Below are 144179 nucleotides of genomic sequence, written 5' to 3'. Positions count from 1 at the left end.
AAGGGACACGCCTCTCCCTCCCCTGCACCTCCGCTGGCACAGACAGTTTACAATGGAGATGAGCGCAATGGAAGCACTCATCTCCCTGTGCCCGGCGGCGGCTGCTCACTTGGGGGGCGGTCATTTTAGTTGGGGGGGCACAGCATGATGTAGGGGGGGCCGTGGCCCCCTCTGGCCCCCCCCTGGCGACGCCACTGCTGCTGGCACTTCACCTGCGCCCCCCTCCTGTCCGCAAATGGTAGCGCCCAGGGCACCCGCTCCTTCGGCCCCTGCCTTGTACTGGCCCTGGTTACATCTATACTGTATTTCAGTCTGCATCTCATCTTTCTGCATGTGCTGTCTAAAACACAAACTGTCTGTTGCCCAGAAGAACCAATCACAGCACAGATTTCATTTTTATAGAGTGCTTCTCAATCTTTCTCTCCCTGTCTGAAGTTAGAAAATAAGGTCCTTTGTGATTCAAAGTGTTAATCTCCCTAAATGTGCTGTCTAAAAGACAAACTATCTGTTGCTTATGGAAACCAATGATCATTGATAAGCTAATGTAAATGTAGCTGATGGGGCACTGCTTCTCATCTACCCTGCATGTGCTGGCTAAAAGACGAACTGTTTGTTGCCCATAGCAACCAATCACAACATAGCTCTAATTTTTCCTCATAGCAAGTTAATTTCCTCATCATTCAACAAAGCACTCATTTTATTTTACCATTCCGTCTTCTTACAATATTATGGACCTATGTTTACCAACCTATGGCTCTCCAGCTGTCGCAAAATTATATCTCCCATCGTGTCCAACTGCCTGCAGCCATCATAGCAATGGTAGTTTTGCAACAGCTGGAGAACTACAGGTTAGGGAACACTGATCTACAGTATTGTAAGAGGCCCAATAGTAACATGAAAGCTGTCATTTGATTGGTTACTATGGGCAAAAATGAAAGCTGTGATGTAGTTGCTATGGAAAACAGTTTGTCTTTTAAGGGCAGACTGAAATGCAGGAGAGATAAGAGGCAGAGTGAGAAGTAGTGCCCCAGCAGTTACAGTTACATTAGTGTATACATTTTAATAAACACTGCATCAAATACACCTAAGGCTACTTTCACACTCGCGTTTGGTGCGGATCCGTCATGGATCTGCACAGACAGATCTGTTTCAGATAATACAACCGTCTGCATCAGTTCAGAACGGATCCGTTTGTATTATCTTTAACATAGACAAGACGGATCCGTCTTGAACACCATTGAAAGTCAATGGAGGACGGATCCGTTTTCTATTGTGCCAGATTGTGTTATAGAAAACGGATTCGTCCCCATTGACTTACATTGTGTGCCAGGACGGATCCGTTTGGTTCAGTTTCATCAGACGGACAGCAAAACAATGCAAGCAGCTTTTTGGTGTCCGTCTCCAAAGCGGAATGGAGACTGAACGGATGCAAATTGATGCATTCTGAGCGGATCCTTTTCCATTCAGAATGCATTAGGGAAAAACTGATCAGTTTTGGACCGCTTGTGAGAGCCCTGAACGGATCTCACAAACGGAAAGCCAAAACGCCATTGTGAAAGTAGCCTTACTTTATTAAAGGGAGTCTGTCACCACATTTGAGCCTATTAGACAGATCCAATAGCGTTAATAGTGCCACCCAGAAGTTTAAAACGGTACCTTTGTTGCATATACCGGAGTCTTGTTTGAGCCAAAAATGAACTTTGTAGGTTCTGTAAATGCGCCGTCTCAAGTGCCCAGGGCGGCGTCTCAATCTTCCGAGCCCAAGACCGGACCTCCCCAACGGCTCATAACCCCGCCCTCCTTGTGCCTCTGTCCGCCCGTTTACACTCCTCCTCTCTCCTTTTCCACTGCGCCGCAGGAGAGAGGAGGAGTGTAAACGGGCGGACAGAGGCACAAGGAGGGCGGGGTTATGAGCCGTTGGGGAGGTCCGGTCTTGGGCTCGGAAGATTGAGAGACCGCCCTGGGCACTTGAGACGGCGCATTTACAGAACCTACAAAGTTCATTTTTGGCTCAAACAAGACTCCGGTATATGCAACAAAGGTACCGTTTTAAACTTCTGGGTGGCACTATTAACGCTATTGGATCTGTCTAATAGGCTCAAATGTGGTGACAGACTCCCTTTAAAACTTTACAGAACCCTGTCGGTTGGACTTGAGAACCCCCAATATTTTAAGTGGGATCATGAAGAGTATATACTCCAAGTTTGTAGGAGCCTATGAAGAACAAACAAAATAAAAATGTTTTGCATATAGATTAGAGATTTTTTTTATTCAAAGCTGCTCATTTCTGTTGCCAAAATTATTTATTAGCACCCATAAATATAGTTTGAGAAACTTGCTAGTAGTGTCACATATTTGCTATGTTAGTCCTGAAATGCAACATTTTTTTAAAAATTTTTATAATATCACAGGGATAAATAATTAATATTACATTTCTCATGTTTTGGAAAATGTCTTATTCAAGTAGATTAGTCAGACTTGAATCTAATGTCTTCAGTTTTCCATGTACTGAACCTAAATGCTGTCTGTTCAGAATAAATGTGCGTTATAGTATGTAGCTAACTGCATGACTGCTGGTGTTTTATAAATATATAACTTTTATTATCAGCACAGAAATATATAAAATGATTGAACAACGTCAAGCTATCCAATGAATTTCAGCTACCTTCAAGGACACTTTATTCAATACCTCTGAATAATAGATTGACACGTTATAAGGAAGTCATCTTGCACTAACATGGGTAGGTGTAGCCACAAAGCATGCCTTACTATAATTGTGTTAACATTTGCTATCAATCTTGATTGATTTATTTTATCTGGTTTATAGCATCTGTTATACCAAAATTATATAAATAAATGTAATGTTTTAAATCTGCATACACAGGAAAAATAAGTATTTGTCCCTCTAGTTGTGCAAATTTGCCATTTTTTATGAAAAAGATTATACAAAACAAAACCAGAATGCAAATTTGAGGTAAAATGCTAGCTGTAAATCTATATGCGCTGAGTGCTACATAAAATACTGTATTTTTTATGGAATGATTGGGCATCACTATCCATTGTGTCTACAGAAAGCTACAGTATATAAAGAATCTATCATCTAAATACCTCTTTTAACTTAGACATTAACCTTTAGGATAGCGGAGGTTTTTTTGTTTTAATTTTCTTCCCTATCTTCCTTAAGCCATAAGTTTTTTGGTTTTTTTTCTGTTCACATAGCTGTATGGGGGCTTATTAGTTGTGGGACAAGTTGTACTTTCTAATGCCATTATTTAATATGGCATACAATGTAGTGGGAAGCAAAAGAAAAATCCAAATGGAGTGAAATTGGGAAAAAAATAAAAATTCTATATCAATATGTTTATTATATATCCATATTGGTACAGATTGGCTCATTTCTTATGTTGGCCTACCACCTGCTGGCCAAAATAAGAATTGCAGCTTCAATACCCTGGGTCTCTTCAGAGAAACCCAGCATATTGAAATCAATTACTGACATCCTCATTGGCCACAGAGGATGCCGGTAAGAAATCGGGAAGCACAAACATCTTTGTTTTTAACCTTTTAGATGCAGTGATCACAATTGATTACAGCATCTAATGGCTTTAATCGCCATGATCGGCATTATTGCCGGTCTCGGTCATTAGCCGCGGGTCTCTGCCATGGTGCCTGCTGCACGGGCGAGCAGGTGCCATGTTTGCCCATTGCTCCAGCACCATATATGAGTTAAAGGTCCTTTGACATGGACATATATTTCAGCCAATTATATAAATCGAAGAAAATAATATTTGCCTGTTTGTCAATGTAGATGAGGGATGCAGTTACATTTAGCAATCACCTCCACTGTATGGGTACAATTGATCACTCATCAGTTGCCATCCTCATGTAGTTTTCTATCATCTATTGAGGTAAATTGGTTTTCCAAGATTTTAATACTGATGACTTATCCTCTGGGTAGTTCATCAGTATCTGATTGGTGGGGGTCCGATATACGGGACCCCCACAGATCAGCTATTCGAGAAGGCAGTGGTGCTCACAGTAGCACTGTGGCCTTCTCACAGTATTCCCTAGACCAGGGATGCTCAACCTGCGGCCCTCCAGCTGTTGTAAAGCTACAACTCCCACCATGCCCTGCTGTAGCACAATAGCTGTGGGCTGTCCAGGCATGCTGGAGGTCCGCAGGTTGAGCATCCCTGCCCTAGACCAGTGACAACACATTCATCGGTCACATGGCCTAGACACAGCTCAGCCCCATAGAAGTGATGGGGGCTGAGCTACGATACCAAGCACAGCCGCTATACAATGTAATTTTCTTCTTAAACAGCTGATCGGTGGGGTCTTGGGTGTCAGACCCCCATCGATCAGATAATGATTATTTATCCAGAGGATAGGTCATCGGTATTAAAATGTCGGAGAAACCTTTTAATTATTCTGTATTTGTTGTCTGATAGGTGTTTCATATATTGTTTCTTGCGACCATCCAGTTGTTACATTACTTGTTGCATTGCTTAGTTCTGGGGGTATCTGAGTAGCAAAAGTCTTTGATTAGGACTTGGGAAAATTTATGTCATGCCCCACTCTGACGATGTGCGGAGGTCGGCCAGGATTGCAGCACGAGTTTAGTGTTTGTTTTGGAGCCGTGCTGGATCCGCCTCTCATCAGGTGCACTGGGTGGGGTCATTAGTTTAAAGGGCTCACCAGCCCAGTGCTCTGAGCGGATTATACAAATCATTGTGGTCTTGGAAGCTAGGAAGGAAGGTTCTCTGTCTGTTCCAGCACAGAGAGATAAGTGTGATTTCTGGTTTAGTTATTTTGTGTCATCTTTTCCATCCAGGTTCTGTGCGAGCAGGCTTTTTGTATCTTAAGAGTGGGTTGCTGGTATACAAGTTATCCATAGAGGTGGGAACCCTGGTCCAGCAGTGGGTTCCCTAAATCCCAGATAATTTTCCCACTAACACCAAATGAAATTTCATTCTGGGGGTCCAATCCAACTTCTTACTGGGCAGGTATTGGCAGACTTTAAGCCTCCCTTTAAAGTATATGTGGGACTTGGCAATGAAAAGTAGTTCTTCTAGATGAAGGCTTTGGCAAATTTGGTGTTAAAATGGTCAATAGTCACTGGGGTAATTTTGAATAGATGGCACATTTTTTTTATGATGCAAAAAAAAATTTGGGTTGCTTCAATGCAATTCTAGTTCATGGCCATGTGGTATATTGAGATGCAGTACAAAATACCCCCACACCAGTACTGCCTAATCTATGGCTTTGTAACAAGGCTCGCGTACAGCACAACACCCCAAAATGTCATTATTTTCATTGTATCTATAGGTATCCTAGCAAATGATGAATTCTGTGTGAAAAACTTCTGGGCAGTTTAAATTAGTTTGGGCCACTATTACATTTCAAAATCCTCATAGAAAAATACTTTAAATAAGTCCATTTGTGAGGCCTGCATTGTCAATCTGATTCCTTCCAATTCCCTACCTATATAAGTAAATAAAAGTAACTACTGTTTTTTCTTTGAAAAAAAAAATTCTATGTCAACTATTAGTTTATTTTTTATGTTTATTTTATTTTAATTAAAAAAATGCACCAAAAATTGAGCACAAATGCAGAGATGTTCATCATCGACCAGCGCTCATTGGCCAAAGGACACACACAAGAAGATAGTTTGTGTGCTAAAAGAAAACTCTTCAGTATAAAAAAATACTACAGTTAAAAAGACCACAGGACACACAAAGGGAGACTGTGTGGCATTAAAAATAAAAAATGCAATCACAAAAAAAAAAATGATGCTGATCAATTGTGTGTGTCACTGATCAGCAATGAGGGGCAGCACCACAGATAGGTGGATTGGAATGGGATAGGGAGTGAAGAAAGCAATTAGAGACTTGTAGGAGACCAGGTGCGGGTTACAGGGAGACTAATCAATGATAAAGTAAGGCGAGGATGTCCTGGCAGCTGCTGATCTCCATTTGATTACCACTGGATCATCAATTATGCTAAGATCAGTAAGATATTAGCACAGGCACTGCTCTGCTAATTTTTTTTGACCAGTATGGTGTGATCATTGTGGTGTCCTTTACTTCACTGCCCCTTTGTAAGAATTTGAGGGTGAGCATGCATTTTTCAGCAACGTGCAGACGCTCATCTATTTTTATTTTATCTACAAATGTTACAATTGGCAAGTCAGAATTAACCAGCTAATCACAGAGATGGTCAATGCAGCATGAAGAATATGATGCTCCCCTGGTCGATGACTATTTTCACTTAGAACAACCATTTAGTAGTAGCCCCAGTATTGATGCACCCCTGCAGTGCCCCCAGTAATAATAATAATATCCCCTACCATTATAATGATCCCCCTGTAGTAGCATCATGAATTATAATGCCCTCTGCAGTGTCCCAGAATTTATAATGCTCCCTCTGTAGTGCCTCTAGTATTTATAATGCCTCCCTTGCAGTCACCCCAGTAATTATAATCCTCCCTGTAGTGACCCCAGAAATGATAATGCCCCATCGCACCCGACATACATACCCGACTCATTTAACCCTCTACACTCCTCCTCCCCTCCATCCCTCCCATGACCATGATCATGACTGTCAACAGCAAAAGAATTACAGGTGGCACTGCTGATGCATTTTCACACTGGTGCGTGCCTGCACAAGCCTCTCGATACCTCCAAACAAAAAACAACAAGGTGGTGCACAATCCAAAAGATAGTCATTAAATCTTGCAAACTGAGATAAAGAAAAAATAGGCAGCACTCACCAATGATTCATTTGCTTCTTTATTTCAAGCAGACAAGTGCTTCATGCGGCAAGGTAGCAGTTAGCCAGATTCACATACTAGTGGCGACGGCCGTTTCGCACACGAGTGATCGTGCTTCCTCAGTTCTATTTTGGTCTCATCTGACAGCATGACCTTCTCCAATGCCTCCTCTGGATCATCCAAAAGGTCATTGGCAAACTTCAAATGGGCCTGGAGCAGGAGGACCTTGCATGCCCTGCAGGATTTTAATCCATGACGGCATAGTATGTTACTAACGGTAATCTTTAAGACTGTGGTCCCAGGTCTCTTCTAGTCATTGATCAGGTCCTCCCGTGTAGTTCTGGGATGATTCCTGACCTTTCTCAGAATCATCCTTACCCCCACGAGGCAGGGTCTTGCATGGAGCCCCAGACTGAGGAAGATTGACAGTCACCTTGTGCTTCTTCCATTCTCTAATAATTGCGCCAACAGTTGTTGCCTTCTCACAAGCTGCTTGCCTATTGTCCTGTAGCCCATCTCAGCCTTGTGCAGATCTACAATTTTGTCCCCGTGTCCTTAGACAGCTCTTTGGTCTTGGCCATGGTAGAGAGGTTGGAGCGTGATTGATTGACTGTGTGGACAGGTGTCTTTTATACAGGTAACAAGTTCAAACAGGTGCAATTAATACAGGTAATGAGTGCAGAGTAGGAAAACTAATAGGTCTGTGAGAGTCAGAATTCTTGCTGGTTGGTAGGTGATCAAATACTTATTTCATGCAAGAAAATGCAAATTAATTATTTAAAAATCATACAATATGATTTTTGATTTTTTGATTTATATTTTTATTATAAGTTTCAAGGTATAACAATAGGTAACAGGGATACCAAGGTTTCGGCTCGCAGGCCACATTAATGAGTTATTACAGGATAGGTAAATGGTAGATATAAAAGTGTTGCGCCATTCATATTTTGATACACGAATCAATCACTATCAATCTTTAGAGAGGCATAAGGTGAATAAGGTACATGCAGTGAATGAGAGGCAGGAAAGGCTGTCATCAGAGTATTTAAGTCTATGGCATGAAGTAAAGGAGTCTTTCGTTCGGGTGGCCTAGTGTGTAGAATGGTGTTGCTAAGTGGTAACATTTTTACATTCCATTCTATTAAATCTTCGATGAACCACACTGTGAATTGGGGGATCTATACTTAGACCACAGTGACCATTTTTTGAGGAAAGATACATGTGTACGTGTTTCCCAAGAGGATAGCTCCTCAAACCTATGAATCTGGTCAACTTTTTGGATCCATTGTTCTAGGGATGGGGCTACAGATTGTAGCCAATGTTTCGGGAACTGTAATCGGGCTGCAAGCAGCATCTGCATGAATACAAATGGAGGTTTTGCATCTCCCCTGTCTTGAGAAAGGGATAAGAGGGCAACTTGAGGAGAGGGATGGATTGAGGTGCCACAAACTTTATTTGCAATTGAGAAGATCTCGCCCCACCATTTAAGGATAAGGGGGCAGGTCCACCAAATGTGAAGAAAGGTTCCTTTCTCCCAAAGGCACCTCCAGCAGGCGTCAGAGGCAGACATGGCATATCTGGATGATTTATCTGGTGTGTTATACCATCTGGTGAGGATTTTATATCCATTTTCCTGGATTCTGACACAGCGGGAGGCCCTGTGGGGAGAATCCAGCAGTTTAGGTAATGATTCATGAGGTATTGTAATGTTCAGGTCTTGTTCCCATTGAGACACAAAGGATGGCTTAGCTAACATGGGGGGTAACCGCAGTTTACTGTAGACCTGTGAAACGAGTTTTCTGGGTGTTGAGCGTAAAGAAATCTGAGATTCCAGCCAGACTTGTGGCCGAAGAAGGTCCCCAAATTTGATATGTTGTTTCAAATAAGCTCTAATGTAGGCAACTGAGAGGAAGTCTCGCGGATGGGGGTTAAGCAAGGCATTTGTATCTTTTAAGTCCATCCACTCTCCAGTTTGGAGGGCTAAAGAGGTTACAGAAATAGTGGAGGATAACAGTCCTATTGAGGTAGCGCTTCTTAGGGTAGAAGGAGCTGTGTTTAGGACATCAATTACAGATAGAGTGGGAGAAGGGAATGGGATATGGCAATATGTAGAGGAGGTCCACTTCCATGCCTCAAGCGTGGCTTTGAGAATTGGATAGTGGGACATAGAACCCGGACAAACCAACTTATGACCTAAGAAGTGCTCTGGCTGGCATGTTCAATATGTCTCGCTCTATCTGTACCACTACGGAGGGAGGGGAGAGACACAGCCATGCAATTGCACGTGAGAGAAGGATGGCCTTCCCGTACAGCTCAGGGTTTGGTAAATCTATTCCCCCAGCATGTCTATGCTTGGTGAGGAGAGCAGATGATAATCTCGCTTTCCTTCCATTCCAGATGAAGGATCTGAATTTTTGCATAATTGTGTCATAATAGTGTTTGGGGACCGGGATGGGAAGGACTTGCTGCATATAAGTAAGTAGGGGGAGTATTAGGGAGGAGAGAAGGTTTTTGCGACCAAACCAGGACAATGTCGGGTTGGAGCGGGCCAGATTATCTATTGCTTCAAAAAGAGATTGTTTTAAGGGGGTGTAGTTAAGAGAAAAAAGTTCAGTTATTTCAGAACTGATCTTAACCCCTAAATATGTAATGTTGGGAGAGGTCCAATTAAATGGGGAGTCCATCATCAGTTGATGCCTAGTTGTCCGGGATAGGCCTGAGCAAAGGACTAATGATTTGCTGGCATTAATTTTGAAATCTGACAAAATGCTATATGTATTCAAATGAGTCTGAATTCGAGGCATGGAGACCTTCGGATTGACTGTCATCATCAGAACGTTATCTGCGAAGGCGGCTAATTTCTGTTCCCTACCTCCCAAACATAGACCCACTACCTCCTGGTCCAATCTTATAGTTGCCAGTAATGGCTCAAGAGCCAAGATAAATAAGAGGGGTGATAAGGGACAGCCCTGACGTGTCCCGTTTCTAATGGAAAATGGAGCGGATATGGTACCATTGACTAGAACTGAGGCAGATGCATGTTTGTACATCGAAAATGTCGCTTGAATAAAGGAGACAGGTAAGCCAAAATTTGATAGGACGTGTTTTAAGTATGACCAGTTAACTCTGTCGAATGCTTTTTCCGCATCTGTGCTGAGTAAAAGCAAGGGGGAGAAAATCCGTTTAGCATGGCAGAGGGTATTAATCACCCTAGTGGTGTTATCTTTGCCTTCCCTATTGCGGATAAAGCCGACCTGATCTCCATGGATTAATTGAGGGAGGAGGATAGCTAATCTGCTGGCTAGCATCTTGGCCAGGAGTTTGAGGTCTATGTTTAGGAGGGAGATGGGTCTATAATTGGAGCACAACAGCATCTTTCCCTTCTTTAGGGATGAGAGTGATGTTGGCCGCAGTCATACAGTGGGGGAAATAATTATTTGACCCCTCACTGATTTTGTAAGTTTGTCCAATGACAAAGAAATGAAAAGTCTCAGAACAGTATCATTTCAATGGTAGGTTTATTGTAACAGTGGCAGATAGCACATCAAAAGGAAAATCGAAAAAATAACTTTAAATAAAAGATAGCAACTGATTTGCATTTCATTGAGTGAAATAAGTATTTGAACCCTCTAAAAAAAAAAGACTTAATACTTGGTGGAAAAACCCTTGTTTGCAAGCACAGAGGTCAAACGTTTCTTGTAATTGATGACCAAGTTTGCGCACATTTTAGGAGGAATGTTGGTCCACTCCTCTTTGCAGATCATCTCTAAATCCCTAAGGTTTCGAGGCTGTCTCTGTGCAACTCTGAGCTTGAGCTCCCTCCATAGGTTTTCGATTGGATTAAGGTCCGGAGACTGACTAGGCCACTCCATGACCTTAATGTGCTTCTTCTTGAGCCACTCCTTTGTTGCCTTTGCTGTATGTTTTGGGTCATTGTCGTGCTGGAACACCCATCCACGACCCATTTTCAGTTTCCTGGCAGAGGGAAGGAGGTTGTCGCTCAGGATTTCACGATACATGGCTCCGTCCATTTTCCCGTTTATGCGAATAAGTTGTCCTGTGCCCTTAGCAGAAAAACACCCCCAAAGCAAAATGTTTCCACCCCCATGCTTGACGGTGGGGACGGTGTTTTGGGGGTCATAGGCAGCATTTTTCTTCCTCCAAACACAGCGAGTTGAGTTAATGCCAAAGAGCTCTATTTTGGTCTCATCAGACCACAGCACCTTCTCCCAGTCACTCTCTGAATCATTCAGGTGTTCATTGGCAAACCTCAGACGGGCCTGCACATGTGCCTTCCTGAGCAGGGGGACCTTGCGAGCCCTGCAGGATTTTAATCCATTGCGGTGTAATGTGTTTCCAATGGTTTTCTTGGTGACTGTGGTCCCTGCTAATTTGAGGTCATTAACTAACTCCTCCCGTGTAGTTCTAGGATGCTTTTTCACCTTTCTCAGAACCATTGACACCCCACGAGGTGAGATCTTGCGTGGAGCCCCAGAGCGAGGTCGATTGATGGTCATTTTGTGCTCCTTCGATTTTCGAACAATCGCACCAACAGTTGTCACCTTCTCTCCCAGCTTCTTGCTAATGGTTTTGTAGCCCATTCCAGCCTTGTGCAGGTCTACAATTTTGTCTCTGACATCCTTGGACAGCTCTTTGGTCTTTCCCATGTTGGAGAGTTTGGAGTCTGCTTGATTGATTGATTCTGTGGACAGGTGTCTTTTATACAGGTGACTAGTTAAGACAGGTGTCCTTAATGAGGGTGACTAATTGAGTAGAAGTGTCTAACCACTCTGTGGGAGCCAGAACTCTTAATGGTTGGTAGGGGTTCAAATACTTATTTCACTCAATGAAATGCAAATCAGTTGCTATCTTTTATTTAAAGTTATTTTTTCGATTTTCCTTTTGATGTGCTATCTGCCACTGTTACAATAAACCTACCATTGAAATGATACTGTTCTGAGACTTTTCATTTCTTTGTCATTGGACAAACTTACAAAATCAGTGAGGGGTCAAATAATTATTTCCCCCACTGTATCTCTTGAGAGAGGAATTCCCTGTAAAGTTTGGTTACAGACTTCTAAAAGATGAGGGAATAGGAGTTCGTGAAAAGTTTTGTAGTAGGCTAGTGGAAGGCCGTCGGGGCCTGGACTCTTTCCTGATGGCATTTGGTTCATTGCTTTTTTGAGCTCTTTTAGGGAAAAGGGGGCTTCTAGGGCCAACTTCTGTTTTGGGGATATGGTAGGGAGTTTGGCGGCTTCTATAAAGGATGATATGGCAGAGGCACGAGTTTCCAAGTCTACAGTTGAGGGAAGGTTATAAAGATCATTATAGTAGGAGCGAAAGTGGGCGGCAATCTGGATAGTGGAGAAGATGGGAGTCCCTTCCTGTGAGGATAGCTGATGTACGTAATTTGCGGATCTCCTTCCTTTAATTCTGTTCATAACAAATTTGGTGGCCTTATCTCCGTGGGCGAAAAATTTATGTTGGGAGCTCATGTAATATTTGGCTGCTCTGGAGGTTAGAAGGGATCTGAGTTTGGCTCTATATCCCGATAGCTCCTGGAATTGTGGGTCAGAGGGCTTAATTTTGTGCTGAGATTCGAGCCTCTGGATATTTTTTAAAGTTTCATCGATTTCTCTCTCTCTAACTTTTTTTTGATGCGTGCCTATGCTAATGAAATGACCCCTGATTACTGGCTTGTGAGCGTCCCAGAGAGTATTTATCGGAAGCTCCGGGCTTTTGTTTAGGGAGAAGTATTCTATGATGTGCTTGGAAATCGCTTCAATTGAGTCCTGGTATCCTAAGAGGGACTCATTCAGGCGCCAGTTGAAGCACGATGGAGTTTCGTGGGGAGCTAGAACTGTTATAAAAATGGGGGAGTGGTCTGATAAGTGTATAGAACCTATAGATGACTTTTGGCATAAATGTATATGTTCTTTGGAGATAAACAGGTAATCTATTCTGTGATAAGTGCCATGCATAGAGGAATAGAACGTGAAATCTGAGGTGTTAGGGTGGTGAGATCGCCACACATCTATTAAATGTAAATCCCATAAGGAATTCCTAATTGTTTTTAAGGACTTATTAGAGTGGGATGATTTGTGAGAGAAGATATCTAGCTGTGGCAGGAGAGCCACGTTTAAGTCGCCCTCTGTAACCACTATACCCTCCTTGAAGGATTCTATGATTGGGAAAATGTCAGAGAACCAGCGGGATTGGCCAGAGTTAGGGGCATATAAGTTAATAAAGGTATAGATCTGAGGTCCAATGGTGCCCTTAAGTAGGATATATCTTCCATCTGGATCCAATATTTGGCTGGCAAATTTGAAGGGAATTTTCCTTTGCATTCCTATACTGACCCCACTAGAAGCTGATGAACTACCTCCACAGTGGTACCAGTTGGAGTAATGGGAAAAGCGCATGTCAGGGTAATGGTTGAAGCGATAATGTGTCTCTTGTAGGAAAATCACTCCAACCCCGGCTTTTCTTAGAATGGCAAAGATTTGGCTCCTTTTTGATGGGGAGTGAAAACCCTTGACATTGTAAGAAGTTACCACTAGGTCAGTCATTAAGTAAGGTGTGTGTGGGGGTACCTTGTAGCTGATGGGACCTTCCCCAAGAGAGTATGGCAGGTTTGTGGGAATCTGCTGTATCTTAGAAATTGCAGGCGAGAGGAGTTCACTCCATGCCGATGGTGGAGACAAATACCTTGGTTGGAGAATAAGGATATAAATAGGAAGGGGAAACAGAACATAACGGGTTAAACAAACAATACATGAAAAAACAGACATAATGAAGTATGTCATATTAAGGAGGGGTTTAAGTGGTCTGGAGACCGTATAACGCCCAGGTAAGGGCAGTTTTTTGGTAAGAAAGGGAAGAAAACCTTTGAGGAAAAAGGCCACATTAAATCACAATAATGGTGAAGCCATGACTTTAAGTAAGACAAATTTGAGGTTTCTAGGTACCATCATAATCTAAAGGAATCTGGCGAGGGACACATTAGTCCATCTAGTGTTCTTGAGAAAGACTTCTTGGGTTAAGGTGCTGGCCTCTTTTCTTAGAACGGGAGGACTTCGGTGTACGGAGAACTTCAAAAGGGACCACATTGGGAATATCAGGCAGGATGCTTAGGTCTTGAAAGAGTTCCCAGTTTTCAATTGGCATAAGAGGAACATTCAATAACTCGTAAATTGCCGTGAGATCTGTGAAAGATGATATATTAACCCTCTTGCCTGCATATGTAAAAGTTAGCCCAAATGGATAGGACCAACGATACAAAACTTTGTTGGATCGGAGCCAGTCCGTCAGGGGCTTGAGGGATCTGCGTTTCTTCAGGGTTGATGGGGCTAAATCCTGGAATATCTCGACCCTGGAATCTTCATAAACCAGGCCAGGGTGATTATGCGCAGAATCCAGAATGGCAGTTTTCACTTGAAAGTTAAGGAGCTTGCATATGATGTCCCTGGGTGGTTCGGTAGGTTTGGGCTTGGGCCTCAGGGCTCTATGCGCCCGTTCTATGATAATTTCTTGCGGATGGTCAGGGCCCAGTAGTGATCCGCAAATATCTATGATGGCGGCCGACACTTCCCCAGGGGAGACCGATTCTGGTACGCCTCTGAATCTCAGATTGTTTCGGCGCCCCCTATTTTCCTGATCCTCTAGTGAATTGTGGAGGTCATTTAGATATGAGGCGCAGCGTCGGAAGGAATCTGACACTGAAGCCTGGTGGTTTAGTATCGCTGCTTGATGTGTTTCTAAGGACTCCACACGTTCCCCTACATGCCTCACCTCGTGTCTGCATGCAGATAGCTCAGCAAGGATCGGCTCCATTACTCTGTTTAGAGCACGGTCGAGGTATTTTCTTGTGATCGGCAGCTCAGTGGTGGATTGGGTGCCTTCTGAATCGCTTTCCCCTTCCGACAGTGTAGATGTGCGCTTCGGGGCTTTAGGCTGTGGCGTCGGCGCCATCTTGGGTTCTCTAGCAGCTACCGTGGCGGCGGCTTTCTTGAGAAATTTCTCCATATCTCCGCCAGAGATTTGGTTCTTAGAGGGAGCAGGTGGGTCACCGTGCTTAGCGTTCCCAATCTTGACCATTTTTGCTAGTTAAAGCTAATTTTTGCTGGCGTTAGGGACGAGTCTCCTCACAGAGCAGAGAGCTATGCGACCATCTTCATCCGGCGCAAGCTCCGCCCCCCCATACAATATGATTTTCTGGATTCTTTTTAGAGTCTGTCTCTTACAGTTGAAGTGTACCTACGATAAAAATTACAGACCTCTCCATTCTTTGCAGTTGGGAAAACTTGCAAATTCGTCAGTGTATCAAATACTTATTTCCCCCACTGTATATAGCGCCACCATATTCAGCAGTGTTTAACAATTCAGTGGGTTTATGTACAAAACAAAATACACCACAAAGTTACTGGGTAATATATAACTGAAACACTAGGAGTGAGGGCCCTGCACGCAAGAGCTTACAATCTATGAGGAAGTGAGGGTGACACAAAAGGTAGTTAGCAGTTATATTAAAGTAGTCCAGTGATCTTTGTACTTAAAAGAAGTGTTGTAGACTGATCTGCGTGTTCTAGTGCTTTGGGTATAGGACTGTCAGAAGATTGAGTTCAGGTCTGAAGAGTTGGGGAGGGGGTTACCGTGGGACAGTCAATTTAGCCCCCTTAATGCCAATTAATTATTGCTCATGTATGTATGTATGTTTAAAGTGTGCATTGTGAACGTTTGTGTAATGTGCATTTAACATAAATGGGTGTACGGTATGTATGTAATATACAGCATGTAATGTGCAAGTATAAATGTAGTATTTTATATGTGTATCAAGTATGTACTGTATGTGTGTAATGTGAATGTGTAGGTAATGTGCATGTTTATGTCAATTTTGCATGTAATGCCTATGTATTTGTCTGTGAATCGTGTATATATTTGTTTCTAATGTGTGTGTGCGTATCATATAGCAGTACTTTATTTGTGTGTAGGATGTCAGTACTTTGTTTACATGTATTGTAGTGGCATGCATGTTATGTTACATTTTATTGGGATGATTTAGTTACGTTCTAGTTACTTGCATGTATATGAGGGGGTCAGCATGCAAATGACATATTAGATAAAGAAATACAAAATGTAAAGAACTAATTATATATTTTAAATAACAAAAAATAAACTTTAGTTTGAGTTTATAGTGCATCAGTGGATCCAAATGAACCCACATGTCAATGTGATCATAGAGAAGTAAGTGATAAGAAATTAAATAATAATGTATTTCACTGACATGTTTGTGAATTATGTTTTTCTTATGGAGCCTATAACATATTTTCTTAACTTTCAGTTTATTTGCGTGCTGACAAAAAGGGCAAGGAGCTGTGAAATAACTAAACCATGAGAATAAAGTGTTTCTAGAATTTTCAATTTCATCCAGTCATGTATTTATGATGTGTTTTCTATGTAAGCCTGGCATTCTTCTGGAGTGTAGATAAATAGATCACTTTTCTTTTCTATAGAGAATTTTATCAAAAAAAAAAAAAAAAAAAATGAAAAAATCCATACCTAAGGCATGGTGATGCTTTACAAAGTGAAAAAAATATAACAAAAATTAAAAATGCACAAACGCACAAATCCTGGATTTTGTTGGAAAGGAAAGATTGCTGGGTATTTCAGTGTTGATATGTTGTGGCAGTAAAAAAGTGTGTTTCATAATTCTTTATTGACTTACAGGTAATATCTGGCCACAGTGTTTTATGCCTGAAAACATGACAAAAACTCCATGAAAAGTCTGCAAAAACTGCAGCATTTTTCCTATTATTCCATGTGTGAAACCACCCTTAGGCTTCGTTCACATTTCCGTGTCCATTTGATGTCCATGAAAAACAATCTGTTGGCATTTCATAGTTGAAGATTTCCATGTAGAATTTGTGTTTGTGACGTATGTCTGTTTTTTTTTTGCCCTCCATGTGTCATCCATATTCCATGGACACTGCTGAGCTGAAAATTAATTTCCAGAGCATCTCCTACTAGTGATCAGTCAAAAACGGACCAAACATGGATTCCATCCGTGTTGTGCCAGTGATCTTTGATGGACCACTGACATAAGCCTCATTCACATGTCAGTGTTTTGGTCAGTGATTTCCATCAGTGATTGTGAGCCAAAACCAGGATTAGAGCCCCCACAGACATAAGGTATAAGGGAAAGATCTGCATCTGTTCTGTGTTTAGAGCCACACCTGGTTTTGGCTCAAAATCACTGATGGAAATCCCTGAATGTGTGAATGAGGCATTAAATGGGCATGTTTAGTCCACATCATGGACCAAAGTAGTGCATGTCTCTGTGATTTTATCACTAACCGATGGTCAGTAAAAAACTATTGTAAAGTGAACGAACACATTAAAATTAATAGTTACGCGTTCTGTCTGCGGAAAATGTTGGCAGCACATGTCAGTGAAAAATGTAAGTGTGAAAGAGGCCTTACACTGGAGTACTCAGCAAAACCAAGTAATCATGCAATTTATAACTAACAAAAAAAGGCAACATATTGAATCAATGTATGAAAATTTTAGCACACCATAACATCTAGAATTAAAAAGAACTTTCTTAACCTCTTGCCTACCGTCGCATGACTAAACACCGTGGTGGTAGGCTCTTATCTGTAACCGTTGCATAAAAGTGTCGGGGTACATCACGATCTGCTGACGCCCCATGTCGCTGAAGATCGCTGTGACTGCGCTGTCATTAGACAGCTCTGGTCACTAGTGATGTACGAACATTGGCCGGGGCGGTTCGCGAATGTGCATTCGCGCTCGAATGTTCGAACCGTGTGTTCGCAGCGGTCCCCATAGACTTGATCGGCAGGCGAACCTGAAAAACCTTCAGGTCATAATTGCAGCCACCAAATAATTACTAGAAGTGCACAAATAGTCCCACAACATGGACAGTGACATACCAGATTTATTATTCGAATTTGCGATCTCCCTTCATCATTTTTTCAATGCGAAATATCGGCAATGTAATTTTCGCGTATGTGCAAACTACAGCAACTGGTTTCCACCAGACTGAAGTTGGATGCGATCAGAAAAGATGGTTGGCAACAATTTTTGCAACGTTGAGGAAGAACTTCTCACTGTGAGTAATTTGACATTAACATAGTAACATAGTACATAAGGCCGAAAAAAGACATTTGTCCATCCAGTTCGGCTTGTTATCCTGCAAGTTGATCCAGAGGAAGGCAAAAAACCCTGTGAGGTAGAAGCCAATTTTCTCCACTTTAGGGGAATAAAAAATTTCTTCCCGACTCCAATCAGAATAACTCCCTGGATCAACGACCCCTCTCTAGTAGCTATAGCCTGTAATATTATTACGCTCTAGAAACACATCCAGGCCCCTCTTGAATTCCTTTATTGTACTCACCATCACCACCTCCTCAGGCAGAGAGTTCCATAGTCTCACTGCTCTTACCGTAAAGAATCCTCTTAAAGCAGTGTATTTGATTACATGTCACATGCATGTTATAACAATCGCTGTATATGCAGATTGAGTGTTTAAAAAAAAGGCCCATTGTGAAAATCCCTAATGATGCAATTTTTTTTTCGCGCTACATACTACTTCACATTATATAAGGTCTCATGAGATATTACTGATTGGTGCACTAAGTATTGTTGTGAGAAATTTTCAGGCCCTAAAAATTAGTCAATAGGCATTCACCTGACAGCAAACAACTTTGTAGGATTCTGTGGCTGGAGGTACATTAGGTGGTCACAGGATAAAATTGTAACTGTCGGCCAGTACAGCCCACAAAAATTAGGCATTCAACGGACATAAAAGACCTTTTATGCCGCTGTATTTACCCAAGACAGGGACCATGATTTGTTCTGGGTGGTGGCGGATATTTGTGGGCTGTCATGAGGAAATTAAATCAAACATGGTCGACTTGTCACATGTGTTGAATTCCTCCGAGATCCATGTCTCTTTCATTTTTAGAAATGCAAGGTAGCCCACACTCACGTAAGCTAGGTGAGTGCACTTATCAGTCACGATCCCCCCTGCTGCGCTGAATGTCCTTTCGGACCAGTAGAAATTATTGGTTCCAATAGTGTTTGTCACTCTGTGTAGATGCAGAAACGCAGCAAAACCACAAACAAATGCTGCACTACCCAAATGCACTATATAGAAAGTATATTATTGGTATAGAACACCCCTGCTTCAATAAAAAAAATTGGGGGGGGCAACTGGTAAATCACACCAGTAGAAATTATTGGTTCCAATAGTGTTTGTCACTCTGTGTAGCTGCAAACGCAGCAAAACCGCAAACAAATGCTGCAATACCCAAATGCACTATATAGAAAGTATATTATTTATATACACTGCTCAAAAAAATAAAGGGAACACTTAAACAACACAATGTAACTCCAAGTCAATCACACTTCTGTGAAATCAAACTGTCCACTTAGGAAGCAACACTGAGTGACAATCAATTTCACATGCTGTTGTGCAAATGGGATAGACAACAGGTGGAAATTATAGGCAATTAGCAAGACACCCCCAATAAAGGAGTGGTTCTGCAGGTGGTGACCACAGACCACTTCTAAGTTCCTATGCTTCCTGGCTAATGTTTTGGTGACTTTTAAATGCTGGCAGTGCTTTCACTCTAGTGGTAGCATGAGACTGAGTCTACAACCCACACAAGTGGCTCAGGTAGTGCAGCTTATCCAGGATGGCACATCAATGCGAGCTGTGGAAAGAAGGTTTGCTGTGTCTGTCAGCGTAGTGTCCAGAGCATGGAGGCGCTACCAGGAGACAGGCCAGTACATCAGGAGATGTGGAGGAGGCCGTAGGAGGGCAACAACCCAGCAGCAGGACCGCTACCTCCGCCTTTGTGCAAGGAGGAACAGGAGGAGCACTGCCAGAGTCCTGCAAAATGACCTCCAGCAGGCCACAAATGTGCATGTGTTTGCTCAAACGGTCAGAAACAGACTCCATGAGGGCCCGTCGTCCACAGGTGGGGGTTGTGCTTACAGCCCAACACCGTGCAGGACGTTTGGCATTTGCCAGAGAACACCAAGATTGGCAAATTCGCCACTGGCACCCTGTGCTCTTAACAGATGAAAGCAGGTTCACACTGAGCACATGTGACAGACGTGACAGAGTCTGAAGACGCCGTGGAGAACGTTCTGCTGCCTGCAACATCCTCCAGCATGACCGGTTTGGCATTGGGTCAGTAATGGTGTGGGGTGGCATTTCTTTGAAGGGCCGCACAGCCCTCCATGTGCTCGCCAGAGGTAGCCTGACTGCCATTAGGTACCGAGATGAGATCCTCAGACCCCTTGTGAGACCATATGCTGGTGCGGTTGGCCCTGGGTTCCTCCTAATGCAAGACAATGCTAGACCTAATGTGGCTGGAGTGTGTGTCACGACTGTGACTGATCCAGACAGGTCTGGGAGGAGAAGGTCGCAGCGACTTGCTACTCGCGATAGCTTGTGAGTTTGCTCCATGGTTCAGGGTATGTCATCCGGGTTTTGCCTTGTGAACCTTTTTGTCCTGACTGGGAGTTTGTAGGCATCCTTCTCAGGTGAGTCCTGTCTGCCACTCCCAGCTACTATATTAGTTTCAGTTTCACTTGCAGTCATTGCCAGATATAGTCCTTACTTCCAGTTCTATTCTGACCTTTGAAGGAGATCGTTTGATGGTGTTGCTGTGGGGCTCTTGTCCGGCGTGGACTGTCGTGATTGGGATCGCCTTCTCTGCTCGTGACTGGATAAGTCTATCTTTGCTATAGATTGTTTGTTGCTGTCTTCCCCTGCTGTTCTCCTAGACATGAGTGATGGTGACTAGTGCTCCCATCGGCCTTTTCCCACTCTAGGCTTGTTAGGGTGACTGAGGGTTTAGGCATCCTGCTCGCCGCACGGGTTCACACCCCGTCTAGGGTATCAGGGGAGACAGGTGCCAGCTTAGGGTTAGTCAGGGGTGGCCATACTATTCCCATCCATAGATAAGGGTCCCCCTTCCCCTCCATCTGGTGCGACACGACTGCTACTGGGATAGCGGTCGTCACAGTATATCTGGCCTTTTAAAAAAATTAAAAAAAAGTGACATCTCTTTTTTTTTTTTTTTTTTGCTTGCTGTTTTGCTTTGTATTTTTATGTTCCAACTATGGATCCGGTTACGGTTTTGGCGAAACAATTACAGGGATTATCCCTTGAAGTGGCAGAATTAAAAGCAACAGTGCTGCAGCAGCAGCAATCCTTGGGTTCCACCGTTGCTACAGGAAACCAAGGTACTCCTGAGCCAAAAGTGGCTTTACCTGATAGGTTCTCAGGAGGGAGAGACCAATTTGTAACCTTCAGAGAAGCTTGCAAATTGTTCTTCAGGTTACGCCCTAGATCCTCCGGCGGTGAGGAACAACGGGTGGGCATTGTAATTTCTCTCCTGCAAGGAGATCCGCAGGCTTGGGCTTTCTCCCTACCATCAGACTCTCTGGCCTTACGATCAGTGGAGGAGTTTTTTGAAGCCCTGGGTCTCGTATATGATGACCCGGACAGGGTCTCACTGGCTGAGTCTAAGCTACGTAGACTTCGGCAAGAGAACCGGTCTGCTGAACTATATTGTTCCGAATTCCGTAGGTGGGCTACTGATACGTTATGAAACGACTCGGCCCTTAGGAGTCAGTTCTGCCAGGGGTTGTCTGAAAAATTAAAAGACGATCTGGCAGTATACGAGGTCCCTGGGTCTCTGGAGGCTGCTATGTCTCTGTCCATAAGAATCGACAGACGACTCAGGGAGAGACTATTAAATTTTACGGAGGCCTCTATAGGGCAGGGATCGGTCTGTTATGGTCCAGTCGAACCAATGCAAATAGGGGGCGCCACTAGACGGGTGAATCCTCCTAAGTTCCGCCGTAGGTCAGAAGTTTGTTTTCGTTGTGGGGGGAGGGGTCATTTTGTAAAGGTTTGTCCCTCAGAACCCAAGAGACCACAAACAAAGGAACCGCCGGAAAACTAGAGTCCCCAGATTGTGCGGAGGATAACAGTCTGGGCATATTCGTTTCCTCCATACGCATGTCTCAGTTTTTGTTGTCCGCTACCGTTGAGGCGGGCAATAAGAGTGAGATCTGTTCCGTCTTTTTGGACAGTGGGGCGGGGGTCAACTTGGTGGATTCACGGTTTGCTCAGGCTCTGGGTTTTACTCCGGAACAAATAAGCTGAACTATTCCTGTTTTTGCCATCGACTCCTCCCCTCTTACTCAGAAAGAGTTAACTCAGATCATCCATAATATCCATCTGCAGGTAGGGGACCTCCATAAAGAGCATATCTCTTGTTATGTCCTGGACGGTCTTCCGGCTCCTATGGTATTGGGGCTTCCCTGGCTGGTGACTCACAATCCAGGGGTGGATTGGCAGGCCGGGGAGATTGTGGAGTGGAGTGAACATTGTAAGGACAACTGCTTGAGTAGTAGGTGCTCTACACTCTCTGTAACATCTTTACCTGCCTTTCTGTCAGATTTTATGGATGTGTTCTCTGAGAAGGGTTGTCAGGGGTTACCACCTCATCGTCCATATGATTGCCCGATTAATCTATTACCTGGGGCAAAACTACCTAAAACCCGGTTATACAATCTTTCCGGCCCGGAGAGGAAGGCTATGAAAGATTATATTTCGGAGAGTTTGGCTAAGGGACACATCAGACCCTCTTCTTCACCTGTGGCTGCAGGGTTCTTTTTCGTTAAAAAGAAAGATGGGGGCCTACGTCCTTGCCTGGATTTCCGGGAATTAAACCGGATAACTATCCGAGATCCCTATCCTCTTCCTCTCATTCCCGACCTCTTTAATCAGGTTGCTGGTGCTAAATGGTTCTCCAAAATGGATCTCAGAGGAGCCTATAACTTGGTTCACATCAAAGAGGGGATGAGTGGAAGACGGCTTTTAATACTCCGGAAGGGCATTATGAAAATCTGGTCATGCCATTTGGTCTTACTAATGCGCATGCAGTATTCCAACATTTTGTCAACGATATTTTTAGTCACCTTATCGGGAGATTTGTTGTGATATATCTTGATGACATCCTGGTCTATTCCCCGGATCTGGATACACATAAGATCCATGTGAGACAAGTGCTGCAGATATTAAGGGCCAACAAATTGTTTGCTAAGTTAGAAAAATGTGTGTTCGCCGTAAAAGAACTGCCATTTCTGGGGTATGTGTTGTCAGATTCAGGTTTCCGCATGGATCCAGAGAAAGTCCGGGCGATTATAGACTGGGATCTGCCTGAGAACCTGAAGGCATTGCAACGCTTCCTGGGGTTTGCCAATTTTTATAGAAAGTTTATAAAGAACTATTCCTTGGTGGTCAAACCACTGACGGACATGACCCGAAAGGGATCCGATTTTTCCAAATGGTCACATGCAGCCAAAACTGCCTTTGCATCTCTGAAGGAGAGATTCACCTCGGCCCCTATTCTCGTACAGCCAGATGTCTCGCTTCCTTTTATTGTAGAGGTTGACGCATCAGAGGTGGGGGTGGGAGCGGTACTATCTCAGGGCCCATCCCCTGGTGAATGGCGTCCGTGTGCTTTCTTTTCGAAGAAATTATCTACTGCAGAAAGGAACTATGATATTGGCAACAGGGAACTTTTGGCTATTAAGTTGGCTTTTGAGGAGTGGCGTCATTTTTTGGAGGGGGCGGTTCATCCCGTTACGGTGATTACTGATCACAAAAACTTATTATATCTGGAGTCTGCTAAACGTCTCACCCCTAGACAGGCTCGGTGGTCGTTATTTTTTAATAGGTTTAATTTTGTAATAACCTATCGCCCGGGGGCAAAAAATACTAAGGCGGATGCATTGTCTCTAAGTTTTCCTGGAGGGGGTGATGTTGAGGTACCAGAGCCCATTTTTCAAAAGGGGGTGGTGGTCTCTGCATTACACTCAGGTTTAGAGGGGAGGGTGTTGGAAGCTCAGGGGGACGCCCCGGCCTCCTGCCCCTCGGGTAAACTGTTTGTGCCAGAAAATTTACGCCTGGAGATACTAAAAGAACACCATAACTCCACACTGGCAGGACACCCAGGTAGTAGGGCAACCTCTGAATTAGTGTCTCGTCGGTTCTGGTGGCCTAAGTGGCACCAGGAGGTGTTGAATTTTGTGTCTGCATGTGCTACCTGTGCTCGTTCTAAGGTAGATCATACTCGTCCGGCAGGGCGTCTTTTACCTCTAGCCATCCCCAACAGGCCTTGGACGCACCTATCAATGGATTTCATTACGGATCTACCAGTGTCAGCGGGGAAAACTGTTATTCTTGTAGTTGTTGACAGATTCAGTAAAATGGTGCACTTTATTGCTCTTGCCGCATTGCCTAATGCTAACACACTGGCTCAGGTTTTTATTGACCACATCGTGAAGCTTCACGGGGTCCCTTCCGATATTGTTTCGGATCGTGGTACCCAATTAGTTTCTAAATTTTGGAAAGCTTTTTGTTCTCGTTTAGGGGTTCATCTGTCGTTTTCTTCATCTTTCCATCCACAGTCCAACGGTCAGACTGAACGTACCAATCAAAACCTAGAGACATATTTGAGATGCTTTGTTTCCGAAAATCAGGAGGAATGGTCATCTTATTTACCGTTAGCCGAGTTTGCCATTAATAATCGTCGTCAAGAATCCAGCGATAAGTCACCATTTTTTGGTGCGTATGGTTTCCATCCTCAGTTTTGTACGTTTAGTGAGGGGGGGCCGTCTGGGATTCCCGAGGAGGAACGATTTGCGTCTTCACTTTCTTCAGTGTGGCAGAGTGTGCAAGAAAGTTTGAAGAGAATGGGTGGTAGATACAAACGTGTGGCTGATAGGAGGCGCTCTGAAGGTCCGGACCTTGGGGTGAATGACTTGGTGTGGTTGTCTACCAGAAATATCAAGTTGAAGGTTCCCTCGTGGAAATTAGGTCCGAGATTTATTGGTCCTTATAGGGTAATTAAGATCATTAACCCGGTGGCTTTTCGTCTGGAGCTACCTCAGACTCTAAGGATCCATAATGTCTTCCACAGATCTCTGCTTAAGAGATATGTAGAACCTCCTGAACCATTGCCACTACCGCCTCCACCGGTGGTTGTTGATGGCAGTCTTGAGTTTCAGGTAGAAAAGATTGTTGACTCACGATATGTTAGCCGCTCTCTTCAGTACCTGGTGCACTGGAGAGGTTATGGTTCCGAAGAGAGAATGTGGGTTCCAGCTTCAGAGATAAAAGCGGACAGACTCATTCAGGCTTTTCATAGCTCCCATCCGGAGAGGCCTGGTCTTGAGGGTCCGGGGGCCCCTCGTAGAAAGGGGGGTACTGTCACGACTGTGACTGATCCAGACAGGTCTGGGAGGAGAAGGTCGCAGCGACTTGCTACTTGCGATAGCTTGTGAGTTTGCTCCATGGTTCAGGGTATGTCATCCGGGTTTTGCCTTGTGAACCTTTTTGTCCTGACTGGGAGTTTGTAGGCATCCTTCTCAGGTGAGTCCTGTCTGCCACTCCCAGCTACTATATTAGTTTCAGTTTCACTTGCAGTCATTGCCAGATATAGTCCTTACTTCCAGTTCTATTCTGACCTTTGAAGGAGATCGTTTGATGGTGTTGCTGTGGAGCTCTTGTCCGGCGTGGACTGTCGTGATTTGGATCGCCTTCTCTGCTCGTGACTGGATAAGTCTATCTTTGCTATAGTTTGTTTGTTGCTGTCTTTCCCTGCTGTTCTCCTAGACATGAGTGATGGTGACTAGTGCTCCCATCGGCCTTTCCCCACTCTAGGCTTGTTAGGGTGACTGAGGGTTTAGGCATCCTGCTCGCCGCACGGGTTCACACCCCGTCTAGGGTATCAGGGCAGACAGGTGCCAGCTTAGAGTTAGTCAGGGGTGGCCATACTATTCCCATCCATAGATAAGGGTCCCCCTTCCCCTCCGTCTGGTGCGACACGACTGCTACTGGGATAGCGGTCGTGACAGTGTGTCAGCAGTTCCTGCAAGACGAAGGCATTGATGCTATGGACTGGCCCGTCCGTTCCCCAGACCTGAATCCAATTGAGCACATCTGGGACATCATGTCTCCCTCTATCCACCAACGTCACGTTGCACCACAGACTGTACAGGAGTTGGCAGATGCTTTAGTCCAGGTCTGTGAGGAGATCCCTCAGGAGACCGTCCGCCACCTCATCAGGAGCATGCACAGGCGTTGTAGGGAGGTCATACAGGCACGTGGAGGCCACACACACTACTGAGCCTCATTTTGACTTGTTTTAAGGACATTACATCAAAGTTGGATCAGCCTATAGTGTGTTTTTCCACTTTAATTTTGAGTGTGACTCCAAATCCAGACCTCCACGGTTTGAAAAATTTGATTTCCATTTTTTTTTTTCTGTGTGATTTTGTTGTCAGCACATTCAACTATATAAAGAACAAAGTATTTCAGAAGAATATTTAATTAATTCAGATCTAGGATGTGTTATTTTTGTGTTCCCTTTATTTTTTTGAGCAATGTATAACACCCCTGCTTCATTTGAATTTTTTTGGGGGGCAACTGGTAAATAACACCAGTAGAAATAATTTGTTCCAATAGCGTTTGTCACTCTGTGTAGATGCGGTAACGCAGCAAAACCGCAAACAAATGCCACCTCTGCCTCAATCAGTTTTTTGGGGGGGCAATTGGTATATCACACCAGTAGAAATTATTTGTTCCAATAGCGTTTGGCACTCTGTGTAGCTGCAGAATCGCAGCAGAACCGCACACAACTGCTGCACATTACAAATGCACTATAATATCATTTCTATTTTAGAAAGTATATTATAAGAATATTACACCCCTCAGTATGTCACATTTATCTATAGCACACCTATACCAGTCCTTAAAAGGACTTTTGTGGCCCTATTTGCTAGCGTTTGGTGTCCCTAACAGTCTGTCCCTGCTCCACACAGCAACCTCTCCCTACACTGGCAAAAGACTGAATGTAAAATGGCGGCCAGATCAGGTTTATTTATAAGGTAGAGGGTTTGTCCATGTGCTAAAATGTCTCAATTGGCTGTCCTATACCACCTGATGGATGTGTCATGGGTCAAAGTTCTTCACAATGTAAAAGAATATGGTGGGCGCGAATATCGCCATATGTTCGCATGTTTGGCGAATCGCAAACGTGCAAAGTTCGCCGCAAAATGACCATCGGGCGAACCGCAAGGCCATCTCTTCTAGTCACAGTGACGAGTGTCGACACCAGCAAAAGCAGTTTGGCTGAGTGGCATCCTTGTAGCAATCTCACTGGGTGCTGTGTAAGCTTCAATAGAGAAGGCACAACAAACCTCTTCTGTCTTCCCTTTGGGACATGCAACTCCTAGATTTTAGGAGCAGGAGCTATAAATCTGTGATGTACACTCACCTAAAGAATTATTAGAAACACCTGTTCTATTTCTCATTAATGCAATTATCTAGTCAACCAATCACATGGCAGTTGCTTCAATGCATTTAGGGGTGTGGTCCTGGTCAAGACAATCTCCTGAACTCCAAACTGAATGTCAGAATGGGAAAGAAAGGTGATTTAAGCAATTTTGAGCTTGGCATGGTTGTTGGTGCCAGACGGGCCGGTCTGAGTATTTCACAATCTGCTCAGTTACTGGGATTTTTACTCACAACAATTTCTAGGGTTTAAAAAGAATGGTGTGAAAAGGGAAAAACATCCAGTATGCGGCAGTCCTATGGGCAAAGATGCCTTGTGGATGCTAGAGGTCAGAGGAGAATGGGCCGACTGATTCAAGCTGATAGAAGAGCAACGTTGACTGAAATAACCACTCGTTACAACCGAGGTATGCAGCAAAGCATTTGTGAAGCCACAACACGCACAACCTTGAGGCGGATGGGCTACAACAGCAGAACACCCCACCAGGTACCACTCATCTCCACTACAAATAGGAAAAAGAGGCTACAATTTGCACGAGCTCACCAAAATTGGACTGTTGAAGACTGGAAAAATGTTGCCTGGTCTGATGAGTCTCGATTTCTGTTGAGACATTCAAATGGTAGAGTCCGAATTTGGCGTAAACAGAATGAGAACATGTATCCATCCTCTGATGGCTACTTCCAGCAGGATAATGCACCATGTCACAAAGCTCAAATCATTTCAAATTGGTTTCTTGAACATGACAATGAGTTCACTGTACTAAAATCACCCCCACAGTCACCAGATCTCAACCCAATAGAGCATCTTTGGGATGTGGTGGAACGGGAGCTTCGTGCCCTGGATGTGCATCCCTCAAATCTCCATCAACTGCAAGATGCTATCCTATCAATATGGGCCAACATTTCTAAAGAATGCTATCAGCACCTTGTTGAATCAATGCCACGTAGAATTAAGACAGTTCTGAAGGCAAAAGGGGGTCCAACATCGTATTAGTATGGTGTTCCTAATAATTCTTTAGGTGAGTGTATATTAGTAGTGGCACAAGTGTAAAGCCCAGGGTATTGTACCATACATGTACAATTATAGAATTACTAATTCTAAGTATTGAAGTGTTAAGGTCTGTGACTTCTAGATAAAAATTAGATCACCAAAAGGACCATTTTCTCTGCAATTTCATTACAATTCTGATTGATGATAAGTAGAGATGAACAAATCGAAGCTGACAAAGTGGAATTAGTTTAGAATTTCCTCACACTTAGTGGTTGCGAATCGCAATGTTCCTAAAAAGGCAGCTACACGTGTGAGGACTAAGGACATGGGGAATGGAACTCTGGGAAGGCGGGATCACCCAGATTGACATGCAAGCCAACCAGCAGCCAGCCCTGTGATGTCACAGACCTATAAATATGGCAGCAGCTTTAGATTCTGCCATTTTCCAGCATTCAGAGTGCAGGGATAAACATGTGAAGGCGCTAGGGACAGCAATTGGAAAAACCTCATTGTGGGAAAAAAAAAAGAAAGAAATAACGATTTATAAAAGTGCAGGGAAAGGATAGGGAGGAATCATTTCAAAGCATCTTAGTGCAGGGAGAGACGACAGAAGGCACTAGGGACATTGATAGAAAAGTGATTTACAAGTGCAGGGAACGATTATTTAGGAATCCAAATAGTCATTAGACAGCTCTGTCATTCCAGCTATTTGTTATTGGGCTTCAAGCGTTATGTTGAAAAGCCCTTAGAGGCTTATATCTCCGTATCTTATTCAGTACTACAAGAAAAATATATACGCATTTCACTTCTGCAGTTATTTCAGGTGAAAGCGTATAATGGCGCATTTCTGTATGACAAGAAAAATATATACGCACTTCACTCTTTTTTTTCTGGTCAAAGAGTATAGTGGCCTATTTCAGTCCAACAAGAAATATATATTCTCAGGTCACTTCTGCAGTTATTTCTGGTGAAAGCGTATAGGATCATATTTCAGTAAAAAAAGATAAATATATACGCACTGCACTGTCACAGTTATTTCTGGTGAAAGCATATAGGGGTGTATTTCAGTACCGCAAGAAATATATATACGCACTTCACTCTTTAATTTTTTTCTGGTCAAAGTGTATAGTGGCCAATTTCAGTGCAACAAGAAATATATATTCTCAGTTCACTACTGCAGTTATTTTTGGAGAAAGCATATGGGGGCTTATTTCTGTACTGCAAGAAATATATATATGCACTTCACTCTTTAATCTCCAATACACCCTTTGTTACACATAAAGGAGGGCATCATACACACCCTTTAAAAAAATTATGATTGATGGCTTGCTGGTGACCCTCAAAAACATTTGGAGCAAGGGCCTGCTGATCTGACCATCTAAAACATTAGGGGTGAGGGCCTGCTGCTGAGCTAACTCTCTAAAACATTAGGGGTGAGGGTCTGCTGCTAAGCTGACCATCAAAAAAATTATGGTTAAGGGCCTGCAGGTGAGCTGACCCTGTAAAAGATTGTAGGTGAGGTCCTGCAGGTGAGCTGATCCTGGAAAATATTATATGCGAGGGCCTGCAGGTGAGCTGACCCTGTAAAAGATTGTAGGTGAGGGCCTGAGGGTGAGCTGACCCTTTAAAACATTATATGCGATGCCCTGCAGGTGAGCTGACCCTGTAAAACATTGTAGGTGAGGGCCTGCTGGTGAGCTGACCCTATCAAACATTATATGCGAGGGCCTGCAGGTGAGCTGACCCTCTACAACATTAGGAGCGAGGCCAGAAAAATAAGCATGTTGATATGATGGAAGAGGAGGAGGAGGATGATGAGAAAAGGAAGATTATACCATATACCATTTTTTGTGGTGGAAGAGGTGCATGGGAATACAGTGTATTCAGTACAATATAAAAAACACATTTAAAGTGCCTTTATGTTCAGACGCTTTCCTCTGGTGGAGTCGAGAAGACAGGAGCAATCCAGGCCTTGTTTATTTTTATAAAAAAACAACAAAACCAACCATGGGTGTCAATCGCCAGATAAATATACACTACAGTAGTGCGGCTATATAAACAGACTTCCCAAAATTTATATGTAACTGGACAAGCTTTTTGGTACAAGAAAAAAGAGAACTGAAGCTCATAGACGTCCAATAATGAAAAATAGTATACTTTATTAGTTACAAAATCAATTAATAATAAATACCATAAAAAAGGGGGGATAAGGAGCAAGAACACCATCCCAGCAATACAGAATCTGAATATATAAACGTCACAATGACATATACAGTAATTTAATAAAAAGTGAGTCTTAGTACAAAAGCATCACAGCAAAATTGTCAAACAATGTAGCTACTCGATAGCAGGTAGTATCCCCAAAAGGTATTATACAATGTGACGCAGCAAAAAGCTGCTGTATACACCCACTGAAGCCGTATCCTGACTATATGTGACAAGCCATGAGTGTAGATGGAGATAGCACGGACTCACCAAAAGTAACAGAGACCTGAATACCTGGGATTCGCGTTTTGGCGTACCTTCGTCAGGGGGTAACGCCATCACTGTGGGGATTACTATTTAAACTGCCCGTAGCCAATCCAAACTTCAATGTTGATTTGCCTCACCTGAACATCCGTGGGCGCGCCGAGCGCGACGGCCGAAGCTCCGTGATCCCGCCCCCAGGCGTCACGCCAAGAGGCAGCGAGTCACATGACAAAATCACGTGACGCGCCCAGCCGGCGTAAAGACGTCTAGGGGGAGGACACAGAGCGCGGCCCCGCGACTCCGCAAGAACCATGTCAGATGGGGAAATCTAAGACAGGAATGCATATTCTCCCTAAGAGAAAATATGGCATATGCATATAAGAACATAATGAATAAGTAATCATAAAAATGTATCATACAAGGGGCAAATATGTCTGCAGATAACATAGAATATTATATATAACACTATCATGCATACAAGTATAAGATGTACAAGAAACTGTTCTACAGGAATCAGATGGACTGTAGAGTTATCTCATATTAAAATACAGATCCACCTATTCAGTGTCAACAATGCAATAATAGGTTAAAATCAAAACTCTACATATATCTATATATCTGAAATGGGTGTATATATTGTTCCATACTGCATGATGTAAAGTATCAAATACACATTGTATAAGCCGTACAGGTCACAAGCCTACACAAGTCACACAATGGGTAACGCATCATGAATATCCCAAGTGATACAATAATTACCATATTGTTGTAACATATGTAAAAGGTGAAACTATACAAAGTTGTAATTATTAGAGGGAACTCCACTAGAGAGATATACATAAAAGAACCATTAAAGAAACTCCAAAAGGAGTTTCTGTGAGTCAAAGTGTAAAAATGTTTCCAGTGAGGACAATGAAAAATGAACCGATGATATCCATCAAGGATGGTAACGTAGTAATAAAGCTAAAAGTAAGCAAAATGTGAAAGAAGGAATACATGATTATTTGCCATGAAAAACTAAGTGATAAATAAATACACATTGTTAAGTGTTAAAATATATGTAAGGGAAAACGTGTGACAGTGAGTGGAGAACACTATGAAAAAAAAAATTGATACAAAATAATAATATATAATATATATATTATATTAAAAATCATCAGGGGAAATTCATAAAGGCAATGTTGAACAGAACATCCATAAAATATATGTATATATATATTAAGGCGTTACAGCCCCGAGATATCCGAGGTGATGTAGAGCCTATAATGCGCTTGTATAGCATCCCACGCACAGGGCCGTCTTTAACAAGGGGCAAAAGGGGCAGCTGCCCCGGGCCCAGTTGCTCCTGGGGGGCCCAAGGCAGCTGTCTCTTGAGCCCTGCTAGCCACTTCCCCGGGTGTCAGGCTGTCAGCTACACAGGGGGTGCTGCCATGCCATGCCTGCCGGTACTCCAGGCAGCGTACTGTGAGAGCTGTGATTCTCTAGGACCTTAGATTACATCATCACCTTGTGACGAGTAACCTAGCAATATTACTGGTCACATGGCTATGAGGTCATTAAGGTCCTTTCTACCAGGAGTGTTGCTGTAGAAGTTTGCCTTAACTGTGGAGCTTTTTTTGTGAAGATTACATCAGAAAAAGGTGACAGGGGATGTTATGCTAATATACTGTAAACTACTGTATAGTAGGGTGCTGTATAGTGTGGGGGCCTGTATACTGTCGGGGGCTGTATACTGTGGGGTCCTGTATACCGTTGGGGGCTGTATACTGTGGGGGGCTGTATACTGTATACTGTGGGTGCTGTACATTGTGGAGTGCTATACTCTGTACTGTATAGTGTGGGGGGCTGTATACTGTGGGTGCTGTATATTGTGGAGTGCTATACTGCTGTACTGTATACTGTGGGGGGCTGTATACTGTGGGGGGCTGTATACTGTATACTGTGGGTGCTGTATATTGTGGAGTGCTATACTGCTGTACTGTATAGTGTGTGGGCTGTATAGTGTGGGGTGCTGTATTGTGTATAGTTTGGGGTGCTGTATATGGTGAGGTGCTAAACTGCTCTACTGTATACTGTGAGGTGTTGTATACTGTGGGGTGCTGTATACTGTGGGCTGCTATACTGCTCTACTATATACTGTGGGGTACTGTATAGTGTGGGGTGCTATACTGCATACTGTGGGTTGCTGAATACTATAGGGTGCTATACTGCATACTGTGGGGTGCTGGGGTGCACTGTAACACTAGGGTGAGCCGAGCCCTGGTCTCCTTCCTGCAGACCGGTGCCCACTTCCAGCCTGAGCCCAGCTGCCCAGAGCACTGATCATGAGCCGCTGGAGTCTTCAGAACTGGAAGTATATTCAGTCATTCACTGTACTCTACCAGATGTGTGGATTTTTTGTGTGTGTGTTGTGATTGCCTGCTAAGGTGTGGGAAGGCGGGATCCAGGGGGCCCAAGTAAATTTTTGCACAATCAATATTAAAGACGGCCCTGCCCACGCAGAACAATTGCAGATGGCATAGACTACCACCAATGGACAGCTTCACTGATAAATGGCCTAGGGCTAGAGAAACAGAAAAAATCTGATTAAAAACAATACTTAAATATAAAGCCATAAAGCATAAAAGAGGGTATAGAGAAGACCCACAGTAATGGTCCTGGTGATCAGAGAAACAACAAAAAACCCAGATTATCATTGAGACCTCTTGGAAGTAAGGTTCCAAGTGTCCATATGCAACGGCTTTCTTTCTGGGCCAATTTTTTTGAAATGTTGCCTGCTCTTAAGTTTAGCTTGATACAATCAATCCCTTTCACTTTTAGTAATCTGGGATTACATGCATGGAACTCCTTCTACCTATGGGTTTTAGATCCTCATTTCCCTGTATATCAGCTGCTGCAATAATATCCATCACATGCTCGCATACCTGAACCTTCAGCTCACGAGTCGTCAAACCTACATAAATTTTCTTACATGGCATGAGGCATAGTAGACCACCCGGGAGCTAGAGCAGGTGAGATTATGTCTAATTAGGAATATACGTTCACTGGACGAATCCGCAAAGTCGCATGCCCGTTCCATGTTCGGGCATGCAATGCATTTGCCACAAGGTTTAAAACCATTTGTTGGTCTCCCAATACCAGGGAACAGTGGTGTACTTGTTGGTTCAAGATAGCTTTTGACCAAAATGTCTCGTAGAGTATTGGCTCTACGAGCTGTAATAGAGGGTCTTGAGAACACAAATTTTCCCAAGACTGGATCTCCTCATTTCCTCCCATCGTGAATGATACTTGGTCACATACCTGATATTGCTGTCTCCAAGTTTGTCCTTTCTGGGTTGTAGTAAGTTCATTTGTTTTTGTGCCTTAGCCCTTTTATAGGCTTTCTTTATTGATCGATGGCTATAGCCCCTTTTCAGGATCTTTCGGTCTTTCAAATCAGTGGCCTGTGCTTCAAAGGTTGTATCCGTTGAATAGATTCTTCGCATCCGTAAAAATTGACCAGTCGGTATGGCGTTGATGGTGCTCCTGGGGTGCAAAGAAGATGCATGCAGGTAAGCGTTTACTGCAGTTTCCTTGCAATATACATCAGTCTGGATATGGCCATCATTGGTTCTACTTATGGACACATCCAGGAAGTCTATTTTGTCCTTATTATACATATAAGTGAGTCTAATATTATGTGTATTTGTGTTGAGGATCTCGAAAAATTCCTGTAAACATTCAGGAGTACCCTGCCAGATAAGGAAAACGTCATCTATGTACCGCGCCCAAAAAATGGCGCGGTCCATGACGACTTGTCCCTCTCCCACAGCACCAGGAACAAATTAGCATATGAGGGCGCACAGGCCGCCTCCATCGCTGCAGGAAGAAGGACCCATTAAAGGTAAAAAAATTCCTGGTCAACTGGTCAAAGTAGCTGTAATAAAAAGGAGGCCGTTCCCTGATTAACATTGTTAGCCCTAAGAAAAAACTCAACTGACTGGAGTCCGTCCGAGTGCTTGATGCTGGTATATAAGGACTCCACATCACATGTTACCAGTAAGGTATTCTGTAAGGTACACTGTCCCACACTGTCCCACATCAGTAAGGTACACTGTCCCACATAGAAGACTTATCAATAAACTGCAGTCATTGAGCATGGACTCCCATATTGTTGAGTGGATTAGGCAGTGGCTGAGTGACAGACAACAGAGGGTTGTAGTCAATGGAGAACATTCAAAACAAGGTCATGTTACCAGTGGGGTTCCACAGGCATCTGTACTGGGACCAATTTTGTTTAATATCTTCATAAGTGATATTGCAAAAGGCCTCGATGGGAAGGTGTGTCTTTTTGCTGATGACACAAAGATATGTAACAGGGTTGATGTTCCTGGAGGGAAACGCCAAATGGAAAAGGATTTAGGAAAACTAGAAGAATGGTCAGAATTCTGGCAACTGAAATTTAATGTGGATAAGTGCAAGATAATGCACCTAGGGCGTAAAAACCCAAGAGCAGAATATAGAATATTTGACACAGTCCTGACCTCAGTATCTGAGGAAAGGGATTTAGGAGTAATTATTTCAGAAGACTTAAAGGTGGGAAGACAATGTAATAGGGCAGCACGAAATGCCAGCAGAATGCTTGGATGTATAGGGAGAGGTATAAGCAGTAGAAAGAGTGAAGTGCTTATGCCGCTGTACAGAACACTGGTGAGACCTCACTTGGAGTATTGTGCGCAGTACTGGAGGCCATATCTCCAGAAGGATATAGATACTCTAGAGCAGTGGTTCTCAACCTTTCTAAAGCCGTGACCCCTTAATACAGTTTCTCATGTTGTGGTGACCCCCAACCATTAAATTTTTTTCCTTGCTACGTCATAACTAATTTTTCTACTGTTATGATGACCCACCAAAAACACGCACAGACACCAATACACCAAATGTTAATTCTAATACACAAGTATTCATTCATAACCACAGAACTTTAGCATAAATACAAAATATTTGTAAACCAAATAAATAACTTTAAAATAAATAATAAACAACAAATACCCCCTAAAAAATAAATCAGTGGTGCGCACAGTACCCCCTTAAATAAATAACTCAGTGGTGCTCACAGTACCCCCCCCCCCCCAAAAAAAAAATCTGTGGTGCTCAGGGTACCCCTCAAATAAATAAATCAGTGCTGCTTCAAGTCCCCCCCAAATAAATAAATCAGAAGTGCTCAGGGTCCCCCAAATAAATAAATCAGCGGGGCTTCAGGTCTCCCCCAAATAAATAAATCAATGGTGCTCAGGGTCCCCCAAATAAATAAATTAGAAGTGCTCAGGGTCCCCCAAATAAATAAATCAGCGGTGCTTCATGTCCCCCCAAATAAATTAAGCCTTGCTCAGCCAAATAATTAAAATAAAATTAGCTAGGCTCAGCCAGGCTCAATTAAATCATTGGTGGCAGTGGTGCTCAGCAGCGGTGTCATTAACGAAAAAACTCGGACCTCAGCAGACAGGTGGCCCGACTTACCCGTCCAGACGTCAGGCTCCTTCAAGCACAGGCAGTGATAGGACATCACTTCCTGTGTGCGAGGATAAGGGGCCGCTGCCGTTGTGCGGGCGACCCACAATAGGAAGCCTCAGGCGACCCCCCGGAAAGGGCCGATCGACCCCCAAAGGGGTCGCGACCCCTAGGTTGAGAACCGCTGCTCTAGAGAGAGTTCAGAGAAGAGCTACTAAACTAGTACATGGATTGCAGGATAAAACTTACCAGGAAAGGTTAAAGGACCTTAACATGTATAGCTTGGAAGAAAGAAGAGACAGAGGGGATATGATAGAAACTTTTAAATACATAAAGGGAATCAACTCGGTAAAGGAGGAGAGCATATTTAAAAGAAGAAAAACTACCACAAGAGGACACAGTTTTAAATTAGAGGGGCAAAGGTTTAAAAGTAATATAAGGAAGTATTACTTTACTGAGAGAGTAGTGGATGCATGGAATAGCCTTCCTGCAGAAGTGGTAGCTGCAAATACAGTGAAGGAGTTTAAGCATGCATGGGATAGGCATAAGGCCATCCTTCATATAAGATAGGGCCAGGGGCTATTCATGGTATTCAGTATATTGGGCAGACTAGATGGGCCAAATGGTTCTTATCTGCCGACACATTCTATGTTTCTATGTTTCTTCCAAACATATCCCCTGTAATTTTTGCAACAAATGCAATGTGTCCCGTATATACGATGGTAATAGTTCCACCATAGGTTTCAAATGGTGGTCTATAAATTTACAATTGCTCTCTACTAAACTTCCCTGGCCCGAAATTATTGGCCTACCTGGTAGTATCCAGGGATTTTTATGAATTTTGGGAAGTAAGTATAGCGTTGGAATGGTGGGCTCCCGGACGCTGAGGACATCATGTAACTCCTTGGAGATAATGTTTTTCTCCAAGGCCATCTCCAAAATTTTCATCAGTTCATCTCTGAAGGACATAGGATAATAAAGGATTATATGTTGGTTTTTGGTAACGTGTTCGGTTGTTTGTACGCCTCAGTCAGGTACATTTTACAGGGCCATACAACTAAATCTCCGCCTTTATCGGCAGGTTTGTATATGACATCAGGTAGATTGTTCAGTTTCTCCAAACTCTGTAGATTTACAGCCTGATCGATTTACAGCCATCAAAGATCTACATATGTTTGGACGTTCATTAATGATGAAAAGATGGCATTATAAGGATCAGAACCCTGAGGTCTTTACTACGGCCTCTGAACAATTGGCCCTTCGAACTTTGGAGGACCTCTTGTCTGAACAAGAAAGTGTGACAAAAAGTGATGTACCATCCATTTTGAAACAAAAATCCCAAAAGTTTCCTCCTCTGTCATTGTGCCCAGCGATTGACTTATTTGTCAAACTGGTCAGCAATGACTTTGAAAAAATACCTAGGATGGTCTGTGGTGATAATCTCACCAAAGCACAACGACAGAGTCCTCAAGACCCTCTATTACAGCTCGTAGAGCCAATACTCTACGAGACATCTTGGTCAAAAGCTATCTTGAACCAACAAGTACACCGCTGTTCCCTGGTATTGGGAGACCAACAAATGGTTTTAAACCTTGTGGCAAATGCGTTGCATGCCCGAACATCAAACGGGCATGCGACTTTGCGGAGTCGTCCGGTGAACGGATATTCCTAAATTAGACATAATCTCACCTGCTCTAGCTCCTGGGTGGTCTACTATGCCTCATGCCCATGTAAGAAAATCTATGTAGGTTTGACGACTCGTGAGCTGAAGGTTCGGGTATGCGAGCATGTAAAGGATATTATTGCAGCAGGGAAATGAGGATCTAAAACCCATAGGTAGACATTTCAAGGAGTTCCATGCATGTAATCCCAGATTACTAAAAGTGAAAGAGATTGATTGTATCAAGCTAAACTTAAGAGCAGGCAACATTTCAAAAAAATTGGCCCAGAACGAAAGCCATTGGATATGGACACTTGGAACCTTACGTCCAAGAGGTCTCAATGAGAATCTGGGTTTATCGTTGTTTCTCTGATCACCAGGACCATTACTGTGGGTCTTCTCTATACCCTCTTTTATGCTTTATGGCTTTATTTTTAAGTATTGTTTATAATCAGATTTTTTCTGTTTCTCTAGCCTTAGGCCATTTATCAGTGAAGCTGTCCATTGGTGGTAGTCTATGCCATCTGCAATTGTTCTGCGTGGGATGCTATACAAGCGCATTATTGGCTCTACATCACCTCGGATTTCTCTGGGCTGTACCGCCTTGAGATATATATATATATATATAAAAATAGAAAATAAATCAGCAGCACTCTATTGGATTCCGGGTGCAATTCCACAGTTGCTCTTGGATAGGAGCCGTTCAATAGAAATAGAAAAAATAGCTTTGACTAGCTTGACAAAGGCTCCATTGAGAGGGCTGAAATGCTGCATTGCAAATACTGTAAGTGTGAATAAACGTCACTGAATTTCTTCACAAGACCGGAGTGCTGCCATATTTTTTCTATTTATATATATATATATATATATATATATATATATATATATATATATATATACATATATTTTATGGATGTTCTGTTCAACATTGCCTTTATGAATTTCCCCTGATGATTTTTAATATAATATATTATATATTATTATTTTTTATCTATTATTTTTTCATAGTGTTCTCCACTCACTGTCACACGTGTTTACTTACATATATTTTAACACTTAACAATGTGTATTTATTTTTCTTCGTATATATATTTTCACATTTTTTATATATTCATATATATATTTTTCTACATATTTATCCCACATATATTTTTTATCACTTGGTTTTTCATAGCAAATAATCATGTATTCCTTCTTTCACATTTTGCTTACTTTTAGCTTTATTACTACGTTACCATCCTTGATGGATATCATCGGTTCATTTTTCATTTTCCTCACTGGAACAATTTTTACACTTTGACTCACAAACTCCTTTTGGAGTTTCTTTAATAGTTCTTTTATGTAGATCTCTCTAGTGGAGTTCCCTCTATTAATTACAACTTTGTATCGGTTCACCTTTTACATATGTTACAACAATATTGTGATTATTTTATCACTTGGGATATTCATGATGCGTTACCCATTGTGTGACTTGTGTAGGCTTGTGACCTGTACGGCTCATACAATGTGTATTTGATACTTTACATCATGCAGTATGGAACAATATATACACCAATTTCAGATATAGATATATGTAGAGTTTTGATTTTAACCTATTATTGCATTGTTGACACTGAATAGGTGGATCTGTATTTTAATATGAGATAACGCTACAGTCCATCTGATTCCTGTAGAACAGTTTCTTGTACATCTACTTGAATGCATGATAGTGTTATATATAATATATAATATTCTATGTTATCTGCAGACATATTTGCCTCTTGTATGATTACTTATTCATTATGTTCTTATATGCATATGCCATATTTTCTCTTAGGGAGAATATGCATTCCTGTCTTAGATTTCCTCATCTGACATGGTGCGCGCGGGGCCGCACTCTGTGTCCTCCCCCTAGACGTCTTTACGCTGGCTGGGCGTGTCACGTGATTTCGTCATGTGGCTCGCCGCGTCTTGGCGTGACGCCTGGGGGCGGGATCACGGAGCTTTGGCCGTCGCGCTCGGCGCGCCCACGGATGTTCAGGTGAGGCAAATAAACATCGAAGCTTGGATTGGCTGAAGGCAGTTTAAATAGTAATCCCCACAGTCATACAGGTCTCTGTTACTTTTGGTGAGTCCGTGCTATCTCCATCTACACTCATGGCTTGTCACATATAGTCAGGATACGGCTTCAGTGGGTGTCTACAGTAGCTTTTTGCTGCGTCACATTGTATAATACCTTCTGGGGATACTACCTGCTATCGAGTAGCTACATTGTTTGGCAATTTTGCTGTAATGCTTTTGTACTAAGACTCGCTTTTTATTAAATTACTGTGTATGTCATTGTGACGTTTATATATTCAGATTCTGTATTGCTGGGATGGTGTTCTTGCTCCTTATCCCCCCTTTTTTATGGTATTTATTATTAATTGATTTTGTAACTAATAAAGTATACTATTTTTCATTATTGGACGTCTATGAGCTTCAGTTTTCTAGTTTTTTCTTGTTTATTTTTATAAGAGTCAAACTAAATTCCCGCTCTGACAAAACGCTGGCGGCAGGGCAGGCCAGCACTTCCAAGGCATAGAGCGCCAGTTTGTGCCATGTGTCTAGCTTGGACACCCAGTAGTTGTATGGCACTGAGGGATCATTGAGGACGCTGACATGGTCTGCTATATACTCCATCACCATCTTCCAAAAATGTTCCCTCCTTGTGACAGTAGGCCATGCATCAGGGTGAGGGTGCTGGCAGGGTGTCATGAAACTGTCTCAGGCTTTGAAGAGTGTTGCCCTGCCTCTGTTGGAACTGCTGTGTGTTCCCCTTGTCTCCCCTCCTCGGTTGCCCAAGGAACTACGGACAGGCGTTGTCAACAAGGACCTTCTGGTATTGCATAATTTTTCTTGTCCTCTCCACCGCAGGAATAAGAGATGAGAAGTACTCTTTGTAGCGGGGGTCGAGAAGGGTGAACAACCAGTAATCCGTGTTGTCTAAAATGTGTTTAATGTCCGGGTCACTGGAAAGGCAGTGTAACAATAAGTCAGCCATGTGTTCCAGAGAACCAACAGGCAAGACTTTGCTGTCATCATCAGGAGGATGACCCTCTCAATTTCCTCAACCCCTTCCTCTTTTTCTGCCCAACCAGGAAGAACAGATGGAATTAAACTTCCATGGGTACTACCCTCTGCAGTGGAGGCAACCGTCTCCTGCTCCTCCTCCTCCTCTTCATTGGGTGGTCTGGCTATCATCCTGTGTAATGTCTTCCCCCATTTCCACCTCTTCCACATGCAAAGTGTTGTCCTTAATTGTTAGCAGCTAGCGTTTGAGTAGACGCATAAAATAGCGTTATCGCCACTCACCATCTGTGATTCCTCAAAGTTTCTTAAAAGCTCACAGAGGTCAGACATCCATGCCCACTCCTCGCTTGTGAATAGTGGAAGCTGACTGGAAAGGCGACGACCATGTTGCAGCTGATATTCCACTACTGCCCTCTGCTGCTCACAAAGCCTGGGCAACATGTGGAACGTTGAGTTTAAGCGCGTGCTCAAGTCGCACAATAGCAGGTGAGCTGGCAATTTGCAGCGCTGCTGCAGCGTTGGCAGACCGGATGAAGCTGTTGATGACTTGCGAAAATGTGCACACACGCGACGCACCTTCGCCAGTAGCTCAGGCAAATCGGGGGAGTTTTGAGAAACCACTGAATCACTAAGTTCAAGATGTGGGCTAGACATTAGATATGTGTGAGCTTGCCGAGTTCCAAAGCTGCCACCAAGATATGGCCATTATCAGACACAACAATGCCTGGTTCTAGGTTGAGTGGCGAGAGCCACAGCTCAGTCTGGTCTCTCATCCCCTGCCACAGCTCTGCGGCGGTGTGCTGTTTGTTGCCCTAAGCTTATCACCTTGAGCAAGGCCTGTTGCCACTTCACCACTGCAGTGCTACAGTGCTTCCAGCTACGGACTGATGGCTGACTGGTGCTGCACGTGGATAATTCAGAGGTGGAAGTGGAGGAGGAGATGTGGAGGTTGGAGTCACTAAAGAAGGTGCTGGCGGAAAGGTACGACTCGCTCCCGGCCTCCACAACGTTCACGCAGTGTGCCGTCAAGGAAATGTAGTTTCCCTGGCTGAATCCACTTGTCCATGTGTCCGTGGTTAAGTGGACCTTCCGAGTAACTGCATTGGTCAGGGCACGTGTGATGTTACGGGACACATGTTGGTATAAGGCGAGCACGGTACACCTTGAAAAATTGTGGCGGCTGGGGACTGCCGACATCAGGCTGTGGAAGGCCTCAGTGTCCTTAAGCCTAAGTGGTAACATTTCCAGGGCTAATAATTTCAAAAGTTGCGCATTAAGTGCTATGGCCTGTGGGTGGGTGGCTGGGTATTTGTGCTTGCGCCGGGACACGGAAGTGGATGTGTTCGCTGATGGTGCTTGCAAAGGTCTAGTTGCACGGCAGTAGGTGTCTGGGCCTGCGCCTTTGACAGGATATTGGCCAGCACATAACACAGGGGAAGAGGAGGCAGTGGTGTGAACCGCAGACATAGATTGTGGACTTGGGCATTCGGCCCACTTATTACGGTGCTTGGATGCCATGTGGCGGATCATGCTGGTGGTAATGAGGTTGCTAGTGTTTACGCCCCGGCTCATTTTGGTACGGCACAGGTTGCAAACTACTAGTCTTTTTTCGTCCGCACTTTCCTCAAAAAAGCGCCAAACTGCAGAACACCTACCCCTTGGCAAGGGAGATTTGCGCAAGGGGGTGCTCCGTGGAACAGTTGCGGGCCTGTTTGGTGTGGCCCGCCTTCTCACTTTTGCCACCCTACTGCCTCTTCCAGCCTGTTGCGGTGCAGAAGATCCCTCCCCCTCTGTACTGCTCTCCTCGCTCCGCTTTCCACCTTCCCAGGTTGGATCAGTGACTTAATCGTCCACCACCTCCTGTTCCACATCCTCACTCTGCTCATCCTCCTGACTTGTTGACCTAACCACAAACTCAGTGATTGATAACTGTGTCTCATCCTCTTCATCAACCTCTTGAGACAGTAATTGCCGTTGACTTATTGGCAACTGTGTCTCATCATTCACCTCATTAAACAGTAATTGCCGTTCCCCACCGTCATCTTCTTGTGACTGTGGATGCTCAAGAGTTTGAGAATCAGGGCACATGATCTGTCCCTCTTCAAGGGTGCTTGGCGAGAGGGCCAAATCAAGGAATGGCCCTGAAAACAGCTCCTCGGAATATCCGAATGTGGGATTACTTGTTTGCCCAGACTCTCCATGGTGGGAGGAAGGAGGATCAGTGAAAGGATTCTGTTGAGCAGACTCTTGGCTACTGAGACTGGACTTGGTCGAAGACAGGGTGGTGCTTAAGCGGCTGGAAGCATTATCTGCTGCAATCCAACCGACCACCTGGTCGCGCTGGTCTGACTTCAAGAGTGGTGTCCAGTGCCGCCCTGCAAACTGGGACATGAAGCTAAGTATTGTGGCCCAGGGCCACAGCCTCTGTGTGCACCATCAGCATCACGGCCACTGACCCACGTCTTGCTGCTCGCCTTCTTCATATTAAATGTTATATATCCTTGAAAGTCTGTCACACGTACAGTAGCGTAGGATTTGGAAGTGTATGCGCAAACAAATTTAAAAAGGTATTTGGTATGTGGAAATGTCACACAGGAGATATCCCGCAGATAATGTCAATGCTGTCTCCAGCGGCTAAAAAAAATTACAGGGAATGTCACAGGTATTTGGGATTATCAAACGTTAAACAGGAGAAGTACCACCGGTAATCTCACTGTCCGCAGCGTCTACGAAAAAAGTACACTGTATGTCACATATAAATTTTTTCCAGCGCACACGTTACACTGCAGATGTGGCACTGGTAATGTCAATGTCAGAAGCGGACACCGTCTATTGAAAAAGTACACTGGATGTTGCAGATATTTTAGGGATGCGCACATTTTACACAGGAGTTGTGGCGCAGCAAATGTAACTATCAGAAGCCGACACCATCTATTGAAAAAGTACACTGTATGTCACAGATACATTTTTTCAGTGCTTACTTTACACTGCAGATGACCGTCTACTATAGCGCCAGCCACATAATCACTTGTTCTTTTCTGTACGGTGAATGCCTAATGTTTGGGGCCTATACTCCACTGGCCTGCAGTAAAATTATTATGCACTGACCGTCTAATATACCTCCAGTCACATAATCACTTGTTCTTTTCTGTCAGGTGAATGCCTAATTTTTGGGGCCTGTAATCCCGTGGTCTAAAATAAAAATTTTCTAGGCTCCAGCAGGGAACATTTTTGAGAGTTTCCTTTTAAGACGCATACAAATGGCCCCTGATTAAAATACATATTTTTTGTGGGAATTTTTGCCATTGATCCCCCTCTGGTATGTCACTGTCCATATTGTGGGACTATTTGTGCACTTTTAGTAAGTATTTGGTGACTGCAAATATGACCTGAAGGTTTTTCAGGTTCGCCTGCCATTAAAGTGAATGTGGCCCAGCCAATGTTCGGCCATTACTATTGAAGATATGATTTAAACAATAGGTCATTTTCTGATGACACATTCCCTTTAAGAAATGCTCAGGTACAGTGTGTCCTATTTTTATATACTTGCTGCCTCATTAAATTCTCTGTAAGATTTACAACATGGTTATGCATCATTTGCAGTAATAATTACACAGTGATCGATTGATTGTGTCTGCTATTTCACTTGTCAGCATAGTATGCAAAAACCATGTTTTCAACAGTGTTAACATTTATCTGTAATACTGCCCATCAGGTGTATGAAGGTTTATACTGCAAAAAGAGAGCAATTTGTTAAGTGTGGTGATAAAACATTAACCTTTTTCTAAAATGAAGCATCACTTGTCATATCCTGAAAGTGGAAATCACTAAGCCAGCAATTTCTGAAAATGAGATAAAACATATTCTAATTTCATAAAAAAAACTGTTCTAGCTTTACAGCCATTTATATCTATTGAGTAATACATGCATTTTAGATTGTCGATTTTCTTAGCAACACAAGTAAAAATGCATAGGGAAAAAGCTTATTTCAAATATATAGCAAAAATAGAATTTGAATGGTTGCAGTATATCATACAAGATGTCACATTATTGCAACTTGAAGCAGGAATATAATGTATCTATATCCAATTTTTAGGTAATGCTTCGCTTTTGGGATTCTTGAGACTTCTGTATTTTAATTTCTTATATATTTTTTTACTTATTTTTTATTAATTGTGTCAAACAGATCTCCTAATGACAATGATTTAAACTTCCATTCACCAGAAAAGCAAAGGATAAATGAATTACCTTGCTTTGCTGCCATATTGGTTGACACACTGCGCTACTTATTTTCCATAGTTCCCATTAATTTTCATGATAGTTAAAGGGGTTTTCCGAGGCTTAAATACCTCTGGATAGGTCATCAGTATCTTATCAGTGGGGGGTGCAACATCATCTGGGAAAAGCAGCGGCGTTCACAGTATCACCGCGACCTACTTGCTGCTGTCCTTAAGCCGAGTGATAACATGTGTGCTCCCCCCTATGGGAACTGTAAAGAAATAAATAAATAAAAATGTAAAAATAAAAAAATATATAAAAATGCAAATCACCTCCCTTTTCCCAAGATGTAAATAACAATATGTAAACAATAAAAACAATATATACATCATGGTCATTGCCGTATATGTAAAAACGCCCATACTATTAAAATATAAAAATCACATGGCCTAGATGCAGATCACATCGCTTAGGCGCAGCTCAGCCCCATAGAACTAAATCGGGCTGAGCTGTGATACCAAGCACAGCCGCTATACAATGCACGGCGCAGTGCGTGGTGAGCGTGGAGAAGGTCGTGGCACTCACAGGAGTGCCAGTGCCTTCTCAAATATCTGATCGGCAGGGGTCCCGGGTGTCGGACTTCCGCCAATCAGATACTGAGGACCTATCCTGAGGATAGGTCATCAGTATTTAAATCTCGGAAAACAGCATAGCAGAGCCCTCTCGGCTGGTTCTGTAATCCTGTTTGCCTCTGACTTCTGCATTTCACATGTATTTTAAACTCAGGCATAAATGGATGATTGTTGGTTTGTCCAACTATGCTGTCATCGACTCCATGTTATTGCATACCTGATCCTGCTTGACTTCTGTCAATGGTCATTTAAGTCCTAGGAGCAGACAAGTACTTTGTTCCTACCCGAAGTGGTCCGAAAGTGGTTAATTTGTGCAGTTCAGTTGGTTCTTTCCTGGGGTATCACATGAACCACATTGCTGCAATGATATACAGTATATACAGGTGAAACTCGAAAATTTTTAATATCATGCAAAAGTTCATTTATTTCAGTAATGCAACTTAAAAGGTGAAACTAATATACGAGATAGACTCATTACATGCAAAGCGAGCTATTTCAAGCCTTTATTTGTTATAATTAGTGATGAGTGGCAGGGGCAATATCCAAACTCGCGATATTTCGCAAATATTTTGTATAAAATTTGTCATATGTTTGCGAATTTGAGAATTTGTGATTATTTTCTTAATTGCAAAAATCGGCAATGTAATATTCACATAATGCACGTGCAATACAGGCGTGGGTCACTTTTGCAACATTTTTCAAGCTGCTAGAAGTTTCCTGAGACTGGAGAAAATGGTTGGCACGGCAGAACATTAAAAATGGCTTTATATGCAGATAGAGTGCTCCAATATATTTGTGATTTCACTAATAGGCACTTATGATGTGAATATTTTGGCGCAATACGTGAAACTTCACATTTTAGCAGGTCTGAATACATATTACTGATTGGTGCACTATGTACTGTTGTGATATCACAGCACTATGTCTGTAGCATTTATGTATGGACAGCAGAACCTATCACACTACCTAACACCCTGCACTGGAACCTATCAGCTACACTATATCAGGATATAACCTACACTGACTATCTGTATTATATATATAAGCTATCTAACTATCTATCTAATGTAGTGTGGAAAGCACAGAGCACAGCAATGACACTGCTCTCTCTCTCTCAGAACTTTAAAAAACTGTAGAACATGGCTGCTGGGGAGGTTCTTATATAGTAAGGGGTAGGCAACTTTCTTATTGGTTGCTAGGGATGTTGCTAAGCTCAGACAAAGACAATGCAGCCTTCTCATTGGCCCACAAGCAAGAATATTCGAAAATACAAATATATATTACTATATTCTAAATATTTGCAAATTCTCAAAGTGACGATTCAGGATTAATATTCGCGATTCGAATATTCGCCCCCCAACACTAGTTATAATTTGGATGATTATGGCTTACAGCCTATGAAAACACCAAATTCACAATCTCAGAAAATTAGAATATTGTGAAAAGGATTTAATATTCTATGCTCAAAGTGTCACACTCTAGTCAGGTAATTAATCCATAACATCTGCAAAGTGTTCCTGAGTCTTTAAATTGTCTCTCAGTCTGGTTCAGTAGGAATCACAATCATGGGAAAGACTGCTGACCTGACAGTTGTGCAGAAAACCATCATTGATACCCTACATAAGGAGGGAAAGCCTCAAAAGTTAATTGCAAAAGAAGTTGGATGTTCCCAAAGTGCTGTATCAAAGCACATTAATATAAAGTTATGTGGAAGGGACAAGTGTGGAAGAAAAAGGTGCACAAGCAGCAGGGATGACCACAGCCTGGAGAGGATTGTCAGGAAAAGGCCATTCAGAAGTGTTGGACTTTCACCAGGAGTGGACTAAGGCTGGAGTTAGTGCATCAAAAGCCAACACACACAGACGGATCATGGACATGGGCTTCAAATGTCATACTCCTCTTGTTAAGCCTCTCCGGGACAACAAACAACGTCAGAAGCGTCTTACCTGGGCTAAAGAAAAAAAGAACTGGTCTGTTGCTCAGTGGTCCAAAGTCTTATTTTCTGATGAGAGCAACTTTTGCATCTCATTTGGAAACCAAGGACCCAGAGTCTGGATGAAGAATGGAGAGGCACACAATGCAAGATGCTTGAAGTCCAGTGTGAAGTTTCCACAGTCTTGATTTGGGGAGCCATGTCATCTGCTGGTGTTGGTCCACTGTGCTTCATTAAGTACACCAAAATTATAACCAATATATAACCAACAAGTGTGTGGTCCCAAACAAATACAACACCACAACTCCACACCACTATTAAATATAAATGACATCTTTATTCAAATAACCTCTTTAAAACATTACAAAAATGCACAATACATGATAATAATACTACTCAATAAAAATGGATCCCAATATGGCAGTAGGCAGCGGAACCGTAGCAATACAAATCACATAATCAAAAAAGAAGATAGGATAAGAAGAAATCCATATACATTCAAATACATAGTAAGTACCAGTCCCTGCTTGCAACTTCACAACTCCAATATATATGCCATCAACATGAACGGGCCATAGTGGCTATGGGAGGTGCTAAGATAAACACACACCACCTTGTTTAATCCTCGGGTAGACAAAATCCAATCCTCTATAAATAAGTCAGATGGCAGATATATGAAAGCATTAAATACATTACAGGAGATAAGTGAAAGCAAGGGAGAAAGTACAAATGAATACAGACCGCAGTACTACCGCTTCCCAGATGCGCGTTTCGCCCCTTCAGCTTCTTCCAGGGGTCATATTGCATATGTGCCTACACCAGGTTTAAATACCCTACATATTACCAAAGCCCCTCCCATTCACATAGATTACACATGGATCACCTGTGTTCATGTTCCAAACCGCACATACTCCCTCTCATATTCGGTATATTCCAGGCGCTCCCATAGGTAAATTTTAATGAATGTTAATGGTGGACAGCAGGGCAGTAGGCACTCAATCAGAGCAGCAGTGGCAGAGAGACTCACTGAGGCCAGCAGCAGCCATTTTAGTCTGATTACAGCCACTCTGCAGTTTTGGCTCTAATCTGACTGAAATCCTGCTGCTGGCCTCAGTCTCTCTGCCACTGCTGCTCTTCCTTTTTTTTCACAGGTGCCACTGCCCAGCACACCAAGTGTGTTTGAGCATATGGGCGGTCGTCTAAGCATGGGTGGTCATCTGAGCATATGGGCGGTCATCTGAGAATAAGGCGGTCATCTGAGCATAGAGCGGTCATCTGAGCATAAGGCGGTCATCTGAACATAAGGCGGTTATCTGAGCATAGAGCGGTCATCTGAGTATAGGGCAGTCATCTGAGCATAGGGCAGTCATCTGAGCATACGGTGGTCATCTGAGCATAATGCGGTCATCTGAGCATAAGGTGGTCATCTGAGCATATGGGCTGTCATCTGAGCATAAGGCGGTCATCTGAGCATAGAGTGGTCATCTGAGCATAAGGCGGTCATCTGAGCATAAGGCGGTCATCTGAGTATAAGGCAGTCATCTGAGCATGGGGCGGTCATCTGAGCATGGGGCAGTCATCTAAGAAATCTTGAAACACATTGTGAAAAACAAAGATTGACAGAAGTCTCACTAAAACTGTCTACACTACAGGTAGGAAAGGTGGTTTAAATGCACTTTTAAATGTTTGATAACTCAATTGCAGTAATACTGTCGTGTGCACGCAAAACGGATAGCTTGTGGCTCCTGGCAGACATATGATTTTTTTTTCTGGCTCTTTGTGTCTGTAAGGTTGGCCACCCCTGATATACAGGGTGTAGGAAGGTGCAAGGATCCGTCATTGATGGAAGGTATGTGTGGCCTCGGTGAGATAAGAACCGGTAATTTTGTGTGTCAGCGGCAGCTAGTGCTCGCTGACACTGTTTTACTTAGTGTGGCTGTAAAGCCAATCCGGGCCGGATCTTACTGGGAGCAGCCAAAGAGCAGGTTGGATGGCTGTTCCCACTTCCAGGCCAGGTTTTGGGCTGGGAATAAAAACCCAGCCAGCAGTCACAGCTGTGTGTGGATTACCCTGCAATTTCATAGTGGATCTATCTGTGAAGCACTGAGGTGTTGGGTTCCAACCAGTTGGTAGCTTGCTGGAGAGCCGCACACTGAAAATCAGGCGCCCTAAAGCCTGCGGATGGACGGCTGAGGATTGCCCTGGACAAAACAGTCCCCCAGGTGACACATTTGTGCTGTGGACTATATGTGGTGTGAATTAACACCAGGACTCAGCACAGTGTTATTTTTGCTTTGTTGCTTTTTGTGTGAATAAACACTGAACTTTTGCTTTATTACCGTGTTCTTGCCTCTGTACTGCGTCCGCTTATCCTGCCTACCAGAGCAAATCCCTACAATTGGTGGCTTGGAGCGGGCAAGCGCAGTAAGGCTGGCATAAACGCCAAAATATTTTTGGTTTGGATTTTTGGGCACGGTTGTATGTCAGTTATCAAGCCAGCTAAATTCAAACCTGTGTCACACGACAAAATGGAGGCTGTTGTGAAGGCCCTCATGGAGGCTAATTTGCAGCAGCGAGAGACCAACCTGCACCAGCGAGAGGCTAACAAGCAGCAGCAAGAGACCAACCAGTTGCTGCTATAACACGTGATGGCTTTGCAGTCAGCAGGAGCAACCCCAAGAGTCCACAATGCCCGGAAAGCAGTCCGTGCAGCGATCCCTAAGATGACACCCACAGATGACATCGAAACCTACCTGGCGATAGGTATGAGAAAGTGGCCACCAGGGAAAGGCTGCCCCAGGACCAGTGGGCTGAGGTCGTTGCTCCTTTCCTGACATCAGAGTCTCAGCGGGTGTTTTTTGACTTGCCGGATGATCAATCGGCCAAATACCCAAAGGTAAAGGGTGAGAATTTGGCAAGACTGGGAGAGAATGTGCTGGTCCGGGCTCAGCGGGTGCATCAGTAGGGCTTCAACCCGGCTGAGCCCGTAAGACCCCAGTATTATAACCTGCTCAACATTTTGCAAAAGTGTCTGCAGCCTGACGTGCTGAGCCCCACTGCTATGCTGGACCAGTTGTTAGCAGATATGTTTTGGAGGGCTCTGCCACCCCCTCTCCAGCAATGGATTGGCCAGGTCTCTCCAGGTAATACGCTTGAGATGGTCGACTTGGTGGAGCGCTATGAGGCGACCCGGAACTTGCAGAAGGGCTTCCTTTGGGAGGGGGGCAGTCAAATCCCGTAACTCTCCACCCTGGCCCCGGCGACTGATGCCCCCCAAACCCACCCGGGATGTAACCCCTGTTGACCCCGCTCCAATAATCTGCTGGCGGTGTCGGGAGCCTGGCCATGTTCGAGCTGACTGTCCACATCAGGGGGAACCCATGGACACGAACTATGGCTTCTGTTAGTCATTGTATGCCACGGAACTGTGTGCAGTGGGTGCTCCGGAGTCTCTGAACCACCTGTGCCAGGTTGAGGTGGGAGACACTCCAGCAGAGATCTGGTGACCCTGGTAAGGGCTTCCCTGGTACGCTCTGCTGAGTACACCAGCCGTAAGGTCGGAGTCATGTGTATACATGGGGACTTAAAAGACTACCCTACTGCTATAGTGTCCACGGTTTCCGGCAGGTGGAGCCACGAGGTGGCTGTCGCAACCAACCTACACTATGAACTCATAATAGGGAGAGACTTCACGGGATTCCCGGCACTGTGGCCTGTTCCGAGAGCAACTGATACCCATGAGACGGTCATACCATGAAGTGTGCACTGACGCCCTCATCACAGTCTTCTCACACAGATATGCTGGGGGGCAGTCTCCAGAAGGCACTTATCTCTGCTGCAGAGGGCCCCCAGTCACCGCTTCCGCGGTCTAACTCTGCTGAAATACCCCCATGGCCCTAATGGAAGCCTTGCCATCTACTGCCCTGGAGGATGCAACAAATCCAGCAGGAGACACCACAAATGGGCAGCAGTTGCCGCAGGATATGCCAGCTACCCCTGCTATCTTTCGTACTCAAACAGCTACAGAAGCCTCTGATTAATCGTCCTCTACCTCTTCTTCTCCTAGCAAGCGCTCTAAAAGGCCTAAATTGAGAGATATCTGGTCGCTGCTCAGCTCTCTTCCTACTAAAACGGACTTAGAGTCGTTGCTATTGAAGATTGAATCTAAACAGGACAAAGCCATTGCTTCTGTCAAAGCTGATGTTAGCACAATTTCCACTAAATTGACCTCCCAGGAACAGGTTTCTAATTCTCTGGACTTACGCCTGACGCAGGTTGAGGCGAGCATGTCATCTCAGCAAGCCCTAAACAGACACCTGTTGCTTCAACTTAATGACCAGGAGAATAGAGGCTGCCGTAACAATATCAAACTGCGGGGGATTCCAGAAGACATCCAACCTTCAGGATTGTGTAAATCAGTGATGGCTATTTTCAACACCCTCCTCGACAGACCGGAAGAGTCCGAGATTGAATTAGACAGGGTCCACCGAGTCATGGGACCCCGACGAATAGGTGCCTCCAACCCACGGGATGTGCTTTGCCTCGTTCATTTTGTCAGAGAGAAAGAGGACCTGCTACAGAGAGCCTGGAGGCTAGGCCTGGTACCTTTTGCAAATTTTCAAATCCACATTTTACCGGACGTGTCCAGGAGAACCTTGTTGATGAGAAGCACTCTGAAGCCGATCCTCCAAGTTATCATTGAGGCTGGGGCCTCGTATCGATGGGGACATCCCTTCCACTTGATTGTTCGCAAGAACGGAACCACGTTTGCTCTTTACACGCCGGACCAGGCGGAGGACCTGTCCCACTTTTTGGATGTACCTGTTCTATCCCTGCCGAACTTGTTGGACGTCCCGATTCTAACTTCCTCGGCTGTTGCCTCAACTAGCATCCAGGGTTATGGTGACGGTCAGGCTCTGCCTCGTGAGGGGGCAAGAGTGTACTCTCCGGTCTGCTCCGGATTAGCTGGCATGTGATAGGTCTTGAAGGCCTTCCCTGACATGGCTAATATTAGGTTCTCCTAGGGCCTCGTTGTGGGTTTACTGTGCTCCAGCTCTCTCACCCCTGTTGAGAGGGCTTACCGTCATTGTTTTGCAATAGTTATGTTGCATTTGATGGCCACGCAGATTTCTATGACCTGGGTCCAGGGTCGGGGACGCATTTCCTGATTGCTCTCCCTCTCTCCAACTAGGTCAGCGAATCTTGGTCGATTCCTTTTGAGTTTCCCAAGACTCGCATAGTGGCGGTTTTTCCCACCATTTTCTGTTGAGGTTGACTCCACAGGTTTTGTTTTACCCTCTCTGGAGTAGCCGGTTTGGGTTAGACTGTAAAGTCTCTTTTTTTTGTCCTGTTTTTCCCCCCCTTCCCCTTGTTTCTCCCGCTTGTTAGTGTGTGTCTTTCTCCCTCTCTTTTCTTTGCAGATTGAATCCATGACTACTATCCAGTCTGCATCTATCAACGCCAATGGGCTAAACACCCCTGAGAAGCGCTCCTCCATTCTCCGGCTCCTATGGAGTAAGAAGGTGCAGGTAGCTTTTATCCAAGAGATCCACTTCCGTAGGGATGCTATGCCATCGCGGAGGCATTAAATACGATGCAGCCCAGTAAGGCCCCAGGCCCGGACGGCTTCCCGGCCTCCTACTATAAAAGATTCTTACCTCTTCTACAGGCCCCACTAGCAAAAGCACTGAATGTCCTCAGTACAAAGCATTCACTTCCTGCAGATATGTCTAACGCGCATATCACAGTCATACATAAGGAAGGAAAAGACCCCATCCTCTGCGGTAACTACCGTCCAATTTCACTTCGAAACGTGGACCTCAAATTGTTTGCTAAAATTCTGGCCACACGTCTGGTCCCACTGCTATCTGAGCTCATACACTATGACCAGGTGGGTTTCATTCCGTCGCGGGAGGCGAGGGATAATACCACTAAGGTACTCAATCTGATTCACCACGCTGGGACCCGAGGCACCCTGCTTTGTATTTTATCTACAGATGCTGAGAAAGCTTTTGACAGGGTGGGGTGGCCTTGGTTGTTCACAGTGCTGCGCTATGTAGGCATTACAGGCCATATGGCCAATAGTGATGGAAAAGTTGTTTCAAGGGGACTAACACCTGGACTGTGGCATGCCGGAGGGGGATCCATGGCAAAACTCCCATGGAAAATTACGTAGTTGACACAGAGTCGGGTTTTAATCCATAAAGGGCATAAATCACCTAACATTCCTAAATAGTTTGGAATAACGTGCTTTAAAACATCAAGTATGATGTTGTATCGATCAGGTAGTGTAAGGGTTACGCCCGCTTCACAGTGACAGACCAAACTTGCCGTTTAACGCACCGCAAACAGTCCATTTGCACAACCGCAAACTCCCCATTTGCACAAGGTTGGATACCAAGCTAGCCATGTCCCGTTCCTTGTCCTTACTGACGTCATTGAAGGTCTCTTCCTCCACCCAGCCACGTACAACACCAAGGGTCCCCGAAAGGTGACAACAAGCCCCCTGGGACGCGTGCTGTGGTTGGTCTTCCACCTCCTCAAAGCCACCTTCCTCCTCTGACTCCTCTTCTTCAGACTCCTCTCTCTGCATTGCCGCAGGTCCAGCAATCAACGACGACAAGGCTGCTTCTGGTGGTGATGGTGACCACAACTCTTCCTCTTCATGCTCATCTACGGCCTGATCCAGCACTCTTCGCAGGGCACGCTTCAGAAAAAACGCATATGGGATGAGGTCGATGATGTTGCCTTGGGTTTGACTGACCAGGTTTGTCACCTCCGCAAAAGGACGCATGAGCCTACAGCCATTGTACATGAACGTTCAGTAACGCGCCCAAAAAATACCTAGAGGCTGTACTCTTTTTTTTTTTTTATTAAAAAAATCTGTTCTTACCAGTTTAATCTCTGTTTTGTCCTCTATCAGGGGCCGGTGTGGTGTATGGAATAGATTTTAGGAACCGGGAGATGGAAAAAGTTGCTTGGTCGGTCCTCTTACTTCCAATTTGGGGTACTGCGCGTGCGCCGTGCAATGTACTGTGCTACCCGATATGAGTGGTATGTTAAGTAGTACTATTCCTATCAGTTTAATCCATGTTACGTCCCCTATCAGGGGACGTGTATGGAATAGAGTTTAGACAACCGCAAAGAGTTGTCAATAGTTGACACACTCATGACATAAATTTTATTACTCTATGCGTGAATCTTGGTGTAGTGATGACTGTGCTCGTGCGCACGTTTGGGAGATTGCAGGCGATGGCGGTTTTTCAAAGCCTATGGTCGTGCTGAGGTAGTTCAGTGACAGTTAAGTGACCCAGAAAACAATGATTCTGCAGTGTGGGCCCATTGTTGGCCTAGTAGGCTTTAATGATCACCTTAGATGATCACCAAGAAAATTAATGTTTTTCTATGCAAAATTATCCAGCCGATCGCTTTTGGTCTGTTCACAATGAAGCAACGACCTTATCATCTGGGGTGTGCCAACATTGTCATTGCCAACACACTCATAGAGGTGATCGCTTCATTGTGATACGCAAGCCCCTTCACCACAACAAGGTAACGATCACGAAGGGGAATTGACACATGTATGTTCCTTTTTTTGTTTGTTTTGTTTTTGCAGCCACAGAGCAGCACCAGAGGCCAGAAAAATTTGGCATGTACACATGCCTGAAAAACTGGTATTGTTGCAGCCGGAAAAATTGATGTTTTCCAGGCAAAAAGTGCACTAAAACATTGAGGCTTGAACCCTAGTTGGTGGCGGAGAAGTCACGCAAGTCATCCGGCATGCAGAGATTGAATACAGCAGCGCGTGGACCATTTTTAGCCCAAGGCATCTCATCAGGCCTTTTTTAGTCAAATGCATCCCCCACTGTCAGTCCCTTCGGGATCCATGCCTCATTCATCTTAATAAAGTGAGGTAATCTAGACTTTTTTGACCTAGGCGACTTCTCTTCTCAGTGACAATACCTCCTGCTGCGCTGAAGGTCCTTTCTGACAGGACACTTGAAGCGGGGCAGGCCAGAAGTTCTATCGCAAATTGGGATAGCTCAGGCCACAGGTCAAGCCTGAACACCCAGTAGTCAAGGGGTTCATTGCTCCTCAGAGTGTCAATATCTGCAGTTAAGGCGAGGTAGTCTGCTACCTGACGGTCGAGTCGTTCTCTGAGGGTGGACCCCGAAGGGCTGTGGCGATCCGTAGGACTTAAAAAGCTCTGCATGTCCTCCATCAACAACACGTCTGTAAAGCGTCCTGTCCTTGCCGGCGTGGTTGTGGTAGGAGGAGGATTACTTTCACCTCTCCCCCTGTTAGATTCCCGTTGTGCTGTGACATCACCCTTATACACTGTGTAAAGCATACTTTTTAACTTGTTTTGGAACTGCTGCATCCTTTATGACTTCCGGTAATTCGGTAACATTTCAGCCACTTTCTGCTTATACCGGGGGTCTAGTAGCGTGGCCACCCAGTACAGGTCGTTCTCCTTCAGCCTTTTTATACGAGGGTCCCTCAACAGGCATGACAGCATCAAAGACCCCATTTGCACAAGGTTGGATTCCGAGCTACTCATGTCCCGTTCCTCGTCCTCACTGATCTCATTGAAGGTCTGTTCTTCCCCCCCAGCCACGTACAACACCACGGGTACCAGATAGGTGACAACGAGCACCCTGGGATGCCTGTTGTGGTTGTTCTTCCTCCTCCTCCTCAAAGCCACATTCCTCCTCTTCCTCACAATCCTCTTCCAGCTTTGCCGCAGGTCCAGCAAGCGATGCTGATAAGGCTGTTTCTGGTGGTGATGGTGACCACAACTCTTCCTCTTCCTCTTCATGCTCATCTATGGCCTGATCCAACACTCTTCTCAGGGCACGCTCCAGGAAGAAAACAAATGGGATGATGTCGCTGATGGTGCCTTCGGTGCGACTGACTAGGTTTATCACCTCCTCAAAAGGACGCATGAGCCTACAGGCATTGCACATGAGCGTCCAGTAACGTGGCAAAAAAATTCCCAGCTCCGCAGAGGCTGTCCTAGCCTCCCGGTCATACAAATACTCGTTGACGGCTTTTTCTTGTTGGAGCAGGCGGTCGAACAATAGGAATGTTGAATTCCAACGTGCCGGGCTGTCGCAAATCAAGCTCCTCACTGGCATGTTGTTTTGCCGCTGAATATCGGAAAAGTGCGCCATGGCCGTGTAGGAACGCCTGAAATGGCCACACACCTTCCTGGCCTGCTTCAGGACGTCCTGTAAGCCTGGGTACTTATGCACAAAGCGTTCTACGATCAAATTACACACATGTGCCATGCACGGCACATGTGTCAACTTGCCCAAATTCAATGCCGCCAACAAATTGCTTCCATTGTCACACACCGCTTTGCCGATCTCCAGTTAGTGCGGAGTCAGCCACTGATCCACTTGTGCGTTCAGGGCGGACGGGAGTGCTGGTCCGGTGTGACTCTCTGCTTTCAGGCAAGTCAACCCTAAGGCGGCGTGACACTGCCGTATTTGGGATGTAGAATAGCCCCTGCGGAGCTGGGGGAGTGCCATTGATGTGGAGCAAGACGCAGCAGCAGAAGAGGACTCAGCCGAGGAGGTTATGGAAGGGTATGGAGTAGGAGGAGTAGAGGAGGTGGCAGCAGGCCTGCCTGCAAGTCGTGGCGGTGTCACCAACTCCTCTGCAGAGCCACGCATTACATGCTTGGCAGCCATCAGCAGGTTTACCCAATGTGCAGTGTAGGTGATATACCTGCCCTGACCGTGCTTTGCAGACCAGGTATCAGTGGTCAGATGGACCCTTGCCCCAACACTGTGTGCCAGACATGCCATTACTTCCTTTTGCACAATCGAGTACAGGTTGGGGATTGCCTTTTGTGCAAAGAAATTTCGGCTGGGTACCTTCCACTGCGGTGTCCCAATAGCTGCAAATTTTTGGAACGCCTCAGACTCCACCAGCTTGTATGGTAAAAGCTGGCGGGCTAAGAGATCAGACAAACCAGCTGTCAGACGCCGGGCAAGGGGGTGACTTTGTGACATTGGCTTCTTACGCTCAAACATGTCCTTGACAGACACCTGACTGTGGGCAGATGAGCAGGAACTGCTCAAGGCGAGAGACGGAGTGGCGGATGCTTGAGAGGGGGCAAGGAGGACAGCAGTGGTTGACGTGGCTGAAGATGCTGGACCAGGAGGAGGATGGCGGCTTTGAATTTGTGTGCTGCTTGTACTCATGTGTTGATCCCATAGGCATTTGTGATGTGCGATCATGTTCCTTCGCAAAGCAGTTGTACCTAGGTGGGTGTTGGACTTCCCACGACTCAGTTTCTTTTGGCACAGGTTGCGAATGGCATCGCAGTTATCAAAGGCAGACACACAAAAAAAATGCCACACTGCTGAGCTCTGCAATGACGGCATTCTGGTGGTGGCAACAGCATGCGTTGATTGGCGTGCTGTCTGGCTGACCCTGGGTGCCGATGCATGCTGTCTGACTGTGCCACTAGCTCCTTGCGACGACCTCCCCCTGCTTCCAACTCGTCTCCTCCTCCTCACTGTCTCCCCATCTGAACTTTCCCCCTGTTCTTCTCTTCGAGCGGTCACCCACGTGACATCCACGGACACATCGTCATCATCAACCGCTTCACTTGTATCTGACAACTCAGCAAAGGAAGCAGCAGCGGGTACAACATCATCATCATCACCACACCGTACGTCCATGTGTGTAATGCTGCCTGACTGAGACATATCCCTGTTATCTACATCATCTGGCATTAATGGTCGCGCATCCCTAATTTCTTTTAACTGATGTGTAAATAACTCATCTGACAGATGAAGTGAAGCAGCTGTGGTGCTAGTGTTGGTGGTGGCGGCAGGCGGGCGAGTGGTAACTTGAGAGGTGCCCGAAGCTAAGCTGGAGGAGGATGGTCCGTCAAGGTTGTTGGTGGTAATAATTCAATTAAGAATTATTAATTATGGTCATAAAAATAATTAACCATAAAAAATTTAAATTTATAAAATTTGCCATAAATTCTTAGAATCATGACCTGGTGAATTGTAGACAACCTAATTGATACAATTCACATCTTAGTCCGACTATTTCCTCAGATAAATAAGTTCTTTTTGACGTGAGATGACGTTAATGATAAAATGTAGTTCTACATTATACAATAATACACAGGTATAAAAATATGCAGATTTATTGGTTACAAGATTATAAACATATATAAGTAAATAAACACAATGATACATGCAAATGAATATACATAGCGTTAATATAAAGCATTACAAGCTTAACAATACATGTGAGTGGAAATAACTTGTCACATTATAACAAAGCTATTAGGTTAGAATATCAAAATATGAACATAAGTTATATACATTACTTCTGTTCAGAGAAAACCTCATGATATCAGGATGGGCATGTCTAATCCTAGACATCAATATAGAATGCTAAATACATTCCATCCCCCTCTAACCAACTACACATCACATGACTTCAAGATGGGCAAATCCATTCAAGGATATAACTTAGAAGAGACAACTGTATCCTTCCGCCCCATCCTGGACTATTTTCACACATATAACTTTGGTAAGACTATTAAGACAAATAACAGGGATCTAGGATCTTAAATGGAAAGGATTTGAAACAAATCTTTCCTGTGGGAATCCATCACTTAGCTTGGCGAAGAATGTTTTATCAATATATATATATATATATATGCAATTATTTAATGCTTTGCTAGATTATGAGTCTAGATTCTTCTGCAGGTAGAATGAAGCCTCACAATATCCTAAGACTACATCTCAATATGGAGATGATCAATTAATTTAATCATTTATTTATTCGCCAATCTAGATGGTATAATTTCACCCACACTATCAAATTAGTCTTAATAAAATGAAATATCATTTTCTGTGTCTCTTACCAAGTCCTAGTAGGAATCTCACTTCTGCTCCTAGGAAAGCTGGGTGGTCCATCATAGCGCATCTTACCATGGCTTTCATCTTGATAAACCTCAACTTCTCTTCTCCTCTCTCTCCTTCTCCTTTCTTTGTATGGCTTATGATCCCAAACTTATCAGTTAGACACACCTTCCTAGTTTGGAACTTTCCAATCATTGTCGGATGGGCGTGACCATTAATAAAATGTGACATCATAACCCTACCCAGAATGCACTTTTGCTACAGTTGTAATGTCACCTATTGATACCTAGGTGGCACTGCTGTGTAAGCTATTTGCTTCATAGCCTAAAGGGTTAACTTATGTAAGTCTGAATATACATTTTGACCTTAGAAGCTTTAATTCAAAGCCATAGGGATTAATTCTGACACTTGTAGCAATTAGAGACAGACCTCTAGGCGTCTCTCTGAACGTTTCTCACACTTAATTTATGGATCGTAAATGTCTTTGTTTTCTCACAGAGATATCAGTACCTCCTGTCATACCAAAGATGTGATTAATTGTTACAAAACACACATCTTCACAGACACTCTTCTAATGAGAAATATATACAATATACTGGATACATGTTGTCTTCGTAACATATAACAATATGATATAAACAAATATATATATATGTCCTACTGATTGTCTTATGCTAAGGACTAACTAAGGCTCATTAAATGAATACATACATATTATATATTTTGCTTCATTAATAAATGCCTAATTGTATAGGTAATTATCACCAGCTGCATAGAGCTTATCTTTATCTACCGTCGTAAATTTAAAAGTAAACAAGGAGGCTTCTTCTCAGACTGGTACATTCATGAGAAGGATAACACTGAAGAGTATAAACCTTTGTGTGACCTTAATTTGGCCTACCCAAGACATACAAAATTGTAACTATAGTCGAGCATGGCTCTTAAAGGCAATGAACATCCATCTTGACAATAATGAATTGGATATGAATGTATTTACCTATGAAAATGCACAACAAGGTTCCGAGCGGAAGCTGTAGAAGATTGGGTGTCCTGTGTTAGCCAGTCAACTATGTCCTCAGAACTTTTCGAGTTCAGGGTACGTGGCCTCTGAACACTGGGCATTATTCAAGGGCCAAAGGGAATCACAGCATCACGACCACGGCGGCCCCTGCGGGGTGGCCTGCCTCTGCCTGTCATTTTTTTTTAGATTAGTTAAGTTGTACTAGGCGTGCAAGCTACTGTGACACCAGATATGAGTGGCACTGTGCACTGGCAGAAGTTGGCAGAGTAGACGCTGTAGGCCTGACACACACGCTTGCAGACAACTAACTGCTATTCAATCTATTACAGTCAAAATTTATTTTATTTTTTTAAATGTGCACTACTGTTACACCAGATATGAGTTGCACTGGTGTGACACTGTGCCCTGGCAGGCCCTGAAACGCACACGTGTGAAGGAAAATGACTGCTATTATTTCACAGTCAAAAAAGTTTTATTATTTTTTAAATGCAAGCTATTGTGACACCAGATATGAGTGGTGGCACTGGGCAAGTCGGCACGGTATACGCTGTGAGCTTGACACACACGCTGGCAGGCAGGCAACTGCAATTAGTTACACGGGGGGAGGGGGGAAAGCTGACTGATTATTACAGTCAAAAAAGTTTGGGTTTTTTTTAAATGCAAGCTATTGTGACACCAGATATTAATGGTGGCACTGGGCAAGTGGGCACGGTATACGCTGTGAGCCTGACACACACGCTGGCAGGCAGGCAACTGCAATTACTTACACAGGGGAAAATAAAAAGCAGACTGATTATTACAGTCAAAAAAGTTTTTTTTGTTTTTTAAATGCAAGCTATTGTGAGACCAGATATGAGTGGTGGCACTGGGAAAGTGGGTACAGTATACGCTGTGAGCTTGACAAACACGCTGGCAGGCAGGCAACTGCAATTAGATTACACAGGGGAAAAAAAGAAGACTGATGTTCTAGCCCTAAAAAGGGCTTTTTGGGGTGCTGTCCTTACAGCAGAGATCAGATGAGTCCTTCAGGACTGTAGTGGACACTGAATACACTAGCCTAGCTATCGATTTCCCTATTAAATCAGCAGCAGTTACACTGTCCCTCCTCTCACTAAGAATGCAGTTTCTGAATTAATCTAAAATGGATGCTGTCCAGGAGGTGGGAGGGTCTGGGAGGGAGGGTATGCTGCTGATTGGCTGGAATGTGTCTGCTGACTGTGAGGTACAGGATCAAAGTTTACTCAATGATGATGTATAGGGGCGGTCCGAACATCGCATATGTTCGCCCGCCGCGGCGAACGCGAACAAGCTATGTTCGCCGGGAACTATTCGCCGGCTAACTATTTGTGACATCTCTATTCAAGAGTGGAGCGAGTATCATAGCCACAGGGTGCCTGCTGTTTTAAACAGCAGGCAACTCGGAATAATGTCTGTGACAGTCAGTAACACTGCAGACTCTTAGCCCTTCAGATGCCGTGATCAAACATGACCTCGGCATCTGAACAAGCTCTGGCTCCCCCTATGGGAACTATTTATTTTTAAAAATAAATGTTTTTGTTTTTTAAAAAGTATAAAAAAAAAGTATAAAAATTCAAATCACCCCACTTTCCCCAAAATGTAAACTATAAAAAATATTATTTATGGGCACTGCCGTGTGTGAAAATGCCCATAATATTAAAATATAAAAATATTTATTCCATACGGCAAATGACAAAAATGGAAAAAAGCCAAAATGGCCGATTTGCAGTTTTTGGTCTCAATAAAGTACATATCACCCCGCAAAACATGAGCCTTCACTTATTTTTTTTTATTTTTTTTATTTTTTTTTTTTTATATTTTATTTTCATTATCAGAAAGAAGACATAGTAACAAGACACCAACAATGGTGTAACGTGGTACCAGATACAAAGTCAAATAGAGACATTAATTAGTGTAAAGGATGGCAATGAATAACAGCCGGTTTTAAGTAATTATTGGGCAAGCATACTTTTTTGTAAATTCCAGATCCAAGAGGAGGTAAACTGTCACGGATGGTGTACAGGAAACAAGACAATACCATATAAACAATGTCTCTCTGCATCCACAACTAAGGAACAAAGGGAGACCCCTGCAATAGAGCTGCCGCTCTCCCTCACTGCTCAGCCTATGCGAACACCCCAAAGGTGGATGGCCGCATATCCACGTTCCTCGGCTATCTATTACCTGAAGACCCTACAATAGTGAAGGGACACGACCACCGGCTCCCTACACTGACACGGAGGGAGTCAGGGTCACCTGGATCCAGAAAAGACAAAAACATAAATACATAAACAGCACTTATCTGCAGACGACTGACAACTGAGGACTGAGGACTGGGAACTGGGAACAGCATGCACACACACTCCAGGAAGTTGTATCAGCCGCACACTACTGCATTATGGGGAGGAACTTAAAGGGTAGCGATCAGTCTGACTGCATGACAGCTGAGATAGACTAACGAGATGAGAAACTAAACCAAAACAAAGAAATTCAAGGAGGAGGATCTGAGAAGCTCCTGTGAGCGCTTCTCAGCTGTCTGGCTGTGACAGTACCCCTCCCTCTAGGAGTGGACTCCGGACACTCAGGGCCCACCTTCTCAGGATGGGACCTATGGAAAGCCCTGATGAGACGAGAGGCCTTAATGTCCGTCACTGGGACCCACATCCTCTCCTCAGGACCATAACCCTCCCAATGAACGAGGTACTGGAGGGAACCGCGGACAAGACGAGAATCCACAATCCTAGAGACCTGAAATTCAAGATTTCCATCAACCATAATCGGAGGAGGAGGCAAAGGCGAGGGTACAATAGGTTGAACATAAGGTTTCAATAAGGACTTATGAAAAACATTATGGATCTTCCAAGTCTGAGGAAGATCAAGACGGTAGGCAACAGGATTGATGACAGACAGGATCTTGTAAGGCCCAATAAACCTAGGACCCAACTTCCAGGAGGGAACCTTCAATTTGATATTCTTGGTAGACAACCACACCAGATCACCAACATTCAGGTCCGGACCAGGCTCACGTCTCTTATACGCCACACGCTTATATCTCTCACTCATGCTCTTTAGATTATCCTGAATCTTTTGCCAAATAGATGACAAAGACGAGGAGAATCTGTCCTCATCAGGCAAACCAGAAGAGCCCTCTACCGAGAAAAACCCAAACTGCGGATGGAACCCATATGCACCAAAAAATGGTGACTTATCAGAGGACTCCTGACGACGGTTATTTAAAGCAAACTCAGCAAGGGACAAAAAAGAACACCAATCCTCCTGATTCTCCGCCACAAAACAGCGCAGATATGTCTCCAGATTCTGATTGACGCGCTCTGTCTGGCCATTCGACTGCGGATGGAAAGCAGAAGAGAATGACAACCGAACCCCCAAGCGAGAACAGAAAGCCTTCCAGAATCTGGAAACAAACTGCGTACCCCTGTCTGAAGGAATCCCATGCAATTTGACAATGTGGTCAATAAATGCCTGCGCCAGCGTCTTAGCATTGGGCAAACCAGGGAAAGGGATAAAATGCACCATTTTGCTAAAACGGTCCACCACCACCAGAATCACAGACTTCCCCGAGGAACGAGGCAAGTCCGTTATGAAGTCCATGGACAGATGTGTCCAAGGACGGGAAGGAATGGGCAAAGGAAGGAGAGGACCTGATGGCCATGAATGAGGGACCTTGGCACGAGCGCAAGTCTCGCAAGCTGCCACAAAACCCTCAACCGACTTACGAAGCGCAGGCCACCAGAATCTCCGAGCGATGAGATCCAGTGTGGCTCTTGCCCCCGGGTGCCCAGCAAGGACCGTGTCGTGGTGTTCTTTAAAAATCTTGTGTCTCAAAGCGAGAGGCACAAACAACCTCCCAGGAGGACAAAGATCAGGAGCTTCTGACTGGGCTGCCTGCACCTCTGCCTCCAATTCAGGAAAAAGAGCAGAGACCACCACACCTTCAGCCAAAATGGGACCCGGGTCTTCAAAATTCCCACCTCCTGGAAAACAACGTGACAGGGCATCTGCCTTCACATTCTTAACCCCAGGGCGGAACGTAACAACAAAATTAAACCTTGAAAAGAACAAAGACCATCTGGCCTGTCTCGGGTTCAGACGCTTAGCTGACTCCAAATAGGCCAGATTTTTATGGTCAGTAAACACGGTAATAGGGTGTCTGGCTCCCTCTAGCCAATGGCGGCATTCCTCAAAAGCCGACTTGATGGCCAACAATTCCCTATCTCCCACATCATAATTTCTCTCTGCGGAGGAGAGTTTCTTTGAGAAAAAGGCACACGGTTGCCATTTGGCAGGAGAGGAACCCTGAGACAAGACCGCACCCACCCCTACCTCAGAAGCATCAACCTCAACTATGAAGGGTAACAAAATATCAGGTTGTACTAGGATGGGAGCGGAAGCAAAACTCTCCTTGATATTAGAAAAGGCCTTACGCGCCTCTACCGACCAGGAAGAAAAATCTACCCCCTTTCTGGTCATATCAGTGAGTGGTTTAACAACAGAGGAATAATTCAAAATAAATTTCCTGTAATAATTGGCAAAGCCCAAAAAACGCATCAGCGCCTTCTGGTTCTCAGGAAGCTCCCACTCAAGCACAGCGCGGACCTTCTCGGGGTCCATGCGAAAACCAGTAGCGGAGACAAGAAACCCCAGAAATTGGATTTCTGGAACCGCAAACACACATTTTTCCAGTTTCGCATATAATTTATTCTCCCGCAGAATGAGCAAGACCTGACTTAAGTGTTCCTTATGAGTCTTGAAATCAGGAGAAAAAATCAAAATGTCATCCAAATACACTAATACAAATTTTCCCATTAAATTATAAAAAATGCTGTTGACGAAATGCTGAAAAACGGCTGGGGCATTCATCAAACCAAAAGGCATAACCAAATTCTCAAAATGGCCCTCAGGGGTATTGAAAGCCGTATTCCATTCGTCTCCTTCTCTGACCCTAACCAGGTTGTATGCCCCTCTTAGGTTTAATTTGGAAAAGACTTTAGCCCCAACAACCTGGTTAAACAGGTCCGGGATCAGAGGAAGCGGATAAGGATAACGAATAGTGATACTGTTCAGCTCCCTGAAATTCAGACAAGGTCTTAAAGAACCATCTTTTTTCTTAACAAAGAAAAAACCAGCGGCAACAGGTGACTTCGAGGGTCGTATGTGTCCTTTTCTCAAACTCTCAGAGATATAAGCCCGCATAGCGACCCTCTCAGGTTGGGAGAGATTGTATAAACGAGATTTAGGCAGCTTGGCGCCTGGGATGAGATTAATAGGGCAATAATACTCCCTGTGCGGAGGCAAACCCTGAACTCCACTCTCAGAGAAGACATCCAAAAGAGGAAAGGTGGTACAGTCTTAGTAGAAACCTCAGAAACAGATGTTATGAGGCAATTCTCTCTGCAAAAGTTACTCCAACCATTTATTTGCCTCGCTTGCCAATCAATCGTGGGGTTATGTTTAGTGAGCCAGGGTAGCCCCAACACTAGAGGAGTAGGCAAACCGCTAAGGACGAAACATGACACATCCTCAACATGAGCATCACTCACAATTAAACGGATATTGTGAACTATGCCCTTTAATGATTTCTGAGAAAGTGGAGCTGAATCAATAGCAAAAACAGGAATATCCCTTCCCAAAGTGCATACCTGGAAACCATGAGTTATTGCAAATTGATTATCAATGAGGTTGACAGCTGCTCCACTATCCAAAAAAATCTCACAAAAAATGCTCTTGCTCTCTAGCGCCACCCTAGCAGGCAGGACAAAACGGGAACTACAAGCAAACGGAAAACCTTCAATTTCCGCCTCAACCCTGCCAATAGTAACAGACGGAACATTTTTAAAAGATTTTTTCCTTTTTGTCTCTTTATTACTCCCAGAAAACTGCCTGAATCTCCTTGAGGGACAAACATTTGCCAAATGATTTATACCTCCACAACAAAAACAAACCCTCCCCTGCGGGCTGAATCTTCTATTGTCAGAGGCAATCAACCCCAGCTGCATGGGCTCCTGCTCAGAAGGGGCTGACAGCGACTGAGACTCCTGCACACAGAATGAGACCGCTGCACTGTTCCGAGACTGAGTAGGACAGGAAGGAGAGATCTCTCGTCTCTCTCTAAGACGCCTGTCAATACGAACGGCCTGAGACATAGCAGAGTCCAAGGAGATAGGCCTCTCATGAAAGGAAAATGCATCTTTCAATCCCTCTGAAAGACCATGGCAAAATTGACTTCGGAGTGCAGCATCATTCCAACCAGTATCAGCTGCCCATCTCTGAAATTCGGAGCAGTATATCTCTGCGGATTGTTTACTCTGGCATAACAGACGTAGTCTAGACTCAGCCAGAGCAATACGATCCGGATCATCATATATCTGACCCAGGGCTAAAAAGAATTCATCCACTGAGCGGAGGGGCCGTGCCCCCTCCGGTAGCGAAAAGGCCCAAGACTGAGCGTTACCCCTGAGCAGCGATACAATGATCCCCACCCTCCGTTCTTCATCACCAGAAGAATGGGGAAGAAGGCGAAAATGGAGTTTGCAAGCCTCTTTAACCACCTCCGGACCGCTGTACGCACAGACGCGTCCTGGAGGTGGTTGATTCATTCCTCCTGGACGCGCCGGCGCGTCCTCTCGCGAGACGCGAGATTTCCTGTGAACGCGCGCACACAGGCGCGCGCGCTCACAGGAACGGAAGGTAAGAGAGTTGATCTCCAGCCTGCCAGCGGCGATCGTTCGCTGGCAGGCTGGAGATGTGTTTTTTTTAACCCCTAACAGGTATATTAGACGCTGTTTTGATAACAGCGTCTAATATACCTGCTACCTGGTCCTCTGGTGGTCCCCTTTGTTTGGATCGACCACCAGAGGACACAGGTAGCTCAGTAAAGTCCCACCAAGCACCACTACACTACACTACACCCCCCCCCCGTCACTTATTAACCCCTTATTAGCCCCTGATCACCCCTAATCACCCCTGATGACCCCATATAGACTCCCTGATCACCCCCCTGTCATTGATTACCCCCCTGTCATTGATCAACCCCCTGTAAAGCTCCATTCAGATGTCCGCATGATTTTTACGGATCCACTGATAGATGGATCGGATCCGCAAAACGCATCCGGACGTCTGAATGAAGCCTTACAGGGGCATGATCAATGACTGTGGTTATCACCCCATATAGACTCCCTGATCACCCCCCTGTCATTGATTACCCCCCTGTAAAGCTCCATTCAGACGTCCGCATGATTTTTACGGATCCACTGATAGATGGATCGGATCCGCAAAACGCATCCGGACGTCTGAATGAAGCCTTACAGGGGCATGATCAATGACTGTGGTGATCACCCCATATAGACTCCCTGATCACCCCCCTGTAAAGCTCCATTCAGATGTCCGCATGATTTTTACGGATCCACTGATAGATGGATCGGATCCGCAAAACGCATCCGGACGTCTGAATGAAGCCTTACAGGGGCATGATCAATGACTGTGGTTATCACCCCATATAGACTCCCTGATCACCCCCCTGTCATTGATCACCCCCCTGTCATTGATTACCCCCCTGTAAAGCTCCATTCAGACGTCCGCATGATTTTTACGGATCCACTGATAGATGGATCGGATCCGCAAAACGCATCCGGACGTCTGAATGAAGCCTTACAGGGGCATGATCAATGACTGTGGTTATCACCCCATATAGACTCCCTGATCACCCCCCTGTCATTGATTACCCCCCTGTAAAGCTCCATTCAGACGTCCGCATGATTTTTACGGATCCACTGATAGATGGATCGGATCCGCAAAACGCATCCGGACGTCTGAATGAAGCCTTACAGGGGCATGATCAATGACTGTGGTGATCACCCCATATAGACTCCCTGATCACCCCCCTGTCATTGATTACCCCCCTGTCATTGATCACCCCCCTGTAAAGCTCCATTCAGACGTCCGCATGATTTTTACGGATCCACTGATAGATGGATCGGATCCGCAAAACGCATCCGGACGTCTGAATGAAGCCTTACAGGGGCATGATCAATGACTGTGGTGATCACCCCATATAGACTCCCTGATCACCCCCCTGTCATTGATCACCCCCCCTGTCATTGATCACCCCCCTGTCATTGATCAACCCCCTGTCATTGATCAACCCCCCTGTCATTGATCACCCCCCTGTCATTGATCACCCCCCTGTAAGGCTCCATTCAGACATTTTTTTGGCCCAAGTTAGCGGAATTATTATTTTTTTCTCTTACAAAGTCACATATTCCACTAACTTGTGACAAAAAATTAAATCTCACATGAACTCACCATACCCCTCACGGAATCCAAATGCGTAAAATTTTTTAGACATTTATATTCCAGACTTCTTCTCACGCTTTAGGGCCCCTAGAATGCCAGGGCAGTATAAATACCCCACATGTGACCCCATTTCGGAAAGAAGACACCCCCAGGTATTCCGTGAGGGGCATATTGAGTCCATGAAAGATTGAAATTTTTGTCCCAAGTTAGCGGAACGGGAGACTTTGTGAGAAAAAAATAAAAAATATCAATTTCCGCTAACTTGTGGCAAAAAAAAAAAATTTCTATGAACTCGCCATGCCCCTCATTGAATACCTTGGGGTGTCTTCTTTCCAAAATGGGGTCACATGTGGGGTATTTATATTGCTCTGGCATTCTAGGGGCCCCAAAGCGTGAGAAGAAGTCTGGTATCCAAATGTCTAAAAATGCCCTCCTAAAAGGAATTTGGGCCCCTTTGCGCATCTAGGCTGCAAAAAAGTGTCACACATCTGGTATCGCCGTACTCAGGAGAAGTTGGGGAATGTGTTTTGGGGTGTCATTTTACATATACCCATGCTGGGTGAGATAAATATCTTGGTCAAATGCCAACTTTGTATAAAAAAATGGGAAAAGTTGTCTTTTGCCAAGATATTTCTCTCACCCAGCATGGGTATATGTAAAAAGACACCCCAAAACACATTCCCCAACTTCTCCCGAGTACGGAGATACCAGATGTGTGACACTTTTTTGCAGCCTAGGTGGGCAAAGGGGCCCATATTCCAAAGAGCACCTTTCGGATTTCACTGGTCATTTACCTACTTACCACACATTAGGGCCCCTGGAAAATGCCAGGGCAGTATAACTACCCCACAAGTGACCCCATTTTGGAAAGAAGACACCCCAGGGTATTCCGTGAGGGGCATGGCGAGTTCCTAGAATTTTTTATTTTTTGTCACAAGTTAGTGGAAAATTATGATTTTTTTTTTTTTTTTTTTTTCATACAAAGTCTCATATTCCACTAACTTGTGACAAAAAATAAAAACTTCCATGAACTCACTATGCCCATCAGCGAATACCTTGGGGTCTATTCTTTCCAAAATGGGGTCACTTGTGGGGTAGGTATAATGCCCTGGTATTTTAGGGGCCCAAATGTGTGGTAAGGAGTTTGAAATCAAATTCTGTAAAAAATGACGAGTGAAATCCGAAAGGTGCTCTTTGGAATATGGGCCCCTTTGCCCACCTAGGCTGCAAAAAAGTGTCACACATCTGGTATCTCCGTACTCAGGAGAAGGTGAGGAATGTGTTTTGGGGTGTCATTTTACATATACCCATGCTGGGTGAGATAAATATCTTGGTCAAATGCCAACTTTGTATAAAAAAATTGGAAAAGTTGTCTTTTGCCAAGATATTTCTCTCACCCAGCATGGGTATATGTAAAAAGACACCCCAAAACACATTCCCCAACTTCTCCTGAGTACGGAGATACCACATGTGTGGCACTTTTTTGCAGCCTAGGTGGGCAAAGGGGCCCATATTCCAAAGAGCACCTTTTGGATTTCACTGGTCATTTACCTACTTACCACACATTAGGGCCCCTGGAAAATGCCAGGGCAGTATAACTACCCCACAAGTGACCCCATTTTGGAAAGAAGACACCCCAAGGTATTCCGTGAGGGGCATGGCGAGTTCCTAGAATTTTTTATTTTTTGTCACAAGTTAGTGGAAAATGATGATTTTTTTTATATATTTTTTTTTTTCATACAAAGTCTCATATTCCACTAACTTGTGACAAAAAATAAAAACTTCCATGAACTCACTATGCCCATCAGCGAATACCTTGGGGTCTCTTCTTTCCAAAATGGGGTCACTTGTGGGGTAGGTATACTGCCCTGGCATTCTAGGGGCCCAAATGTGTGGTAAGGAGTTTGAAATCAAATTCTGTAAAAAATGACGAGTGAAATCCGAAAGGTGCTCTTTGGAATATGGGCCCCTTTGCCCACCTAGGCTGCAAAAAAGTGTCACACATCTGGTATCTCCGTACTCAGGAGAAGGTGAGGAATGTGTTTTGGGGTGTCATTTTACATATACCCATGCTGGGTGAGATAAATATCTTGGTCAAATGCCAACTTTGTATAAAAAAATTGGAAAAGTTGTCTTTTGCCAAGATATTTCTCTCACCCAGCATGGGTATATGTAAAAAGACACCCCAAAACACATTCCCCAACTTCTCCTGAGTACGGAGATACCACATGTGTGGCACTTTTTTGCAGCCTAGGTGGGCAAAGGGGCCCATATTCCAAAGAGCACCTTTTGGATTTCACTGGTCATTTACCTACTTACCACACATTAGGGCCCCTGGAAAATGCCAGGGCAGTATAACTACCCCACAAGTGACCCCATTTTGGAAAGAAGACACCCCAAGGTATTCCGTGAGGGGCATGGCGAGTTCCTAGAATTTTTTATTTTTTGTCACAAGTTAGTGGAAAATGATGATTTTTTTTATATATTTTTTTTTTTCATACAAAGTCTCATATTCCACTAACTTGTGACAAAAAATAAAAACTTCCATGAACTCACTATGCCCATCAGCGAATACCTTGGGGTCTCTTCTTTCCAAAATGGGGTCACTTGTGGGGTAGGTATACTGCCCTGGCATTCTAGGGGCCCAAATGTGTGGTAAGGAGTTTGAAATCAAATTCTGTAAAAAATGACGAGTGAAATCCGAAAGGTGCTCTTTGGAATATGGGCCCCTTTGCCCACCTAGGCTGCAAAAAAGTGTCACACATCTGGTATCTCCGTATTCAGGAGAAGTTGGGGAATGTGTTTTGGGGTGTCTTTTTACATATACCCATGCTGGGTGAGAGAAATATCTTGGCAAAAGACAACTTTTCCCATTTTTTTATACAAAGTTGGCATTTGACCAAGATATTTATCTCACCCAGCATGGGTATATGTAAAATGACACCCCAAAACACATTCCCCAACTTCTACTGAATACGGAGATACCAGATGTGTGACACTTTTTTGCAGCCTAGGTGGGCAAAGGGGCCCACATTCCAAAGAGCACCTTTCGGATTTCACTGGTCAGTTTTTACAGAATTTGATTTCAAACTCCTTACCACACATTTGGGCCCCTAGAATGCCAGGGCAGTATAACTACCCCACAAGTGACCCCATTTTGGAAAGAAGAAACCCCTAGGTATTTCGTGATGGGCATAGTGAGTTCATGGAAGTTTTTATTTTTTGTCACAAGTTAGTGGAATATGAGACTTTGTAAGAAAAAAAAAAAAAAAAAAAAAAATCATCATTTTCCGCTAACTTGTGACAAAAAATAAAAAGTTCTATGAACTCATTATGCCCATCAGCGAATACCTTAGGGTGTGTACTTTCCGAAATGGGGTCATTTGTGGGGTGTTTGTACTGTCTGGGCATTGTAGAACCTCAGGAAACATGACAGGTGCTCAGAAAGTCAGAGCTGCTTCAAAAAGCGGAAATTCACATTTTTGTACCATAGTTTGTAAACGCTATAACTTTTACCCAAACCATTTTTTTTTTACCCAAACATTTTTTTTTTATCAAAGACATGTAGAACAATAAATTTAGAGCAAAATTTATATATGGATGTCATTTTTTTTGCAAAATTTTACAACTGAAAGTGAAAAATGTCATTTTTTTGCAAAAAAAATCGTTAAATTTCGATTAATAACAAAAAAAGTAAAAATGTCAGCAGCAATGAAATACCACCAAATGAAAGCTCTATTAGTGAGAAGAAAAGGAGGTAAAATTCATTTGGGTGGTAAGTTGCATGACCGAGCAATAAATGGTGAAAGTAGTGTAGGTCAGAAGTGTAAAAAGTGGCCTGGTCTTTCAGGGTGTTTAAGCACTGGGGGCTGAGGTGGTTAAAACGCACAAAATTCTCACTACTCCCAGAGAACGTATCCGGGAGCGAGATCTTGGGCTCAGCACAAACTCCATGAACGCAAGCTGAACCGGTCACTTGAAACTGAGAAAAATATCCTACGGAGATCAGCTACCTCCAATGAAAGACCCTGGAGGCTGTCAGCCAAAAGTGAAACCGGATCCATGCTTGAGATGGTTTTGGCGGCTGATAATGTCACGGATGGTGTACAGGAAACAAGACAATACCATATAAACAATGTCTCTCTGGATCCACAACTAAGGAACAAAGGGAGACCCCTGCAATAGAGCTGCCGCTCTCCCTCACTGCTCAGCCTATGCGAACACCCCAAAGGTGGATGGCCGCATATCCACGTTCCTCGGCTATCTATTACCTGAAGACCCTACAATAGTGAAGGGACACGACCACCGGCTCCCTACACTGACACTGAGGGAGTCAGGGTCACCTGGATCCAGAAAAGACAAAAACATAAATACATAAACAGCACTTATCTGCAGACGACTGACAACTGAGGACTGAGGACTGAGGACTGGGAACTGGGAACTGGGAACTGGGAACTGGGAACAGCATGCACACACACTCCAGGAAGTTGTATCAGCCGCACACTACTGCATTATGGGGAGGAACTTAAAGGGTAGCGATCAGTCTGACTGCATGACAGCTGAGATAGACTAACGAGATGAGAAACTAAACCAAAACAAAGAAATTCAAGGAGGAGCATCTGAGAAGCTCCTGTGAGCGCTTCTCAGCTGTCTGGCTGTGACATAAACATAATAATATTAGACATCACGTTTCCTAGGTTGGCAGGAGAAAGAGAGGATAAGAGAAAAACAGTAAAGTGCACCTTGAACTATATCCTTTTATCCCATATAGAAGCGTGGGAGATGTTAGAAGGCGGCTAAGGTCACTTTCCTTTCTTTCATCTAAGTTACATGGTAGCTGTAAGAGGGCTTCACTCTGTTTAGCAGTGGAACACCAAAGGTAGGGCTCAAGAATGCAAGTGGGTTGCGACAAAAAATTACTGGGTTTTGAGAAACCTGTATTTTGTCCATAGGGCCCAACGCTTAATGAAAGCCGGATGAGTACGAGACTCCCAAGAGGCAAGTTCCTCAAAGCGGTAGAGTTGATCCACCTTGAGCTTCCACTGCTCCACCGAGGGAAGAGAGGTCTGTAACCAATACTTAGGTATCAAAAGGCGAGCCACGATCAGAAGTTGTTTGAAGAGAAAGGGGGGAAGGGGAGTTGTACCCTTTTCAAAGTATGAGAGAAGGGCTCCATAAGGGGATATCTTGACAGATGTAGAGCAAATTTGATTACTGATCTGTATGATATCCGACCACCATTTGCTAATAATAGGGCATTGCCACCAGATATGGAGAAAGGTGCCTTTCTCCTTTAAGCATCTCCAGCATCTATCCGAGGAGGATCCAGAAAAGTGTGAGGATCTAACTGGGATAATGTAACACTGTGTTAGGATTTTGTAACCATTCCTGGATGCGTACACATCGAGAAGATTTATGTGGTATTTCAAATAATGTGGGCAAAATTGAGAGGGGCAGATCAATCCCAGTGTCTTTTTCCCAAGTGCGGATGAACACAGGCTTAACGGTTGGGGGGGGGGGGATGTAGTTTATTATAAATCTGTGAGATAAGTTTTTTTAGGGGGGTTAGGGTTTACTATTAAAGCTTCGTACCATGTAAGGGGACGTAGGAGCTCTCCCCTTATGTTGTTTCTAGAAACAAAAGTTTTGATAAGTGATAAGAGGGTGAAGTCGCAGGATTGTGGGTTAAGAAAAGTTCTGAGGCTATCAATGGAGGCAAGAGATCCTTGAGATTCTAGAAGATGGGAAATTGGCAGGGAAGATGATCTAACTATTTTGGAAGAGTCGCGTCGACCAATGGAGGATGAGCCCAGAATATCACTGACTGTGATTAGGGGATAAGGGAAGGGCACTGAGCAATGGGATGAACCAAACCATTTCCAAGCCTCCAGAGTAGCTTTTATAATTGGGTATGCTGATAAATTGGTTTGAGGCGGGGAGCGGTGTCCCAGACAAAGAGCGCGAGTGGGCATCCCTATGATGCTTTGTTCCAGTGCCACCCAGGAATTGTTTCTCGTGTTTCTAAGCCAATCTACAATTCTGGACAGGAATATGGCTTTCCCATAGAGTTCTGGATCTGGGAGTCCGATACCACCTACCAGGCGGGATCTAGACAGGAGAGAGTAGGAAAGTCTAGCTTTCCTCCCATTCTATATGAAGGCACTAAATCTCTGTTAAAGAGAGGTATAGTAGGACTTAGTTATGGGAATTGGAAGGACTTGTTGCAGGTACGTGAGGCGGGGAATGATAAGAGAAGTAAGGAGGTTTTTTCTACCGAACCAGGAGAGGGTTGGGGCAGAATTGGTGATTTTATCTATTGTTTTGAATATTGAAGCTTTAAGGGGGATATAGTTTAGTGAGAAAAGGTCTGTGATATTGGTACTAATTTTAACTCCTAAATATGTAATAGTCGGGGAAGATTAGTTAAATGTGGAATTTTCCATTAGAGAAAGTTTGAGTCGGTGGGATATGCCAGTACTAATTATGAGGGATTTACTTTTGTTAATCTTAAAATTGGAAAGTGTACTATAGTGATTTAGGTGTTCCTGTATCCTAGGGAGAGAAATTTTGGGGTTAGTTGTCATTATTATAACATCATTGGCAAATGCCGCTATTTTATGATCCTGACCGCCTAAGTTCAGGCCTCTGATATCATTATCAGCCCGAAGTGTGGCTAGGAGGGGTTCCATCGCCAATATGAAAAGGAGGGGGGACAAGGGACATCCCTGACGGGTACCATTGTGAATTTGGAAGGGAGAGGATAGGTCCCCATTCACCATGACGCGAGCTGTGGCATGATTATACATAGCAAAAACAGCTTTAACATATGCACCAGGTAGGCCAAAGCCCTCTAAAACGTGCTTTAAGTAGTTCCAGTTGATGCGGTTGAACGCTTTGTCAGAGTCAGTACTGAGGAGTACTAGTAAGGAAGAGGTATGTCTAGCATGACAAAGCACATTAATAACTCTAGTCGTGTTGTCTCTACCCTCTCTATTACGAACAAAACCCACCTGGTCCATATGTACCAGGAGAGGAAGGAGATTTGCTAGGCGGTTAGCAAGTAATTTGGCAAAATGTTTGAGGTCAATGTTTAGAAGCGAGATGTGCCTGTAGTTTGAGCACAATTTGGGGTCCTTCCCCTCCTTAGGTATCAAAGCTATATGAGCAATCGTCATGTCACTAGAGAGAGAACTACCTTGGAGGGATTAGTTGCAGACATTAAGAAGATGGGGTAGAAGTTGCTTTCTGAATGTTTTATAATAAGAGGCTGGAAGGCCGTCAGGTCCAGGGCTTTTCCCCAGGGGCATCTGAATAAAGCTATGGAAAGCTCGTCCATGGTGAATGGAGCCTTTAGCGATTGTTTTTGGCCTTCGGAGAGTGTCGGGCAAGTTGTTGATTCTAGGAACTTAGAAACAAGCGAGGAATGGGAGACAGGGGATGGAGGGGAAGGGATATTGTATAGCGATTCATAAAAATCCCTGAATTGCTTAGCAATTTTAGAAGCGGCAAAAGTGTGGGTACCATTGGGAGAAGATAATTGGTGAATGTAATTGTCCGCTCTTCTGGTTTTAATTCTATTCATCAGGAATTTGGTAGCTTTATCCCCATGTGCAAAATATTAGTATTGTGAATTGAGATAGTATTTGGCTGATTTAGTTTGCAGAAGTGTTTTAAGTTCAGCTCTTGCTTTGGATAGTTCTTGGAGTTGGGGTTCAGTTAAGGAGTGTTTGTGAATTATTTCCAGCTTGTTTATCTTGGAGAGGAGAATACTAATGTTTCTCTCTCTAAGTTTTTTCAAGTGAGAGCCGATACTGATGAATTCACCCCTAACAAAGGGTTTGTGCGCATCCCAAAGAGTTTGGGATGAGAGCGATGGGTGGGCATTCAGAACAAAATATTCATCTAGTAATGAAGCAATTTTTTTTAATGGATTCTGGGTCACCTAGGATGGATTCATTTAGGCGCAAATTAAAACATGTAGTTTTATGCACCGGGGAGAATACTGTAAGGTAAGTTGGGGCATGGTCTGAAATGTGGATAGAACCTATTTTAGCTTCCGGACAGAGCTGGAGATGATCATTGGAGATAAAAATTTAATCGATGCGATGATAGGTATTATGGACATGTGAGTAAAAAGTATAATCTGGTGTATCAGGGTATAATGTACGCCATACATCTACCAGATGGAGGTCCCATAAGATGTCTTTAATGAACTTCAGGGAACGCATTGAGTGGATCGACTTATGTGAGGAAGAGTCAATTTGGGGGTTAATAGCGATGTTAAGGTCACCTCCCATAATAATTGTGCCTTCTTTGAAGGGGGCAACAATCTGGGCGATATCTGAGAGCCATTGGGCTTGTTTAGTATTGGGAGCATAGAGATTTATGAAAGTATATATTTGGGGCCCTATATGACCTTTGACTAAGAGAAATCTCCCTTCTGGGTCCTGTATATGATTGATATATTTGAATGGAACCTTCCTCCTAAACCCTATACTTACTCCTCCGGACTCGGCAGAGTTACCTCCACAATGGAACCAAAGGGGGTAATGAGAGAATTTCAGGTTGGGATAATGGTTAAACTTGAAATGTGTCTCCTGGAGGAGCAGCACATCAGAACCCGCCTTACGTAGAATAGTGAATATTTGGCTCCTTTTGGAAGGTGAGTTAAAGCCCTTCACATTATAGGATGCTATCTGTAGATCAGCCATGATTAAGGGTTAGAATGTGTGGAAAGGAGGGAAGTGTGCTGGTCCCCCAGGAGAGAACACTCACAGTTTGAGTTGCGTCTGCCCGGTCCGGAGGGGGAGCTAGGGTCCAAGTGTCCTGTTGTCCCATCTCAAGGAACATAGGTGACTGTATCGAGTACCTGAAACTGAACATAGGGAGAGGGAAAACGGTGAGAACATAAAACATAACCAAAAAGTAACATTTTGTGTGAAATGACACACAGATATTAAGCATGAGGGGAAAATTGGTCATTGGACCAATGAACATGCCGTTCAGCACGTTAAGTAACATCCCAATGGAAGGATAAAAAATAAAATGGGTAAACATCTATAATATAGGACAGAGGGGGTTTTGGAGAAACCCATGTTGAGAATGGAAAGGTAAGGAGGAGAAAGTAGAGTTAAAGGTAGAGAAGAGATGGTATGGAAAAAGAACAGGAGGAAGCTGAGGAAAATTATGACCGAAGGGTCATTAAAAAAGGATTTGTTGGATAGAAGAAAAAAAAAGGGAGGTAAGGGAACACACTACAAAAGACAGAAATTCTATGTTACGAGACATCCAACGTAAAAACTTCAGGCAATATAGCGCAGCCGGAGGCTGGAGGCAAGAAAAAAGATTCTTTTCTGTAGGTTTCGTCAACTGACGGGCTTGTGTTAAGGAAGTCCATGAGGATTTTGCATTGATGGAAGTTAAATGTGACGGCCGGCTTGCGGCTATTGGTCTTGAGAAAGTCTCTTTGGAGTTAATTGTCGGCTCCTCTTCCCCACTTTGTGTGCTTTAGGTGTATGTTGTAAAGCAAAGGGAGCAATCGTTGGAACCTCTGGCAGGGTGGAAAGGTCCTGGAATAAGTCCCAGTTGTCGATCTGCAGGGGGGGGATTTGTAGATGGTCATAAATGGACTCCAGATCAGAGTGCGCAATTATGTTAAAACGACGTCCTCCCTGGGTGAAAGAAAGGCCAAAAGGAAAGTTCCATTTATACTGGATTCTGTCAGCCCGCAACCACTCTGTCAGTGGTTTGAGGGTTTTACGTTTTCTCAGGGTGGAGGGGGCTAGATCTTGATAGATAGACACTGGAGCGCCCTCAAATAGGATGTCTGACCGGTTCCTAGCAGCTTCTTGCACTGCCGCCTTAACTTGAAAGTTGAGGAACTTACATATTACATCCCTAGGAGGATCCTCTGGTTTAGGCTTCGGTCGCAATGCTCTATGAGCTCTTTCAATTATAATCTCCAGGGCAAACTCTGGACCAAGCAGTGAGGAGCACAGGGAGATAACTGCCGCCGGTATATCACCAGGTAATATGGATTCTGGTATCCCTCTAAAGCGCAGGTTGTTCCGGCATCCCCTGTTCTCTTGATCTTCAAGAGCATTGTGGAGCTCGTTGAGGTAGGTGCTGCAATTTTGAAGTGAGCTTGTGGTAGCCCTCTGGTGATCTAGGATCTGGGCCTGGTAATTTTCAAGCGTTTCCACTCGGTCGCCCACCTGCCTCATGTCTTGGCGCAAGGCCGCGATTTCACTTAATAGGGGCTCCATGGCTTTGCATAGAGTATGCTTTAGGTAGTTCCTGGTGATCGGTAAGGCCCCCCTACCTCGCGTCTCTTCGGTGTCACTTTCATCCTCCGATCTGTCTTGTGTGCTGGCTTTGTGTGGCTGAGCCGGCGCCATCTTGGATTCGCGGGCAGCGAATGAGGAGGCTGCTTTTTTAATGAACTTGTCCATTTCTCCTCCTGCAAGGTGATTCTTGTTTTTGTTTGGGTGTTCTTCTGCTTTGGGTTTCCCGATTTTAACCATTTTGGGGTATGTAGCTGCAGATAGCTAGTGCTGAGGATGGACTAGGTCACAGAGCTCAGAATCAAGCGGCCATCTCAGACCGGCGCTGGCTCCGCCCCCCCATGAGCCTTCACTTTTAAGGTTTTTATTTTTTTTTCAGTATTAAAACACAAGAAAAAGTATACATATGTGGTATCGCCATAATCTTACTTACCTGTAGAATAAAATTAACAGGTCAGTTTTACCATATCATAAATTCTGTAAAAACAAAACCTATAAAACTGTGGCGGAATTGCAATTTTTTCTTCATTTTCACCTCAATTGGATATTTTGCCAGCTCCCCACATTGTATGCAATATTAAATGGTGGAATTAGAAAGTGCAACTTGTCCATATGGCTATGTGAACAGAAAAATAAAAAAAGTTATGGCCCTGGAAAGGCAGGGAGTGAAAAACTAAAATCCTCTAGGACACAAAAGGGTTAAATATTCCAGTTTTCAGTCTGGCTATGGCCCTTACAAAAGATGGACACTACTTTTTGTACAGATGCATTTTCAGGTTGTGCTGCATACAATGTGGGTCAAGGTCTGCAGTCATCTCACTATAATCAGAGAAAGCATTGTAATGAAAGGTAATACCTTTGTTATACATCTGGAGGCAAATACCACAGGATCCACCATTGATAATAGGTGATGAGGGAACAGCTTATAACATTATGCTAACAGAGCTCATCCAACAAGTCTTGTTTACAACATTGTTCCATATAATTTAATGATTTTTTCCCCAAAACCATGTAAGAAAATATAATATAAAAATATGAGTGAATATGTATTTGCATCTTACAAGTTACCTATTGTATTACATATGGTCTAAAATTCATGTTCTGTCTGATCAAAGGTTCTGGCTGCTCTTCCACTACAGATTTGTTTCTTCCTGCTGGTTACCCACCATAAACTCACCATGAATTTAGTTTATGGTGTGTTGATTCCCATTACAGGAAGAGTGCAATGACTGTAAACTATTGAAAACCTAAACTACTTCTAAAATAAAAGAAAATAATCAACTAACTACTACACACATACTGAGTCAAATGAACCTTGTCAAAAAGGGAGCCTGGAGATCTACTTTCAATTTTACCATTGCCACTTTAGTTTCCTAGGGAATTCCAATAACTGCAATTCCTTTTGGTACTCTAAGCAGAAGAATGCAGCTGAAGGAAAATTAAATTCTCAGTGGTTTTTGGAGCCTACAGACAAACTTACAGCTACATTTTTATGATGGACTGTTGTACCTGGTAACAAATAAAGTAAACAGTGAGGACAGCACTACCACATAAGAAATCTTATCTCAGATGCAGATGTTGATCAATCCAGTCTGTCCACCAAGTTCCAAAACATCTTAAAGGAAAAAGATATGCAGGTTATACCGTTATACATTCAAACGTGAGGAATTATATTATAGAACTGAAACATATACAGGGTGGGCCATTTATATGGATACACCTTAATAAAATGGGAATGGTTGGTGATATTAACTTCCTGTTTGTGGCACATTAGTATATGTGAGGGGGGAAACTTTTCAAGATGGGTGGTGACCATGGCGGCCATTTTGAAGTCGGACATTTTGAATCCAACTTTAGTTTTTTCAATAGGAAGAGGGTCATGTGACACATCAAACTTATTGTCAATGCAACCCTCTTCTCCCACTCTTCACACACTGATAGCAACACCGCAGGAGAAATGCTAGCACAGGCTTCCAGTATCCGTAGTTTCAGGTGCTGCACATCTCGTATCTTCACAGCATAGACGATTGACTTCAGATGATACGAGATGTGCAGCACCTGAAACTGCGGATACTGAAAGCCTGTGCTAGCATTTCTCCTGCGGTGTTGCTATCAGTGTGTGAAGAGTGGGAGAAAAGGGTTGCATTGACAATCCAACAGAATGGGCAGCACATTGAACACATTTTGTAAGTGGTCAGAAACTTGTAAATAACTAATGAAAGAATAAAGTTACGTTAAAACCAAGCACACCATTGTTTTTCTTGTGAAATCCCCAATAAGTTTGATGTGTCAAGTGACCCTCTTCCTATTGAAAAAACAAAAGTTGGATTCAAAATGGCCGACTTCAAAATGGCCGCCATGGTCACCACCCATCTTGAAAAGTTTCCCCCCTCACATATACTAATGTGCCACAAACAGGAAGTTAATATCACCAACCATTCCCATTTTATTAACCGCCTCACGTCCGCCCATAGGATATAAACGTTTTAAAACGTCCTGTCAGAAATAGCAGCTGCACGCTAATCGTGCAGCTGCTGATCGGGTTGCCCGCTGTCAGTGACAGCAGGGCAACCCTAAGACAAGGCAGGGACAGTGCCCAGGTGTCCCTGCCTTCTAGATCGCTGCAGACACAGCGCTCACCGAGCGCTGTGTCTGCAGAGCAGGAAGCGCTGTGCGCTTCCTGTTCCGGCCCGGCGGTCATGTGACCGCCGTGACCGGAGTGTGCAGGGGCTGTGTGAGGTCTCTCAGAGACCTCGATCAGCCCTGCTCTGAGGCTGTACAGCGCAGGATTGCTGCTGTACAGCCTCTATAGGGGTGCATTTGTCCTGTAACTGGGGCTACTATGTCAGCCCCAGTTACAGGAGAAATCAACAGTGTAAAAAAAAAAAAAAAAGTGAAGTAAATGTCCCCCAGAGGTCTTGTATGACCTTATGGGGGACGAAAAGTGTAAAATAAAATAAAAATAAAATAAAGGGTTGAAAAAAAAAAATAAAAAAAAGTTTCACATGTAAAAAAAAAAAAAAAAACCAATTAAGGAATAAAAAAAAAAAATTAAAAATAGAAAAAATAAAATAAAATAGACATATTTAGTATTGCCGCGTCCGTAAAAACCAGCTCTATAAAAATATCACATGACCTAACCCCTCGGGTGAACACCGTAAAAAAAAAAAAAAAAAAACTGTCAAAACAAGCAATTTTTGTCACCTTGCATCACAAAAGGTGCAACACCAAGTGATCAAAAACGCGTATGTCCCACAAAATAGTACCAATAATACCGTCACCTCATCCCGCAAAAAATTAGCCCCTACATAAGAAAATCTCTTAAAAAATAAAAAAACTATAGCTCTCAGAACATGGACACATTAAAACATAATTTTTTGGTATTAAAAATGCTATTATTGTGTAAAACTTTAATAAATGAGAAAAAGTATACATATTAGGTATCGCCACATCCGCAACAATCTGCTCTATAAAAGTGTCACTTGATTGAACCCCTCAGGTGAACGCTGTAAAAATAAATAAATAGAAACTGTGCTAAAACAACCAATTTTTTGGTCACCTTGCCCCATAAAGTGTTATAATGAATGATCAAAAAATCATATGTACCCAAAAATAGTACTAATAAAACTGGCACCTTATCCCCTAGTTTCCAAAATGGGGTCACTTCTTGGGAGTTTCTACTGTAAGGGTGCATCAGGGGGCTTCAAATGGGACATGGCATCTAAAAACCATGTGGAGTTCCTTATCTTCTGCGCCCTGCCGTGTGCCCATACAGCAGTTTACGACCACATGTGGGGTGTTTCTGTAAACCGCAGAATCTGGGTAATAAATATTGAGTTTTGTTTGGCTGTTAACCATCGATGTGTTAAAGAAAAAAATTGATTAAAATGGAAAATCTGCCAAAAAAGTGAAATTTAAAAATTTGATCTCCATTTTCCTTTAATTCTTGTGGAACGCCTAAAGGGTTAACAAAGTTTGTAAAATCGGTTTTGAATACCTTGAGGGGTGTAGTTTCTACAATGGGGTCATTTATGGGGGTATCCACTATGTAGGCCCCACAAAGTGACTTCAGACCTGAACTGGTCCTTATAAAGTGGGTTTTGGCAATTTTCTTAAAAATTTGAAGAATTGCTTCTAAACTTCTAAGCCTTCTAACGTCCTAAAAAAATAAAATGACATTTCCAAAATGATGCCAACATAAAGTAGACATATGGGGAATGTTAAATAATAAATATTTTATGAGGTATCACTTTCTGTTTTAAAAGCAGAGAAATTGAAATTTAGAAAATTGCGAATTTTTCAAATTTTTGGGTAAATTTGGGATTTTTTCATAAATAAAGGTGAAATATTTTGACTCAAATTTATGACTATCATGAAGTACAATGTGTCACGAGAAAACAATCTCTGAATGACTTAGATAAATAAAGGCGTTCCAAAGTTATTACCACATAAAGTGAGATATGTCAGTTTTGCAAAATTTGGCCTGGTCAGGAAGGGGGCAAAGGGCCCAGATGGGAAGTGGTTAAGGTGTATCCATATAAATGGCCCACCCTGTATATTAAAAATACTAGTCGTAAAGAGTGCAAATTAAGTGCAACTATTTAGTAATGTCGAAATAGGCTCAAATAATTTTTATGGGATTCTCTTGATTAGAAATTGTAACCTTCGATAAAATCTTTGGAAATGTGAAATTTCATACATTTAGGGACAAAGTTTATTTCTATTCAATCTTTTACAATATATTACATATTACATCTCAAGACAAGAGAAGCTGACAAATTGTAATTCAAAAAGATTTCCCTTATTTTACAGTCTTCAAGTGATGTGCATTCATGAGCACAACAAATATATCTACTGCATGTAGGAACAATGCCTCCCTGCTATTAACTTCTCCAGACCAGACAATTTTCTGTTTTCGTATTTTACTCCCTGCTTTCCCGCAGTGTAACTTTTTTTAGTTTTCTGCACACATAGTCATATCAGGGCTTGTTTTTTGAGGGGCAAGTTGTGCTTTCTAATAGCACAATTTAATTTATTTATTTTGTGCAATTATATTCCGCAGTACTTTGCAGACATTGGCATCAAGCTGTCTCCAATGTGGCTCACAATCTAAGATTCCTATCAGTATGTCTTTGTAGTATCAGAGTATCCGAAGGAAACCCACGCAAACGCAGGTAGAACATACAAACTCCATGCAGGTGTCATCCTTGGTTGGATTCAAACATAGGACCCGAGCGTTGCAAGGCACCAGTACTAACCACTGAGCCACCATGCTGCCCATTTAACATTGTATATCATGTAGTCGGAGGCTGGAAAAAAAAAAATCTCTTTCTACTTCTAGCAAGAAAGGCATTTCATGCTTGTCAGTGCCTGTGCCACTCTGTAAGCTCTCAGACTATTAATTCTCCAATTCTAGCCAAAAGGGTATACAAAACTTCACCTTTATTAACCCCTTAAGGACCCTGTAATTTTTTACCTTATAGGGGTTATCCAAGTTATATTTATTGATGACCTATCCTCAGGATAGGTCATCAATATCAGATCGGCGTGGGTCCGACACCCGGCACCCCCTCCGATCAGCTGTTTGAAGAGAAGGCATGTGGTGTCAGCGCTGCCTCCTCTTCACTGTTTACCTTCTAGCCGTTTCATCAGCAGTGGTGAGCATGTGTAATTACACCCAAGCCTTCCTATTGAAATGAATGGGACGGCTTGGGTGTAATTACACCTGCTCACCACTGCAGATGCAACGGCTAGAAGGTAAACAGTGAAGAGGAGGCAGCGCTGACACCACATGCCTTCTCTTCAAACAGCTGATCGGAGGGGGTGCCGGGTGTCGGACCCCCGCCGATCTGATATTGATGACCTATCCTGAGGATAGGTCATCAATAAATATAACTTGGATAACCCCTTTAAGGACCAGGCCATTTTTAGCAAATCTGACATGTGTCGCTTTATGTGGTAATAACTTTAAAAGGCTTTTACTTATCTAGGACATTCTGAGATTGTTTTCTCATCACATATCATAAGTGTACATATAAGTCACATATTGTTCATGACAGTGGTAAAATTTAGTCAAAAAATGTCATTTTTATTTATAAAAAAATATCAAATTTACCAAAAATTTTGAAAAATTAGCAAATTTCCCCAAAAATTTTTTTTTCAGGACCAGTTCAGATATGATGTCACTTTCTGGGCCTTACATATTAGAAACCACCCATAAATCACCCCATTTTAGAAACTACACCCCTCAAGCTATTCAAAACTGATTTTACAAACTTTGTTAACCCTCATAAATCAACCCATTTTAGAAACTACACCCCTCAAGCTATTCAAAACTGATTTTTAAAACGTTGTTAACCCTTTAGGTGCACCACGAGAATTAATTAATTTCAAAATTTCACTTTTTTTTTGCAAATTTTCAATTTTAATCTATTTTTTCTGCAAGACATCAAGGGTTAACAGCCAAACAAAATACAAAATCTATTACCCTGAAGCATGAGTTTACAGAAACACCCCATGTGTGCTAAAAAAATGAGGGTTCAAAAGGGAAGAAGCACCATAGGGCTTTTGGAGGACAGATTTTGCAGGATTGGATTTTGGGAGCTTTGTCACATAAAGACACCCTGAGATATCACTAGAGTAGAAATCCCCAAAAAGTGATCCTATTCTGGAAACTACACCCCTCAAGGAATATTTCAAGATTTGTAGTAAGATCTTTGTTCTCAAAGTTGATTCATGATATTGGATATGAAAATGAAAAAAAATAAAAAATTCCACCAAAATGGACTTTAGGCCGAATTCTTTTTACTTTCACAAGGAGGAACTGGAGAAAATGCATGGCGTAATTTATTGTCCATTTTCTCCTTATTACAGCAATACCCCATATATGCTTGTATACTGCTATATGGGTGTACCACAGTGGTCAGAATAAAAGGAGCACCAAATGGCTTCTGGAAGGCAGATTTCACAGGAATAATTGACAGGCTCCATCTTGCAATTGAACACACTCTGAGGTACCCCTAGAGTGGAAACCCCCAAAAAGTGACCACATTCTGGAAACCACACCCTTCAGAGAATATTTCAAGGTGTGTAGTGAGCACTTTCACCCACAGAATTAGGAAACGCATGGGTGTGAAAATGAAAAATTACATTTTTTTTCCAGAAAAAGTTGCTTTACACCCACATTTTTCACTTTCACAAGGGGTAACAGGACACAATGCACGTCAAATTTGGTTCCCCATTTCCCCCCGAATACGCTAACACCCGATATGTGCTCAAAAAATTATGTATGGGCGCACAGCAGGCTTCAGAGTGGAAGGAGCACCATATAGCATTAGGAGACAGGATTTAGCTGGAATGAGGTGGCCCTACAGTGGAAACACCCAAAAAGTGACCCCATTCCAGAAACTAAACCCCTCAATGAATATTTCAAGGTGTGTAATGAGCACTTTGACCCATCAGGCATTTCACAAAATTAGGAAACGCTTGGCTGTGAAAATGAAAAATTACAATGTTTTCCAGAACAATTTGCTTTACACCCACATTTTTCACTTTCTCAAGGGGTAACAGGACACAATGCACGCCACATTTTGTTCCCCATTCCCCCCGAATACGCCAACACCCAGTATGTGCTCATAAAATGATGTATGGGCGATGTCAGGGCTCTAGAGTCAAACCGCTAAATATGGATTTTGCTGACCTGAATTGGCAGACATGTAATTTAGGTGCCATGTCGCATTAAATAAATTCCTGAGGTCCCCAGAAATGAAAAACCCCAACAAGTGACCCCATTTCAGAAACACCCCCGTATGAACATTTTAAGTGGCAGAAAGGGTACTTCTTAGCAAACAGGTGTGTCTCACAGAAGACAAAAACACTTGTGAAGGGATTTCAAAGCACGAATTTGTGAAAAAAAATATTACTAGCAGACCCCAATTTTTTTTTCACAAGGAGTTAAAAGAGGAAATGCACCCCAGGATGTGTTCCCAATTTTCTCCCCATTCAGGAAACACCCAATATGTGCTTATAGCTTGCTGTATGGGTGCACAGCAGGCAAACTGCAAAATATGAATTTTGCTGACAGGCCTGAATTGGCAGACATGTATTTTAGGTGCCATTTTGCATTAAATAAATTCCTGAGGTCCCCAGAAATGAAAAAACCCAACAAGTGACCCCATTTCGGATAGAGCACCCGTATGAACATTTTAACAGGTAAAAAGGGTACTTTTCAGCAAACAGGTGTCTCACAGAAGACAGAAACACTTGTGAAACCATATCAAAAGCACACATTTGTGAAAAAAAATAATTATTAGCAGACCCCAATTTTTTTTTCACAAGGGGTTAAAGGAGAAAATACACCCATGATGTTTTCCCCATTTAGGAAACACCCCATATGTGCTTGTAGCCTGCTGTATGTGTGCACAGCAGGCAAACTGCAAAATATGAATTTTGCTGACAGGCCTGAATTGGCAGATATATACAGGTGAAACTTGAAAAATTAGAATATTGTGCAAAGTTCATTTATTTCAGTAATGCAAAGCGAGATATTTCAAGCTTTTATATGTTATAATTTGGATGATTATGGCTTACAGCTTATGAAACCCCAAAGTCACAATATTGAGGTACCCTTTGCTTAGGGGGTATGAATCATAGGCGTTTGCAGCCTATTGCATTAGAGTTTGCACCCTATATATATAGCAAGCAAATTTAGACTAAAACCTTCAGAATCACAGTTGCATATCCATGAAGCAAACATAATTACAAAAAACAAAATGGCTGCACACCGTTATATATACAAACAATAGAGGTAAGAAATGGGGGTCATTCTAGATAAAAGTGGTACTATACCGACTATAAATGAGTATAAATGAATAATGGAAGCTCTTAGCGCACATACGTGTCGGGCAAACTTACCAGGCATCAAGGTGGCTTCCGAATTAGCCCCCATTATCAGCCCTTATGCCTCATTAGCCCACATTATTCCTCTCATTAGCCCCCATAAGCCTCATTAGCCCCCATTATGCTTCCATTATGCCTCTCATCAGCCTCCATTATGCAGCCAGCAGCCTCATTTTTTTTATAAAATAAAAAAAAACACTTACCTCTCTGCTCCTGGACGCTGCCGCGGTTCGCTGCCCGCAATTTTCTTCCTCCTGATGTCGGCTCTCGGCTGTGCGCTCTGAACTGGTGCGCACAGCGTGACGTCACAAAGCACCTCACGCTGTGCGCAGCCCTACACAGCCAACAGCCGAGGACCAGGAAGCAGTAAGTACAGAGCGTTTACAGCTTCCTGATCCTCTGGTACTAATGAGCGTTTCTAAAATGGAAGCGGTTCATTAGTATTCGCCAGCCAGCGGGTCTCAAGAGGCAGCTGCCGGAGGTGACAGAACCTCAATTTTGAGGCTTGATTAGGGTGTGCCCAGGCACACCCGGCACACCCTGTGCGCATGCCTATGGTATAGATTAAATAGCTGACTAAAGTGTGACACTTTGAGCCAAGAATATTGAACCTTTTCACAAATTTCGAATTTTAAGCTGCATTAATGCAATTCCTTTTACCTTGTATTACTGAAATAAATGGACTTTTGCACGATATTCAAATTTTTCGAATTTCACCTGTACTTTAGGTGCCATGTCACATTAAATAAATTCCTGAGGTCCCTAGAAAGGAAAAACCCCAAGCAAGAAGTGACCCCATTTTAGATAGAGCACCCCTTATGAACATTTTAAGTCGTGGAAAGGGTACTTTTCAGCAAAAAGATGTCTCACAGAAGACGGAAACACTTGTGAAAGCATTTCAAAGCACACATTTGTAAAAATGAAAAATTACTAGATGACCCCAATTTTTCACTTTCACAAGGGGTTAAAGGAAAAAATGCACCCCAGTATTAGTGTAGGTTATGTAGCGGTCAGAGGAGGGAGGGACCGCAAAGCAGGATTCAAGTACAGTACAGCGGTAAAGGAGACTGAAGCAAAAGCCGTCTTTATTAAAGAACCAAATGTAACTGCCGAAAAACCTGAGTAACAATACAGTACCACCGCACCAGAGGCACAATGGGTCAATGACAGGAATGGTATTAACAGGTGAACATAAGACAACAACAATGGCAATGGAAGTTTTGCATATACACAGAATGAGCTACACAGGAAACAGTCAGCTTGCAGGCTACTCTCAAAACTTATTCCCTATCTAGCCCTGCTACCCAGGGGATGCTTCTACAGCGCACTGACTAAGTCCCTGACTCTATAACCTATCACAGGAAATCACCGGTGCCACTCACAGTTCTGCAGATTCTCTTGGATCCAATAAGATGCAGGCTGGATCCAGGTCCGGTCGCTTGCTTGGCTGTCTTTCTCTCTCTGGTCACAGATGCAGCTCTCCACCTCTGGCAGGACGGATCAGGCGTGTCTCTACACGGTCCCACTTCTTCTGGAACACACAGTGAAGTCCTCTGTGTGCAGCTCCACAGCTGTCAGGAAAATCTCTGCTAATATAGCCTCCTGCTGCTACAGTCTTTTACTGTTATCTCTCAGCAGTCCATCTCTCCCTGTTATCTCAGCAACTTCTGGAACAGCCCGGGAAAAACTTCTTAACCCTTTCTTAGCCTCTGGCCAGCACAACTCAGGTTCCTGTTTAGTCACAGTGGCCTCTGGTGGCCGGAGGGAAACATGACAGTCTGCATAGATATAAGTGCTGGAAATGCTGTTTGATTCAGGGCTGCCTCTTACATGCCTCCCCACTTAAAGGTGGCCGTCCTCGGCCTCGCTATATAGTCCATGGAAAACAAAGGGGTTAATGAAACATTTAAACGGCAGTACAACATTGTCCACAATACCTACAGGCAGACCAAATGAACTCGTCAGCAGCGTACCTGTTTGGTGGAACCCCTGCAGTAGACCTACTGGATCTCCAGGGGTCTTGACCAGTGGCGTCTCTAGCTTTCAAATTTTGGGGGGGCACACTGGGGGCCAGGACAAAAGTAGGGGGGGACAGCTATAACAACGATACATTTACACAAGTACGCTTAGAAATGCTTCAATACTTTACCCAATACCTAAAACCGCAACAGGGAAGAAAAGTCCAGCTGTCTGTGGATGACACTTTTATAGAGAGGGGGATCTGTGGATGACACTGCTATGGGGGGATCTGTGGATGCCACATACCGTATATAGCATCTTATGCTATATGTGTCACCCACAGATCCACCCCATGACAGTGTCATCCCCATTTCCCCCTCCATAACAGTGTCATCCACAGATCTCCCTCCCTATAACAGTGTCATCCACAGATCTCCCTCCCCGCCTCTCACAGGAGTGTACATATATAAAATAAACATATTTCACATGAACACTTACAATTACTTGGCTTGGCCCTTGGGGATCTCAGACGCCACTTCCACACATGGGCCGGGGGCTCTGCGGAGCTGATGTTGTGATTTATCCTAATGAGAAAGATTTCATAATAAGGATTTGGAGAAGGGGCAGAGGGATAGCAGAGCAGGGAGAGGCTGGTGCTGCTACTAGGGGGTCATACCATGGGGGAGTAATAAAACCCACCATAATGCCCCCCAGTAGAAATAATTCTCCTTATAATGTGCAAAACATACCCCCTTATGCCCCCAGTTGAGCTAATGTCCCCCATAATGTGCCAGTATAAAATACCCCTATATAGTGCACCAGTAAATGCCTCCATAGTGCTCCTCTCCCACCTTCCTGCTAGTGCCCCCCATAATGTACCAGTATAAAATGTCCCATATATCGTGCCCCAGTAGATGCCCTCAGTGTCCCCCATAATTTGCAAGTATAAAATACCCCTTCTTAGTGCCCCTGTAGATGACTCCATAGTACTCCTCAGTCCCCTTCTCCATAGTACCAACCATAATGTGTCCCAGTATAAAATGCTACTGTACAGAGCCTCCCATATAAAACACCCCTTCTTTGTGGCCTCAGTAGATGCCCCTATAGTGCCCACCAATAATGTGCCAGTAATAAGTGCCCTCAATAACGTGCCAGTAACAAGAGCCCCAATCACGTGCCAGTAATAAGCCCCCCATCACGTGCCAGTAATAAGCCCCCATCACGTGCCAGTAATAAGCCCCCCATCATGTGCCAGTAATAAGCCCCCATCACGTGCCAGTAATAAGCCCCCATCACGTGCCAGTAATAAGCCCCCCATCACGTGCCAGTAATAAGCCCCCCATCACGTGCCAGTAATAAGCCCCCCATCACGTGCCAGTAATAAGCCCCCATCACGTGCCAGTAATAAGCCCCCATCACGTGCCAGTAATAATCCCCCCATCACGTGCCAGTAATAATCCCCCCATCACGTGCCAGTATTAAGCCCCCCCCATGTTCCAGTATTAAGTCCCCCCATCATCATGTGCCAGTATTAAGTCCCCCCATCATCATGTGTCAGTATTAAGTCCCCCCCATCATCATGTGCCAGTATTAAGTCCCCCCCATCATCATGTGCCAGTATTAAGTCCCCCCCATCATCATGTGCCAGTATTAAGTCCCCCCTCATCATCATGTACCAGTATTAAGTCCCCCCTCATCATCATGTACCAGTATTAAGTCCCCCCCATCATCATGTGCCAGTATTGTAATAAGCCCCCCCAATGTGCCAGTACCACTATTGTAAAAAAAAAAAACAAAAAAAACACTTATACTTACCTAAGTGTCAGCGATGCGATGCAGCCTCTTCCTGTGTCCCACGCTGTAATGTAAGGCTCAGGCGGCACGATGACGTCATTGCGCCGGCCTCTGATAGGCTGCCGGCCTAGTGCCTGCAGCCAGGGGCGTACATAAAAATCACTGGGCCCCATAGCAGGAATCTAAATTGGGCCCCCATTCCCATTTTATAGCCCCTCCCTTTGTTCCATGAACTATTCTTGCTGCTGCGTTTTATAATTTATGCCATCAGGGCCGGATTGGGATTACAAAACAGCCCTGGCACACAAAAGAGGTATAATAGATGCAGATGTATATTATATACAGCAGTGTACAGTTATGTGAGGTACGCGGTATAATATATGCAGTGTGTACAGGTATATAGTATATTCCCTAGTGTTCTGATATGTGAGGTACAGGGTATAATAGATGCAGTGTGTACAGATATATAGTATATACAGCAGTGTACTGATATGTGAGGTATGAGGTATAATAGATGCAGTGTGTACAGGTATATAGTATATACAGCAGTGTACTGATATGTGAGGTACGGGGTATAATATATGCAGTGTATACAGGTATACAGTATATACAGTAGTGTAATATGTGAGGTAGGAGGTATAATAGATGCAGTGTGTACAGGTATATAGTAAATACAGCAGTGTACTGACACCTCGTACCTCAGATATCAGTACACTGCTGTATATACTATATATCTGTACACACTGCATCTATTATACCTCGTACCTCACATATATAGTATATACAGAAGTGTACTGATATCTGTACACACAGTATCTATTATACCTCATACCTCACATATCAGTACACTGCTGTATATACTATATATCTGTACACACTGCATCTATTATACCTCGTACCTCACATATATAGTATATACAGAAGTGTACTGATATCTGTACACACAGTATCTATTATACCTCATACCTCACATATCAGTACACTGCTGTATATACTATATATCTGTACACACTGCATCTATTATACCTCATACCTCACATATCAGTGCACTGCGGTATATACTATATATCTGTACATATTGCATCTATAATACTGTTTAATATATGCAGTGTGTGTGTGTGTATGTATATATATATATATATATATATATATAGATGTGAGGCATACAAGGTATAATACTGTAGATGCAGTGTTTACAGAAATATGCGGTCAGTTATACATTATGGTCGCTGTGTGTGAGGTACATGAGATAGTGGTCACTGTACCTGTCTGAAGTATTATACATGAGTGAACAATGAGTAAAAACAGGGCATGGAGGGGGGGGGGGGGTAAATGATGAAAAGTGGAGGACCTCCTCTTACCTCTCCATTCCAGTCTGTATGGATCAATGCAGAGCTGCTTGTGAACTTCTAATACTTGCTGTTAGGGGTTGAAGGACCTGTGATGATGTCATCACAGGTCCTGGCAGATATACCTTTGAAACCTAGGAACTACACCATTTTTGGTGCAGTTCCTTTGCTAGATTCTGCAGGACCTGTGATGTTGAAGATGATGTCATCACAGGTCCTGGCAGATGCACTGTTCTAACCTGGGAACTACACTTTACACTGTGCAGTTCCCTTACAGGACCTGTGATGACATCATCAAAGGTCCTTTAGCTTTAGAAAGATAAACAGGAGCAATTAGGGGGCGGGGCCTCTCCTCCACTTCGGGCCTGCCTGCAGCCTATCAGAGGAAGGGGAAGGGACACGCCTCTCCCTCCCCTGCACCTCCGCTCCGCTGGCACAGGCAGTTTACAATGGAGATGAGCGCAATGGAAGCGCTCATCTCCCTGTGCCCGGCGGCGGCGGCTCAGTTGGGGGGGGCACATGGGGGGGGGAACAGCATGATGTAGGGGGGGCCGTGGCCCCCTCTGGCCCCCCCCTGGCGACGCCACTGGTCTTGACTATCTGCTAGGACCTGACTTTCTCCACTGGGAGTTGTTAACCTGGGCTCTTCCATTACAGAAGGAGATCTGGATGTGGTCGTGGGTTCCTCCTCACTGCGAGACGGTAGTGGTTCTGTAGCAGGAGCCTCATCACTTATGGCCTGGGGACCTTCCGCAGTGTCAGGAACGGTCCACCAGTCTCCACATTCATTTCCATCTGAGATAACACATTCTGGGTATGGGGCAGGAGGAGAAGGTGTCCTCTGAATAGGTGCAGGATCTGCGGACCGGCATGGCCGTAGCATATTCCTATAAGTCTGTGAAGCAAACTCCTCATTTTCAACTTGCACTTCGTAAACCGGACCATTAGGGTACACTCTCTTGATCACTTTGTATGACTGTACTTCCCAACGCTCACTTAATTTGCCTCTGGGGCGTTTCTCTCGTACCAGGACCCGGTCTCCAGGCTTCAGTTGTTCCTCCTGGACTGGAGGACGGTCCGTATGAGTTCTCTCCTGTAACCGCTGGCCTGCCAAACGGCGGATGGTCTGGAGTCGCTGATGGTGTTCTTTCACCCATGAGGTGGTTGATCGCTCCATTAGGTCTTCTGGCTGCTCCAGGTTCAATTCAACGATTTCTCTACCAGCTCTCCCAAACAGTAACATATACGGGGTGTAACCGGTGGTGGTATGGACCCGATTATTGTAGGCCCAGACTAGTTCCGGCAGGTAATCAGGCCAGTGTGCCCTCTTGTCTTCCTCTAGAGTTCTCAGCATTTGTAGCAGCGTCCGGTTGAAGCGCTCACATGCCCCATTCCCTTGAGGATGATAGGGGGTCGTTCTGGATTTTTCAATACCGTACAGTCGGTGTAGCTCCTCCATTACTTTCCCTTGAAAGCACGCCCCTTGATCTGAGTGGATCCGCTTTGGACACCCGTAGACCCGGATGAAATCCTGACAGATAGCGCATGCTGCGGACTCCGCCGTCTGATCCCGAGTTGGGGAGACTACTGCAAAGTTGGAGAAGTGGTCAACCATGACCAGGCAGTACTGTGGACCTCTCGATGATTGTCCCACGAGGAGGTAGTCTATCATCAATAATTCCAGCGGTTCTTTGGTCTGTATAGACTGGAGGGGTGTCCTCTGTTCCGTGCTTTTAGTGAGTTCACACAGTCGACACTGTCGGCAAACTTCCTCCACCACTGCCTCCAGTCGCGGACAATACACATAACGCTGCAGCCACTGGTAAGTCTTGGCGGGCCCGAAGTGAGCTCCAAATTCATGGGCTTCTCTGGCTATCTCACATGCCTCTAGGTCATTAGGCTGTTGCCACTTGCGGTACAGAACAGCTCCGTGCATTTCCAGTCTGTCCCATTGATGTAGAATGGACTTCATCTCGGCATCCAGGTCAGCCCTTACTTCTCTGTTGGGCTTCCTTCGCTGGGTTGCCCAGTTTTTCATCTGCCGCAGTCCAACATCTTCATCCTGTAATCAGCCCCAGTCCTCATTAGTCCTCCCCAATGCCTTGGGTAGCTTACGGGCCTCCCCACTTGTCTGGGCCACAACTGTGGGCAAAACGAACTTGCGGAAATCCGGAGTTTCATCTTCTTTTTGTTCATCGACATCCCCTACTGGGGTCTCAAAAGTAACCCTCGACAGGCCATCGGCATTAGTGTTCTCCGTAGCGGAACGGTAGCGAATTGAGAAGTCATACTTTGCAAGGCGAGCTGCCCAACGTTGCTCTAGGGCTCCCAATTTGGCAGTGTCCAGATGGGCCAGGGGATTGTTAACAGTCCGTACAAAGATCTTAGCTCCTGTCAAATATCCCGCAAACTTCTCCGTCATGGCCCACACCAGGGCAAGAACTTCTAGCCGGAAGGAACTGTAGTTGTGGGGGTTTCGCTCTGTCTCTCGCAAGGATCTACTGGCGTAGCCGATCACCCTCTCATGTCCATCTTGTACCTGCGACAGGACTGCCCCGAGTCCGTAGAGACTGCCATCAGTAGATAAGAGAAATGGTTTATCAAAGTCGGCATAAGTCAATATGGGGGCCGATGTCAGAGCTTCTTTCAGGGCCTGGAAGGCCTCTTCCTGCTTCTGCCCCCAGGTAATATTTTGGCCCTTGGGTTGCCCAGCCGTTCCTCTCAACAACTCATTCAGAGGGCCCGCTATCTTGGCATAGTCTTTGATGAACCGCCGGTTCATCAAAGACTATGATGAACCGCCGGACCGATGTACCCGGTCAGTCCAAGGAAGGCCTTCAACTCCCGCAGCGTTCTGGGCATTAGCCATTGTCGTATTGCAGCCACTTTGTCTTGGGACGGCAACACTCCGTCTTGGGACACCCTATGGCCCAAGTACTCGATCTCCCTCTTGAAAAGATGACACTTCTTTGGCTTTACCTTCAGGCCATGGGATCGCAGTCGCTCGAGTACTTGCCCTAGCCGATTCAGGTGTTCTTGAAAAGTAGCAGAGTATACGATGATATCGTCCAGGTATATCAGAGTGGCTTCAAAATTCAGGTCTCCCAGGCATCTCTCCATCAGCCGCTGGAAGGTCCCCGGGGAATTTGTCAGCCCAAATGGCATCCTGTTGAATTCGAATAGTCCCATGGGGAGTATGAATGCAGTCTTTGCCTTGGACCTGGCGAGCGGGTACTGGCAAGTACCAGTGGCCGAGCAAGACAAGGTAGAGAAGTATTTGGCTTGTCCTAGAGCAGTCAGAGACTCCTCGATACGTGGCAGAGGATATGAGTCTTGCGCGGTGCATGCATTCAACCGCTGGTAATCCACACAAAACCGAATAGTGCCATCCTTCTTCTTAACAAGCACCACTGGGGCCGCCCAAGGGCTCTGGCTACCCCGCACCACTCCGGTATCTATCATCTGTTTCAACAACGTTTTCACTTCCTGGTACAACTTAGGCGGAATCTGCCGATATCTTTCCTGAATTGGAGGAGTGTCCCCCGTCGGTATCTCATGTGTGATAGCATCCGTGGAGCCAAAGTCATCGGCGTGACGGGCGAATGCAGCCTGATTCTCCCACAGCATGTTTTCAACTGCTTGCCGTTGGTCTGAACTGAGAGCCTTCACATCTATTTCCATTTGATCCAAGATGGTTCTCCCATTCCATTCTGGGGTTGGCATCTCTTCTACACTGGCAGTAACTGCCAGGGTCCAAACAGCATCACCTACTGGAGCTAGAGTCACTTCTCTCCAACTCAATACTTCTCCCCGGTGTAGGTACACATGAGCCAGTTCCACTCCTGGCGTCAAGGAAACTTCTAGATTTCCCATATTCACAGCTTGTATGGGTACTCGTCCATTCTGGACCACTCCCAGTGTTCGGGCCACCAGGACATCCTGACCCAACTCTCCTAGGGCCATCGGTTCGATGAACACCTCCATGCCTTCAAGATTGCGGAAGGTTCCCACGGGTAATGTCAACATGGTCTCCCGTCCAGGGGGGGGGTGGTGAGGGTAACCTTTCCTGGCGCTCGGATCGTTCCCACAGACTGGTGTGCTGGGACACTGTTCTGTGTCCCACAGAATTGGATCAGCCGTTGAAACGCTTTCTGAGTAGGTTTGTGCGGAGTGGCTTGCTTCCAATAGCCTGGCCCCCGTTTGGTGAACATTATCTGATCTAATTCTCACAGAATGTTCATGCCCATTATCATAGGCACATCTTCTTTGAACGTCTCAGGGACCAGCAGGATACCTTTCCGTCCCACTTCTTGCCCACATAGCCGTACATTCATCCACATGACTCCTGTGACAGGGATCTGTTGTTGATTGGCCGCTGTAATCCGGACCAGCGTCTCTCGCTCTGGCTTGGCCAGCGCTTGGAAGTAACGGTAGAAAAGTGACTGAGGCATAGTCGTTACTTGTGACCCGGTATCCACTAAACAGTCGACCGGAATGCCTTCAAATTCAGCTCGAATGGTGGGACACCCTGCGACCAGGTGTTCGGAGCCATACTGGGTATCTTAGCTCTCCCCCGCAGTACGCCCCACTACTGCGGGGACAGGAAGTTTAACGGTGGCTCTGGGCGTCTGGCCACATCACTCCGACATTCTCTGGCATAATGTCCATAATTTCCACACCGCCAACACTGTGCCCCTTGACGGCCTTCTCCTTGTCTGCGTATGGGGGGTGCCCTTAGGACTTGATTGACGGGCCTCCTTGGAGGATATTGAGGAGCTTGGTGAGGAGGTAAATTAGGGTGAGGATATTCTGATATAGGAACCCATGGGGGCGCCTGATAACTTTGTTGTCGGGCCGGGTAGGCAGTTTCAGGAGTATAGCGCGACTCCATCCGTTTTTCCAGGTGTGTCAACTTTTCGTGCATAGCACTCAGAGAGCTCTGTAAGTCTTGTACTACTCTGACTAGGTCCTCTTCGCTCTTTGAAACCCCAGGGAGGTGACGGTCTGGGTCCGTATCACTCTGGACACATAACTTTCTTCTTTGCTCCGTGCCACTGCCTCTGCTAATATTTGTCTAAAAGGTTAGTGTAGAGTCCACCCTAACTCGTTCCTGCAGGGCCCATTTCAGGGGAGTGCTGTAGAGTCCCAGAATGAATTGTTCCCGCAGGATCCGATCTGCAGTTCCCATGGCGGTTACTCCGTCCGCCTCTTTTTTCTGCACCTCGGCCAACACTTCCTGTAGCGTCATTGCATACTGTGAGACACCTTCGTCTTCCCGCTGAATTCGGTAAAAGAATTTTGCCCTGAGGTGCCCTGCGCTGGCTGTTTCACTGTATATTTCTTATATTATTTTTTTATGTATTGCGCGTGGCTTCCGGTTGTAGTAGCACATTTTGTCGGGCCTCACCCTCTAGAGCGGCCAAAGCGATTTCTACTTGTAGTTATGGGCTGACATTGTAAATCCTAGCAGCGCTCTGTAATCTTGACACCCAGTCAGACAGTGACATGTTCTGGCCATCAAATTTAGGTAGCAAGTTAAACAACGTGCCAATAGGGAGGGCCCTTGCAGGGGTTCCACCATTGCCTGAGGTGCTTACATTAGCATTATGCACATTGCCTTCAGCCGCCTCCATCTCTGTGACTGTACCCTGCTCGCAGCGCCACTTGTAGCGGTCAGAGGAGGGAGGGACCGCAAAGCAGGATTCAAGTACAGTACAGCGGAAAAGGAGACTGAAGCAAAAGCCGGCTTTATTAAAGAACCAAATGTAACTGCCGAAAAACCTGAGTAACAATACAGTACCACCGCACCAGAGGCACAATGGGTCAATGACAGGAATGGTATTAACAGGTGAACATAAGACAACAACAATGGAAGTTTTGCATATACACAGAATGAGCTACACAGGAAACAGTCAGCTTGCAGGCTACTCTCAACACTTATTCCCTATCTAGCCCTGCTACCCAGGGGATGCTTCTACAGCGCACTAACTAAGTCCCTGACTCTATAACCTATCACAGGAAAGCACCAGTGCCACTCACAGTTCTGCAGATTCTCTTGGATCCAATAAGATGCAGGCTGGATCCAGGTCCGGTCGCTTGCTTGGCTGTCTTTCTCTCTCTGGTCACAGATGCAGCTCTCCACCTCTGGCAGGACGGATCCGGCGTGTCTCTACACGGTCCCACTTCCTCTGGAACACACAGTGAAGTCCTCTGTGTGCAGCTCCACAGCTGTCAGGAAAATCTCTGCTAATATAGCCTCCTGCTGCTACAGTCTTTTACTGTTATTTCTCAGCAGTCCATCTCTTCCTGTTATCTCAGCAACTTCTGGAACAGCCCAAAAACTTCTTAACCCTTTCTTAGCCTCTGGCCAGCACAACTCAGGTTCCTGTTTAGTCACAGTGGCCTCTGGTGGCCGGAGGGAAACATGACAGTCTGCATAGATATAAGTGCTGGAAATGCTGCTGTTTGATTCAGGGCTGCCTCTTACAGTTAGATAGTGATATAGTGTAGCTGATAGTTTCCAGTGCAGGGTGTTAGGTAGTGTGATAGGAATTACTGTTTCTCTGCTGTCCATACAATACTCAGACCTAATAAAATGTGAAGTTGCATATATTGCACAAAAAAAATGTGCATCATTAGTGTCGATTTGCGCAATCGCGAAAATATCGCAAAAACAAATATTTCCTATGCCGTTCATTACTAGAACTGAGTGGGAAATGTAACCATATATTTGAGAAGCAACTGCTATATAAAGCTTTTTGTAGAATAAGATTGGCCAACAATAACATAGAGTAAATTGCTTTATATATTTCTCAAAAACTTTTGAGTCAGTGGAATAGGTCTGCCACAGTTGCAAATATTTATAAAATTGCACATAAGACAAACAATACTCCTATTGGAGTTAGCTGTGGATGTAACAGGGTTAACATACATGCTTTATGAGACATGTTATCTAAACTAAATGCAACTAAATGCATTAAGCAATTGCTTTTCAATGGCTTTTGTTTCAAGATAAAGCAATGAGCTAAGAAATTTGAGTTGAGTGTGTGTGTTACCCCTGCTACATCTGTATATTGCTTTAAATCAGAGCCAAACAATAAATGTGTTACATATCTGACCCCATACCTTTCCAGTCATCAAAGTCCTCCAGAAATTAAAATTTTGTGTGCCATGTGGTGTCCCATATTGACATACATCATATGTAGTGGTTGTCTTTATCTCAAGCATTTTCCATATTTTCCATAATAGTCTGTGAATAAGGCATAACATAGGAAGTTTCTTAGTTTTATTTTGAAACCTCTTTGCTTCCAAAGCCTCAAGTAAGAACAGGGTACCGTATATAATTTTTGGGAAATGTTACATTAGTGTCTGACCCTTGTCCTAATTCTAAATCTTGTAGATTCTGTGCCAGGGAAACTAGATAATAAAAACCTGGGTTCTAAGTTATAAAACAAAAGTTCCAGCACTCACGTTTTCTTTGGTAGCTAAAATCCTCGTCTTTATTCAGGCAGTAGAAACAATGTACAGGACATGCACCCACTAGTGTAGCAACATTGACGCGTTTCGAACAAAGTTCTTATTCTTAAATGTGAGCAGTGTCTTTTCCAGGGATTAAATACTGGGCTGGAAACACATGGTTCCACCCCCACCTAGATAGATGGGGAAGGGAAAAGAAGGAAAAGGTGGAACCCTCTGTTCCCTGTAAAAGGTACTGTTTAGATTGTCAAGCAATGAAAATGCAAATAGCATCCATTTGAATTCGATGCCTCTATATAAAGTGACAATTCCCAAAACATAAATATACAATTACATATGCAAAATAATACAAACTGTCATACATAAATATATAAGCATATACATATGCAAATATATTGTAGGCAAATCATATATTCCTTTAATACCTATAGAAAAAATGGTCAATAGAAATGCATAAGTTCATTTTTCACATTAAGACCATTCTGATGTCTAGTATCTAATTTAAAAATCCAAAAAGCCTCCCTCAATCTAACCAAGCGCTTTAGATCACCTCCTCTTTTCAGTAGTTTCACTTGTTCTATCGCAAAAGCTAAAATGTTTCACATTGCGTTCATGTTTCTGCCAGGCTCACCTGCCTGTTCCATGCACGTGGGTGATCCAGGTTGATTAAGTGAGCTGGACTTTTCTCTACGTATCTACACTGCTCAAAAAAATAAAGGGAACACTTAAACAACACAATGTAACTCCAAGTCAATCAGAGTTCTGTGAAATCAAACTGTCCACTTAGGAAGCAACACTCAGTGACAATCAATTTCACATGCTGTTGTGCAAATGGGATAGACAACAGGTGGAAATTATAGGCAATTAGCAAGACACCACCAATAAAGGAGTGGTTCTGCAGGTGGTGACCACAGACCACTTCTCAGTTCCTATGCTTCCTGGCTGATGTTTTGGTCACTTTTGAATGCTGGCGGTGCTTTCACTCTAGTGGTAGCATGAGACGGAGTCTACAACCCACACAAGTGGCTCAGGTAGTGCAGCTTATCCAGGATGGCACATCAATGCGAGCTGTGGCAAGAAGGTTTGCTGTGTCTGTCAGCATAGTGTCCAGAGCATGGAGGCGCTACCAGGAGACAGGCCAGTACATCAGGAGACGTGGAGGAGGCCGTAGGAGGGCAACAACCCAGCAGCAGGACCGCTACCTCCGCCTTTGTGCAAGGAGGAACAGGAGGAGCACTGCCAGAGCCCTGCAAAATGACCTCCAGCAGGCCACAAATATGCATGTGTCTGCTCAAATGGTCAGAAACAGACTCCATGAGGGTGATATGAGGGCCCAACGTCCACAGGTGGGGGTTATGCTTACAGCCCAACACCGTGCAGGACGTTTGGCATTTGCCAGAGAACACCAATATTGGCAAATTCGCCACTGGCGCCCTGTGCTCTTCACAGATGAAAGCAGGTTCACACTGAGCACGTGACAGACGTGACAGAGTCTTGAGACGCCGTGGAGAACATTCTGCTGCCTGCAACATCCTCCAGCATGACCGGTTTGGCATTGGGTCAGTAATGGTGTGGGGTGGCATTTCTTTGGAGGGCCGCACAGCCCTCCATGTGCTCGACAGAGGTAGCCTGACTGCCATTAGGTACCGAGATGAGATCCTCAGACCCCTTGTGAGACCATATGCTGGTGCGGTTGGCCCTGGGTTCCTCCTAATGCAAGACAATGCTAGACCTCATGTGGCTGGAGTGTGTCAGCAGTTCCTGCAAGACGAAGGCATTGATGCTATGGACTGGCCCGCCCGTTCCCCAGACCTGAATCCAATTGAGCACATCTGGGACATCATGTCTCGCTCTATTCACCAACTTCACGTTGCACCACAGACTGTCCAGGAGTTGGCAGATGCTTTAGTCCAGGTCTGGGAGGAGATCCCTCAGGAGACCGTCCGCCACCTCATCAGGAGCATGCACAGGCGTTGTAGGGAGGTCATACAGGCATGTGGAGGCCACACACACTACAGAGCCTCATTTTGACTTGTTTTAAGGACATTACATCAAAGTTGGATCAGCCTGTAGTGTGTTTTTTCACTTTAATTTTGAGTGTGACTCCAAATCCAGACCTCCATGGGCTGAAAAATTTGATTTCCATTTTTTTATTTTTGTGTGATTTTGTTGTCAGCACATTCAAGAACAAAGTATTTCAGAAGAATATTTAATTAATTCAGATCTAGGATGTGTTATTTTTGTGTTCCCTTTATTTTTTTGAGCAGTGTATAATCCTGTGTTATAAACTGCTATGTTGCCTTCATCTTGTACTAGTTGTAGGGTTTTATGTTAAAGGGACACTGACAGGGCCAAAAAGCATATTAAGGTATATATGACCGTACAGGTCTTATAAAGTGTATAAGAATCATGTAAGTACCCCCCCTGTCCACCTTATAACTACAGTAATGTGAAGTTTTATAACCTGCTGGAATCGGGTTCAATCTGCCCAAGGGGCGGTGTTTCACCTCAGCTTGCGCCCAGCCAGCCTCGCCACAACTGCCGTTTCAAGCGCCGCCCAGCTCATCAATATTCACTTCGCTGGGCGGCTACTAGTGTCCCCAGCCATCTTCAGCGCATGCGCCCGGCACCCTCACTGGCCGGGATCGCATCGCGCCTGCGCACAGTCTCATTCTCAGAGGCAGCCTCTGAGAATGAGACTGTGCGCAGGCGCGATGCGTTCCTGGCCAGTGAGGGTGCCGGGCGCATGCGCTGAAGATGGCCGGGGACACTAGTAGCCGCCCAGCGAAGTGAATATTGATGAGCTGGGCGGCGCTTGAAATGGCAGTTGTGGCGAGGCTGGCTGGGCGCAAGCTGAGGTGAAACACCGCCCCTTGGGCAGATTAAACCCGATTCCAGCAGGTTATAAAACTTCACATTACTGTAGTTATAAGGTGGACAGGGGGGATACTTACATGATTCTTATACACTTTATAAGACCTGTACGGTCATATATATACCTTAATATGCTTTTTGGCCCTGTCAGTGTCCCTTTAAATACACACTTGTCTTTTTTGTAACTAAATTACTACTCTGAACATTCTGTTAACCTTATGGAAGTTGCTCTATGGGTTCTATACTGGTATATTTGGGAGTAGCTAGCGAACTTAGACATCCAAATCATGATGAGACACTTTTGAAATGTGAACTTATTGAACCTTTAAGAAATTCTGCTTGTCCCTTCTGTTTATTTCAGAAAAAGGGTGTGTGGCCTTTCAGTTGTAGCCAGCAATTGATCTTTAAAGTTTTTATGCCACTCTTCCGAGAAGAAAGATGGCAATGAACAATACTAAATACAACTTGACGTTATTCAGTACTGTGTGCCACTTCCCTAACACAATGATTCTTAATCAAGGCTTAAATGGGGCTTCCCAGAGGACAGCAGCAGCAGAAGCTGTCACTTTTATTGCAAATCATGTTTGGGTATGGGTCCTGGTAATGTCTTAAAAAGTGTACACTGTCTTGGAGTACATAACATTCTAAATGTGTACTTCAGATTGACATTGTATTCCAGTATGTGTGAAGTTGAACAGCAATCATACCAATATCTTCTAAAGACCTAAAAAAGCAGAATTATGCTGTATATTTTAAATTAACAATATGCATTCAACTTTTTATAATTAAACAGCAAGTCTCTTTTAGTCCATCAGTCTATTAGAGGGCTTTAACCTATCTTGCAACATTTGCAGTTCTATTAATTGTTGAACAAGAAGAAAACATTTCAGATTGACATGCCATGCATTTCTCAAAGGTACTGGTCTTTTTATAGCAGACCACATTATTTTTCATTGTTGAAATCCATTTGTACTTAGGTCCTTAAATCAATGATTAATTACGCTAGACAATTACATTGTATTGATATTTTGCCTTTGATAATTATCCTTTAATGAAAATAATTTTATTAAGCTTCAGAAACAAATGTTTTACATTTTCACTGATGTACATTTAATTTACAAGTTTTAAATCTGACAAATGCTGCAATTTATTTCAAGCTACTTTTTTTAGGATTCTAATTATAAATGTAGCAAATAAGTGAGTAATTCTTGGAGTGACAGAATTGTATACCTTGGAAAAATGCTAATATTTTGGGTTGAGTGAAGCACACTTCGGATCATAGATCCAAAGTTGCTTCGGTCAAAACTTCGTTTGAATGCTGTATGGAGATCCGTCTTCATAGAGCGTACAAATGTATGGGCTCTGCTAAGGTGAAATTTGTTTTCTCCAAAGTTGCCCAAGACTTCATTAAATAACTTCGGCATTTCATTATTCAACTTGAAAACAATTTTAAAACTGGGATCCGACATCGGCTTTGGTACCTAACAAGCTGACTTTGGATACCAGTTTTAAGATTGCTATCAAATTATAAAATCCAAGCCCGAAGTTATTCACTAAGTCTCACAAGACTTTGGAGATAACGAATTTCACCTTGGTGGAGCCCATACGTTTGAATGCTGTATGAGGATGGATCTCCATACAGCATTCAAACGAAGTTTTGACCGAAACGACTGCCGATCTATGATCCGAAGTGCGCTTCGCTGAACCCTAATAATATTAGCTGAATGTATTTTCTTATAAGCCACACAAATACGGGTTTCTGCTTCTCTCTTTGACTGTAAATAGTATATAAAATGACTATAAATAAATATTAAGTATTAAGTATAAGAGCATCAGGGGCTTTGAATTTAGTAATATATCAGACAAGATTCTGCTATATGCAGATTATGTTGCTTTGGAAACATAATTCGATTCAGCAACTTTGTCAAAGTTAGCAATGGAATTAGATTCAATAAAAACCAAATTCATTGGTAATGAATCACTATAAATCAGGTATACCCAGACCACTCTGCCTTAGAGCAGCCGTGCCATGGACAGGTTGCAGCCATGCTGTGGTAAAGAACCTCGTTGGCAATTAGTCAGCAGATGCCTTTCATTTAATAATGAAGGCTGCACTATATAGTCCTTCTTAATTGTTAATGACCGTGCAACACCTTTAAACAGGGGCTGTTGCTGGTAGTATGGGATTGGCTGGTTAGGCGGTGTGGGGGGGGGGGGGGGGTGGCAAACTGCACATTATTCCTATTCTTGCCTGCAATCTTCTGCAGGTTATTTGAGAGTAAACAGAATATTTATCAGCTTGGGCATACCCACTTCTCCAACACCAGTGCTCTCCTGCACTACAGGTGGTAGCCCTGCTTCTGCCATCTTCTTTTTCTCCTTTTTTACATCATCTAATATCGATCAGAATATGTCATCAGGAATTTTCAGCTCTTGCTCTTTCTGCATCTTGCTGACTTTTATAGGACATGGAGACCAAGGCCTTTTGCAGACAACTGTAAGGCTTTTTCAGTGTTTTGCAATCTGTATAATCCGGGCAATAATAGGACAAGTTCTACTGTATTTTTCAGCAGAACGGATATACAGAAATACAGAAACGTAATGCATACAGAGTACATTCTGGTTTTTTTTGCGGACCCATTGAAATGAATGGTTTCGTATACGGATCGTATACGTAATGCAAAAAACAGCCCGGAAACGAAAAAAACTAAACGTTTGTGTGTAAGAGGCCCAAGAAGGATCATTTGGAAGAAGTAAAGCCAACAAAAGATAAGGATGGTAATCATCAAGACCTGGCCCCGCTAAGAGGTACAGACTGGATGGTATTGGTTGGCACGCTGTCACCGGAATAATAAAGGCATCCAACTTATTAGTATTGAATTACATTTATGGCTGATATAGGAATAAATAAATGTAAGAATAAATAAATAAAACTGACACAGCATAAGTCTCCCTGCAGTCTCTCTGCACTATACCTACACTCTCCCTGCACTCTCCTTGCACTCTCTCCAATAATCTTCCATTAATAATTTTCAGCAACACTGACCCTAGCTCACGAGAGCTTGCTACGTCTCACCCTATTCTCAGCTCACAGTACAATGGTAGAGACTGCGTGGAATAAGGGTTTTATAGCATCATGACATCACAGGGGATGGCTATCTGGGTATTGGCTGGCTGCATGGCATTATGTGTGATCTTGCTTCTTACTTTCACTTTGTAACATGTGCAGCCACCATTTTAGGAGCAACTGATTTGTTACCACTAAGTGCAAGGAAATTCGGATTTGTTGAAAATCTAAGCTTTCCTAAACTTCGGACCGAATTACCTTTTGAATGCTTTGCTTCACTCAACACTAGTAGTAATACAATAAATCACTTTAATTCTGTATTACAACTTTTTGAATGTACATAAACACATTGATTTGTACGCAACAGCACAAAAAGTGTGGGTATGGCTTAGAAAGTACTTTGAGATGTTTGGTTCACTACATTTCATACAAGGAATTTTTTTATAGGTTTTGTTCACAATTTAGAATTTTTATGTTTTTGAAAAAAGGGAATTGGCCTTAATATCGCAAATTTATAATGAGGAGGGACACCTTATTACTTTTATGTTATATCCAATTATATTATATGTTTGGGAGGAGACAAATAAGGTAAAGGGTGGTATATATATATTATTATTTTTTTTCTATTTTTTGTAATGCAATTAAAACAAAGAATTAAAAAAATAATATTAATAAACAAATGAACCAACAAAAACAGCTCACGTTATTGACATATGTTATAAATAGGTAGGAAAACGGTTTTAAAAAAAAAAAAAATTGGTTGGGAAAGAGCTGGCTGTATAAGTTTTTGGACCCTTATTGTTTCTCATGCCTCTTATTTCAAAATATGGCGTTAATTCTAGGCGTGAATATTTTCATACATGCAGCACATAGTTGTGTAGCTCTAGTTTCTTAATATGTCTCCTGTCCCTTTCTTACCCCACCAATATACCTTAACTTCACATTTTCATCTACATATCATATTTATTCAGCGTGCCTGAGGAGGTTCTTGGTGTCCGGATGGTGTGGCTATTTAGAATCGTCACTTTGGACTGATTGTGCATCAGTGGATTTGTCTGTTTGCTATCAAGTTATATACTTATTTGCCACTTATGTTTTTACAATACAGGACCTTCAGTGACTTGGCATTTGAGACCGGTTTGTATGTGGACAGTGCTGATGTTTTCCACTAAGGATGGGACACCAGCGTGTCTTGTCTCCTGTGGAGACAGTTGCATTAGATCGAGTGTCCGGAGCTGGATAGTCTGTCTTAAGCTACGCCTGTACTACTAACTAGTACGGTCTCCTTCAAGTCTGTCTGGTCCTATACGAGTTAACTTTGTATCCCAAGGGATGACATATGTGTTGTTGCAAAACGTATTGGGCCGCTCTACACTGACGTGGGGGGCGACGTTCTACTTTTGGCTGCTATTGGGCCCCTGCACAGGGAGCCCCGTATAGCCTTTAATGCACCGCATGTTACATCCTGTTTCTAATGTACTCATTATGTACAAACGATTCCACTGATGACATAGTCTCTATAATGTTTGCAGCGCCTCCATGGCATAAACACTTTGGTCACCTTGGTGACTGGCACACCCCTGTCTCTGATGGGTCGGGCCATAGTCATGTGGCTTGTCCTCTCCCTCTGACGCAGGGAGCGTCCTCTTGCCGGCACGTCCTCTGTCATGTGGGCGCTGCTGGGGGTGGCGCTGCGGCGTCCGTGGGAGGGGATTGATCCTATTGACTCGGCGCCTGTGCAGTGGCTACAGGGGAACGCCAATTCCATCGAACACATCGATCCTCTAACGGTACGCTGATTTGTTATTGCTCTATACTGAATATAATACAAGAACAGAAAGTCAGTCCTGTGTCCCAACACGGACAGTTACTTGCGCTGCTGCTGGTCCCGGAATAGTGTGGTAGGTCGCTCACACAGGTTTAGACAAATCAAAGGGTTTTGGAACCGCGCTGCTAGAGACTATGTCTCTCGGTCAACAGTGGATAGCAAAAGGGTATCAGCCCCTCTCCTCGACACCCCAAGGGATCCGATCCTCCCCTGATCTCCTCCTCTGCAGGGTTTAAAGAAGATAGGCAGAATAGTGAAGCACCCTTTGCAATCTTTTTATCAAAGGTTTTATTCTACTCACAAAAGTCGGTAGACAAAAGGCATAAAATACAAATCAGTCGTCACGTTCCTGCCCGACCCGGGTTTCGCTGCCTCGCTTCTTCAGGGGCGATAACTGCGCATGCTTGCAGTCGGGCCTTTTAAATAGCCCAGCTGATCTCATTACACAAGCCGGTGTAGTTCCGGACCATATACCAAAAACAACATTAACAAATCATACATAATAAAATCACAATCAGTGATCCTTTGATCCAGTCACTTCTAAAACATTAAAATAGAAATGAGAGAGGATTTTCTCTCCCTATTACCAGTTTATATATATATACCCTTTCGGGTTACCGCCATTAAATACATTCAGTACATATCTTCAGCCTCCTTACAAAAATTCCTGTCCCACATCGTAACCGTACCATCTAGTATCCTAAATTGCATCAACTTAAACTACAGCATTAATAATACCGTCCCCTGGGCTCCGCCCACTCCTGGGACGTTGTTCATGTGTTCTCCACCCACTCCTGGAGCGTCATTCAGGTGTTCTCCACCCACTCCTGTAGCGTCATTCAGGTGTTCTCGACCCCGCCTGCACCCCGACGTCGACATCAAGAGACGCCACTGTCCAATGGAACAGTCAGGCCAACATGACGTCACTCAAAGGTCCTTAAGAGGCCAGGTAGAGAATAGCCGAACGACGCTACCAGTGAGAACACTTTATAATATACATGGTTTTAAATCAAATTCAATATTCAGCCCACTGGGTTGTAGGGTCCCCAGCTGGTAGATCCACTCCACCTCTTTTCTGTTAATCTGTGCCAGCGAGTCCCCTCCACGCCAGTGTGGCTTAACAGTTTCCACATCAGCAAATTTTAAACCCTGCAGATTTTTTCCATGCATCAGTTTAAAATGTGCTGATACACTGTGGGTCATCAGGCCTTTCTTGATGTTCCGTAGGTGTTCTTGTATCCTAACCTTCAGCTTCCTAACTGTCCTACCCACGTACTGGAGCCCACAAGGGCACTCCAGCACGTATATGATGAACTCATTTTCGCATGAGCAATTACTTCTTATGCGAAATTCAACCCCATTCTTTTTAGATACCATATGGTTAATATTTCTCTGCCGTTCTTTTGAATTCCGATTTTTACAACCTGCACAAAATCCGCACAAGGTAAATTTTCCTCCTTTTTTCACCTTTATATTCACTGGGGGAATGGCGCTGTGTACGAGTTTTTCTCTAATGCTAGCCGCTTTTTTGAAAATAAAAGAGGGATTCGCCGGTATTGTTTTTCCTATTATTGGATCGTTTTTTAAAACTCCCCAGTTCTTTTTCACCATTTTCTTGATATTATCGGACATGGAGCAGAACTTGGTCACAAATGAAAACCTATAATCCCTATCCACCTTTTCCACTTTTCCTTTCATATGTTCCTTTCTTCCCCCTTTTTCTATCTTCACATTTTGTATACACATATCTAGATTGGCCTCATCTTATCCTCTTTCCACAAATCTGTTTTTTAACACTCCACATTGTATTCTGTAGTCACTCACTTCTGTACAATTACGGGCCATCCTCTTGAACTGACCTTTCGGTATGTTCCTGAGCCATGGGCCGTAATGACAGCTCTTCATATCGATGTAGGAATTAACATCTGTTTCTTTAAAGTATGAACTTGTTAAGAAGCGGCCATCTTCCATCCGGATACACAAATCCAAAAAGTTGACACTAATATTACTGATTTCCCCCACAAATCGTAGGTTCCAATCATTGTTGTTCAGCTGAGAGATAAAGGACTCGAGTCCCTCTCTCCCTCCTTCCCACACTAGGAGACAGTCATCGATATACCTCCTCCAGAAGGTCAATTTACCCCCTGGGGTGTCCGCTCCTAGTGTGGGAAGGATGGAACTCTCCTCCCAAGCCCCCATAAAAATATTAGCAAAGCTGGGGGCGAATTTCGCCCCCATCGCCGTGCCAATGCACTGTACATAGTGTGAGTCTTTAAACCAAAAGTAATTATAATCGAGGCAATAACTGAGACACTCCAAAATAAAATTTCCCTGATGGTCCCCTATTCTTACATCATTTCTGTTTTTATTCTCTACCGCCTCCATTCCTAATTTCTTTGGAATAACTGTGTACAGGGATGCCACATCACTTGTGGCCATCCATGTATTCACAGTGGGGGGGTTTAAATCTTTAATGAGATTTAACACAGACCCGGTATCTTTCAAGTGTGAGGGGTTCTGCAGCACATACCCCTGCAGGTAAAAGTCAATATACTCCGTGACTCTGCACGTCAACGAGTTAAGCCCCGAAATTATCGGCCTCCCCGGGGGATCTACTGGATTTTTGTGAACCTTGGGCAGGTGATAAATCACCGGCACCAAGGGAAATGGGATGGTGAGATATTCATACTCTTTCTTGTTTAGTATTCCTTTTTTAAAACCCTCTGTTAATATGCCGTCAAGGATCCGTTTATACTCCTGGGTGGGGTTATTTTTCAATTTTCTATAGGTAGTTGTATCGGATACTAATCTCGCCATTTCGGCCTCATACTTTTCTTTATTCATTACAACCACCCCCCCCCCCTCTTTTATCTGCCGGCTTAACAATTATATCCGGATTTCTTTCCAGATCTTTAAGAGCTTTTCTCTCTTTATAAGTGAGATTATGTGTCACCTTATCCATATCCATCTCCTCCAACTCTCTTAATAGCCCAGTTTTAAACGCCTCCACACACTCATTATTTGGATTTTTTGGGAAGAACTTCGATTTTTCTTTCAATTTTGTATGAAAAATTGTTGTTTTTGGTATATGGTCCGGAACTACACCGGCTTGTGTAATGAGATCAGCTGGGCTATTTAAAAGGCCCGACTGCAAGCATGCGCAGTAATCGCCCCTGAAGAAGCGAGGCAGCGAAACCCGGGTCGGGCAGGAACGTGACGACTGATTTGTATTTTATGCCTTTTGTCTACCGACTTTTGTGAGTAGAATAAAACCTTTGATAAAAAGATTGCAAAGGGTGCTTCACTATTCTGCCTATCTTCTTTAAACCGTGCAGAGGAGGAGATCAGGGGAGGATCGGATCCCTTGGGGTGTCGAGGAGAGGGCCTGATACCCTTTTGCTATCCACTGTTGACCGAGAGACATAGTCTCTAGCAGCGGGGTTCCAAAACCCTTTGATTTGTCTATACTGAATATAGGTCAGCTGCGTATGTTCAGCTGAGCCTATCCTCTTTTTAACCCTTCACTTACTTGATGCACTAGCACGTTATATGTTTATATTAATATCAACATAATATATGTATTTAATCACGTTTGTAATCATGGAAATACTGTATGTATACACTGTAATAATGCACTTTCATATTATCTGTTATGATGGAATATATTATCAGAAATTGTTATCACTGATAATCTGAATGGTTAAATTACACATTTTATCACGTGACTGTATCCGGGTATTTATACCCATGTGTGACACTATTGTAATTGCTTGACAAAGGCCCTAGTGTGTGAGCTGAAACGTTGCCTGGTAATAAACGGGTCATCACCTTTTATCACATTTGGAGTGCTGCCTATTCTTTGGATACACTTATCAACATTAAATTTTAGTTGCCAGATTTTTTACCATTCCTCTAGTTTTCCTAAATCGTTTTCCATTTGGTGTATCCCTCCAGGAACATCAACCCTGTTACAAATCTTTGTGTCATCAGCAAAAAGACACACCTTACCATCGAGGCCTTCTGCAATTTTGCTGATAAAGATATTAAACAATATGCGTCCCAGAACAGATCCCTGAGGTACCCCACTGGTAACAAGACCATGGTCTGAATATACTCCATTGACTACAACCCTCTGTTGTCTGTCCCTCAGCCACTGCCTAATCCATTCAACAATATGGGAGTCCAAGCCCAAAGACTGCAATTTATTGATAAGCTTTTTATGTGGGACAGTATCAAAATCCTTACTAAAGTCCAGATAAGCGATGTCTACTGCACCTCCGCCATCTATTATTTTATTCACCCAATCCAAAAAATCTATAAGATTAGTTTGACATGATCTCCCTGAAGTAAACCCATGCTGTTTTTCATCTTTCAATCCATGGGATTTTAGATGTTCCACAATCCTCTCCTTAAGTATGGTTTCCATTAATTTCCCCACTATTGATGTCAGGCTTACTGGCCTATAGTTCCCCAATTCCTCCCTACTACCTTTCTTGTGAATGGGCACAACATTTGCCAATTTCCAAATTTCTCTTCTGCCTGTGCTTTAGAAGCTCTTATAACTTGTTTGGCCTCTCTCTGCCTAATCTTATAAATTTGCCTGTCATCCTCGTTTTTTTTATTTTTTTTATTAATAAATGCTATCTTTTTGTTTTTAATGATTTTGGCCACTTCTGCTGAGTACCACAGTGGTCTCTTCCTTTTTTTGCTTTTACTGACAAGCCTAATGCAATTTTCTGTTGCCTTCAATAGTGCCACTTTTAAGTAGTCCCATTTCTCCTGGACTCCAATGAAACTTTTCCAATCTGATAGGGCAGCGATCAGAAACCTTCGGCACTCCAGATGTTGTGAAACTACAATTCCCAGCATTCTCCATTCACTTCTATGGGAGTGCTGAGAAGAACAGAGCAAGTATGCATGCTGGGAGTTGTAGTTTCACGACAGCTGGAGTGCCGGAGGTTGCCTACCCCTGTGATAAGGACTCGTATACCACTAATCTAATTTTTAGAAAAGTCAGTTTTTCTAAAATCTAAAACTTTTGTTTTTGTGTGGTGTGACTCAGTCACTGTACTTATAGTAAACCACACTGACTAGTGATCACTAGATCCCAAGCTTTCCCCTACAGTAATATCAGATACCAAATTTGTGAATACTAAATCTAAAATTAAAACACAGATATATTTTCAGCTGTTTATTATACAGACAAAAGAAAGTTATAGTTTTAATCAGTATGATGAGCCCTACCAGGCAGTATGTCTGGTTTAATAGGGTTGATCCTTATGACAAAGACTCTTTAATACACTCTTAATATATCAGCACAATATTGTTGACCTCCTGCACCTATCTGGTGCCGGCAGATACAGAAAGAATTTATAATGACTAATAATGGACAGGTGCTGCAAATGTATTTTAATATGGAAATAAAAATGTTATTTAAATGGATACTGTGGGGATTGCCGCTGGAAGACAGGGTATGCGGACGCAGTACAGAGGCAAATTACCAGTTCTTAAATCAAACTTCTGTGTTTATTCACACATAAGGCAAAAACAAAACATCACTTTGCAGTCTTGGAGTTAGTTCACACACAATGGAAAGTCCACATAACAAAAATCACCTTGTTGGCAGTTCTATCTCCAGCAGTCCATAGAAGGCTTTTAGGGGGGTAAACATGGGTCTCAGCCCTCCAGCACGACACAAGCCTCAGATCCCAGCACACACACACACACTTTGCTGCTGAGCCCAGCTGTCTTTTAAAGACAGCTAGGTGCTGTCAAAACCCGGACTGGCACTTAAAATCCAGTCCGGTGTTTGACCCCACCTGGCTGCAAATTGGCTCAGCAGCACATGCTGGGAGGAAAATACCTGTTTTCCCAGACCATACCCTTCACTGTGTCACAATACATAGATATATGAAACAAAATGAGTGTGATATCATAAAACTATACCAGTTAATCGATAAAACCGCGGGCCATGTAGTTATATATTGATGTGGATCCGCATTTAACCCTTTCACTACCGGATAATAAAAAATAAAAATAAAAAAGTTGCTTTTGCGTTTTCATAACTTTTTATGTTTCCATTCACATAGCTGTATTAGGGCTTATTTTTTGCAGGACAGGTTGTACTTTCTAATGCCACCATTAATTATGGCATACAATGTAGTGGAAAGTGGTAAAGAAATTCCAAATGGGGTGGAATTGGAAAAAAAAATGCAATTCCTCCACCATTTTACGTTGTTTCGTTCACTGCAAAACTGACCCATGCCCTTCATTCTCTGGGTCAGTATGATTACAACGATACCCCATATGTATAGATTTTTTATGTTTAAATATTGTAAAAATAAATGTAAACTTTAAAAAATAATAATTACTATCACTATATTCTGACCCCCATAACTTTTTTAGATAGAGTTATGTTTACTGAGCTGTTTAGGGGCTAATTTTTTGCAGGACAATCTGTACTTTTTATTGATACCATTTTGGAATGTGTGTGACTTTTTGATCACACTTTATTACATTTTTGGGGGTAAAAGAAGCAATGAAAAAATGGCAAATTGGCATTTTTGACCCTTTTTTCCATTATGCCATTTGCCGTATTGGAAAAATATTTTTATTATCACCTACACAGCTCAGAGAGCAACCACACAGAGAGTAATTTTAATTAATTATTCTTTATTAGATATCCAACATGATAGATGGTATATCAGTTAAAAAACATATACAAAAGACAGTACATACTGGGAACAGATCGGTGTTACAATAAATGTATAAAAACAGAGTAAGCTCCAAACCAATAAGGGACTAGTATCCCCCCGTACATAGTAGCGCAGTATCAGCTAGGTGGGGCGCATATAGCAATAGAGGCATCCAGAGCATACATACACCAACACTCCAAACATTTAAGGGAGTGTAAGCCTGGATGCCGCCCACAACAAGCGGAGACTGCAGGAGATAAGGGGGGAAAAAACACTGTTTAAAGTGCAAGTGCAATAAATACCTACTGACCCTGGTCTGAAACAGCCGCCCGACGATCGTTTCGCAAAGTGCTTCCTCTTGGGGCCTACTGAACTACTCCATACTGATCTCCTATATACTCCAGCCATCTACATTCATCCAATCAACACACACCTACTCAGCTTTCCATGATTGATCAAATCAGTTACTCCAGGCCGTGGGGAACATGCCCAACCAATAGTCAGTCGTGTTCAGTCTCGTCATCAGTCACCTGATCAAATGGTATCGGCACCGCCCACCTCTCTCTCCAGATCATATTGCGGCACCGTTCAATCCTGCGCTTTGAATACTATTGTACCTATCCTCTCACTCTACCTCCGCATCGCTCCCCAAGGTTGCATAAATTAGATCCCCGGCGGTGCTCGGATTATCCATTGCCGTCACGCGATCCGCGTCATGACTCGGCTACGTCAGCCGATGGCGCCAGAGAGTGACGTCACCCTCTGTACTACCACTATGTTTCCACGGCCGGCATGTTTCCTAGCAACCGAGTCACGAGGCGGGTCACATGATCGGACCAGCGGCATCTCAGAACTTCAGTGTTATTGTTTGCAGATAGAGACCAAGGTCCACATCATATGGTATGTTGTCAACACTCTCTATCGAATCTGTAAACAGTTAAATATAATAATAATGATATAAGTAAAAATAACCATAGTTGAATACATATATATATCGGAGATTGGGCATTCTACATAGACATGGAATTGGAGTAATTATCTCCAAGTGATGAAAGTGACCCGTGCACATACAAATTAATAATATGCCTACATTGTACAATAAAATAACATGCATTCATTATTTATAATATAATCACTGCAATATCCCACATGGTAGATAATCACAATAAAGAACAAAATAAAAATCTACAGTGTAAATTGCATCAAATTGATGCCGCATCGTGTAAATTGCATCATATTAATGATGCATAAAAACCAGTGTATATACATTTTTATACATTTTTTGAAGGTCAGGTGTTTGTCTACCATCGTCAGATATTCAACATATAGGTATCCAAACACCCGGACCATTAGGTTGATATATAGGATGCAATTTACACTATGTAGCATCAAGATGATGCAATTTACACTGTAGCACTTTAGTTAGATTTTTATTTTGTTCTTTATTGTGATTATCTACCATGTGGGATATTGCAGTGATTATATTATAAATAATGAATGCATGTTATTTTATTGTACAATGTAGGCATATTATTAATTTGTATGTGCACGGGTCACTTTCATCACTTGGAGATAATTACTCCAATTCCATGTCTATGTAGAATGCCCAATCTCCGATATATATATGTATTCAACTATGGTTATTTTTACTTATATCATTATTATTATATTTAACTGTTTACAGATTCGATAGAGAGTGTTGACAACATACCATATGATGTGGACCTTGGTCTCTATCTGCAAACAATAACACTGAAGTTCTGAGATGCCGCTGGTCCGATCATGTGACCCGCCTCGTGACTCGGTTGCTAGGAAACATGCCGGCCGTGGAAACATAGTGGTAGTACAGAGGGTGACGTCACTCTCTGGCGCCATCGGCTGACGTAGCCGAGTCATGACGCGGATCGCGTGACGGCAATGGATAATCCGAGCACCGCCGGGGATCTAATTTATGCAACCTTGGGGAGCGATGCGGAGGTAGAGTGAGAGGATAGGTACAATAGTATTCAAAGCGCAGGATTGAACGGTGCCGCAATATGATCTGGAGAGAGAGGTGGGCGGTGCCGATAGCATTTGATCAGGTGACTGATGACGAGACTGAACACGACTGACTATTGGTTGGGCATGTTCCCCACGGCCTGGAGTAACTGATTTGATCAATCATGGAAAGCTGAGTAGGTGTGTGTTGATTGGATGAATGTAGATGGCTGGAGTATATAGGAGATCAGTATGGAGTAGTTCAGTAGGCCCCAAGAGGAAGCACTTTGCGAAACGATCGTCGGGCGGCTGTTTCAGACCAGGGTCAGTAGGTATTTATTGCACTTGCACTTTAAACAGTGTTTTTTCCCCCCTTATCTCCTGCAGTCTCCGCTTGTTGTGGGCGGCATCCAGGCTTACACTCCCTTAAATGTTTGGAGTGTTGGTGTATGTATGCTCTGGATGCCTCTATTGCTATATGCGCCCCACCTAGCTGATACTGCGCTACTATGTACGGGGGGATACTAGTCCCTTATTGGTTTGGAGCTTACTCTGTTTTTATACATTTATTGTAACACCGATCTGTTCCCAGTATGTACTGTCTTTTGTATATGTTTTTTAACTGATATACCATCTATCATGTTGGATATCTAATAAAGAATAATTAATTAAAATTACTCTCTGTGTGGTTGCTCTCTGAGCTGTGTAGGTGATAATACCAATAACTCCATGCGAGATATTTATGATATATTTGTTTTTTGGTGCTTCATTAAAAATATTTTTATATTTGAATAGTACAGGTGTTTTGGTCGCGGTGATACTCATAATGTTTATATTTTTTGTTATTTAGTAGTTTTTTTTAATTATACGGAACGGGGGGTGATTCAAGCTTTTATATTCTTTCCAATTTCTTTTATATTTTTACCACATTTAAAAAAAATAATTCTAATGATTTTGAAGCTCATATATGAGCCTATAAAATATGCTTTTTGAACCATCATGTATTTTTAAAATGACTTTATTACTGTGAATTGCTCATTTCTTATGTTGGCCTGCCATCTGGTGACCAAAGTAAGAATTGCAGCATGAATGCTGTAAGTCTCGTCAGCGAGACTCACAGCATTAAAAGCAACTACCAACAGGGTCACTTGATCAAGGCATCTAAAGGCTTTAATTACCGCATTTGGCATTTTTGCCGGTCACGGTAATTAGCGGCAGGTCTCTGCTGTTTGAAACAGCAGAGACCTGCTGGCCATGACGTTTGCTGCACGTGTGAGAAGACACCATGTTTGCCTATAGCTCCAGCGCCTGACGAAGAGGGTGCTCCGCCCACGAAACATGATGACCGTTTATTATAAAAATAAAGAAGAATCTCTAAAGACCATTAACTTTTCATCTATATTGCCAGAAGCGCCTAGAAGTTGGTTCCACCTTTTTTCTTCATATTATCTACAAACTATCCTGACACTCGCCCCCCCGAGCCAGCAAGAAACCAGGGCAGCAGCACAGCATCACCCTCTGCTGTTAAGGGTTAAAGACCAGCAAAGCCTTCATAGCTGTTGTGACTGCTCAGAACAGTATCTGGTAAGTGCATATATTTGATTATATCCGCACATTTATGCAGACCCACACATGAGGCGCTGTATGTTTTTGTTCTTCTTTTTTTCCTATATATTGGATGCCTCATGGCACACAGAGATAAAAATTGTATCAACACACTATATGTGTGGGGTCTGCTTTCTTGAGTTTAAATGCCTACTGTCATATAGATGGGTATTAAAGAGAGTAGGTTCCTGCCTGGACCGAGGTCACCTTGCCGTGATGGGTGGGCACATATATTTTTTTTATCAAAATATATTTTCTAAGAACCTCATGTTTATTATTATAATATTAAATGTGGTATGAATTTATATATAAATTTTGGATTTAGCGCCTTGAGAGTACTGTTACTTCCTCTGTTTTTCTCTTTAATTATGCCTATGTACATCCAGGTTGTCCAATATATAGTAATTAGAAAATGTACCACTGCTTCCAAATGCTGTAAAAAATGACTCGTCTATTTCTCTGGTGCTACTCTATGTGTCGCCCAGTTTGAACCTTCTCTCGATGTTTGTTTACAGACTGCAGCTGTAACGTGCAGGTATAGATCTCTGCAACAAACTATTGTCCTCAGCGGACTGGCATTAAAGCATTCAAATTAATGGAACAGTCGCAGATACAGTATGTCTGCAACAAATCTGCCATGTTTCACTATGCCTTTAAGTGGAACACTTTCTTCTGTTTGATGGATTAACAACACAACGGTGGGAAATCTTTAATTCCTGCAGCATTGGAGACTTGTAGCTTGATCATTACAACTTGCAAAGTGTGTTAATTACATCAAGTAAGGCATCATCCACATGACCATATCCATTTTGCAGAGTGCAAACTGTGAATCCATGTGCGCCCCACACTTTCCCGTTCCCTACACTATTATATACACTAAAATCAGTGGCGTAACTACAGGGGAAGCAGCTACTTCGGGGCCCGGGCTGACAAGGGGCCCGGTGTCCAGCAGCGTGAGGCACGAAGTTTCCTAATTATCTAATAGTTTTTCAGGCCAGGCCCCTTCACATACAGTGCAGCTCCAATTGGGGGCCTGACCTGTCCATCACCAAACACCGCCCCCTGTGTGACCAAATGTGAGCAGCAACACAGTCTCCAGCACAACCTGAAGCCTGACTCCGCCCACTCATGTGACTGATCACTTGCTTCTAACATCATGAAAGGTCCTTTTGCTCACTATGAACTCGCATCTCCTGAGGTAGGACATGTAACTGAAATAGTATATAGCCAGTTCACAGTGAGTTGGTCCCCCCCCCACACCTCAGTGTACAGTCCCCCCACATCTTAGCGTACAGTCCCCCCCACATCTTAGTGTACAGTCCCCCCCACACCTCAGTGTACATTCCCCCCACATCTCAGTGTACAGTCCCCCATACCTCAGTGTACAGTCCCCCCATACCTCAGTGTACAGTCCCCCCATACCTCAGTGTACAGTCCCCCCATACCTCAGTGTACAGTCCCACCATACCTCAGTGTACAGTCCCCCCACACCTCAGTGTACAGTCCCCCCATACCTCAGTGTACAGTCCCGCCACATCTCAGTGTACAGTCACCCCCATAACTCAATGTACAGTCACCCCACATCTCAGTGTACAGTCTCCCCCATACCTCAGTGTACAGTCCCCCCACATCTCAGTGTACAGTCCCCCCCACACCTCAGCGTACATTCCCCCCCACACCTCAGCGTACAGTCCCCCCCACATCTCGGTGTACAGTCCTCCCATATCTCAGTGTACAGTCCCCCCCATACCTCAGTGTACAGTCCCCCCCCCACATCTCAGCGTACAGTCCCCCCCACACCTCAGCGTACAGTCCCCCCCATAACTCAATGTACAGTCACCCCACATCTCAGCGTACAGTCCCCCCCACACCTCAGCGTACAGTCCCCCCCACACCTCAGCGTACAGTCCCCCCCACACCTCAGCGTACATTCCCCCCCACACTTCAGCGTACAGTTCCCCCCACATCTCGGTGTACAGTCCTCCCACATCTCAGTGTACAGTCCCCCCCATACCTCAGTGTACAGTCCCCCCACACATCTCAGCGTACAGTCCCCCCCACACCTCAGCGTACAGTCCCCCCCACACCTCGGTGTACAGTCCCCCCCACATCTCAGCGTACAGTCCCCCCCACATCTCAGTTCAAAATAAATTACTACATGAGTAGGTTCCGCATACTTCTCTCGCGCTGCTGACACTCGCGAACTCCATGATCCATGTAAAAAAGCACGTTACTCTCCTGTTTCTGATCCACATGATCTGGGAGTGTCACGTGATGTTGTAACGTCAGTAGGTCCTTGCCATGTATAGTTTTTAGCCATTGCCGTAGGACATGTGAATGGAGAATTTCCAGCACTGATGTAGATACGGGGGTCGCAGAAAACCAGAGACCCCCGCCTTTCCTGGACTGCTTCTGGGGAACTACAAGTCCCAGAATATTAGTTCTTGCGATAGGTGTAAATCCATTAAAACCTGGCTACTTGTAGGCTTCCCTTATGTATGGAGACAGTGAGCTGTGGTTATTAGGAGCTCTGACCATTGGGACAGTCGGTGTCAGCCCTGCAATACAGCAATACATAGAATGGGCACCTATCCTACAGCAGGGGTCATACTGTGCTGTACATACAATGTAGTGTGACGTCATATTCACCTCTTCGGTTATATTACACAGGAAAGCACAATTCTGCTGTGCTGTAAGGACAGCGTTCTGACAGCACCCCAAAAAGACCTTTTTAGGGCTGGTACATCAGTCTGCTTTATTTTTTATATATATATATATATATATATATATATATATTTGTGTCCGTAGCTACGGTCCGTAACACGAAGGGAAGGGGCCCTAACAATGGCTGATGTGTGCCCGGAGCCACGTCACGTGGGCAGGCCTAAAAGAAGGCCCACCCTAGGTAGAGCGAAAAGGACAAAAAAAGGGGGGGGTGGGGGGGTAGAAACGGCGTACGTGCCGTGTAATGGCAGGAGCGGGGTTAAAAGGGGTGACCTCGGCCCCGCCCACAAATACAGGCTGCACGCAGCCTTAACTATTTGTGTCCGTAGCTACGGTCCGTAACACGAAGGGAAGGGGCCCTAACAATGGCTGATGTGTGCCTGGAGCCACGTCACGTGGGCAGGCCTAAAAGAGGGCCAAAAAGACACTTAAAGGGGTTGTCCCACTTCATTAATTCTGTTTAACTCAATTTACTATCCCCAATGAACATTTATTCCTATCTATGTGATTAAAAAAAATGCTTTGCTCTTCTGCAAACAGCTTCTAATAGAAGCTGTTGTTTACATTGGTGTCCCATGGATACGGCCGGCTTTTCGCCGGCCGCATCGTTTCGCCGCGCCTGCGCACTACAGGCAGAGAAATAAGCGGCCGGCCTCTCCATTACATGAGCGCGCACGACCGCGCATGCGCAGTATATCCACCGCATCTTAGATAGAGCTGCGCATGCGCGGCCGTCCGAACAGTTCGGGCGAGACAGCAGAGTGAGCGGACGGACGTCGGAGGATACTGTAAGTATAATATCTAATGGCCCACTAATAGACCAACGATTATTGAACTCTGCAATAGAGTGGGTTCATAGTGAATTCAATGGGGGCATATTTATATATAGATCTTTGGGCAACTATATTATGTCTATTCACACTGGGGGCAACTATATCAATTTTATGCACAATGGGGGCAACTATATTATAACTATGGACACTGGGGGCAACTATATTATAACTATGGACACTGGCAGCAACTATATTGATTATATGCACAATGGGGGCAACTATATTTATTATATGCACAATGGGGGCAACTATATTATATCTATGGGCACTGGGGGCAACTATATGATAGCAATGGACACTGGGGGCAACTATATTAGATTTATGGAAAATGGGGGCTACTATATTATCGCTATGGACACTGGGGGCAACTATATTATATCTATGGGCACTGGGGGGAACTATATTATATTGATGGGCACTAGGGGCAACTATATTATAGCTCTGGGCACTGGGGACAACTATATTATATTTATGTAAACTGGGGGCTACTATATTATAGCTATGGACACTGGGGGCAACTATATTATATTTATTGAAACTGTTGGCTACTATATTATAGCTATGGGCACAACTATATTATATTTATGGAAACTGGGCTACTATATTATAGCTATGGACACTGGGGGCAACTATATTATATCTATGGAAACTGTGGGCTACTATATTATAGCTATGGGCACTGGGGGCAACTATATTATATCTATGGAAACTGGGGGCTAACTATATGAGTTTTATGCACAATGGGGGCTACTATATTATATCGATGGGCACTGAGGGCAACTATATTATATGTATGTACACTGGGGGCAACTATATTATGGGGGCGGATGGAGGAGGCACTTATGGGGGCGGATGGAGGAGGTACTTATGGGGGCAGATATGCAGAGATGTGTATGTGGCGGTTTAGAATCAATGCGGGTGAAATATAGAATCAGATGTAGCAGAGCTGAATAAGCGCTGTTCAGTCACAGTACTAATGGTGAAGGAAATAGACGGATTTAGCAGAGATTTGTATGTGGCGGTTTAGAATCAATGCTGGTGAAAGAGAAACAGATGAAGCAGAGCTGAATATGCGGCTGTTCTGACACAGTGCTGGTTGAATAGAAAAACAGATGTAGCAGCTCTGTATATGTGGCAGGTCAGCATCAATGCTGGCAAAAGAGAAACAGATGTAGTAGAGCTGAATATGCGGCTGTTCTGATACAGTGCTGTTTGAAGAGAGAAACAGATGTAGTAGTGCTGAATATGCGGCTGTTCTGATACAGTGCTGTTTGGAGAGAGAAACAGATGTAGTAGCGCTGAATATGTGGCTGTTCTGACACAGTGCTGTTTGAAGAGAGAAACAGATGTAGTAGAGCTGAATATGCTGCTGTTCTGACACAGTGCTGGTTGAAGAGATAAAAGGACAGATGTAGCAGAGCTGAATATGCGGGTGTTCTGACACAGTGCTGTTTGAAGAGAGAAACAGATGTAGTAGAGCTGAATATGCTGCTGTTCTGACACAGTGCTGGTTGAAGAGATAAAAGGACAGATGTAGCAGAGCTGAATATGCGGGTGTTCTGACACAGTGCTGTTTGAAGAGAGAAACAGATGTAGTAGAGCTGAATATGCTGCTGTTCTGATACAGTGCTGGTTGAAGAGATAAACAGTCAGATGTAGCAGAGCTGTATATGCATCTATAAAGATACATAGTGTGAGGTTTATACACAACTGGAGTACAGCTGTAATGGAAACAAATCTGCATCAGTGCTGGGGGGTGGGGGTCGGTCAAGCTTTTGGGCTAATGTATAATATGGAATTATAGTTTTTGATGCACAGAATGGGTTTGTAAAAGATCAGACAGAGATTTTATGTGTAAAACTGTACACTGAGCTCACTTCACATGGCTCTGAGTGACCATTCCCCTCACAGACACTGCATACTGATGAGTCATACTCTTCACATGAACGAGCAGTGCTCAGTGTGATGTCATAAGGAGGTGTGGCCGGCCTTCACTCTAGCTGCCTAAGCCCGCCCAGCCTTAGCTGCAGAAAACCAGGAAGTACCAGCAGAGCTGGCTGCAGGTGAAGCTGATTTAGCAAAGTGGGAAAACCCCTTTAAGTAGGAGAGAAGCACAATTTAATATACATTACAAAGCCAAAGAACGAAAAACTTCACGGGTTTCCGATTGCGGATCTGGAATGTACCGGGAAAAACAGGCAGATCTCCACCTGCCCATATGACGTATGACATGCAGAGGTGTCTTGTGTTTGGAGGCTGCGGATGCCGCTCCTATACGGAAAGAGTGTCCGGTTATTGTTTTGGGGTCTACCCCCAACCCCGCGACCAGGGATCTGATGTGAGTCACGAACTGCAGCGTGGATAGGGGCTTCCCTTGGAACGGAAGTAAAGGTGATTCGGGGTCTGGAGATAGTATGGTGTCCAAGAGATGCCTGAGCACATGAACCGGACACCAAGCGTTCTTGGTTTCAAAAAAGCGCACCTGTGTTGGGGGTCCGGTCTGAGACGTCTTCGTGGAAGGTAGGCTTAATACAAGGTGATTCTGGTTCCAGGACAGTTGTTTTCTCTTCAGGAACGTAGCCCTTGGGGAATTAACGGAGACTTCACCCAGGCGCAGGAAGCCGTAGAAACTCAAATACATTGCGGCTTTGATGACCAGACTAAAGGAAGGGCCAAAAGGATTTCCATCTAGGATTGCTGATAGTTGTCTGAAAAGTTCGCCGGAGACCGGCTGTTGGGAAAGGGTCGTGTCCCTACTGCTCTTCTCAATGCCCCTGAGTGTGGCTTTGACGGCTTGGGACGTGAACGCAGAGCGATGTTCCGGATTCTGCAATACTAAGAAATGCTGCGCCCCGGCCAGGTACAAACGGATGGTGTTGGGAGCCAGTTTAAGATTGACATGACAATAGGCCATGAAGGCCATGACATAGGACGTGAATGCTGTGTCCCCCTGGGGATGATACCTGCCGAATTTTGAAAAAAGATTCCAACCGGTGCGATAATTGCGGGCCGTATTGACAGAGAGGGATCGGTGCATGAGGTCCTTGGCTGTCTCCAGCAGAGACCTTAATCCAACATTAGGTCGCTGAATCTGGGAATCCGTGCCCCGGTCTGGTCAGCTTCTGGATACACCTGAAAAAATGTGCGAAAATTGAAGTGAGACAATGCATCGGCCGCCGTGTTACTAGCACCTGAAATGTGTGAACATGAAAAGTGAAAGTTGTTTATCATGGACAGCCAGACCAGCTTGCGCAGAAGGGACATGATTCTTGAAGACTTGGCTCGACCCTTAGAAATGATGTCCACCAAGTCCTGACTGTCCGATATAAACATGACACTGGAATTGGCCCACAGGTGGCCCCAAGTTGCGGCCGCTGCCACGATAGGATAAAATTCCAGAAACGGGGAGGAACTGAGGGCCTGATGGTCTGTACTGATCTGGGGTGGCCAAGGTCCAGCTAACCAGTGGCTCCAGAAGATTGCCGCGAATCCACGGGAAGCCGCGGCATCGGAAAACACAGTGGCTGAAGACTGGGTCCAGGATGGGACGAACAGGCTTACCCCGTTCCACGCTGACAGGAAGTCGTTCAACATGCGTAAGTCTGCCATGGCAGACCTGTCTAAGTGAACAATGCTATCTGGCTCTGGGGCTGCTGGGAGGAGCGAGAGCAGACGCAAAATGAAGGCCCTACCCTGGGGCATTACCCTCAAGGCGAAATTGTAACGGTCGCGTACACACAGGGGGGAGGGAAGTGACCACTGTGCTCCACCCTTACCCCTGGCCCTGCCTACTTGCCTCGCGAGTCCTAATGACAGGGGACAACTGGACGGCAATCCCTAACTTGGAATAAGTGCAGGGATGACAGACAGACAAACAACAGGACGTGAACGGACCGAGTCAATACCAGGAAAGCTGCAAAGTACAAATGGAGCAAGCAGAGAATTGTCAGGAGAAGCCGGGGTCATAAATACCAGGAGAGCAGAGAAGTACAAGAGGAGTCCTAAGAGAGTAGTCAGGTGGGAGCCGAGGTCACAATACCAGGACGGATGCGCAGTACAGGCGGAGCAGGCAAAAGGATGGTCAGGGAACAGGATCAGGTAAGTATACAGCAGTCCAACAAATAGCCAGGAACCTAGAAATTAACAGGCAACCTGTAGCCAGCAGGCTGCCTGTATTTATAGTGGGGAGTGAGGGTCATGTGACGTGGCCAGCCTCACATGACCGACAGACCAACCAGTCGAGCACCGAGTGATCAGCTCGGCGCTCACGGCAGACTAGGAGCAGGGAGCCACCCAGCTAGTAAAGCCGCCCTGGGAATGTGGTCAAACACAGAACCTCATTCCAAAAGCTAAGCAACAGTTCTGCGGGCAATGGGGGACCGAGTGCACCTTCGGAACCCCGTGACAGTACCCCCCCTTTTACGAGGGGCCACCGGACCCAAGACTTCAGGCAATGGCTTTTCAGGGTCTTCTAAATGAAATTTACGAACAAGTCTAGGAGCATAAACCTCCCTGGCAGGTACCCAAGATCTCTCTTCAGGTCCATACCCCTTCCAGTGAATCAGGTACTGCAAGGAATTACGCACCTTCCTGACATCCACTATTTTAGACACCACATACTCGACAGCATCATTAACAAAAACCGGCGGAGGCGAGGCTTTTGATGGTACTACCGGTTCAAAATATTTTTTAAGCAGAGATTTATGGAACACATTTTGAATGTGGAATGACTCAGGCAGCTCCAACCTAAAAGATACCGGGTTAATCACTTCCGTGATCTTATATGGTCCAATAAAACGAGGAGCAAATTTTTTAGAAGTTACCTTGAGAGATAGATTCTTGGAGGACAACCATATTTTATCCCCAACCTGAAAGTTTACCCCCCTTGAACGTCTCCTATCGGCCTTGAGTTTTTGAGAACATTGAGCCTTTTCTAGGTTCGATTGAACCCGGGCCCAAACTGTGCACAGTTCGCAGGAGAGTTTATCCGCTTCAGGGTTAGAGGAGGAGACGGACAACCCAGAATGAAAACGGGGATGAAAACCATGGTTACAAAAGAAAGGGGAGACCCCAGCAGAAGAATTGACACGGTTATTCAAAGCAAATTCAGCCAACGGAAGGAATTTGACCCATAATTGCTGGTCATCAGCAACATACAACCTCAAGAATTGTTCCACAGACTGATTAAGGCGTTCAGTCTGCCCATTACTCTCAGGATGGTAGGCGGAAGAAAAAGACAATGAAATTTTACATCTTTGACAGAAGGCCCTCCAGAATTTGGACACAAACTGCACACCCCTGTCAGAAACAATATTTTCCGGGATGCCATGTAAACAAACAATCTCTCTCACAAAAATAGACGCCAGGGTTTTAGCATTCGGAAGTTTAGACAGGGGAATGAAATGAACCATCTTGCTAAACCTATCGACCGCTACCCAAACCACAGTCTTACCCTCCGCCAGCGGTAGGTCAGTTATAAAGTCCATCGAGATATGGGACCAGGGTCTACTGGGAAAGGGTAGGGGTCGTAGGTTACCAGCAGGGCGAGTCCTAGGTGTCTTGGACCTGGCACAAACCTCACAGGCTGACACGTAGGACTTGACATCCCTAGTTAGAGTGGGCCACCAATAAGATCTAGAAACCAGATCCTTAGTGCCCTCAACACCCGGATGTCCACAAAAGGCAGAATCGTGACACTCACCCAACAGCTGGAGACGAAATTGTACGGGAACAAACAACTTATCTGTTGGGGTGGATACCGGTGCCAGATGTTGTTCAGACCTAATGCGAGCCGAGATATCCTGGGTAAGAGCTGCTAAGAAGATTTTTGCTGGTAGGATGGATTCAGGTGGTACCTCAGTAGGTTGAAAAGCCTGGAAGCTCCGAGATAATGCGTCCGCCTTCACATTTTTACTTCCCGGCCTGAACGTGATGGAAAAATCAAAACGAGTAAAAAACAGAGCCCATCTGGCTTGACGGGGATTCAACCTCTTAGCAGACTCGAGAAACATAAGGTTTTTATGGTCAGTGACAACAGTTACACAATGTCTTGCCCCCTCCAGGAAATGCCTCCACTCCTCAAATGCCCATTTAATGGCCAGCAGCTCCCTATTCCCTATGTCGTAGTTTCTCTCCGTGGGAGAGAATTTCCTGGAGAAAAAGGCACATGGTCTCAGATTAGTGAGGCTAGCAAGACCTTGTGAAAGGACTGCTCCTACGCTGTCCTCGGACGCATCCACCTCCACAATAAAAGGTTTCTCCTGATCAGGCTGGATCAGAATGGGAGCGCTACTGAATGCCTTTTTTAATTTTTCAAATGAAGAAATGGCCTCAGTAGACCAATTCTCCAAATCCGCCCCTTTCTTAGTAAGGTCGGTCAACGGTTTAGCAATTACGGAAAAATTCATAATAAATTTACGATAGTAATTGGCGAAACCTAAGAACCGTTGTAAGGCCTTTAACCACCTCAGCCCCCAGTGCTTAAACACCCTGAAAGACCAGGCCACTTTTTACACTTCTGACCTACACTACTTTCACGGTTTATTGCTCGGTCATGCAACTTACCACCCAAATGAATTTTACCTCCTTTTCTTCTCACTAATAGAGCTTTCATTTGGTGGTATTTCATTGCTGCTGACATTTTTACTTTTTTTGTTATTAATCGAAATTTAATGATTTTTTTGCAAAAAAATGACATTTTTCACTTTCACTTCAGTCAAACGAGATCCATATATAAATTTTGCTCTAAATTTATTGTTCTACATGTCTTTGATAAAAAAAACTTTGTATAAAAAAATGGGAAAAGTTGTCTTTTGCCAAGATATTTCTCTCACCCAGCATGGGTATATGTAAAATGACACCCCAAAACACATTCCCCAACTTCTCCTGAATACGGAGATACCAGATGTGTGACACTTTTTTGCAGCCTAGGTGGGCAAAGGGGCCCACATTCCAAAGAGCACCTTTCGGATTTCACTGGTCATTTTTTACAGAATTTGATTTTAAACTCCTTACCACACATTTGGGCCCCTAGAATGCCAGGGCAGTATAACTACGCCACAAGTGACCCCATTTTGGAAAGAAGACACCCCAAGGTATTCGCTGATGGGCATAGTGAGTTCATGGAAAATTTTATTTTTTGTCACAAGTTAGTGGAATATGAGACTTTGTAAGGAAAAAAAATAAATAAAATCATCATTTTCCACTAACTTGTGACAAAAAATAAAAAATTCTAGGAACTCGCCATGCCCCTCACGGAATACCTTGGGGTGTCTTCTTTCCAAAATGGGGTCACTTGTGGGGTAGATATACTGCCCTGGCATTTTCCAGGGGCCCTAATATGTGGTAAGTAGGTAAATGACCTGTGAAATCCGAAAGGTGCTCTTTGGAATGTGGGACCCTTTGCCCACCTAGGCTGCAAAAAAGTGCCACACATGTGGTATCGCCGTACTCGGGAGAAGTTGAGGAATGTGTTTTGGGGTGTCATTTTACATATACCCATGCTGGGTGAGATAAATATCTTGGTCAAATGCCAACTTGGTATAAAAAAATGGGAAAAGTTGTCTTTTGCCAAGATATTTCTCTCACCCAGCATGGGTATATGTAAAATGACACCCCAAAACACATTCCCCAACTTCTCCTGAGTACGGCGATACCACATGTGTGACACTTTTTTGCAGCCTAAATGCGCAAAGGGGCCCACATTCCTTTTATGAGGGCATTTTTAGACATTTGGATCCCAGACTTCTCCTCACGCTTTAGGGCCCCTAGAATGCCAGGGCAGTATAAATACCCCACATGTGACCCCATTTTGGAAAGAAGACACCCCAAGGTATTCAATGAGGGGCATGGCGAGTTCATCGAAATTTTTTTTTTTTGCCACAAGTCAGCGGAAATTGATTTTATTTATTTTTTTCTCACAAAGTCTCCCTTTCCGCTAACTTGGGACAAAAATTTCAATCTTTCATGGACTCAATATGCCCCTCACAGAATACCTGGGGGTGTCTTCTTTCCGAAATGGGGTCACATGTGGGGTATTTATACTGCCCTGGCATTCTAGGGGCCCTAAAGCGTGAGAAGAAGTCTGGAATATAAATGTCTAAAAAATTTTACGCATTTGGATTCCGTGAGGGGTATGGTGAGTTCATGTGAGATTTAATTTTTTGACACAAGTTAGTGGAATATGAGACTTTGTAAGAAAAAAATAATAATTTCCGCTAACTTGGGCCAAAAAAATGTCTGAATGGAGCCTTACAGAGGGGTGATCAATGACAGGGGGGTGATCAATGACAGGGGGGTGATCAATGACAGGGGGTGATCAGGGAGTCTATATGGGGTGATCACCACAGTCATTGATCACGCCCCTGTAAGGCTCCATTCAGACGTCCGTGTGCGTTTTGCGGATCCGATCCATCTATCAGTGGATCCGTAAAAATCATGCGGACATCTGAATGGAGCTTTACAGGGGTGTGATCAATGACAGGGGGGTGATCAGGGAGTCTATATGGGGTGATCACCACAGTCATTGATCACGCCCCTGTAAGGCTCCATTCAGACGTCCGTATGCGTTTTGCGGATCCGATCCATCTATCAGTGGATCCGTAAAAATCATGCGGGCGTCTGAATGGAGCTTTACAGGGGTGTGATCAATGACAGGGGGGTAATCAATGACAGGGGGGTGATCAGGGAGTCTATATGGGGTGATCACCACAGTCATTGATCATGCCCCTGTAAGGCTCCATTCAGACGTCCGTGTGCGTTTTGCGGATCCGATCCATCTATCAGTGGATCCGTAAAAATCATGCGGACGTCTGAATGGAGCTTTACAGGGGTGTGATCAATGACAGGGGGGTAATCAATGACAGGGGGGTAATCAATGACAGGGGGGTGATCAGGGAGTCTATATGGGGTGATCACCACAGTCATTGATCATGCCCCTGTAAGGCTCCATTCAGACGTCCGTGTGCGTTTTGCGGATCCGATCCATATATCAGTGGATCTGTAAAAATCATGCGGACGTCTGAATGGAGCTTTACAGGGGTGTGATCAATGACAGGGGGGTAATAAATGACAGGGGGGTGATCAGGGAGTCTATATGGGGTGATCACCACAGTCATTGATCATGCCCCTGTAAGGCTCCATTCAGACGTCCGTGTGCGTTTTGCGGATTCGATCCATCTATCAGTGGATCCGTAAAAATCATGCGGAAGTCTGAATGGAGCTTTACAGGGGTGTGATCAATGACAGGGGGGTAATCAATGACAGGGGGGTGATCAGGGAGTCTATATGGGGTGATCACCACAGTCATTGATCATGCCCTGTAAGGCTCCATTCAGACGTCCGTGTGCGTTTTGCGGATCCGATCCATCTATCAGTGGATCCGTAAAAATCATGCAGAGGTCTGAATGGAGCTTTACAGGGGGTTGATCAATGACAGGGGGGTAATCAATGACAGGGGGGTGATCAGGGAGTCTATATGGGGTGATCACCACAGTCATTGATCATGCCCCTGTAAGGCTCCATTCAGACGTCCGTGTGCGTTTTGCGGATCCGATCCATCTATCAGTGGATCCGTAAAAATCATGCGGACGTCTGAATGGAGCTTTACAGGGGGTTGATCAATGACAGGGGGGTAATCAATGACAGGGGGGTAATCAGGGAGTCTATATGGGGTGATCAGGGGTGATCAAGGGTGAATAAGGGGTTAATAAGTGAGGGGGGGGGTGTAGTGTAGTGTAGTGGTGCTTGGTGCAACATATTACTGAGCTACCTGTGTCCTCTGGTGGTCGATCCAAACAAAGAAACCACCAGAGGACCAGGTAGCAGGTATATTAGACGCTGTTATCAAAACAGCGTCTAATATACCTGTTAGGGGTTAAAAAAAATCACATCTCCAGCCTGCCAGCGAACGATCGCCGCTGGCAGGCTGGAGATCCACTTTCTTACCTTCCGTTCCTATGAGCGCGCGCGCGCCTGTGTGCGCGCGTTCACAGGAAATCTCGCGTCTCGCGAGAGGACGCGCCGGCGCGTCCACTCGGAATCAATCAACCACCTCCAGGACGCGTCTGTGCGTACAGCGGTCCGGAGGTGGTTAAGGATGAAGGTCTTACCCATTGCTTAATTGCTAGTACCTTACCAGGATCCATCTTGAAGGCGTGAGGAGTCAGAACATGCCCTAGAAACAGAATCTCCTGTACACCAAAGACACATTTCTCTTGTTTAGCGGATAGCTGATTCTCCCTCAACACCTCTAATACTTGTTTAACATGAGACACATGGGATTCGAAGTCAGGAGAGAATATCAAAATGTCGTCAAGATAGACAATAACAAATTTACCTAAGTACTCCCTAAGAATGTCATTCATGAAGTTTTGGAACACAGCTGGGGCATTGCTGAGTCCAAAAGGCATCACTTGATATTCAAAGTGTCCTACCGGAGTATTGAACGCCGTCTTCCATTCGTCTCCCTCCTTGATTCGGATTAGATTGTATGCCCTTTCAGGTCAATTTTGGAAAACCAGGTTGCCCCCAGAACCTGGTTAAATAAATCCGGAATCAATGGGAGGGAGTATCTATTTTGGACAGTGATTTTATTTAATCTCCGGTAATCGATACATGGCCTAAGACCACCATTTTTTTTCCTAACGAAGAAAAACCCCGCCCCCATAGGAGAGACAGAAGGTCTAATATGCCCTTTACCAAGGCTCTCCTTAATATAATCTTCCATGGCCTTGCGTTCAGGCATAGAAAGATTATAAATTCGTCCTTTAGGAAACTTGGCCCCCTCTACTAGCTCTATGGTACAATCATAAGGTCTATGAGGGGTAGAACCTCCGGGGTTGGTGATGAGAATACATCAGAATATTCTCTAACAACAGAGGGTAAAGTATCAGACTTTACTGAGACCCCAGCCTGTACCACGGACAAGCACGAGTCACACTTAGGCCCCCATCTCACCAACTCCCCATTGGACCAATCTATAGTGGGGTTATGTAGTCGGAGCCAAGGCAACCCTAGTTCCACCTCAGCAGGTAGGTTCTCCAGGACTAGAAGCGAACATCTCTCTGAGTGGCACACACCCACGGTTAGAGAAATCTCCGAGGTACATAAGCTCACCGTACCACCAATAAGAGGAGTAGCATCAATAGCCATGACATGGATAGGAGTTGGTAAGGCAAACATAGGAATACCCAATCTTACAGCATACTCAGAGTCAATAAAGCTAGCCGCTGAGCCAGAATCAATAAAGGCCTTACCCGGCCATTTATCTACTCCCAGAGAAATCGTAATGGGTACCGAAAGCTTACATTTAGAAAATTCAGGGTGTACCTGGTCTTTAGGTTGCCTTGTCTTAGGAGATTTGACAGAGAGGACCTTCTTAGGACACTGGTTGATCCAATGGTCAGGATCTCCACAGTAAAAGCATTCTCCACGTCTGCGGCGAAGATTCCCTCGGGTCATGCCAACCTGCATGGGTTCCTCGGTGGAGACCTCAGCATTGTCTCTGGGATAGGCCTCTGGCTGGACCACCATCTGGGAAGAGAACTGTTGTTCCTGTCGTCTCTCTCTAACCCGTCGGTCAAGTCGGACAACAAGGGTCATCATCTCCTCTAAGGTCTCTGGAAGTTGATAACTGACCAGAAGATCATTTAATTTATCAGACAGACCTGACCTGAACTGACTCTTCAGGGCTGGTTCGTTCCGTCCTGAGGGGACACACCACCTTCTGAATTGGGTGCAATAATCCTCCGCTGGTAAATTGCCCTGAACCAGTGCCTTTAGAGCCGTCTCGGCTACTAGAGCCCTGTCTGGTTCATCATAGAGGGTACCCAAGGCCTGAAAGAACCCCTCCACAGAATATAAACAACTGGTGCTAGCAGGTAAAGAGAATGCCCAGTCCTGCGGATCACCCTGTAATCGGGAAATGATAATGCCCACGCGTTGACTCTCGGGCCCAGAGGACACGGGGCGCAAACGGAAGTAAAGTTTGCAACTCTCCTTAACCACCTCAGCCCCCATGGCTTAAACACCCTGAAAGACCAGGCCACTTTTTACACTTCTGACCTACACTACTTTTACCGTTTATTGCTCGATCACGCAACTTACCACCCAAATGAATTTTACCTCCTTTTCTTATCACTAATAGAGCTTTCATTTGGTGGTATTTCAATGCTGCTGACATTTTTACTTTTTTTGTTATTAATCGAAATTTAACGATTTTTTTGGAAAAAAATGACATTTTTCACTTTCAGTTGTAAAATTTTGCAAAAAAAACGAGATCCATATATAAATTTTGCTCTAAATTTATTGTTCTACATGTCTTTGATAAAAAAAAAATGTTTGGGTAAAAAAAAAAAATGGTTTGGGTAAAAGTTATAGCGTTTACAAACTATGGTACAAAAATGTGAATTTCCGCTTTTTGAAGCAGCTCTGACTTTCTGAGCACCTGTCATGTTTCCTGAGGTTCTACAATGCCCAGACAGTACAAACACCCCACAAATGACCCCATTTCGGAAAGTAGACACCCTAAGGTATTCGCTGATGGGCATAGTGAGTACCTAGAATTTTTTATTTTTTGTCACAAGTTAGTGGAAAATTATGATTTTTTTTTTTTTTTCTTACAAAGTCTGATATTCCACTAACTTGTGACAAAAAATAAAAACTTCCATGAACTCACTATGCCCATCAGCGAATACCTTGGGATGTCTTCTTTCCAAAATGGGGTCACTTGTGGTGTAGTTATACTGCCCTGGCATTCTAGGGGCCCAAATGTGTGGTAAGGAGTTTGAAATCAAATTCTGTAAAAAATGGCTGGTGAAATCCGAAAGGTGCTCTTTGGAATGTGGGCCCCTTTGCCCACCTAGGCTGCAAAAAAGTGTCACACATGTGGTATCTCCGTATTCAGGAGAAGTTGGGCAATGTGTTTTGGGGTGTCATTTTACATATACCCATGCTGGGTGAGAGAAATATCTTGGCAAAAGAAAACTTTTCCCATTTTTTTATACAAAGTTGGCATTTGACCAAGATATTTCTCTCACCCAGCATGGGTATGTGTTAAATGACACCCCAAAACACATTCCCCAACTTCTCCTGAGTACGGCGATACCAGATGTGTGACACTTTTTTGCAGCCTAGATGCGCAAAGGTGCCCAAATTCCTTTTAGGAGGGCATTTTTAGACATTTGGATATCAGACTTCTTCTCACGCTTTGGGGCCCCTAGAATGCCAGGGCAGTATAAATACCCTACATGTGACACCATTTTGGAAAGAAGACACCCCAAGGTATTCAATGAGGGGCATGGCGAGTTCATAGAATTTTTTTTTTTTTGGCACAAGTTAGCGGAAATTGATATTTTTTATTTTTTTCTCACAAAGTCTCCCTTTCCGCTAACTTGGGACAAAAATTTCAATCTTTCATGGACTCAATATGCCCCTCGCGGAATACCTTGGGGTGTCTTCTTCCGAAATGGGGTCACATGTGGGGTATTTATACTGCCCTGGCATTCTAGGGGCCCTAAAGCGTGAGAAGAAGTCTGGAATATAAATGTCTAAAAAAATTTACGCATTTGGATTCCGTGAGGGGTATGGTGAGTTCATGTGAGATTTTATTTTTTTGACACAAGTTAGTGGAATATGAGACTTTGTAAGAAAAAAAATAATAATTTCCGCTAACTTGGGCCAAAAAAATGTCTGAATGGAGCCTTACAGAGGGGTGATCAATGACAGGGGGGTGATCAATGACAGGGGGGTGATCAATGACAGGGGGGGGTGATCAATGACAGGGGGGGTGATCAATGACAGGGGGGGTGATCAAGGAGTCTATATGGGGTGATCACCCCCCTGTCATTGATCACCCCCCTGTCATTGATCACCCCCCTATAAGGCTCCATTCAGATGTCCGTATGTGTTTTGCGGATCCGATCCATGTATCAGTGGATCCGTAAAAATCATACGGACATCTGAATGCAGCCTTACAGGGGGGTGATCAATGACAGGGGGTGATCAGGGAGTCTATATGGGGTGATCACCCCCCTGTCATTGATCACCCCCCTGTCATTGATCACTCCTCTGTAAGGCTCCATTCAGACGTCCGTATGTGTTTTGCGGATCCGATCCATCTATCAGTGGATCCGTAAAATTCATACGGACGTCTGAATGCAGCCTTACAGGGGGGTGATCAATGACAGGGGGGTGATCAATGACAGGGGGGTGATCAATGACAGGGGGGTGATCAGGGAGTCTATATGGGGTGATCACCACAGTCATTGATCACTCCCCTGTAAGGCTCCATTCAGATGTCCGTATGTGTTTTGCGGATCCGATCCATCTATCAGTGGATCCGTAAAATTCATACGGACCTCTGAATGGAGCCTTACAGAGGGTTATCAATGACAGGGGGGTGATCAATGACAGGGGGGTGATCAGGGAGACTATATGGGATGATATGGGGTGAATAAGGGGTTAATAAGTGACGGGGGGGTGTAGTGTGGTGTAGTGGTGGTTGGTGCTACTTTACTGAGCTACCTGTGTCCTCTGGTGGTCGATCCAAACAAAGGGGACCACCAGAGGACCAGGTAGCAGGTATATTAGACGCTGTTATCATAACAGCGTCTAATATACCTGTTAGGGGTTAAAAAAAACACATCTCCAGCCTGCCAGCGAACGATCGCCGCTGGCAGGCTGGAGATCAACTCTCTTACCTTCCGTTCCTGTGAGCGTGCACGCCTGTGTGCGCGCGTTCACAGGAAATCTCGCGTCTCGCGAGATGACGCACGGATGCGTCCAGGAGGAATGAATCAACCACCTTCCGGACGCATCCGTGCGTTAGGCGGTCGGGAGGTGGTTAAAAGAGAGAAACTTCCTCCGGTCTCCAGAAAAGGGTTCTGGGAGCTTAATCTGGGGCTCAAAATGCGGACTGGAGGCCTGAGGAGTGGAAGAACCTTGCCCTAACTCAAAAGAACTGAGTTTTTCCCCTAACTCCTGCACCCTCTGCGTCAGATTAGAGACATGGTCAGTCAGGGTCACCAGAGGATTCATAATACAGTGGTTATTGGGCCTGTTAATCTGTAACGGTCGCGTACACACAGGGGGGAGGGAAGTGACCACTGTGCTCCACCCTTACCCCTGGCCCTGCCTACTTGCTTCGCGAGTCCTAATGACAGGGGACAACTGGACGGCAATCCCTAACTTGGAATAAGTGCAGGGATGACAGACAGACAAACAACAGGACGTGAACGGACCGAGTCAATACCAGGAAAGCTGCAAAGTACAAATGGAGCAAGCAGAGAATTGTCAGGAGAAGCCGGGGTCATAAATACCAGGAGAGCAGAGAAGTACAAGAGGAGTCCTAAGAGAGTAGTCAGGTGGGAGCCGAGGTCACAATACCAGGACGGATGCGCAGTACAGGCGGAGCAGGCAAAAGGATGGTCAGGGAACAGGATCAGGTAAGTATACAGCAGTCCAACAAATAGCCAGGAACCTAGAAATTAACAGGCAACCTGTAGCCAGCAGGCTGCCTGTATTTATAGTGGGGAGTGAGGGTCATGTGACGTGGCCAGCGTCACATGACCGACAGACCAACCAGTCGAGCACCGAGTGATCAGCTCGGCGCTCAAGGCAGACTAGGAGCAGGGAGCCACCCAGCTAGTAAAGCCGCCCTGGGAATGAGGTCAAACACAGAACCTCATTCCAAAAGCTAGGCAACAGTTCTGCGGGCAATGGGGGACCGAGTGCACCTTCGGAACCCCGTGACAGAAATTCAATCTACCCAGAAGGGACTGTAGCTCTACTTTAGTCAACTGGGAAGATGCTAATGCCCCGGAAATGACTTCACGAATTTGTGCCAACTTATCTACAGGCAGCCCTGCCGGAATCTAGGATTATGCCCAGGAAGGTGATAGAGGTGGCAGGACCTGACGTCTTGCCCTGCGATAAGGGAATGTGTAAGGAGGAAAAAAGTTCCAGGAGGGAGTGAAGACCTGACGGGTGGCATTGTGGATGTTCTATGAGGAGAAAGTCGTCCAGGTAGTGGATGACCGATGGAGTACTGCCGTATTGGACCAGAATCCAATGTAATGCCTGAGCCAGTTGGTCAAACAACCATGGGCTGCTTTTTGAGCCGAATGTCAGACGATTGGCAAAATAATACCTGCCCTCCCACTGTATGCCGTAGTATGCCCATAAATGCGGTGCAATTGGTAGTAGCTTAAATGCGTCTGCTATGTCGGTTTTAGATAACCAGGCGCCTCTCCCAGCCCTGAATAAGAGCAATGGCCTCATCAATGGATGCATACCTCATGGAAAATTCCTCAGAAGGAATTAATGAATTGATACTAGGGATAATGGAATCATGAGGGGCTGAAAGGTCATAAATCAAATGCTTTTTATTAGATTCTTTTTTGGATACAATTCCTATGGGGCTGATCCGCCAACGAGAAAATGGAATCTGATTGAAAGGGCCCAGAAGGAACCCTTTCGTGACCTCCGAGTCCAGGAGCTCCTGAACAGCGGCGGGCTCAGACCTGGCCGACTGAAGATTGTCGCACTCCCAATTAGAGTGGGGGAGCGCCACCATCCCAGTGCCAAAGCCAAAGGAGAGCCCGGAAATCAAGAAATCCACAAATCTCAGAACCGGATATTCCCGCAACAAACAGGCCAGGAGATCAATATTACAGTCGGCTAGTCACGGTTGTTTAGAAAATCTTTTCGGACACGTGGACCTGGGGTGAGCCCTGAAGCAAATAGTGCAGATGTGTAGAGCCCTGCAGCCACTAAAGAGACAAGTGCCATAGTTAAAGTTGTTACAGACTTGGCTGTTGCCAAGATAGACAATAGGTCTTCCTAACTTGTCTGTGGAGGAGGGGCTGCGTGAAACCCCGGATGGGCCAGGGGTGGCCCTATCTGGTTGGGCAGCGGCTGCTTGGGGACACCACTCAGTGGAATGGAAGATCGATTGGCAAGTCGAACAGGAGGGAGCCCGGAGGCCTGCAAAATGCCGGCAGAATAACTCCATATCAAGAGTGGCCCAGTTAGTGGTAAACTGAAATTGAGCCAGCGCAGCGGCGGCCTTGGCAGAGAAGGAGAGGTGGTAATCGTAGAAGGCCGTGCCGCCGTACTTGTGCCCAAGATCAGTAATCCTGTACAGGTACGTATCCAGCTCCTCCCTCCGCGACGGGTAGGTAGAGCAGATCACGTCCCTATACAGGCTAAAGGCCAAAACAAATTCCGGGACGGATAGTTTGCGGTTAAGTCGGGCATCCTTGGCCCTGAGAACAATCGAGACTTCCCCGCAATCAAAGGTCTTATTGTCGGCTGCATCATGTGATGCTATCAGGATTGAAGCCAGGTTGACATCCTTTCCCGCCAAAATGTCTTTTCTGATATTGTCAGGCACGAAGTGTGCTGGGGCAATTACTGGAGCTGCCGGAGCCGTACCTGGTGCCGGTAGCTGAAATGATGAGGGTTCGGTGAGTGGGACCTCCGCCTGGGGAGTCGTATGGGTTCTGGATTCCAAGTCCACCACCCTGGCCCTGATGTCAGCCACGGATGAGGCGAGGGAATCCATGGTGGCCTGCAACTGCACCAGACACTGCTGAATGGATGGGGACGAATCTTCCCCTTCTGAAGGACCGGGTTCCGACATCAAGAGCCTGAATAGCTTGGCTTTCCTTGCCGACGCTGGATGCCTGATGCCTCTTCTGTTCAACTCTGCTACGAGCCTTGGTACGGTCCACCTCCTGAGAGATTCTGGGCCGCCTTGACCAGAGACCGAAGTACCCAGGAGGGACAACGCGTCGTCCAGGTCCGACACCTGAGACATGGCTTGGAAGACCTTGTGGTCACCTCACGTTGAACCTGAAAATAAAGAAAAACATCGCAACTGGAGAGGTCGCGTAGACCACGTTCCGCACTCGCTAAGCCCATGAGCAATCGTAATTGAGAACATACCTGAGGCTAAGGACCGGACACCCTGGCCTTACAGCTGAAACTTGACAGATGAGACCCGATACACCCTGGGAACTGAAAATGTTAGGAGCCGATGTGAGTGCGATATGCGGGGGCAGGATTAACAAAGAACCAATTGTGGCGTCAAAGAACGAGGGAATGGTCGCACGACGTGCTGGATCGAACTGAGAAGCAGAAGTGACGCTTGAATGCGTGGGGCAGGAACTAACAGAGGCTTGCGTGAGCCGAGCGGATACACAGGCAGGGAAGAAAGGAAGGTGCAGAAGAGCGACTAGGGTGCATGGAGGAGGAGACACAGTCGCCATAGTGAAAAAAGGGGGCCTGAACGCTTCAGGCAAGGAGGAGAGATACATCACCTGAACGCTTCAGGCTAACAGGTAGCAATGTCACCTGAACGCTTCAGGCTTAGGAAGAACAGGGAAGACACCTGAACGCTTCAGCCTAAGACGGACAAAGAAGACACCTGAACGCTTCAGGCTAGGACGGACAAAGAAGACACCTGAACGCTTCAGGCTAGGACGGACAAAGAAGACACCTGAACACTTCAGGCTAGGACGGACAAAGAAGACACCTGAACGCTTCAGGCCAAGATGGACAGGGAAGACATCTGAACGTTACAGAATAAGACGGACAAAGAAGATACCTGAATGCTTCAGGCCAAGATGGACAAGGAAGACATCTGACGTACAGACTGAGACAGACAAGGAAGACACCTGAACGCTTCAGGCCAAGATGGAAAAGGAAGACATCTGACATTTACAGACTAAGACGAACAAGGAAGACACCTGAACGCTTCAGGCAAACAGGACAGGGAAGACACCTGAACGCTTCAGGCTAAAAGGACAGATACAACACCTGAACCCCTTGGGTAAGGGAGAAACTGTGACGCCTGAACATTCCAGGCCAAGAACCATAGGAACCCGTAAGCCCTGTGCCGTAAAGAAGAAGAGTGAGACCTGAAAGCCCCAGGTTGGAACCAGGCAACAGTTTTTTTTTTTTTTTTTTTCCAGAGACCTGACCCCTGAGCCATAACGCAGTAGTGGGAGAAAGAAGAGCAGAGGACCAGCAGGCTTCAATTGTGGTGGATAGCTTGACACCCAGGAACCCCAGTGTAGCAGGTGGAACTAGAGGAATGCGGAGTGCCGAGCTAAAATTAGCGCTAAAATACCTACCTGAGAAGACACCCAGGCCTAAATAATCCACTTGGACGACTGACAGGAACCCTCAGAAGAGCCTGCGGGAAAAAAGACGTTTTTATTTTTTTATTTTTTTATTTAACCATGAGATAGGCGTATGAATCCAATCTCGAACCTAAACCTGAGATGTGTGAAGGCCAAGAACACGATAGAAGCCACGAACGCTAAACGGAACCTGAGAAAAAACACAATTATGAGCTATTAATCTTAACTGAGAGCAGAGGCTCGCCGGGCGAGGTCAGATACGGAGCCCTACAAATGACGGAGTATCATAGCTGGGAAATATGCAGAACAATGAGAGTTATACGAAGGGTGAATGGCCCAGAGCCATAGCACCAGGACCTACTGGCCGCATGGTTGTGCTGCAATATGTGGCTGGCAGACACAGAAACGGCCTCTAGGATCAACTTGACAGGGTCTGTGTAAAAGCAGAAATCTGTGAATGCTTGTATCCCTTTTTTTATTTTATTTTTTTTATTATTAAAATGAATTTAATTACATTTGAAACCAATACAAAATCCCTATAACAGGGGCATTGGGCCTGCTGCTGCTCCACTTTTCCAGGGTGGGCGCAATTTCACAGTCTTTGCACCGTCTCAATGGACTGCCCATAAGGCATGACTCCCTTGCCCTTAAGCCTGCGCCCTGGAAAAGCGAGATGGAGGGAGCGCGAGGCTGCTACCGCCGAGCCCAGAGGAGAGGGAGAGGTCACGTGACTGCCCTCTCGCGATAGGACGGACCTGCGGGAGTCGGCGGCAGAGGACCTGAGGAGGTGAGGACGGAGCCCGGGGAGGGCACGAGCCGCGGAGAACAAGGGAGAGGGGTAAGCTGATGAAACGAGGGGAGGAAAACCCGTGCGCCATAACTTACCTTGCCTGTGCGCTATACCGGACGTGATGTAGGCCGCAATGCAGAATGGTAGAAACGGCGTATGTGCCGTGTAATGGCAGGAGCGGGGTTAAAAGGGGTGACCTCGGCCCCGCCCACAAATACAAGCTGCACGCAGCCTTAACTATATATATATATTGCTGTTGCCTGCCTGTGTGTGAGAGGCTGCAGGCTCACAGACAGTACTGTGTGCACACCATTCATACAGGGTGTCACAGACAGTACCTTGCAGATAAAAAAAAGTCCATTTATTATTTCTCTGTGATATAATCGCAGTTGCAAGCCAGTGAGTGTCTGGCCCACAGACTGTACTGTGGCCACTGGCTAGGCCACCACTCATACCGTTACAGGGTGTGACTCACAATACCTTGCAGATAAAAAAAGTCAATTTATTATTTCTCTGTGATATAATCGCAGTTGCAAGCCAGTGAGTGTCTGGCCCACAGACTGTACTGTGGCCACTGGCTAGGCCACCACTCATACAGTTTACAGGGTGTGACTCACAATACCTTGCAGGTAAAAAAAAAGTCCATTATTTTTTCTCTGTGATATGATCGCAGTTGCAAGCCAGTGAGAGGCTGCAGGCTCACAGACAGTACTGTGTCCACACCATTCATACAGGGTTTCACAGACAGTACCTTGAAGATAAAAAAAAGTCCATTTATTATTTCTCTGTGATATAATCGCAGTTGCAAGCCAGTGTGTGTCAGGCCCACACAGACTGTACTGTGCCCACTGCCCACCACTATATAGGTGGCACAGTACCTTGCACGCATAGTACCACTTATCTAAAAAAAATGACAGGCAGAGGCAGGCCACCCCGCAGGAGCCGTCGTGGTGCTGTGATTTCCACTGGCCCTGGAATACTGCCCCGTGTTCAGAGGCCACGTACCCTGAATCGAAAAATTCGGAGAAAATAGTTGACTGGCTTACACAGGACACCCAATCTTCAACAGCTTCCACTAAGAACCTTAACGCACCATCCTCCTCCAGCTCAGCTCGGTCACCTGCTCTCAAGTTACCACTCTCCCGCCCGCCGCCACCCACCACCACTACCACTGCAGCCACCACAGCCGCTGCTCTTGATCCGTTAGTGGAGTTATTTACACATCAGTTGGATGAAATTAGTGATGCGCAACCATTATTGCCAGAGGATGTAAGTAACAGGGATATGTCTCAGTCAGGCAGCATTACACACATTGACGTACAGTGTGATAATATGATGATGTTTACCCACTGCTGCTTCCTTTGCTGAGGTGTCAGATACAAGTGAAGTGGTTGATGATGACGATGTGTCGTGGATGCCACGTGGGTGTCCTGCTCGAAGAGAAGAAGAAGAGGGGGAAAGTTCAGAAGGGGAGACAGAGAAGGAGGAGACGAGTTGGAAGCAGGGGGAGGTTGTCGCAAGAGCTAGTGGCACAGTCAGACAGCATGTATCGGCACCCGGGGTCAGCCAGACAGCACTCCAATCAACGCATGCTGTTGCCACCACCAGAATGCCGTCATTGCAGAGCTCAGCAGTGTGGCATTTTTTTTTGTGTGTCTGTCTCTGAAAACAGCGATGCGATTTGCAACCTGTGCCAAAAGAAACTGAGTCGTGGGAAGTCCAACACCCACCTAGGTACAACTGCTTTGCAAAGGCACATGATTTTAAATCACAAACGCCTATGGGATCGACACATGAGTACAAGCAGCACACAAACTCAAAGCCGCCATCCTCCTCCTGGTCCAGCATCTTCAGCCACGTCCACCACTGCTGTCCTCCTTGCCCCCTCTCAACCATCCGCCACACTGCTCTCACCTTCAGCAGTTCCTGCTCATCTGCCCACAGTCAGGTGTCTGTCAAGGACATGTTTTGAGTGTAAGAAGCCAATGTCACAAAGTCACCCACTTGCCC

Source organism: Bufo bufo, chromosome 7 (genome assembly GCF_905171765.1).
Source record: "Bufo bufo chromosome 7, aBufBuf1.1, whole genome shotgun sequence".
In the NCBI taxonomy this organism is placed as follows: domain Eukaryota; kingdom Metazoa; phylum Chordata; class Amphibia; order Anura; family Bufonidae; genus Bufo; species Bufo bufo.
The sequence above is the reverse complement of the archived record's forward strand: the minus strand, read 5'-3'. Positions refer to the sequence as shown.